At 25.6% G+C, this 121,896-nt stretch overlaps 6 protein-coding genes and 1 non-coding gene across 14 annotated transcripts in view; 3 read left to right on the top strand and 4 right to left on the bottom strand.

Annotated features, from left to right (window-relative positions):
- LOC132922783 (nucleolar protein 12) overlaps positions 1 to 872 on the bottom strand; it is a 2,499-nt gene extending 1,627 nt beyond the window's left edge. The window contains exons 1-2 of the mRNA XM_060986477.1: positions 657 to 872; positions 51 to 156 (exon numbers count right to left, since the gene is read on the bottom strand). Coding sequence (XP_060842460.1) covers positions 51 to 156; positions 657 to 757 — 207 coding nt within the window. The 5' untranslated portion in view covers positions 758 to 872. The remainder of the gene's footprint in view (positions 1 to 50; positions 157 to 656) is intronic.
- A 4,666-nt stretch (positions 873 to 5,538) lies between these two features.
- Positions 5,539 to 10,577, top strand: LOC132923427 (cytospin-A). The gene is made up of 11 exons (XM_060987415.1): positions 5,539 to 6,205; positions 6,483 to 6,641; positions 6,704 to 6,810; positions 6,891 to 7,410; positions 7,502 to 7,942; positions 8,021 to 8,183; positions 8,418 to 8,594; positions 8,695 to 8,862; positions 8,943 to 9,050; positions 9,251 to 9,525; positions 10,058 to 10,577. Exons 1-11 carry the CDS (start codon positions 5,876 to 5,878, stop codon positions 10,145 to 10,147), a joined length of 2,538 nt encoding a protein of 845 aa, XP_060843398.1. The 5' UTR covers positions 5,539 to 5,875; the 3' UTR covers positions 10,148 to 10,577.
- A 555-nt stretch (positions 10,578 to 11,132) lies between these two features.
- On the top strand, positions 11,133 to 32,107 carry LOC132923426 (vascular endothelial growth factor receptor 1). 6 transcript variants are annotated; one of them, XM_060987409.1, is made up of 28 exons: positions 11,135 to 11,344; positions 11,401 to 11,623; positions 21,371 to 21,504; positions 21,796 to 21,964; positions 22,252 to 22,382; positions 23,256 to 23,415; positions 24,564 to 24,724; positions 24,798 to 24,984; positions 25,045 to 25,171; positions 25,246 to 25,424; positions 25,495 to 25,667; positions 25,752 to 25,896; positions 26,116 to 26,274; positions 26,460 to 26,615; positions 26,679 to 26,806; positions 26,867 to 27,035; positions 27,156 to 27,265; positions 27,354 to 27,504; positions 27,619 to 27,843; positions 27,918 to 28,050; positions 28,133 to 28,367; positions 28,425 to 28,550; positions 28,627 to 28,756; positions 28,849 to 28,930; positions 29,034 to 29,139; positions 29,226 to 29,427; positions 29,593 to 29,704; positions 30,892 to 32,107. In XM_060987409.1, exons 2-28 carry the CDS (start codon positions 11,545 to 11,547, stop codon positions 30,899 to 30,901), a joined length of 3,879 nt encoding a protein of 1,292 aa, XP_060843392.1. In that variant the 5' UTR covers positions 11,135 to 11,344; positions 11,401 to 11,544; the 3' UTR covers positions 30,902 to 32,107. The 6 variants fall into 6 exon arrangements, with proteins under 6 accessions (XP_060843395.1, XP_060843392.1, XP_060843391.1 ...); XM_060987408.1 differs by having other exon boundaries at positions 11,135 to 11,623; XM_060987411.1 differs by lacking the exon at positions 23,256 to 23,415 and adding an exon at positions 23,565 to 23,703 and having other exon boundaries at positions 11,140 to 11,623.
- A 162-nt stretch (positions 32,108 to 32,269) lies between these two features.
- LOC132923428 (chitooligosaccharidolytic beta-N-acetylglucosaminidase-like) lies at positions 32,270 to 37,386 on the bottom strand. The gene is made up of 9 exons (XM_060987416.1): positions 37,286 to 37,386; positions 36,659 to 36,766; positions 35,386 to 35,544; positions 35,063 to 35,307; positions 34,647 to 34,974; positions 33,766 to 34,093; positions 33,276 to 33,698; positions 33,076 to 33,200; positions 32,270 to 32,997 (listed from the first exon to the last, which is right to left on the bottom strand). The coding sequence occupies exons 2-9, from the start codon at positions 36,754 to 36,756 to the stop codon at positions 32,892 to 32,894; spliced, it is 1,812 nt and encodes a 603-aa protein (XP_060843399.1). The 5' UTR covers positions 36,757 to 36,766; positions 37,286 to 37,386; the 3' UTR covers positions 32,270 to 32,891.
- Positions 37,387 to 40,907: 3,521 nt separating this feature from the next.
- Positions 40,908 to 44,337, bottom strand: LOC132920661 (retinal homeobox protein Rx-B-like). Its single transcript, XM_060983218.1, has 6 exons — positions 44,231 to 44,337; positions 43,973 to 44,107; positions 43,207 to 43,318; positions 43,015 to 43,141; positions 42,864 to 42,949; positions 40,908 to 41,376 (listed from the first exon to the last, which is right to left on the bottom strand). The coding sequence occupies exons 1-6, from the start codon at positions 44,303 to 44,305 to the stop codon at positions 41,219 to 41,221; spliced, it is 693 nt and encodes a 230-aa protein (XP_060839201.1). The 5' UTR covers positions 44,306 to 44,337; the 3' UTR covers positions 40,908 to 41,218.
- Positions 44,338 to 67,091: 22,754 nt separating this feature from the next.
- LOC132921653 (neurensin-1-like) lies at positions 67,092 to 106,773 on the bottom strand. 3 transcript variants are annotated; one of them, XM_060984798.1, is made up of 4 exons: positions 106,423 to 106,773; positions 86,578 to 86,727; positions 83,455 to 83,946; positions 67,092 to 71,225 (listed from the first exon to the last, which is right to left on the bottom strand). In XM_060984798.1, exons 3-4 carry the CDS (start codon positions 83,884 to 83,886, stop codon positions 70,719 to 70,721), a joined length of 939 nt encoding a protein of 312 aa, XP_060840781.1. In that variant the 5' UTR covers positions 83,887 to 83,946; positions 86,578 to 86,727; positions 106,423 to 106,773; the 3' UTR covers positions 67,092 to 70,718. The 3 variants fall into 3 exon arrangements, with proteins under 3 accessions (XP_060840781.1, XP_060840779.1, XP_060840782.1); XM_060984796.1 differs by having other exon boundaries at positions 83,455 to 83,911; positions 106,423 to 106,753; XM_060984799.1 differs by having other exon boundaries at positions 83,467 to 83,911; positions 106,423 to 106,743.
- An 8,515-nt stretch (positions 106,774 to 115,288) lies between these two features.
- Positions 115,289 to 115,370, top strand: Trnas-gcu (transfer RNA serine (anticodon GCU)). Its single transcript has one exon. It is a non-coding gene; the product is annotated as a tRNA-Ser (tRNA).
- Positions 115,371 to 121,896: the final 6,526 nt, after the last annotated feature.

Raw genomic sequence — 121,896 nt, forward strand, 5'->3', positions numbered from 1 at the left:
ATATTAATAAAAAATAGGATTTATTATCTAAAACTAATACAATATTAAACCTCTGCTTTAATTCTTTTCTTTTCTTCTTTAAGTTTCTTTTCAAAATCCTCTTTGGCTTTCTTTTTTCGTGCAAGCTTTCTTTTATGAAATCCAGTCAAAAAATCTCTAGAAATATCAATAAGTATTTAAATTTAAATTAATCACAGGCAACTATAAAAATAATGACAGTACATTTGACAAATTATTGATAGTACCCATATAAAATAATACATAAATAACAAATTAAAACATTTAAGATATATATACATTTATACACAATAAAAGATTGAATTAATTAGACATAAAAACACAAAAAGAAATAAAAGAAATTTAGATTTTATAACTAATTATTACTTATTAATATATTATAAAAAAAAAAGTTCTGATGAGATAAACAAATCACTTTTTATTAATTTAATTCTATCAGTCAATTGCTGAGTCAAGCACCAAGGTAAAGTTGGTCAACTTAAAATGTATATTATGTTATTTTGGAATGTGTATGTAGTATACTATTAGAAATACATAACAAACATGTTCTGAAGATGTTTTATTAGAATTGAGTTTATTTTATATGTGTTTCAAGAACCATTTAGTTGAATAATTTAAATTATCAAGTTAATACTTACTTCCTAGATTTTTCATCAAAAGTTATAGTTCGTTTGGTTGTCCTATTAATTGGCTTTCGATGCCGTTTCACTTTAGTTCTGTCTTTGAATTCGTATTCCATTTCGACGTAAGTTAATTGTATTTTGTATTAAATCTAGGAGTCTAGGACCTATTTAAATCACAAACTCACAAGTACACATTACACATGTTGTATGTTGACAATCGGCAAAATATTAATTTGATAAGTGATAACAATTTATAACCTCAACAATTCATATCAGTTTAACCATTAACCATACTGTTATAGATAATTATCATAGTTCACGGTTTAACCAATCATAAAAATACCGAGTGGCGGTACTAATCAATATTTTAAAAGATCTAAAATAATTTCGTATTAAAATAGAATTAAAAAAGGTTGAGATGCCAATTACAGTAAATCTTAGGTAGTTAGGTGATATTATGTTAGAGGAACTACCCACTCCATCCAATATCCAAATAATAAAATTTCAAATTACTATCATTAAAAATCATTTATTTGTTATAGAATCTAGAATTCTAAAACCTTTTGAATTTTTTTTTTTAAATAACTAATAAAGTCAAATTGATTAACTTAAAAAATTTTTAAAATCTGCTCGTTTAGCTGTATGATTTTATAATAAATGACCCGTGTTGATCACAATTACTTATTGAGAACCATTGATGAACCACAGAACATTAATAACCACCTTTACGTATAGAGAATATACTAAATTAACTATTATATATTAAATTAAACTATATTCACCACTAAAATATATCTACTTTTAAAAATTTTGGGGGGTGTCCGGACCCCTTGAACCCTCCCTCAAAAACGGCCTTGCATGAATTTATTATTATTTCATGAGTTATAGAATACAATATAATAATATATTACTATTAAGAAATACAGGGCCGAAACTTTGCGGGTCTATGATATTAGAAAAAATCTACCCTTATAAAGAAAAATAATAATGGCCTAGTTGCGCCTGTGAATAAACCTATTATATGTTGGGTGAGCTTGTGGCGAAAGTCGACATAAGAGAGATATCTAAGGTACGTATGTGTCACGAGTAAAAAGCGTATTTTTAAGCTTAAAATATGATGCTAACATACTCTAATAAACCTAAAAATATTCTCATCTTAATATCTCTTAAGCTAAATTTGCAAATATACAGATAATTATTATTATTTTTTTTTTATCTAAAGACTAAAATGATTAAATAAAAACAATTAATACATAGATAGGTATAAGGTACCTAAATAAATATAATAAAATATATAAAAACAAATAAACAATATATTCAATAAGAACAAATTATTAACAAATTATTAATCATTTTTGTAAATTATCATTATAACACATTTTTAATACCTAACATAATAATTGGTCAAGTACAAGTAAATAGTAAAAATTGTACTATTTACAAATTTACATTATCGATAATCGATTATTAGATACAAGTACAATCATCGACTGAGAGTAACAGTGACCAAAATTACCAATTTAAATACAAACATGAAACAAGTAGGTAATTGAATGATTTTTATTATTCATAGCAAATTCATTTTTTTCCTGCTGGAAAAAATCAAAATTCGTGAAATTAACAAAATATGATTTTTTTTTGAACAATAATGGAATATATTCTAAAATATGAAAAATAGGCTAATTATTGTCTAATCTCTAAAATATGCAAAATATGATTTTTTGTATAACTTCTGTGATGGATAAATTGTCCGAGTTGTTCATCTTCATTGGGTTCAATAAAGTCAATAAAAATATGCAAAAACTTAAAGAAGCGGATCTTCATACTCACCTTATTGTAGAATAAGGGTCGCTAAGACTAAAATTACCTTCACGCAAGCCACACATTGTATTTTTTGTCTCGATTTTTTCTGATTTCGATACTGCTGTGAAAAATGAAAATGATAATAATTAGTAATGTTTATAAGTTTAAACTACTTATCAAAATATGCGCTTATGCAATTAAAGACTATAATGTATTACATCACTTTTTAAATATTTTTATAATATAGAAGTATAAATTTAAAAAATCTTTTAACTACAATTTTTTATTCATGTTAAATAAAAAATATTATTTTATTATACATTTAAAAATAGAACAAAAATTATAAAATAATATTAATTATTAGGTAATGAACTATGTTTTTTTTAACATTAAAATTCACAGTTCACAATCGGCGCCGCGCCGTCAAAGATCAAACTGTAGTCTGTACAAGTACAACTATATAAATAAATTTATAAATTATATTTAGTTTATCGTTATGTCTTTTATAAATAATTTATGTTAATAATTACATAATATTTGACTTAAATATGCAGTCAACAACGAACAATATAAAAAATATGCAAATTAATAAAGAAACTTAAAATAGGTATGTAACTTATTATTGCAACTACATGTAAAATAAAAATTTGTATTTGCATAATTTTAATTTGTAGGTTATTTATCAATTTTTTAGACTATTCAGTAAAAACTTACTACATGCAAATATATGCAATTTTGGGCCCTACTGGCCCTAGTAACTAGTAAGTATAGTAACTATAGTAATGTAACCATTATGAAACTATTATTATTTACTATTATTCATATGAATAACATGTAAAGGACAAGGGTAATTTGTAAATTGTATTCATCATTCCCTCACTAATCTATAATATATGTATAATTAGGTATAATATATTAATATATGGTATTATATATTAGGTATATGTATATTAGGTATATTAGGTTTTATATAAGTTAAATGTATACATAGGTAATACATTTATATTGTATAAACTATAAATTTTCAATTTATAAAGAATGCAATAAATAATTATATCTCCGATAATGAGCATTTAAAATGTTCTATAATTGCTTTCTAATTTGTTCATAAAATTGTGTACACGTTATAATTAATACCTATACTACACATAGCCGGATAGTCCGTTGGCACATTAAAGAGTAAGGACTTAAGTACTAATAAGGTATATTATATGCAAAATGTATCAACTATAGTGATGAATTATACGTCGTTATATTTGTTTAAACTAATTATTTTTAGCATTATATGATTATTTACTTAGGTAGTTAGGTGCCTATGATATGTATAAATGTTTCTGCTATATTATGATTTATGATATTATTGTCGAATTTTCTAGGTTGTAGGAAAATATATGAAAATTTAGTAATACCTAACGGCTAACAATAGTGTATTTAGTGTAATAGTAACTACTAAATAGTAAGCATCTACTATCTATTATACCTACCTATATACTATTAATACTAATTAATTTATACTATTAATTTTATATACCATTATCCATTAATCATTATGATTATATATAACAGAATCACGTAATCATAAATTAATATTCAGATATTCTTAACTATTAAATGGGTAAATAGTTAATAATTACATTCAATTACCTAATAACTATATTATAACAAATTGTTATTCGCATCTATACGAGTAATAATGAAATTAGCAATTAGGTATAAGTTCCATAATTATCATTTATCAGTGACTTTATTAATATTAACACACCTATCTATTTAGTTCATTATAAATATTAAACAATTTGTGTTGTAATCTTATATCAATAATTCCAGAATAAATTACTAAAATATATTATAAAATTATAGAATTTTTGTTTATTTATGTACGTTTATTGTTAGATAAAGATAGTTTTTATTTATAAATATATTTTTAAATTAAGAATTTACAATTTTGATTCATGATTTAGAAAGAAGAAATTTAGAAAATGTATGTTTAAAACTACAACATTTTAAGTAAACATATTTTATAAAACAATGATGCCCATTAGGAAAGGGCCAAAAATAAATTTTTAGATTTTATAACAAAATTCATCATTTGTTCAGTTTGTTGACTGCTGTTATCATATCATACATTCTTATTGCTTAATGCTTATAAATTCATTAAACAAATATAATGGGATAAATACAAAACAATAGAGTCATAACAAATACTAAATTAAGTAATTAAAAAAGTACTATCGAAAAAATAATAATAATAATGAGTATGTATATTTTGTAAACAATTAGTTGAAAATCTCAATACAGACGAATTTTTTAGAACAACATTGCAAGTTTATTCTTAATTTATTCTACGTAAGTATAATCTTCTTAATGATCAAGAAAAAAGTTTATTTATAAAATGCATTTTATTTTAAATTTAAATATATTTATTTATTAAGTGTAAAAAAAAAGAAAAACGATAGATACATTTTTAAAGATTTATTGACCGTATGAATAGGTATATGCAATACAAATATTTATAAATAATAATAATTTTAGTGTATTACTGTTTTGTAATTATTACTTATTAGATATTTAAATTAAAAAAAAAAAATAATATTTATTGACTATTGTAATTGTATTTGCAAATTTATAAAATATACCTGTTTGGATATTATTTATCTGAGACATTTAAAATTTTTGTAATTTTAAAACTTGACTTTCTAAAAGATGCCTCAATATGTATACAAATTAAAAGTACATATTCTTTGTAGGTATAACACATATCTATTAATTAATAATTATTATTGCTTTTGTCGCTTTTAGCTGTATTAAGTCTATTTCTAGTTTTAAATTCTAATTGTTTTTAATTTTCAAATAATTTTCATGAACGGTAAATAATCCGTGTCACCATAGATCATACTATATTATCATACAGTATAGACTGATTATGATTCATAGACTCATATTAATAACTAATAACTATAATATTTATTATTTAATTTATTACTCATCTGTAATGTGTATTTATTTACTATTTAGACGTATGAAGAGTTATGAGAATGTTATGTTTGTCGTTATCAGTAGGTACCCGTTTTCAGTCCAGTGTTGTGACTAGATTCTACTTCCATAGTTTCATTCTTAAACACCTGTTAACCGGTTATGTTATTATCTTTGTTTTTTCTTACATTAGTTTTCCTATCGGAATTCTACATGCTCGCTCGTCTTCGGGCGTCTTATAATATAATATGATTCGTTTGTGTTTTTTAATTTGTGTTATTGTAAGTGTTTGATTAACATTTGTTGTGAAAGCCCGATTAAAAAAAAAACATAAATTTACGTTACAAATTGTTTCAGTTAATGATTCGGCAAAGAATTTATTTATTTTTATTGTGTAATTGATTAGGCAGGTATCTATTGGTACATCTATTTTTTCAAGACGTTTACGTGTACAATATATGCGCGTGATGAAATTCATATCGCTTTTCCGCCGAAACCACAACCAGGGTAGCCCTTCCGAGGGGGTGAGGTCCTATCAGCAACCCCCAGTGACAATGGAATCAGCTGTTTTCCCGCCAAACAACAAACTACCTCAAGAAACGGAAAAACTGCAGCACCAGAAATCACAACATCAACAGCAGCAGCAAGAACTTCAAAAAGAAGCTATGGGCAGCCGTGGCGCTACGGCTGTCGGTTTGTCCCCGACCAACACTATCGAGCAGTCCGACAAGGAGACCGAGTACATCGAAGAGTTGGAAAAACTGCGTCTAGAAGTTGGACTGTTGAAGGTAAACATACTAAAATGTATTTTACAATTTTTATTTATGCTAAAAAAACTATAACTTTAGAATGTATATAAGTAGAAGTATATGAATTTTAATGTCATTGATAATATATTATCTTATTTTTTTTTTAAAATTGCAGATAAAAAATTATCATTTAAACTCAGTATAAACTAATTATTTACATTGCATTTATAAGAAGCAATTTATCTAATTGTATTAAATGTGAACGATTGATAACAGTTAAAATTTTTATTTGTACATACCTATATATTTTTCATAGGAACAAAGAGATGTTGCTGAAAGAAACCTAGCGATGCATATTGAAAGTGCCCATAATGCTTTGCCATGTGCATCCATATCTAATAATAAAGTGGATGATCGGCGAAGATATCCAAGTTCAGCTCCTGCTTCTATAGCACCTCCAAATTCAGCTAGTCAGGTTAGTATCAATAAAGTGATTTATTATTGCCAAATAATTTACTTACTTATTTTTGTTATTAGGAGTTATTAGACACACATGACTGGGATAAGAATTCTAGTTCTGTTAGTGAGGTGTCTTTGGCATGCTTACAGGATAGAATTATTCAAATGGAAGAAACCCATTATAGGTAAGTTAATTCATTAAGATATTCAATATTTAATTTATTTTTTGACAAGTTTTGTTATAACTGTTAATATATTTTTTTAGTACTAATGAAGAATTACAAGCAACATTGCAAGAATTAGCTGACCTTCAGTCACAACTTTATGATCTCCAACATGATAATGAACGTTTGGGTAAGGAGAAAGGTGTATTGTTAGAGTCATTATGTCAACAAACAGAAAAATTAGAAGATGCTCGTACCAAAGTTGATGCATTACAAGGGTTATTTCTTGTACCGGGTTCTAATCCTCCATCATCTGTTACCGAACGAGAAGAAAAATTAGTAGAATTGCTTAAAAGTGGGCAAGCAGAACGTGAGGCTTGGCTAACTAAACAAGAAGGGCTCATTTCTGAAGCAAACGAATCAAGACGAACATTAGATAATGAAACAAAAAAAGCTAATCAACTTTTAGAAAGGGTTAGGTTTTTGGAATCTACTGTTGATAGCAAAAGTGCTGAAGTCAAACAGTTAGATGAACAGCTTTCTTTTGCTAAAGAAGAGATATCTTCAAAAAATATTGAAATTAATCGAAATCTCATGTTATTAGATAACGCTAGAGCAAAGGTATGTAATTGGATTTATTATAGTAGTTTAATATAATATAGTAATATGTTTGTGCAATAAAGTTTTATTTGAAGTTTATTTTATTTATTAGATTGAAGAATTAGAAGCAGCGAGAGATAAACTAGGTGACAAATCTGAATTAGACGAATTGTTAAATCATGCAAGACGTGAAAAGGATAACTTAGAAAGTCAATTAGCATCTATGCAAGAACGTGTGCAACGTGCATTTTGTGAAATTGACCGGCTTAAAGAACAATTGGCAAATTCTAATGAACAATATACTGTAGCAAGTAACAATGCTAAATCAGCACTTATAGACCTACAATGGCAAAGAGACAAATGGCATGAAGAAGTTGCATCATTAACATCTGAATTAAAATCAGCTAAAGAAGCAGAATCAGAAGCACAAAGTTTATGTCAAAAATATGTTGAAGAAAAAAGGCAACTGGCAGATGTATTATCTGAAACCCAAATGTGTTTAGCTAATGTTCGCAAAGCTCTTGAAGAAGAAAAATCTGAAATGCATTCTGAAGTAATTAATATGTTCTTTGTTTTTGTTGGTATAATTATTTGATCATGATTTAATTTTTTAACTATTTTAAAAATATAGAGAAAAGAATGGCATCAATTTAAAGAAGATTTATTAACAACTGTTCGAGTTGCTAATGATTATAAAGAAATTGTAGAGAAAGATATGGAACAAATTATAACAGAAAATAAAAGACTACGTGAAAAAGTAAAAACATTAGAAGCTCAACTTGATAAATTGAAACGTAAGTTATTTTATTTTATCAGCAATATTATCTCTTGTTTAAGCAGTTTACAATTTATTAATGTTCTTTTGAAAACATTTTCTTCAGTGTCCATTCCGATAATGCTGTACTTATAATATCCTTAATTAATTAAAATTATACTTTATCTTTTATTTACTTTTTTTCTTTTAAGAGCTGTGCTAATTTTTTTTATCAATAAAGCACATAGTCTAATTATTATTTTCAACTGTTTAGATATGGATAAGCCTAGAGCTTTATCATGTAGTGCTAATTCCATTCTTAATCCAGTTATTATTGGGCATGAGATAAGTCGTCGTAGTAGTCATTCTAAACTTTCCCGTCAAGATAGCCAACTATCCGTAAAAACATTAATTGAAAGTATTGAAAATGCTACTAAACAAGCAAAAACTGGTATTTTTTGTTTATTATAATTATTATTTAATTTTCTGTTCATATTAAATTCAAATTTAATATTATCATCACGTTAAAAATCTTATATTTTAAATTTAAGCTGAATTTACCAGAAGCAATTCAACATCAAGTTTAAATGGATTAGTGGGACAAAATGAAAATGAAAATTTAAATAAGTTACCAAGAGATGGGGATTTCAAAGCTCCACTTAGAGAACAAAATTGTCTTTCAACAGACAATAATACAATCTCTTCTTGTGAAGAAACTGGTAATAAAATAGAATTTTTTTTTTTTTAATTTCATATTTTTCATTACGTATTTATGTACATATAAATATAAAATATATAGATCCAATCAAAAAATGTCAAAATGATGACTATCGTTCGAATGGGTCAATTCTTTCTTCGTCACGTAATATAGACACATTTGCTCGCCTTGGAGGAACAATTGAAACACGTAATTTTGAATTATTAATTATATCTATACTAGTTTAATATAAATTGTTTATGCTTGGCATATAGAAATAATTTGTTTTTAAAATTTAATTTTTTAATTTTTTAAAAAATAACAGAGAACAAAATATTATTGATTTGTGATTACATTTAAACATTTTTCTTAATACTTTAAAACTTTTTTTTTTAATGGATTTAATTTAGCTGAACGCCGTGATCCTCTTCAAGCATTAGTAAAAAATGGTGGTTCAAAACGTAATGCCTTACTTAAGTGGTGTCAAAATAGAACAATTGGCTATCCAAACATAGACATAACAAATTTTAGTAGTTCGTGGAATGATGGACTAGCCTTATGTGCTTTATTACATACTTATTTGCCTGATCAAATTCCATACTCAGAATTAACAACAGCAGAAACTAGGCGCAATTTTACTGTTGCATTTGAAGCTGCTGAATCAATTGGTATACCAACAACATTGGTAAGCATTAGTAATTATTTTGTTTTCTTATAAATTAATTCTTCATAAAAATACATACTTTTTATTTCAAGAATATAGTCAAAATTTTATTGTAGAAATGTATTATTTAAGCATTTAAATAAAAACAAAAATATATATTTTATAAATTATAATATTATTAAAAGCACAAAAATATATAATTAATATCTGTATTTAAGTATAATTGAGTTAAACATTAAGCTTCATTTCACACACAATTTGCATCAATATAATAACTAATGAAATTATTGAAATCAATTGTATTTATATATTTTTAAATTTTTAGAAATTAGAATTAGTATTTAGAATTTTAAATATTATATTTAAACATTTCAGAAAAAAAAAATACTTTTCAAAAAACATTTAAAACATTTTCAAAATTAATTACTCATTAATCATTATAATGTTATTTTAGATAAAAAAATATTCTGGTAAGGTATATTATAAATGAAACAACAAATTAAATACAAACAATTTTCCAATTAATCAATAAGATTGCTTATATTTATTTTAGAACATCAACGACATGATATCCCAAGAACGTCCAGACTGGAATTTAGTGATGGCATATGTAACGGCTATATACAAACAGTTTGAAACGTAATTGGATTTTTATTACAACAAAGCATTGCAAGACTGATGATAAAATAAATTCAACAATTGGTGTGTTCCTAGAGCAAGATAACGTGTAAGACTTCTAGATTTTATCTGTTATATTAACTTATGATTTCTATACTATGTATATCAAATATCAATATTTTTCACCAAAATTGTATTTTAATATCAAAACGACTATAAACAAGGGTTGTCTAGAAGTTGTGTCTAGTCAATTGAAAATGTATTATTTACATTTTTAGTAGATAAGTTGTATTTTAAAATTTTTGTATTTTATAATTTCACCCAAAAAAGTAATTGTGTAAAAAAATATATTGTACAAAACAAAATGTATACAATGTATACATTATTATAATTTATATATGTAATGTGAAATATTTTGTAATTATAAAGAAAAGAAATCTATTTTACTATCATAACAGAGTTACTAATTTTCTTTAGTGTGAGAAGACTATGAAGTTATTGCCAGTACTACATATTGTATATTTGTATAGTACTTGTGTTCAAAAGTCACTAAGTGTGTTGACAATTTTAAAAACTGGTATTTACATTTTTAAAAAACTTTATAGTTGAAACCGAAATACTTCATTTACTCCCCCCCCCACCAAATATCATCCATGATTTGAATGAATTATGAGAACGTGGGAATTTAAAAAAATAGTATAGATAATAAGTAATAACATTTTATTTGAACTATCCATGTCTGTTGAATAATTATTTTTTAATTTTTTTTAAAGTATTTATCTTAAATACTCTTATAGTATTGAAGAATTGTCTAAATACTCTATAAATCTTCCAAATTATTACAGAGATAATTGTTACCAATTCGTGTGTCGAAGACATAATAGACTTAATATGGTAAATGGTAATAATAACGGTAAGTCAATAATTATTAATTATGCAATATACATATCTTAATATCTAGAATCCAGTTAATAAATTGCCATGCCATTGCCTCCTCACCATTGGGCCAATCATCGCTGTGCCACATGGGTCCTAGAATGATCATAATACACACTTGTTGTTCACTGGTAAATCCATTAGGTTGGTACGCCGGCAGAAGTGGCGCTGAAATTCCAATGTTTATCAGTCACCGCGTCAAAGTCCTTGGCTAGTTGACGTGTTAGAGTGTTGCTGTTGCAGTAGTATCGTCGTCGCTGTCGTCAGGCGTTGTCCGTTTCTTCCGGTTGGTTGTTCTATACTTTTTTGACCAAATCGAGTGCGACATGTCTACTGTTGCAGGGTCTACTGGTTTTCGTCGACTTCCGGCTGTCGAACGACAGTAGTCATTGTCATCAATTTGCACTATCATTTAGATAAATTACTACTCGCTAGAAATAGGAGAGAAACAGTGATGAACACGAAAAGCTGAACATCGATAGGAAAATGAAATTTATTATTCACTTCGCCCGCGGATTATTATGTGTCACCGCCGTTATTATGTTGGGCACTGTCTCCGCAGCGGGTGAGTCAGAATTTTGTAATCGGCCCTATGGCCACTATGTAATATGTATTAATACATAGCCCGTTAAATATTGTTTGGATTCTGCGAGGTGTGGTGTGAATTGTGTTTAGTTTTTGGATACATACATTTTTAAATGTCCTGTTGTTCAAAATACGTATTTTTGTTTTATGGCATTTTGGGCAGGGCATCAATTATATAAAGGGTGGAACGTCGTAAAAATGTCAGAACTCTGAAGTATAACATACACTATTTTCGAGGCTATGATTTAATAATAGTACATTTTTCGATGTTGACTCAAAGTTATAATATAGCCTTGGACAACTCGAACATATATTCCATAAGTTATTTTTTAACCAAGCAATGATTGATTCCATTTCCATTTATAATTAGTATTTACAATTTAGAAACTATTTATGAATCGTATTTTAAAATCGAAAATAAAACTGTAGAATATATTATTAATATTATGTTATATTAAATATAACTACTTACCTAAATAAAAAAATATTTTACAAATTGTATAATTTTTTTTGTACGCCTATGTAATAGGCATGCATAGCATGAATTGTCATTATTGCATATTTTTGTTTATTAATGAAATGATAAAGAGTATTTTAAAATAAAATTTTTATTTTTATCTTAAAATGTCAGTGTAGTTAGCATAATTATTTAAGCTTGTAAAATTATTGAAATTAAATTGTTTAATAATAATGTTGCTTAGCTATTATAATGTTATATATATATTGTTTATCAACCTCTGATTGCAAATTAAAATATTTGATTAACTTGATTAAGATGAAACAGGGGATAAAGTATTCATATTTAATATCATGATTAATATGACCCATAGGTCAAATGATTATTAAAAATGTCATTAGGCAGTTTTTATTTAAAAATTTAAAATGTTAAATGATTTTAGCTAAGTACTTACCCATTTGTAATTATGTTTTCCATATAAGTACTTCTTAATAATTATACTTTCTCTAATAATTTAGTTCCAAGAAAAAGGAATCTTTAAGTAGGTACTTATACATTACATGGTGAATACACTGACCAGTAGTTATACTTCAGAAATATACCTTTTTAAACTGCACTTAAATTTAAATTTTGAATAGTGTATTAGCAATACCTAAATTTGAAATTTCTTTTATTACATTTTTTAGTTAAAAAAAAAAATTGTTTTCTCAAATCACATAAGTGTATACTATAATTTATTGAAAAAAATAATCCTAAACAAATATCACAAAATACCAAATAAGTCCCTATATAATATTTATTATTGTAGTATCTCTATGATAAAAACTTCTTTATAACAGAAATTCCAGTGATAAGGTTTTATTGAATAATATATTAATATTTATGATATTATAAGATAGATTATTTTTGTAGATATTTAAAACTATAAGAATAATATTTATAAGGATGCAGAGTGCAGATATTTATTATAAAAAATATGTCTGCGTATATACGAGTAATACATGTAAACTTGTTTTTTTTAGATTTTAATGTTTTTCATTATAATTATACTAGAATTAGGAAAGCAGATGTTTTTTAATGACTTTTAGGATATAGGAATGAGTGTTACATAAAAGTAACAGCTATATTATTTTAATAGTGACCTATTTAATTATATTGCTTTATACTTAAATTATTGTTTTGATTTTAATAAAAGTTGTACCATTGATTAAAAAATACTATAAAAATACTATTTATAATCAATGGCAATTGGCAGTACTTAGATATGTCTTAGTTAAAAATCAATTATAATCAGATTGTCAAAATATAGCTTTGCCTATATATTAGTACCTATTAGTAAATAGTATAAGTAAATCAAACTTGAATAAACAAAATACTAATTGAATGAATTATGTTTAAAAATAAGTACAAGTTATTCAGAGAAAAATAATCTAATTATTATTTCTTAAAATTGTCTATGTATTCATATTTATTATTTTAAATGTAATGCATCTATCTATTCTTATTTAGTATTTTCCAATTAATAAAACAAAGTTTATATCATTGATCTTTTGAAGGTAATCACTAATCACTTATTTTCTTGAGAAGTATTGAACGTTTTTTCATAGTTTGACGTCATTATAAAAAAAATTTAATTTTCATAATTTTTTATGGTTTAGGTTTGTTACTTTCTTGAATTTCAAATGTACAACCTACATTTTAGATTTTGAACGGAGCGATGAATGTACTTATAGATTTTACACAATTGTGTGAGTGTTTTTATACGATATTACCTTTGGCGCTGTAAACATGCTTCAATCTTCAAATTAAATACATTTCTATTAGGAAAATGAAACTAGGGTGGGTCAAAAATAAAATTTACCCAATCAAATATTTTTCTTAATAATTGGTAAAAAACAAAAAAAAACATCGTTAAAATTTGCAAAGTATTTTGTTGTTAAAAATCTATTCCCTTATTACTATATTGTAACAAATGAGTTTAATAATTAACAAAAAAAGAAGCTCAGTGCAGCTCCATAAATATTTTTAATGAATGTCTAAAGCTAGGCCGGAGTTTAAATTTTGACAAAATTTGATATTCAAGCTCAGGGGCGAATAGGCCTATCGGGAAATCGGGATTTTCCCGGTAGGCATCTGTTCGTACCAAATTATGGGACCCCCAGTCTCAACACGGTATTTTATGTTTTAGATATTATTAATAATATAATAATAATATCGAACTATATACAAATATACAATTTAGAAACAGTTTATTTTATTGGTATTTGGTTTATAATTAAAAATGAAATAAATATTTTTGCGTTTACGTTAATAATACATGACATTGTATATAGACTATAGACATATAGTACATTTTCTAGGCAGTTTACCAATTGCGCCTAAAGTTACTTTTTTATACACCAATTGCGCTTTATACATTTTAGTCATTTTACAATACCCTTGTGCAGCGTTTCTCAAAGTGTGGGTCGCGGCCCACTGTTGGGTCGTCAGTCAATTTTTAGTGGGTCGTGAACAATTTTTTGAATTATGATATCAATGCTGTTATTAACCATAACAGAAAACAAGCACATATTTCGCATACACCTCATTATTAAAAGTACATTTATAAAAATAAATTAGTTATAAACCTATAAAATACTAAATATATATTACAAATTTATACATATTTATATAATACAAATTTTGTTTTTTATAAAGAGTGGGTCATGAAAGATTTTTCAGGGTAAATTTGGGCCGCGGTACTAAAAAGATTGAGAACCACTGCCCTTGTGCATTCTAGAAGTTTTTTTTGATCGCTAATTATTCAATATTAAGTACCAGTTATATTACATTATAATTTGTTTCATAAAATATCCAGTCACTTTAACCAGTAATCAATTGATTAATAAATAAGTTTGAATTTGCAAGCATTTTAGTATGTGTTATACAAGCGCAATTAGTATACTATTGTACTATACCCTAAACGAAAATTTTGTGTTAAGCGCAATTGGTCCATACCCGTTTTTTGTGCATATTATGAATAATGAATACATTGCTATTGCCTATTGCCTATTATAATGTATCATCGTATGCATGAGTGGTGCTCAGAAAAGAAAAAAAAACAAAAATTATCTTTTAATGACAAGTGCTTCTAAGTGCAATAAAATAACTGGATTTTTTCTCTTAAGTATTTAAGAAATTCAATGTCACAAGATCATTTAGAAAGTTAAAGTTTTAAAGAAGAAGAAATGTTAATTAAAATTAACCCTAATGATATTATTGATAAGGTGGCTGCACAAAGTGATGTATTAAAAAAAAATTAATGAATTAATAATAATGATTGAATAGTTTTATATTAAAATAAAATAATATTAGAGTAAGAATATAGACTTGTTTTGCAAATGTATTGGGAGCAAAGCGAGCAAAATATTTTTGGGCTCTTTCGTTCTGGGCCCTTGAATTTAATTCCCGGTAAATAGCCCTATCCGCCTCTGTTCAAGCTTAAAATAACAATTTCATCAAATGATTTTAGGTTTTTTGTTTTAATTCAAAATAATTTTCAAAATGTTTATACCACTCGTAATTTTAAGTTGTTTATAATCATTTGATATTTGTTTTTTTTAGTTTTTAATGTTAGCGTAGATGATAGGTTAGGTTAGATATTGGTCAAGCAGCTTGAAAATGTAATTACCTATAAGGACCCACACATAACTACATAAATATTATTCTAATTGATATGATTCATAAGAAATAATTAGGTGATACATTAGATTTAAAAGATTATTATTTTGAGTAATAAAGTAATAAGTAATATGTTATTGATTTAAAATTTAAAATAAATAAATGTTTTTCTAAAATTTGTTTTGTTGTAGGTGTACCACATTAAATATTACATTTAATTAGTAAATAGGTTTTTTTTCATGTGTCTCCTTCTTATAAAATTGTCCAAAATTAGCCTTTTCCTCTTGTGTGTTATGTAAGAATAAAACACGTTTCATAAAGCTGTAAATAAAATTTAATATTATATCAACATTTTTACTGCATATTTTTGAATAATTCGGTATTTTCATTTTTTTTGGAATATTTTTGTTATCAGGTCATATTAAGTAATTTTGTTGTTTTGACACTACAAATATTTTTTATATAAACGTCGAGTAAATTTTGGTTTTCCTGTACAATCTCTATCTGACCCCTTTGTAGGATGAATATCACGATAAATACTACGAGTATAGTAATAAAATAGTTGTTATCGTTATCGACTTTTACAATGTTATGTTAGAAGACTTATCACTTATAATGGTTTTTATTTATTATTTGTCAATTAAAACATCAAATCTAAAAAATCATATTGGTCGTTAGTTTAGTTAGATTTTTAAGGTGACGGACATTTCGAAAGTGTCTACGATTAAAACGTCATTAAAATGCTTAAAAAATAATGATGATAATAAAAAGTATCTTTTTTCAAAAATGTTTTATAATAACTAAATTATGTATCAAAAATATTTTCAAAACTGTTATTTTATTAAATCATTGAGATACCCACCCCAACTTACGTAAGGCAATTGGTTCATAAAATAGCTATTCGCGCCGCTACAGATAATTTATATATAAGCTTATAATGTTAGTAGCATTGATTGTAATTTATAATTTAGTACTAGTATTTTTAATCGATGATAGAAGTTGGAAAAAGCAATCATCAGGAATATTATTATGCCGGATATAGATAATATTATCATATTTATTTCTAGGAAATATTAAAAAAAAATATTTTACCCATAAACGATGATATTTTTGTTGTTTGAAATATTTAAAAAACATGTGACAGTTTATTTATTTTTTTTTTTTAATTTTAAAATATTATTTATGTAGAGAACATATTTAATTTATCTTATCAATGTTGAAAAATATTTAAATTTAATGTTTTATAGATAATAATTTTACTAAATACATTTCAATGATCATACATAAATCGGTTATCTTATTGTCAATTTATTAATTTTAGCTGCAAAACTAAGAATATAGTTTAGGGGATGCTAAAATATTTACATTATTTGAGCAGTGATTCCATACAGGCAGGTTAGGTTAGGGTCTGCGGAATGCGGATCGATGTTAGTGTGGGTAAAAAATTAATTTAATTTTTATATCACTATTTAGATAGACGTGATCGATTATATCAGTGATTGTTTGGCTAGGTGACACACGAGAAAAAATTTTTTTTCATTTTATTATTTTAACAAGACTGAAACGCATACCTTCATGCGTAGAGAGCAAGGAATATATAAGTATTAAAATAAATAAAAAAGCGGTCCCCGATTCAATTTAAGTTTTAACTAAAGAGATAGATATTAATGCTAACTAAAAACCATTGTATTAGATTGTCTTTTTTTATTAAATAACAATTTAGTTATACTCTGAACAGAGTGATGGAAGTATTGGTTGTATAACAATGAACCTATATTGTTTTTGTGTCTTACACCTTACCTTTTGCAAATTGAAGCAAAAAAATGCTCCAATCTTCCATTATATGGAGTGATTTATATAGTAGAAAATTTTATTTAGTTGGTACTAATCTTGGTGGCCGTGTCAATAATAAAATATTTCTAATATTTTTTTAAAATAATCAAGAAATGCAACACAAACAATAATAAAGATTATACGGAAAATGGGAAGAATTTTTTTGCAATTATTATTTTTTGGAATTGAAGCTTTATAAATGACTTAATTCATATTATACAAATTATACAATTAAAATTTCAAAATATTTGGATTAATATCAGTAAACAAATCCGATAATGAAACGTCAAGAAATATGACTTCTCAAAAATGAAAAATCGTAGATACTTGAAATGAAATTTTCAAAATATTATTAATCTTTTTGATTTATATTTTAGATATTCATAATTTTTTATTTTTTATATTTTATATCTATAAATGTCAATAAAAAACTTTTCAATCAGTCCAAAAGCTTGAAAACTGCTATGTAAAAATATTTAAAATACGTAAGCACAATTTGAAGTTAAACTTTTTACAAAATTAATCAAAATCACGGAAATTTACAAATTAATTAGCGGTTAAAAATGTATAGAATGTTCGACTTTTATTGTTCATATTTTTATCTATAGCCTACTATTTTATAGACTTGAATAGTAACAAAAAACTTGCACAGTTTTTCATAAGTATACTAAAACCAAAGAACTAAAAAATATATAAACATATTTATTTTTTTTATTTTTGAATTTTCATAAAATTCGCCAACATAAATTATAGATAGTGATATTCAATACTTTTTATAATTAAAAAAAAATCATTCACGGTAACTTAAAAATGGTATCTATATATTATGAATTATAGGTACTATACGCAATGACATTTTTGATTATAGATTATAAACTTTATATATGAAATCTATATATTATAATTTATAGTTATAAACTAATTATATTTATAAATGCAATGTTTTTGAAAACAATTAAATTAACCTACCGTAATACTAATAGTAAAATAAATTACTTTAATAGGAATATTAATAATCCTACCATGAAATATATTTATAAATAGTGATAATATATGATATTGGTTAACAGATAGTCTCGTCTCAGAATCTTTTTTATTTATTTTCTATATATAATTATTATGTATAAAAATAATATTTAAAATTTTTAAACTAATTATTTATGCCACAATCTTATTCTTACCGTTCTAATGGTACGTGGTGTTGACTTATATGTATTTAATTATTTTAATTAAAATGTCTGATGTTATTGACAAAAATTGCTTTTATCAATATAAAAATAATTTATTTATAGTAGTATAAATAAATTATAAAACATCTTTAGCAATAGACAATAGTTACTGACGTTTAAAGTCGTTTTTCATTACGATGATTTCTCATTGAATTCAAATTTAACTAATTCATTATAATATCTAATAAACTACGAGGTCGAGGAATACTTGAAAACCGAAACCTATACCATACGATATATACCCCGGTGTTTCGTTTATTTCAATATATTTGTTACCTACTAGAAATTTGTATGGGTTGAAAATTTGCAGTCTGGCCCGGATCAGTAATTTTTCTTGACAGTCCGGCCCAGCCCCGGTAAAATTTTTCATGAGCCCGGCATGAATAGTCCGTAATTAATAAATTGTTTAAAAAAAGGTAGGTCCTGCTAGATTTTTAATTTTTTGTATAGAGAAGTCCGGCCCGGCCAAGCTTCACCTTCATACAAATGCAACTATGGTCTGATTACCAAGTAAAAAGTTCGGCCTGGCTCAGCTTGAATTTTAAAAATACGGCTTGGCCAGGCCCATCTTACGCAGATCTATATTATTTACATATGTTATTATATAGTTATTGATTTTTCAACTGTTAACTAATTAGCTTATATTTACTTTACCTTGGTTATTGCAGGTGGTTGGTAACTGGTAGGTATTCATTAATTTATATTTCACTTTAAGCGTATTATCCTAAAGCGTTTTTCTTTTTGCAGATTAAATCAGATCGTTCATAATTATTTTATTCAAAATTAACCATTTTTTATTTGATATTCCCAAGCTCATTTACTACGTACTAATTTTTTTTAAATTTAAATTGTCAAAAAAAAAAATCTATAAACCAAAGTAAATGAAAATTTTTATAAAAAAAATATTTTAATAGTTGTTTATTTAATTGTAACTTTGTTAGGTAAATTTTAAAGACTATTGGAAATTAATTAATAATTTTCCTGAACTATAATTTGAATTAAGTACCTATACATGTGTTGTAACATGACTTTTCATTAGAAGTTTTCACGAAAAAATATTAGTAAATGTGAAATTTATTCACTTATTTAATGTTCCAAAATAATTTAACTTTTAAAGATAAAATTTTAAACATTTTCTACCTACTATATATACTTTAGACATATGTTTAAGATGCAGAATATTTTGCTTCCAAGGAAAAATAATATTGAATCCAGAGAATAACAAATTTTATTTTAGTGAATATTATTTTTAAATATAATACATAAGTAAAATTTTATGAATTTGAAAGTTTATAATTCTTAAGTTAGGTTTTTACAAAGGTATAAATATGATTATATTTGAAGATGATTAATTATTATTATCTTGTCATTATGGATCTAAAAATCAATCAAGTTCTTATTTATTATAACAACCTCAGTTAATTAATTTAGACTTAGTTTTTTTAACTATATACAATTACGTAATAATAGGATTTAAGAACTAACTATAAATACTAAAATACTGATAGAATGAAAATGATATGTTTCAAATTAAAAAATAGTTATGATTTTAAAATTTAAATTGTTAATTTTAAAATTGCCCCTTTTCTATAGTTATCATTCCATATAAGTTATAACCAGGGCTTGGAACTTATAGCACTTAAAATCATTAAAATAAGCATTTAAAAACATCATTATAAGCACTTTAAAAAGCCTTTAAAAAACTTAAATTTGAGTAAAAATTGTTTTTTACATGATAAAGTAGGTACTAGTTATAATTTGTGACTGTGCTAAAAATAATATAATTAAAAATTACAAAAAATATTGAAACAAAATGATTAGGAAAAGTTTCTAACTAAAAAGTCAAAAAAAAAATCTTTATATTATAAAAAAATTAAACTTCACTTTCGAGACATTTTGCTTTATTGTTTATAGATTTTCCAAGGAATTTTCTGAAAAAAACTATTAAAAGTAGAAAAACTGGTCTAAAAAGCAAACATAATCACAAAAACTGGAAATAAGCATCTTTTTAAAAAATTGTTGAAAAAAGCAAAAAAAAAGCACTTTTAAATTTTATAATTGAACGTATTGTAACATGACATACACTTCCATAGCACTCTGCTAAATTTTAAGTCAATCCATAAAAATAAGCAATTGCTTTAGCCCCGAGCCTTAGTTATAACTACCTATTGTCAATTATAAAAAATAAAATGGATCATGGAAATTATAAATTATACATAGGTATCTTAGTACCTAAGTTTTAATATGGATAAAATTAATAGCAATTAAGTGTTATTTATGTCTGCATCAAACTGTCTGTACAATGTATTTTTAAAACTGCATAGACATTTCAAAGTAAATCTTAAATATTGTTTAATAATATGAATTTGATGATACCACTAGCATCATGTAGATAAAATGTTAAATAAAATTAAAAATCCTCAATGAGTTTACTTTCTATTTGATATAGGTTCATAATTATGTATATAATCACATGTTTTTAACACATTCTTACTAGACATTGCATATTATGGATAAATTTAATATTTTTGATTGTTATTTTATTCAGATATACTAATATGGCCAGATGTTCCTGAACTTACCCTGACATCAGGGGCTGATCTCACACTTAAATGTACAGGAGGAAATGTACCTGTAAAATTGAAGCAACAGCAATATGATCCAAGTTTATACACAGAAAAAGTATGAATTAATGAATAATAATAAACAATTTTAGTAATGATTTTGATTGTTAAGTAAATTAATGAACATTTATTTATTAATTTATTCTAATTATTTTTCTCAAAATTCAATTGTTGCTGTAAATATAATTATGTTTATTTTAATTATAATTTATTATAATATGTAATGTTGATTGCTTTCACTGATAATTGAATCAATGCCTGTTGAAATATTGTATTGAAAATTTACCTATTTAATTATAGAATTATTCAAAATTTAAATTAATTATTTTATGTTATGAACTTTGAGTAGAATTCTTCAATCAACATATCACAAGGAATAGTTAATGGTAGTTATATATCTCTGCTATCATTAAGTAGAGCTAGTTATTTAGATACTGGATATTTCTTCTGTGATCCATTGACTGAAGACTTGGAAGTAGATGAACAAAATTCAGCAAAAATATACTTATTCGTTCAACGTAAGTAATTAAAATTAAACTCATTTATAGGTTTACATATTGTTTTTTAAAGATTTATTTTAAAGGTGATACAATATTGTGGTATACCATTTTAGTTATGTAAGATTTATTCCTATATTTAGGCCCTAAATTACATTATTTAGATGTTTATATTTTGAACTTACACATTATCCATGTCATATCTAAAAGATATTTTAGTTTTAATATAGTTTTTTGTTTATATGATAAATAATAAAATAAAAAAATGGTTTTGTATTAATTAAATAAATAACATTTATAATGTTTAGATGATACACATTTATTAGCGGTTCCAGAAAATTTAGTTTTATTGTCTCAGGACGAATTTGGTAATGTTATTATACCTTGTCGGCCAACATCACCAGATATAAACGTAACATTAACAAAAGATGGAGAAGAGGTAAGGTTTTAATTATGGCTTTTCAATATATTTTTAAACAAATATGGTGGCTGTTTACTAAACAAATCAAGTGGTTAAAAACATAATATAATTTATATTTTGTTATGGACTATAATAAGTGATGTATGGGGATACAATCTTTTCATAATTTATATCATCTGTTCTTAAAACAAATTTGTATTAATAATTTTAGATTTATAAAAAAAATAAAAAGAATAGGTAACTAAATTTTATTTAGTTAATAAAAATAAATATTTGTATTGCCTAGGAAATATGGATTGTGTTTTGGAAATTTGTTTACTAAATTAATAAATATTAAGATTATAGTTTTTTAAACTTGTTAAATTTATTTTAATTTTAAGTTTAACGTTAATCGTTATCTATAGTATGCATTCATCATTAAAAATAAAGGAATGAAGACCTTTCTTAACCATATTACTAAGTGTTGATTATACAATCTTGTTAAAAAAGAAAAACTATATTTGTTTTTATGAATTAATAAATGAGTGCTTTATTCTTGTAACTTGTTTTTTCTTAATATTTGCTTATTTGGGTATTGGGTAAGGAATTTAAATTAATTGTTAATGTGATTAATATTTTAAAAGGATAAATAATGTGTTAATAATTGTTAATTTATTATTTTTATGATTTTAATTAAATAGTTTAAAACAATTTTACTAATAACTCATTAATTGTGCTGGATTTTCATGTAATATTAGTTCTATACTAAATTTAGTAACTGCACCATTTTTGGTTGATCACATTTATTAACTTTTATACAATTATATGGTTAATTAATAATTGAATGTGCTTACATAATCTTATTTGCTATGTGTTTTGGATGTTTATGCTTAACATTTTCTTTTAATTTAGTTGGTGCCTGATAACACATATGATGGCATGGAATTGCTTTATGACCTAAAGCTTGGATTCTTACTCTATTCAGTGACAATGTTTAGTTCGGGAATATATTCTTGTCAGGCTGAATATCATGAAAAAAAAAGTTATGCAACTTACCATATTGTTATTATGCGTAAGACATTTTAGACTTGTTTTGTATCTATTTAATGTTTTTAATTTGCTTAATTGCGTGTGGCTTCAGAGTGTATTTTTCATAAAAAATTATTTTGTAAATAACTTAAAAAAAAAAAAAAAAAAAAAAAAATTATATTCATATTTCAGATTGTTGAGAATTTAGAGTATGATCCAAAAATAGGATATACACTTAGGTCACCTTCAGTTCAAGATTCTGGTGTATTCTCTTGTGTGGCAATAAGAAATAACAGCAGTGAATCACGAGAATTAACTGTTTACATTAATCGTGAGTTAGAATTGTTACTTACATGGTGTTGGTTATTGAATGTAGGTTATATATAATTTAAGTTATAGTTAATTAGTAATATTATAACAAACAAAATTGGCAACTGCTCGTCTAAATTCGGGATTATCAAATTTATAAATAAAAATATCAATAACATTTTTTCTATGGAAAAAAAAATTATTTTAATTCAAAAAGTTTTAAGATAAATATGTTTTTATTTACAATATGTCATGTAGTTTTAAGATTATTAAAGTTTTTAAATTAATTATTGGTTTTAGGTATTTTCACTTTGGTTTTACTAGTTTTAATATTACTTTTTTTCAAGACTATAAATTATAAAACTTAAAACAATTCTTTAAATATTTTATTGAATATGCAAAATTGCTTCAATTGTTTCTATTTTCATTATATCATTGATTAAGTATTTAATCAATGATTATATTCTTTTCATCCATTCACTTCTCATTTAGGCTATTTAATTATTCTTTTTATCTTTATTCATAATTTATTAATTATTTATATAGTATTGCCGTATTTTAGTTATGTGTATCTTTATTTAGTTTTTTAGGTAATATCATCATATTATTATGATACATATTTGATTTTTGACAAATCAAGAAATAGTTTATTTATTTACTTTTAATGTTCAATTCAATTTTAACTTGTGAGAACCATAGTTAAAATAAGTTATATTTTTGTGTTTATGACTAATGGCATTCAGGTTATTACTTTCAATCATTAATAAATATTTATAATACCTGACAGGCTTTTCGCATTTAAACCGCTTTATTTTATATTAATTGCGTATTGAAGGTATATAATTTTTAAAAGTTAACATGATTTATAATTATAATTTTCAGCTAAAGTTCATAAAGTAGTTATGCCTTATATCAATAGTAGTGATGCACACTCAGATCATTTGATTATTGGCCAAAATTTAACTCTTAACTGTTCTGTAAGTATGGATCTTGGTATTTCTTTCACATTACATTGGAAAGTTCCTAAGGAACAGAAACTTCAGGTTTGATATTTACCTAACTAATTTATTGATGATGTTTAATTTGTTATTATATTTTTTAAATTATTTTGATAAGGCTGGACATGTGTTTATTGGCAAAGAAAATTTTTATAATGGTTTAAAACATGGAATTGGTAAAAGTGTTGGTAGTCGATTATTGAGTATTCAAAATGTTACTACCGAAGATGAGGGCGATTATGTTTGTGAAGTAACAGTACATTCTGGACATAAAAACCATGCTACATACAAACTTAAAGCATTTAGTAAGTTTTGAAAATATTTTATTACTAGAAGTTATTTCATGCTTAAATTTATACTTGCAGCTCCTGATATGACTTATTTAAGTTTGTCAGTTCAAGGTGATGTTTACGAAATAACACGTAAGGCGGGAACTCGACAGGTACAATGGATAGTTCAAGTATCGGCATACCCGAAACCAACTCTTGTATGGTAATTAGGAAAATAATTAATTTAAATTATTATTGTTAAGTTTGTAAATTGTTTACTATATTTAATGTATTTAGGAGAGATCCTAATGGTAAAGAGTTAGGGATGAATACTGAAAAAGTGTCAGTGGAAAATGACAAAAGTACATCTAAATTAGTTATAAGAGATTTACAGTTGTATGATTCTGGTGCATATGAATTAGTTGCAGATAATGATGCACATATGAAACGGATTATTGTAACCTTGCTAGTTGAAGGTAACTGATATTAAAAATGTATATGTAATATTTTCACATTTTATCATTTTGTTTATAATATATTTTTCAGACAGACCATTAGTTCAAATAACTAATAGTTCTAACTCAAAAAAATTTTATGAGGTGGGAAAAATGTATAGTGTTGAATGTTATATAGGAGGCTATCCTTTGCCAGAAGTTGAGTGGGCTTTTAAAAAGTGTCCAAATTATCCTGAATGTGAAGAATCATTTATCCAGATATCTGTAAATCAGTTTATTGATACTTATTTCATAACAAATTAATAAATAATGAATTCAGTAATAAGAAAAAATGTTTGAAATTCACAGAGAACCATGTATAAAGAAACTGTGTTTAAAGAAACATTTCTTATATCATTAATAAATATTACTGCTATTGAAACTGGAATACTTTTTTGTAACGCTACAAATGAATTTGGAAATTCTAACCATGAATCTATGTTTTTTGTGAGTGGTAAGATAATATTTTTTAATATTCCGTAAATAATATTAAGTATAAATAAATAATAAAAAATATATATTTTAATACATTGATATGAATATAATCTATGGATTCACTTAACAAACAAATCAAATATATATATATATATAAAATGATTAAATTGGTATTCTAATTTAAATTACCTATAACAATTATATAATTTATGTTGTTAACAAGAATATATTATTTTAGATGTATCAGATGGTTTGGCTATCAAAGGACCACAAATTGTTGTTGAAGGAGACGATATAACAGTTGAATGTGGAGCTTCTAAATATAATTATACTCAAGATATTAAATGGATATATAGAGATTTAAATAATATAGAGAAACCAGTGAATAATGATAAAAGTGAGCATACTTATTTTAGTACAAACATATTTAAATTTTATTATTTCTACTGTTGGACATTGGTATACTGATATTTTATTAATTTATTTATAGTACCAATGCATAAATTTTATTATTTTTTTTAAATAAAAATAATTGATTTCTGGTTCAAAATGTTTATAAATCATATACTATGTTTGTTGTAGATGTTTTAATAACAAACAATAAAACAGCACTTTCGTATCGTTCGTATTTAATGATAAAAAATATTACAAATATATTTGATGGAGAATATTTGTGTATGGTACCTGAATTATATGAGAAGAATTCTGTAACAAAATTGTATTCTGTATTAGTCCGGGGTAAATATTTTTCTAAAGTTATAATAATATTTTAATATATATATTTTTATAATAAAATTACAGACTCCCAAATACCAGTTATTCGTGAGTCATCTAATTCCAGTAGTTTAAAAGTAAAAACTGGTAAACCAGCACAATGGGGATGTTATGTTGAAAAAAGCATGCCACCAGCTACAGTTACTTGGTTTAAAGTGAGTTATATTGTTTATTTACAATATAATCTAAGCTAGTAATTTTGTTTTAATTTATAGAATGGTCATGTATTAAAGATAAATAAAAATGATAGTAGGCTCTTATTACTAGATAAAAATCAAACACTTGTAATAAGGTTTACTGCATTAGAAGATGAAGGATATTATGTATGTAATGCTTCAAATAAAGTTGGCAGTGCTGTTTCAACCAAAACATTGTATCTTATTGGTATGATTTTAAAATATAATTTATAATATAATAAGTATTAAAAATAAAAAGCTCTTAATGTAAATATAAATTATTATCAAATGTATTTAATATTCATAGTAATAATGTGTTGGTTTACAGATAAACCTCTAGAGCATGAACATTTTGGATTCATCGCTTTTTGTTCCGTGTTAACTATTCTTTTGGGAGTTCTTATGATAGGCTGTGCTATACATTTAAAGAAAGAAAAGGTAATTATTAAATTTTTATAATAACATAAATAATTTAATAGCATATTTTTGAATTTCATTCAATATTTATACAAATATTTTACTGTAGAAATTAAAAAAAGAATTAGCTCTAGCTGGTCTGTTACACTTTGAGAATGGTGCTGTTGAAAGCTGGAACCCTGATTTGGGAATTGAGGAACAGGCAGAATTACTTCCTTATGATAAACGATGGGAGTTTCCTAGAGATAAACTAAAACTTGGTAAAAAATTTAATTTAAGAAATTTGACTTGTATTTTTGATCTTCTAACAGTCAAAATAAATTAATAATATTGATAATAATCAATTAATATAATAATTTTAATTTTATTCTCAGGTAAGCAACTGGGTTCTGGAGCATTTGGAGTTGTCTTTAAAGCTGAAGCAATTGGTATAATTGATAAAGATACCACTACTACTGTTGCTGTAAAAATGATTAAACCAAATACAGATCCATCATACATTAAAGCCTTAGCTTCTGAATTGAAGATTATGATACATCTTGGTAGGCATTTGAATGTAGTCAATTTACTTGGAGCTTATACTGGAAACATAAACAAAAGTAATGATATTTAAAATATTGTGAATATTTTCTCAAATATTTTAATATATTAATAATCGGATTATACATTTTAGGAGAATTGATGGTGATTGTAGAGTATTGCCGTTTTGGAAATATCCATCAATACATGCTGAAACAAAGGGACTGTTTTGTGAACCAAGTTACAAAAGATGGCTATTTAGATTATAATATTAAAACAATATCTAAGTAATTTGAACTAGAACTTAATATTCTTAAATTATTAATGTGGGTATTTAATATTAATTTTGAACTATATTTTACTTATTAGAAATCCATACTATGTAAATGTTCCTAACAATACCATTTTACCTGAAAAATGTGAAGATAGTAGTACTCAAATTGGTTCTGATGGATATTTGGTTCCTGATGAAGTTGAACCTGAGTGGCGGAGTAACTATCGCGGAGATTATAAAAATTTGATTGTTAAACCATCATGTACTAACGACTTAATATGTTGGTCATTCCAAGTAGCAAGAGGAATGGAATATCTTGCTAGTAGAAAAGTATATTTCTGAAATGAGAAATGTATGAATAGTTAATGATTGAAATTTTTTTTCTAGATTCTTCATGGTGATTTAGCAACAAGAAATATTCTATTGGCTGAAGAAAATATTGTTAAAATATGTGATTTTGGATTTGCAAAAACTATGTACAATAGTGAAAACTATAAAAAAAAGTCTGATAAGGTAGTATGATATAAAATATTTTTTTCCATAATGTTTTTCTAGTTTTTGTAATATCTAATTATTTTTCAATTTGCAGGATCTTTTGCCAGTAAAATGGATGGCAATTGAATCTCTCCGTGATCGAGTTTTCTCAACACAATCTGATGTTTGGGCATTTGGTATTGTTCTGTGGGAAATATTCTCATTAGCTGTTACTCCATATCCAAGTAAATATTTTAAAATTTATTTATTTTTTATAATGCCATACTAAAAAGTTGTTGAAGGACCATATATATTATAATTTTGTTTACTTTATTAGATATCCAAAAATTTAATGACCTATTCAATAGATTGGTTGAAGGTTATCGAATGGAACAGCCAAAATATGCCAATTCTGAAATGTAAATTATTATTACAGAAAAACAAAATGTTTTTATTTAAATATGTTGATCATTTATAATAATATTTTAAAATTTATTATTATTAATTTTTATATAAATTTAGATACAACATAATGTTAGACTGCTGGAAAATGAATCCTATGACAAGACCTTCATTCACTGAATTAGCTGAACGTCTGGGTGATTTATTACAAGATGGTACAAAATCAGTAAGGAATAATATTTTATTTATATAATATATGCATATATACAATAAACATTGCAAACTTTAATTATATTAATATTTCACTTTTAGCATTATATGAATTTAAATGAGGTTTATATGAGAATGAATACAGAGGGATCAGTTTCAACTGATTACTTAAGTCTTTTAACGGCACCAACATATTTGAATTGTTCAACCTTGTCTGAAAACAATTTAAATTCATGCCTAAACAGTTCTGAACATTCAGAAAACAAAGATGATTTGGAATTGAGGCCTATGTTACATAATCCAAGTTAGTTGAATTTCCTATAGTACTTTATTGTTTTATGTGTTGAATGTTAATTGTTAGTTAATCATTTTTAAACTGCTTTGTAGACTTGTTATTGATTTAACATTGGTATTTTGGTAGACATTATTACATAATAAACTGTGTTTTATTGTTTTATATAATTTTTAGTTGAGTGTTCAGGTTATATAAACCTAACAAAACCATCGTCTTTTTCTAATCCCAATTATGATGTTGTCGGTAAATCCAAAAATTATTCATACTTACAATCACCGTGTCCAAGGTACACATTTCATAACTTGCTTATTAATATGTATGAATTTTTTGCTTTCTATTAACATATTAATTCTTTAAATGCTTATTAAGAGATTCTCATTTCAATTTTTGATCCTTGTCTACTATTATGCTCACTATATATATATAAGAGTGTGTTTTTTTTATACTTTGTCTATAAGAGTAACCTCAGTCTGTTATTAGAGTTTGACTAGTGCTGCTCTCTTAAAAATGTCAGCAACAACTGCTTAATATACATTTTTTTTAAATTAACAAGGTTAAGTAATTTTTAGAAATGAAAGCTGACAAAAAAATTAAAACAAAAACCAATTTAATTAAAGATCTGAATCTGATAAAAATTGTTTGGCATCTAAGATTACTCTTATATGAAAGAGTATAGGAAGAACAAAGTGGACTTAAAGTGAATAATTTTAAATTTATATTATAAGTGTTCTATATAAAGTCTTAATATTTAATTTTTTTCTATACCTTATGTTTAATAGTTAGTTGAAATATAAATTTATCACTTTCAAAATTGAAGTATCAAGAGACTTACATAAAATAAACAGATAATTTACTCATCTTTATTCTTTAACTTTGGTAATAGCCTATTACTAATAAGTTATTTAAGTCTAATATTGATTCAGAGTTCAACAAAAGTAATATTTGAAGATTATTCATAAAATAGATAAAGATATTAAATTAATGTTTTTATTAAAAAAAAATGAATTACTTAGTAACTTATACTATGTAACAAAATGTCTGAGACACTATAAGGGTCTTCATGGCTAATCAATATTTTTGAGTATTTTTTTTTTTCAATAGTTACCTATAAAAATTTCTAATTTGATGACAATTTTAACATTTTTTTTGGGGGAGGGGAGGGTGGCTACATACCCTTTTTAAAATAGTTAAAAATTAAAAATTACCATTCAATTGAATTAAATGTCATTTTTTTTGCATTTGAATAGTATAGCATAAATAATAAGAAAATTATTAATTCACCCCACATTTTTTGAATTTAAAACTACAATTTTATTTATAAAACCTTTTGTAAAATCAATACATTGTTTTTGTGAATTAGAATTTAAAATGTTAAGGATTTAACTAAAATATTAACATATAATTATTATTTTTAAACATCAACATTGAAATAATCTATTACTAAAGATACTTATATTGATTATTTATTTTTAGTTATGTTTGATGCAGCCAGAAACCCTTAAAGTTAAAAATTTTGCTACAGCTGAATAAATTAGTAGCATTGTTACCGTTTATATTTTATTATATAATTTAATGATGACTGATGATTGATGAACAACCATATAATGTTTTCAAATAAATAATATCATTTTGATTTTATGATATTGTATATAAGTATTGTTAGGAATAAAGATTTAACTAGGTATATATTGTTAATGAAAATATAAAATGACAAAAAAAAAAATGTTAAGTCATTTCAAAATATAATATAAAAAATCATGTTATATTAAATTTTTTAATATTTATTATTGCCAAAAAATCTTTTAATATTTAAATGTTATACAAAAATATTGATATTATTATGCATCACTCACATATATTTTTTTGAATTAAGTTATTAATATATATTATATTTATATTTTATAGAATAATATTTTATGCTGTACATTACTATAACATTATAGATTGACTTGCAGCGAATGAATGAGTTGATGATTGCTGAAATATTTCTAATGTATTTACATTATCTATATATGATATAAAATAAATGTGTACATAAACTAAGTAACATCTAAATAATTATTACTTTACGTATTTTTTTTCTTGAGTCTGGTAACAGCTGAGATACAGTTAGATAAGTGCTTTTTAAATTCTTATTTAGTGAAGTATGTGTAAAGACATGCTTAAAGGGTGGGTATCTTTTAGTAGTATATTCTTAAATTTGGTTTGTTTTTCATATAACTTATTTTCTTTTAAGTTTATATTTTATTGCAATTACATTCGAGTAGTTTTTGCCATCATCAATTCATTAAGAATATAAAATGTAACTAGTCAATACCTAATAAAATATATTTTATAATACAATTTGAATTATTTTGTATTAAATAAAATTGTTTTTAAAAATAATCAAACTATTCCATCCATTTAATTGTATTATTTGTATGTAGTAATATGTATTGTATTTTATTGTTTTTTTTTAATCATTCTTATTTATTTGAATTATTTATATTTTTTGTTTTCATTTATTGATTTATATAATGTATATTTTTTTTTTGTAAATTTATCAATGTACACCATTTTTTGTAACAAACATGTTTTTACTATCTACATTTGTAGTACATTTTTCGTAACTTGGTTATCATTTTACTTAATCCTATTATAGTTTATAATAATAATGAATATTATATCAAATACAAGAACAGTTCTTGCATTCAGTACTCATTACTATTATATATTTATATATATATATATGCAATTGATTATTGCATTTCTGCAACTTTTTTAAATATATGTAAGACTAACAATCAGTCAAACAAAAAAAAGTAAGTACACATGGACATTTGATATTCAAGTAATAATCATAAATTATAGATATTTTTAAAGTATTTTTATTGTATGGAAAAGCTTCATTGACAATGTGAATAAAACAATGGCAGCTTTTACTTTTTTTTTTACCAAGACTCTCATATTTACAGTAGAAACTCAATAATGAGTCATCACTCTCTGTGATCCGTCATCATAAAAAAAATGAGTGAATGCATCTACTCTGCAGCAAATTTCTATAGAAAACAGATAATGTTAACTACTTAGAAAATGAGGAATTAAAATACAGTAGTAGTTATAATCATCAACCTAGTCGCTTGAATAAGAAATATTTAGTATTTACTCTTGTCGATTTTTACTTCTTCATTGAATAGAAAAATAGCTAACTGTGAATGTGTGTTTTAACTATATCTTAGAATTTTTTTTTAACTATTTACAATATTTTTAGTAATCATGATTGTAATATGTTAAAAATGTTATGTCACATATTAATGAAAAAATGCGATCGAAAATTTTTTTTGCTCAGAACGTTCAACAGTTAATAGCTAAAGTATTGTATACAGTATTCATCACATAATTCTTAAATACTTGAAACTATTACAATTGAAATATTTTGAAATCCAAAATACCATAAAATTTAGCTTATTTCGTTATTTTTATGTTTGAATAAATCAATAACTAATAATACATTCGCCTTCACGATCATTACACCATTCTGGAGTAATTCTATCCGGTTTAATTCCTAATGATATAAGTCGTTCTCGGTGTTGCAATAGTCTAAAATTTTAAAAATATTTATTATTATAGATTCGTATAATTCGTTATTTCGGTTGTAACATAATAAATTATTTTTACCTGTACTCGGCCGCCAAAGCGTTAGTGGGCGGATCCGCCCATAACCTTTCAGATAAAGCTGCAGCTCTTGGCCAAACTTTAATATCTAAACTAAAATCATCAGCGAATTCGGAAAACATGCAGGTCTATAAAAAAAAATGGATTGAATTAGTATGAACATGACTTTTTACTTAGGTATTTTGTATATTATTGGCTATTACTTCTGCCCCTAAAATGAGATTAGAATTATTTGACATTGGCAATTTGTTGTTGTAAATAACCTTCCATGAATGGTAAGTAGTTGGTGGCCGCAACCCGTGATCTAGGTAATAGATATCTTCTACGGCCACAATTACTTTATAACCTAAGTTTGCTAAATCAACCGAAACTGTATTTCCTTGCCAAACTTCAACGGTATATCGTTTTTTGTCGAGATGCTTCTCTATGATACTTGGATCAGTCAATCCACTAGACCAAACAATTATGTCCGAATTTGAATCACCGACTTCGTTGTCGTATACAGTTAAAGCTTTATTATGGAATTCGGACCACAGATCCAGATATGCGCTTTCAGCTAAGCTTCGATTGTTAGACTGCATCCATTCAACGATTTCGTCTGTTGTGTTCCAACATCGCACAGCAACCTATATAATATAAGAAGACAGTTTTTAAATAAAATTCGATGTTGGTAAAATAAATAAAATAAATTACCTCATCGCCACCCATGTGGAATGCTTCTCCTTTGGGAAATACGCTGACCAAATCTTTATAAATTTTACCTAACCACGTGTACGTGTGATTGTTTAGTGGATTAAGTTGCCCACACGGTGGTTGTACACAATAATCTTCCCACGGACGGTTACCCAGACAAATCACCATGTTTCCAAAACCTGCATCTTTTCCCCATTGCCATCCGTAACCCGCATGTGCCGGTGAATCGATTTCCATAATGATTCTTACTCCTCTAACTAATGCATACCTTAGAAGATCTTTGATTTCTTCATATGAGTATATTTTTTCGGGACTATATGCACCATATCTATAATATATATATATATATAAACACACTATGAATTTATTTCTCTATTTACTTGCATAATGCCGTAATACACGAGTTGATTTTTGATATCAGCTGAGCTGAATATGTGATCACTATTGTATTATATTTATATTTATTTCCCGTGTATTATATTAAATCATTGTAAAATGCTACGATATGTCGATATACATATAGGACTACACTACCATAGAACCTAGCAAATATATATAATAACAAAATAATACGTAAGCTATTACTACCTATTATTTACTATAATAGTGGTATAATTTTAAATATTTAAAATTTGTATAAAATTATAATGTTTGTCATTGTCGTAATAATTTACTTTATTACTTACTCATATAGATAGTCTAATTTTTTACGTTACCGCGTGTGTTCCTTTTCCGTCGAATATTGTGGATCAAGTGGTACTTTAGTTTTGGGTTAAATTGCGTTATTTTACGATGACATATTGTCCGGGCTCTATTTTATATGCCTATCACGATGCCATTTCACTTAACATTACTAGATAGGTATTAAAGTCACGTCTCACCTCGCCATTTGCGGAGCGCTAGGCAAATCCAATGGAAAACTGTGAGAGTCTGTGGCGTGCCAATGGAATACGTTGAGTTTGGAATGACCCATAGCGTCGATCGTTCTTCTGATCGCCGACAATGGGAAATAATTCCTCGATGTATCCAGCATGAATCCTCTGTGTGCGTACACAGGCTCGTCGACTATTTGCGCCTCTGCAGCCATCACCAGTGTCTTGCCGTTAAATTTAGGCCGGCCGTACGCCGTTATCAGCTGTCGCAATGTTTCCAATCCGTTCCTAGCGCCGTACACGGTTCGCGCTGTAATGTTTGCCGTGATTTGGTCCGCTAGATAAACATTTGCATCGTGTGAATTGTCATAATCAGAACGAATCATTTGTATTACTATAAGACACACTATATATTATCGTCTTACAATTGGTGGAAATGTTTAATTCATAACTTTCGTTCGTCGACCACTTGATATTAGTAAAAGGAGTGGTCGTGGTTATGAATACAGTCAGGTTGTTGTCGTTAGAAATACACAGGGGACTGCAAATTGTTTTTAACGACGACATTAACACTTGGGACGCCTCAGTCATGTATTGTTTTCCGAGTTCATCGGCCACGGATGACAAGTTAAACACGACATTGTGAAGTCCAAATTTAATCACCGGTTTTCTACAATTTGTTATTAAAATCAGCGATATGATATTTGTACAAAATCCAATAGGTATACGTTTATTTATTTGTATTTACTTTATTGTAGTCATTATAGTCGGCCTCGGCCAAAGTGACCCATATTGGCCACAGGTTAATCGGCAAACGTCCATTGATTCATTGACGTCATTGGTTTCCTTAGTTTCATTTTGAAATTCGCTTATTATACACTGATCGTTTACGCATTTGTAAATTTTACTTTAAATATGAAAAAATATTAACATAATAGGTTATATTATATATATCGGCATAAAAATATCTAAAAATGATTTAATACAGTACTTAATCAGTGCGATTTACATATTCCTACCTACCTAATTTATAAACTGTTTAAAAAATAGAAAATACGATCAGAGTTTAAAAAAAGATTAAGTATTTTAATTATATTTGAAATCAATCAATTTTTCATAATTTTAGATTTCATTACCAATAGTGATTTTACATTAAAAAAATTAAAAATAATAGTTACCTACTGTGGTGCGACTTACAGTACTTCAAGTAATATAAAAATAATTTTTAATTATTATATTATAGGCACCTAATTGGTTTTGCAGCAAACGAATTGCATCCCAAGATCCCTTTTTCATACAAATTGCGTCCCGATAATATGTATCAACTACACTGATTGCTTCCGATGTAAATACAATATTTTCCTTTTCATTTAATACAGATTTAAGACTAACTGGCAAATGTCAATAGCAACATTACATATTATATTGCTAAAGCCTAAAGGTAGGTTAAAAATATTGTTTTTTTCATCGTTAATTTGTTAAACTAATTAAAATAATAAAAAAATATAAGGAAGATTAGGTTATTGTGTTATTATATTAAAATGTTAGTATAATATTACTTATGGATTGGTAAATATTTTAATGATACAGTTTTTTTATAATTAAAACTTGTTATTTTGTTTTCGTCATTAATATTATTTTTTATAAATTCTGAATTCAGGGACGCAAATAATCAGGATGCAATTAGTTAAAAAAAAATTGCAGCCATTGGTTTAACCGTCCAAGTACAACGATAGGTTAGTATAGGTGTACTACGTGTGCCTATATGATCAGATCACCAACATTTTATCAATTTTATAAATTAATGATTAAATTAATAAGCAATTACTTTAATTAAATTCTCAGTCTTAAATTAAGTTTTTAAAGTTTTAGAGTATATATAATTTATCAATATAAATTTAAAAAAAAACATTATGATTATCTTCATTCAATTTTCCTATGCCTAAGCAGTATTTATTTATTTATTTATTATCCATAATAAATATTATTGTTATTAATTTTTATTTTGAGTTTTAAGTTACCTGATGAACGGTAAATTGTTTTCGGCTGTTGCTTCATTAGTTTTGGCTAAGAAGTGAAATATTAGTAATGCACATGTAATACATGCCCAGCGTCCCATGTTTTGTATTCTATTTAAATATGAAAAAAAAAAAATCGTAAATTATAATAAATAACAACATTGGGAGCAATGTAGTTTTATTTTGATTTGATAATAATAGGTAGCTATTAAATTAAAAAATAAAATATTATTTTATTCATAAAAATAAAAGTTGTTGTACTCGTATTATAATAAATCATAATTGATATTTTATAGAACTAATGAATGAAAATAAAATATTAAAAATGATTGAACAGTGTGACTATTAAAAAACAAGAATTTACGTACAAGAAATTCATTATTAATTTATATAACTTATATAAATATGTTTACGACATATCAATAGTTACAGGTATAATATTTAATGTAAAATTCAGATTTATAGTTATGATTAATATATTTAATAAGAATAATAAAAAAGTAATAAAAATTATATAAGTAGGCACTTTTTAAATAATATATTTTATTTATTTTTGTTGTTACCTACTGAAACAAGTTACAAATAATAATAACATAAATCAAAATCAAGATATTTTATCATTTTACTTACATTTAATGTGACGTTCTCTCATAAAATATATCAACGAACTACTTCTGTTTGCAGTAGGTACCTACTGACTACCTAGGTATATGATATAATGTGAAATGTTTTCATTTTTAGACCAATATATAAATTATCATATATTAGAAGGTGAATTGTCCACAACAATCTATCTCCCACTTTTGTAGGTAGTAATGTGGTATTGTAGTCTGTCTAGTCAGTATTATAAGCTAACGATTAATGTTCATTTTTTCGTTCAGTCGTTTATTAAATAAACTGAACTGTCTGAACTATAGGAATAAAGGCATAAACAAAACAAATTGTAGTGTCATTGATCATATAGTAAACTTTAATTGATCCTAGTTCTATTTCATTTTGTATTTTTGGCAATAAAGTTGCCTTATATATTTTTTCTACTTTAAAAAATCTTCGTTCTACAATCCTTAAAATTATAATTAATTATATTAATATTTTTACAACACATACCAAAAATACATGGACTTCGAATGCGAGTACCGTAATTTTTTTGAGTTGAATAATCATCATCAATATTGTCAGCATCACTTGATACATTTTCGTCTACATTTATCGTAATGAATCAAATGTACTTCCACAATAAAATGAAATAAAATAAAAATAACTATGGTAGCCTACCGTCGGTAGGTACCACGTATACAGTTTTTTGGTAGATACAATTTTACGGTAGGTAGCAATTGTAGCATATTAGACAAGTACCAACTTTATTATATAATTATTGAGTAGGTATAGTTTATTAATTTATCATTTATGTTAACAATATTCAGTTAAAGTTAATATAAAACCGCAATAAAACTAAATAATGTCCAAAGACATATTTATTTCGGTTTATTCAGTCAAAACAAAAATATAATAATGCATATTTTAATTTTTCGTCACAGTAAATTTCATTTTTTAGATTTCGGTAACGCCGTACTATAAAAAATGAGTGAGATTATTAATATATGGCAATGATTTTAAAAATAATTTAAAAGTATATACTAAATATATTTAAGCAATACTAATAAATAAAGTATTTTATAATGTTATTAGTTATTGAAATATATATCATAAAAATATAATATATAATAAATAAATCAAAAACAAAATAAATAATTAATTTTCATTTTATTCACTTAAAAAAACATTTGTAAGTTACACATTTGAAAGCTTGAGATAAAATAATACAATTTAATTTTAACTAATAAAATTATAACTATATACTTTATGATTGTCACTCGTATTATTAACGTATAGGTAATGTTACACACTCTTTCCTATTATAATGGTGAAAATACACCTATTGTGAAAATATTATATGCATGGTATATTATATAATCGGTATACCTATACATTTTTACAATAAGAAGTCACGAAAATCTAAAAAACTGAAATTTGCTGTGACGGAAAATGAAAATATTTAAATATACATATATATTCCTGCTGGCAGTAAATGGAAAAGTCGATTTTAGCGGAAAATTATGACGCCCGAATCAACATAACGGTAGGAATGTTACTTGTCATATTAATTAATATTTATTTTTAGCTATCAGTGCGTAATTTAAAAAAAACTGTTCGTAGCTACATATAATATTATATCATTGTCCTGTTATACAATTTAAAATTTATTTTTTTCATAAAATATTATGGTAATTACTAGTATTATACCTACTCATCTATTTGTTCGTAATTTACAGTTTTCAAATATTGATTTTGAGCTTACTGGCTAGTGGCTATATATTCTATAACTGAATTTAATATTTACAAATTATTAGTGATATAAGAAATTGTGAAATACATAGGTATTACATCATCAATTGTAAAAGTAAATGTAAATGATGTACTCAGATATAGGTTGTAATAAATTATTACATAAACAACAATTAATTATTTGTTAAACGTCTGAATAAATTTATGTCAAGTATCTTTTTAACTGCTGTATTCAATCAAAATAAATACCTTAATAAACATAATTCATTATTTTAAGTTCACTAATATAGGTATAGATGTATGTCAATTTTACAATAACTCGCATCCTATCTATCCATCTTTTTGATAATTTAATTTACTATTATAAAAATTAACATTTTTTTTTATTACAGTCGAGTCGCGATAATTCGAAGGTGAAGGGAGATAAAAATTCACTCCGAGATATCTAACTTGAATTTATTATATTAATTTATATATAATTTATATTTCTAAGGAAATAAAAAAAAATTCAAGTTGTTAAGTTTTTCGAGTTATCGTGACTCGACTGTATTTATTAATAGTTTCAATAGTTGGATTCAAAGATGAACAGTAAAATGTGTGATTGATGACTACAGACTACAGTACGTTTTCCAAAAAGACCATTTTCTCGGATGTTCATTTTACAAGAACAAAAAGCTTAAATTAATTTTCTTCGAAAATGTAATTATTATAGGCTATAGCCGTTATAGGTGTTCGTGTAATATGTATTAGCATTGATTATAAATGGTAATTGTATTTATAATCAATACATAATTATAATATATGATAGTGAGTAGCGAGTACTTAAAAATGTAATGTTTAAATTAGGTACCTACCTAGATTACTTAATTTTTAATTTCTATTTATGTAGATACTAGATCACGATAATGCACCGATGGACAATCGATGACAATTTTAATTAGCCGTAGTCAAAAATTTGTAAGTAAATAAAATATAAATAATTTAATGATAACCATAACTAATCGAATAGATTATTTTGTGAACAATAGCATATATACAATATTAAACAATAGTTTTATTAAATCTAATTAATTTTTTTTTAATATTAAATAAAAAATTATAAAATTATTGATCATTTATCGATAATTAAAATAGGTAATATAAATATTACACAGTCATTAAATATATTTATACCGATAATACCTAATAACAATATTTTTAAATAAAGAACATTAATATGAAATTCGGGAAAACTGTGTTTAAAAGGACCAAATACCGCGATTAGTTATTATAATATATTAATATATAGATTAAAATGTAGGTTTGTTAAGTATCTACTTAGTACTTACCAGATACCAACTACTTACTTCAGTTTTGTGAAACTTAGGTTTAATCTCAAATTATACTTATTACAAAACCACAAAGGTACCAACAATAACAATTATAACAATAGGTACCAGACACCAATTATCTATTGTATAATCAGTAATGATTTGTCTATATACGAATAGGAATCATGTTTATGTTATAGACAAATATATTAATTTAAATGACAACAAAAATAAATGATAAACTATTTTTAATAGAATGTAGGTACTTATATTATTAAAGAAATACAAGCGACTTTGTACGACTTATTTAATTACTACCTACTTAATTGTATGTATAAAATTATAATACTGAAGCATAAGCAATAAAATATACTGAACTATATTGCATGATTGTATGATCAGTCATTGTTTATAATACTTAAGTTACCATATTATAATAGGTAGGTATATAATAAATAGATACAATAATTAACAAATAATTACCATAATGATCTAGTCTCATTTGTTAATATAGTAATGAGATATTTACATTTATTTGTGCACAAGTAATTTTCGTAAAGCATATTAAAGTCACTTTTATAAAAATTAAATCAATATTTAAATAAAAAATATTATTATTTAAAAAGATTACTTATAATAAAGTTAGTAAACAATTTTGTCTAAAAATTACTCACTTATTTGTTTATTATGTATTTATTACATATTATACATTTTAATTTTTAATATAATTTATAATAATAAAGAATGAAATATACTATGATTAATTTATATTTTTTTAATAATTTAATTAATTATTTATTAGAAATTAATATTATTTAAATTGTACATAATATTTTTTAACTAGAACTTAAATTTAAAGTAATTTGCATTTTTTCGTTCTTAGTTGTTTATTCTGATTAAAATGTATTTAATCATTTACGTTTATGTCATTTTCTTCTTCGGGACTGGTAGACCGAGATTTTGAGCATGTTAAATCCACAGAACCTACCATCAAAGATAGGTTTCCGTTCATATCAGATCTAGTGTCTTGGTGATGAGCCGAACGTCTATTTGAAATTTCATTTTCTGAAAATGTATAACATGATATAAATACGAATATAAAACATTTTGTATAATATATTATAATATAATGTTAAGAATATTTAATTGTATTGTCATTTTTTTAAAATAATAAACAGAAGAATTTCTTGGTAAATTTTGAGTATAGAACATAACTATCGGGTGGTAATAATCAAAATGGAATATTTCTAAAAACTAATGTGGCTTAACTGATTTCATAGCTAATAGCTAAATATTTGCATCACATATAGAATGAAATTACATTGTATTATTATACAGAAGTTATTATGTAAATATCTATTACTATACGTCTGTCGTTTAGGTATACATTACATAACAATTATATAGTTGTATTGCAGTACTTTAGCATATGAGTTGGATTCAAATTAAAAACTATTAATAGTTGACAAAGTTAAACCTAATCTATCAAGTGTTATGTATTGCAATTTTTGAACTTTAGTAGACATGAAGTAACTAACAATGTTGTAAGACAAATAAATTGAATTATTAGGTATGTCATAATGTATTATAAACGCAGTTTGATTACATACTTTGATATTTTACTTTCTTGATTTTTAATCAAGTAAGTATAGTAATTGAAATGAAAAAAGTCTGTATTTTTAAAACTTCAAGAATTTTTGTTAAATAGGAAAATTATAAAAATGTTAAGTTGTTATGAGTAGGTGGATAATCAAGCCAAATTTAACATGAAATATTAATGATGAGAGAGATCCGATATCACACCCGAGTGGAATAACGATTTGAATTCACAAAAACGTCGGCGTAAATAGTCCCAAAATTTCTATTTTTTTTTTAACTTTTCTCCAGAACTATTATAGCTAAAAAGTTGGCTGATAGCTCATTAAAAATGAATTATGAAATAGATACAAAATGTGAGATTAAACATTTTCAAAAAAAATCATTTAATTTTTCACAGTTAAAAAAATAGTTATTTTTTGCTAGATTTTCATTTAGCGTGGTAGATTGCCGAAAATGGGGAACGGATTTTGTCATTTGTGGTCTTGTTAGATTCACATTGGCTGGGAGAAGTTCTGTGAAAATTTTCAGAACTTTATCTTCTTTTGTTAACTCACTACAAAGCTATAATGCTGAAAAACATAAAAAAAAACGCCCAATAAAATGTATTTTAATTTTTTTTTTTTTTTGAAGTTTTGTAGTGAATTAACTATAAAAGATAAAGTTCTGAAAATCTTCACTACACTTATCCTAGCCAATGTGAATCTAACAATTCCCCAAACAACAAAATCCGCTCTCCGGTTTCAGAGATCTATCTCACTAAATGAAAATGAAAATAAAATACATTATACATACCTATTGATATTAGTATATTACATACAATTAATAAATTTCTAAAAATTGAAAATCAAGAAAGTTTACATGCCGATCTCCGACTTGGCAAGCGTTTTGTTTAAATAACAGAATATATATTTTTTTAAATCAGAAATAATAAATGATTTAATTAATTGCCTTACCAGTAGAAGAATACGGGCAAAACAATTTAGTAGTAACTGTATTTGTTGGTGGTCCAACTAATGGCGGTCTTTCTGTTACTTGAAAACTAAAAGTGTGCGTGTTAATATATTTTAGGTATAGCTATTTATTGTCTGTGATTTATAACCATACTTTTGAAGCATTCTGTAACTTCCTGGTACGTGGGTAGGTGACGAGACTACAGTCGATTGGGTAGGAGGCGTTGGCGGAGGTTCTTTATCGTCCGCCAAACGAGTCGTTCCCTCGGATGCTTGACGACCTGACAATGAATTTATCATATTGAAAAAATTAGTCTTCGTTTAATTTTTCTGAAAATTGATTTACCCAATAGAAGCGATTGTGTGTTCAAACCCATGCAACGAATTCTCCATGCGTCTTGAATTATCTGAAGCCGTGCGTGTTTACGCCACTTAGCTCTGCGGTTTTGAAACCATACCTATAATCACAAATAACTAAATTAACTACAATATTTTCGCTCATACAGTCATGTACCGATCACGAAATAAAAATTTAATCATAATTCATTATTTATTAAACAAATTAAGATTATGTTAAAACTTAAAAATATCGCGGTAGAATAAATAAATTGAATAAAAACATCGTAGATTTATAAAAAAATATAAATTCTTCAAGTGTAGTATTTACGTTTTTCTAAAATTGATTCAATATTTTGTAATAAAGCTTATAATTTATTTATTTTTTTAATTATTCAATATGCTACGTAGTTTTTCAAAATTATTTATTTTTAAAAATATTTAGCATTATATTAAATATTTTGAATAAATGAAATAAATGGACTTAATTAAACTAGACTTAAATATATGATTAAAATTAAATATTTTATAACATTTTTTAATAATTTATAAGTTATGTAGGTATATAAAAAAAATCAACGAAATTTTTAAAACGTGAAAACAGTTAAGTATCTACACGCATATGTAATTAAAAATTCAACAGAATAATTTCAAAGGAAAAAACAAAAAAGTTTGATAAAAATGTAAAATATTACTCTGAAAGAACATTTTATAGTTATAATAAGATTCATATACGAGTAGATGGTAGTTTATAAAAAAATGTGTTTAATATTGACCTGTACACGAGCTTCAGAAAGATTAATTCGAAGAGCTACTTCTTCTCTCAAGAACACGTCTGGATAATGAGTTTTCTGGAAAAGGCTTTCAAGTTCTTGTAGCTGCTGTGGCGTAAACGTCGTTCGGTTTCTTCTCTATTTATAAGGATAATAAACTATTTTTTAATAAATTTAGTAATATTTTACAATGTAAAACAAAAGACTCGTTTATTTTAGTAAAAACAATTTTTTTTTCTTAAGTGATTGAAACGAACTTGCCTGTCTACGTCTACCAAACATGTACTCCGATAAAAGATCGCCGGGTAACGGCGATAAGTAGGGTCCTCCAGCCATTGCGCACCACGACGGGGATGATTATGATTTCGAAATTTAACTGACAGTGCAAACATCCCTCCGGAAAATACGGTCCGACAAAAACCACCCCATTGGATACGATCTTCGGCCAATGGCAGCGTTTGTTACGGTCGCGCCCCGTGTTCTCCTCTAGAACGATAATAATTGTGTTGTAAGCATATATAATAACAGTAAAATACTTATTATTACAACTTAAAAGTCGGCGAATAACTACGAGTAAATTCGTCTGGATGCACATGAATGCATCGCAATGTACATAAATCATGTGTATTAAAGGTCTAACTTATATAATTGATAATACATATAAAACATATAATAATGTAATAATATAACGTACCTACATAATATGTTATACGCATTTAAGTATTTTTATTGTTTATTATAATATACCAATTATATATTAATATAATATGATGAGTTCCAAATTAAATATATACACTAATTATAGGACAAGAGGTATTAATATTATTTTTAACCTTAAAATTTAAAGCAATAATACATCACTAAATGTATCAGTTATAATCTGTAAACGTTTTTGTAAAATTTAGTGTATAATATATGTATAAGGTATACAGTATTAGGCATCTATATAAAAAAAAAATAGATATTATGATTTCGATACTTACGATACCATTAACCATGTACTGTATCCGATATTTAAAACACATAATACATTTTGACGAGGCAAATTATTTAAAAAATTTAGTACGTGATTCGTTTAAAAAACTTAAAAAATTTAAATCAAATATTGCGAAAATTTAATTAAAATAAAATGTATCTACTTGAATTACTTTTATAACTTAGTGTTTCACGTTGTTCAGTTCGTATAGTAGCTACAACTTTTATTTTATACATTTTTGGTATAATATACGTGAGTAGATATGTATACAAATTACAGGGTGATCCTTAAGAATGATCACTCTCTTTTTCTCTTCAATAACACAGTTATTCAAAACCTGATTTTTCAAATTTTTAAATATACTTAAGAACTTAAATTTAAAATTATTAAGATTTCTTTGTACTATACTTAACGAATGTTCTATCTTCTATGGAGATACAAACTTCTAGTTTTCAAATGACAACTCTCTTTCAAACAGTAAACTATTATAATTATTTAGTAAACAATATTTCTGAAAATGTTGAAGTATAAAAATTATAGTTCAAATGAATAGTTTTTGTGTCATTTAACTTTGTGTACTAAGGATAATAGGTTTTGATAATGGTTTTGGAATATATGAGGGCTAGGGTAATTTGGAAAATTGATTTTCATTTCATCATAAAAAATTAAAATAGTTAATGTTTATCTATTAACATCTATAATTTATAAAAATGGTCCAGGTTCGATAAATACTAGATCCAATGTTACATTTATTTTAAGAAATATTATCTGTAGTATAAATATTTTATTAACTAAGAAATTAATCATACGAAATTTGAATTATAAGTACATCAAATTTTTTCAAAAAGTTATCCACTAAATAATTTACGATAAAAAAGGGTTTCTCATTTAAAAAAGCAGTAACTTTTATCATCACAAGAACAAGACACGACTTAAGTAGTATAACAATTTTCAAGAAAATACAATCATAATTAATAAGTAATAAGTAGGTATATTTAAAAATTTCAATAATCATAATTTGAATAAATGTATTATTAAATGAAAAATGGGAGTGAGTATGCTTAGCGAATGACCCTGTATAATGTATATATATCACGTTCAAGTGACCAATTGATTTATTTTTGTACCCAATTCTATTATTATGTTGAGGGTTTTCAGAGCACAGTGCGCACAGTGCGCATATATGTATTATCCTTCTCTATTAAAAAGAGATGAGTAAACAAAATAAAGGCGTGTCTTTTGAAAATGTCGACAATGGTCGAAGGGTTGTGGGGTTCTGATTCTGTTGTCTGAAATTAATAAAATTCAAATAAGGGTGACACGAAAGGAGGGACAGAAACAAAATGTTCAACAAGTAATAATTACATGTTCCGTGATTTTAATCAATCCGTTTTCATAATTTACTCCGTTCTTTAATTCATACTGGCCGCAGTGCAGTTTTCAAATTTTTGAGGGTGAAGTGGGTATCACGTGGAGTTCATTGTAAGTAATATTCACAACAAAACAACTCTATTGACAAAAGGCAATGGACATCTGTTGTGTTAGTACGATAGTCATCGACTGACAAAATGTTTTCTGCTATACAACTATTATGCACGATTACATTATAATATACGCACTTCAATAAAATAAACGTACTTATATTAACTTTACTATATATCGTCGAGCTCTTTAAATCCTTAAAATGCGTTTAAATACTATCAAATATAAATTAAACTTGTTTGAATATAATAATATTATAGTTCGACATAATATTATTATTAAAATGTATAACATGTGTCATATACCTACTTGTGTGATTTATTTTGAATAAGTTCATTACATACACACAATACATTTTCAATTAATAAAAAATATTGCTATGAAATATTTTTATGGAATTCTTATACTCTAATAAGTCAAATAAGTCTTATTTATTGATTATTATAGAATGTTAAAACAAATAGACAAAAAAAACTGTTAAATTCATTCATTACTATATATGATTAATGGTTTTTAATTGTGTCAATTTTTAATTAAATAAAACGGGTATAAAAATACAAAATAAATAGAAAGAAAAGTGAAACCCATTAACTCAAATTAATTTGTTTAATGTACTTGCGTCGATGGGTTTCTGTCGAATTATGTTCTTTGTTAAGTTTATGATTAATTTTTCAATAATATTTCATTTATACCAAAATTATGTCTAAAATTTCTATATAAATACAGGAGGTAAATAAACTATTGTAAACAAAGAATACGATTTTCCGAGTTGGTACAGACATAAAAGAAGATTATCATCAAAAAGGATTTTATAGTTAACATGATTAGATATTTTTCAATAGATATTACAAGGGCTCTTCAAAATGTAATTATACTACCACTTTCTAAAGAGTTCTTTTATGTGTATATGTTAATAATATTATTTAACTAATGTCGAAAAAAAAATTAACGCAAAAAAAATATATGATTAAAATTGTGTAATCTGCATATGTGCTATTCAGTTGTAAGTTCATTATTCTGCGAATAGAATTATTTTTTTAATTTTTATCATAGTTATTTATGATTACTGTATTGAAGAAAAAAACAAAAATAAAATTCTAAGCTACCTGCCCTTTTTTATAGTTAAAAGGCATATGATTAATTTTATGAAAACTAATTAGAGTAGTATACAATTGTATAATAGGTATTATTTTTGCACCTAAAAATGAATTATATTAATCGTTAAAGTGATGAAAATACAGAAAATATTATTCATCGAAAATGTATGTATCTCAATTTAGTTTTATTGACTATATCACAATTATGTTATTCTATAAATGTATGGTTATAGTTGAAAAGTTTTAGGCAGATTTTATTAAAAATGTTAACGTCTTAAATAAATAGATAATAATAAATAATGATTGGTTGAATTTTGATAAGGTATACTTTTGGCTTTTGCTGTAGAATTTGTAACTTAACAGTTTGTATTGTTATCATAACTCTGAATGTCTGAAATCAACGTCATTGTTTCTTGTACATTTTTGTTTATTATGGTTTTCTAAACTCCACCGGCATCATAACTTTTTTTTTCACGTTTTGAATAGTTTTCAAACTTGCAATATAAATCCATCATCTGCGATCAACGAATGAAAAAGTCGTTTTGGAGATTAAGAAATATCGTTGAATATCATTCCAATCAATACGATACTCATATGTTTATTATATTATATATATAGGTATCAGGTACCTAAATAATTTATTTGCCAGTTTATCACTATGTACGTATTAAAATAGTCGATAGGTTTCAAAACAATAATGTATTTTTAGTTTTAATAAGCAAGCCTTTATCATATCGTATACTACACATTCAATATAGAAACAAGCAAAACGTATTAAGATTGGTGTTGGTTTTGTCAAAGACTGCATATTTTTAATCACGCATAAAGCATAGGTATATTATACTGAAGGTAAAAAAAAAACGATTGAAAAAAATTACGCGAGCACAAAGAAAATTGTAGGTCAATTAATACTTAGGTATAGTATTCGAATACGCGCGTTCAATTGAAATTTTCAAAAGTATAAAAATACCGCGTACAGACGAGAATCACAATAAAACTTTTTAACCCCATTCGTATAGTATAATCCGTAAAACTGTAACATATTATTTATGACACATATTATTGTGGCAACAGCGTCATCATTACAAATAATAATGACAATATAATATCGCTGTCAATGCGTATTGAAGTGTTGTATTCGGATTTACATTACGCACGCATTACAATATACACGTTGTAGCGAATACCACTCCACGAAGGGAGAATTATTATTTATTATCATCTTTAGAGCATGATAAACGCGCGTATTTGGTTATGCGATGAAACTACTTAGGGTAGAAATACTCAGGGTAAGTAAAAAAAAAAAAAAAAAACATTAAAAAAAACCGCGACGAAAATTAGCGAAATTCCCGGCGGAGGACGTGACGCTTTTATTATGACATTTTTTTTTTTATCCCATTTTTCTTTTCTTCTTTTTTAGTTATTGTTCGCGCGTCTCGTATTTGCAGTCTGATGAAACACTGTTTTACTCCTGCAGCCATGTACGCACGCGGTGACTAGACAAACATGCCTTTTGTCTACGCGGGAGGCTCTTCCCATTAGGCTAATAGACTGGCGCTATGGAGTTTGCGGTAAGAAATCCGTTTCATATCTTTTTTTTTTTTGATTAAACGCGCTCTTACGCCAAAGGGGTGGTGCCGCGGCTCTGGAGGTATGGCTGCAGTGATGGGCTATGGCGTCGGCGGCAGCGGCGGTGGCGGTGGCGATGGTGTGTATCGGAGACGGACGGAAATCGTCCGGGGGCTTCATCAAGTCTCCGCGGATGTATATTAAGGGCTGGGGATGGGGAGGGGCGGTGGCGGCGGGGTGTGAGAAACGTGAAATCATAATCATAATAATCATAATCGTAATAATCGTAATGATAATAAACGAACGAACAACAACGAACAGAGCCCGCACAGAGAAAACAACAATGGGAGTTATTGCAGACAAAGACTTTTGACTGACTGACTGCGATGAAGTGAATGAGAATATTCGGTTCATGATGTTTTCATAATCTTCTGGCCAAGCCCTTTAACAATGGGCCGCGCGCGCCACCGCCACCGCAGCCGTTTTTAATCATAAAACCCTAAAAACCGATCCCGCCCAGCCATTGTACGTATAATATAACAACGTATACACCACCACCGACACCGCCACCGTCGACTGGTATTTACATATATTGTGCACTACGGACGGAACACAATAATAGTAATAATAATAATAATAATATGCAAACAGATGTTTACGGGTAGTTTTAAAATAATAATTATCGTTTGTCCGTAAAAAAAAAAAGTGAAAAATCGAGTATTTTAATCATTATATTTTTATTATACGCTTTACCTTACTTTCACAATACCAATATTATTACCACGCGGAAAATTGTTCATCGATTCTATGATTAGAAACGTGTACTTGGACTATCCTTTTATATCCACTGAAGTTAAAAAATAAAGACTGCGTGTGCTTTGGAAGTCGGCACACACGGGTGGGGAGGCCTTAACAAGTTGATGGAAAATCTGCACTCGTTTTACTTTATTCTTGATATTTTTTACTAACGATATATTATTAATATATATCTACTATCGTCTGCTCTTAAACATTGTCAAATGTCAATTCATGTGTTTGTACGTCGTAGGTATGTGTCACCTACACCGAGAACTGTATTATTTTTCAAAATGAATGTAACCTTTTCGGACAAAACGAGGAATGAATTTAATATGCTGTTATATGTCTATGAGCTAGTCTTATCAAAGTCTAAACCCAATCAAATTTATTTATATTATTGAAAACATGACAACAACACGTTCGCAACAACAATTCCGCATTATCTATTATGAAAGATATTAGTATAATTTTCTCACACGACTAGAGTTCCCATAATCACATGGATACAAAACCCGAGATAGGTGAACCGTAGCTAGATCTTCTAAAGCTCTTTAGTCGATTTTAGTTAGATCCATTTTGGAGTATGGTACCAGGTACCATATTAAGAATGCGAGTCGAAAATCGCTTCCTTGAAATATTCACAGCCTTATTTTAAATTAAATTATTGTTTGAAACTTTAAAATCATACTGCCCCGAGTCGTATACAACTGGATTTTATTACCAACTTTGGCCACAATAAGTGAAGCAATGGATAAATCATTATTTTACAATCTTACCAGTAGCCAAATTTACTCTCCGTATTTATTATATTATATACAGTTTTGAGTTTAAAGCTATTTGTTATCATCACATATTGTCTACAATTTTATTACTTATAATCTCAAAATACTATTTTCTCAAAAAAATTGTCCCTAATAGCTTTGTGTCCTTATCCCTATACAAAAATTACTCTAACTTAGTCGGTTTCTTCTCAAACCTATTAAACATTATATTACTAAGTGTTGCTTAAAGTTCCGATAAACTAACAGTATGTTACATTCAATAATCTATACCATTCGATTATCTGTTATCTCTATAACCACCTGTTAATTATTATTACTAAGTACATATTTTTATTGTTTTATTATTTTATTTTTTATTTTATACATCACTCAAATACTTTTATATATTTTTGTCTCATTTCAATTAGTTCTATTTCAAGAAACAATATTCATCTGATCAATTGGAATTTCGACCGTTTTATTCAGATGAATAATTACTATACATAGTATGTATTGTAGGTATTGTACATTTGTACTATTGTGTATGTTGCATTCATTTATAATTAATTTCTCATCATATGCGGATGCGCGTTCACTGAACGACGTTCGAATGAACTCAAAGTCTTTAAATTAATAGTTCATTTGATAAAACTTTAATAAATTAGATAAATTATACGATAATTTATAGACTATAGATATACTGCATATAATATCAATTGTTTGATTTTTTAACACCTCAAAACTTTTTACATTAAAATATGTAAGATTTTGTAACAATATATAAATATATATATGCATTTATAAAATATTTACTAGACATTTAGGATAATAGATAAACTATTTAAAATTCCAGTAAAATATACTTTAATTTTTTAAACTTAATACTCAATGTCTATAATCGATATCTGTGATTTTTGTATCACTTATCAAATATTATAATTTACTATTTATAATTTATTAACAATAACTCAGCTGTATTGGTTTTGAGGGAATAAGTTATTATGTCACAAAATAATAATATTTTAATTATTGTATTACTGGTACATAATTTAGGTAATATATAAAATGTATAAACAAAAATTTAAGTTCAGCGACATAATTTAAGTTTTAATTAGGATGTTAAACATTTAACAATATGACTTGACTGTTAATTATACAAATAAATCTTTTGGTCAGTGTTTTGTAGATTATCTTGGACCAACGTTTTTCAATTCTATGCCTTTTGAATTAAAAAAAAAATTACTTGGGGATGAAAGGATTAATATTAAGGGCTTGGTATATAAATATCTATTTCTTGAGTTAAATAATGATTTGATGTAATTTTATTTTATATTTAAGCTTTATAAATTAATATATGAGGTTTTATTTGTCGATCTTAGATTAATATGTTTATGTTATATTTCTTTCTTTATCGTGTATATTTTCTTGATAATATGTCTAAACTATTTTTTGTTTATTTAGCTTTATGTGTACATAGAACTTATACTCTATCCTTGTAAATCTATAATTATAATAATTGTATCTTATATTATATAATAACTCTCTTTCTCCAACACAAGCTTCGCTTAAAGGAGAAAGATAATCGAAAATGTTACTCAATAATAATTAATGTATTTATGTCTTTTTCGATTAATAAAAAAAAAAAAAAAAAAAAAAAAATTTAAAGAAACAATCGTATCATCCCATGTCAATCGTTTAAAAAATAAATAAATAATTGTGATGATGTATTACTTTGTTTATTGTCTACAAGAGTAATCTATCGGTCCACAAATTAGTCAACATCAATGAAGTCGAGTTTACTGTTATACTATTTAAGTTTAATCAATGATATCATAATGATGAGCAATATAATTGCATCGATTGAACAGACCAACGTAGTTATCAGAAAAACGGCAAGTATCGTTGTATCGATCATCGTAAACTGTCCTAATGCGCGTTCTCTGGCACCACGCGACGGCGTGACGAGTTCGCGGGTGTCGCACACTCGATTATAGACGCGTTAGACACCCTCCGAACGGCACCCGCCTTTTACAATCGCGCGGCCCGACGGCGACACGGTGGCTAGCGGTATAGCAGTTATGGCAATCGTTACTGATTCACGAGAGCTCGACAAATTAATCGTTACGTAACAACGCGACCGACTACTGCCTGGTGGACACGAAACGTCATGTAATATGTAACGCGGTATAGTTAGAGCGGGACTGCACTGCATTGCGCGTACAAATAAGGTAACGGCGAACGGAAGAAAAGTTGACGGGCGGCGATGGAACAGCCGTCATATTATGCGTTTAACGTGGAGTAGGTTACCACATGAAGTGGTGTTTACGCGTCGCACACGGGCGGAGGCTGACGAACGGCCGAACGCAGTCGGCGACGCATAAAAATAATACGGCGAATGGTATTTTGCGATCGTGTACAAAATCGTACGATGTCGGTGTCGGAGACGTCTCGGCAAGATATTGTAAAAGTAAAAAAAAAACAAACAAAAAAAACAAATATCGTGTGATATGCGAACACACGGCCGATGGTCGGCATGTCTTTGAATGCAGTGACGACGTCTAGTTCCGTTGGCATGACAGTACCGAACGATATCCATGTATATATATATATATCCTGACTGTGGCTGTGGTTACGATATTTATATAATATATATTATATGTTACGGTAAAAGTACGAATACCGGTTAAACCTAGAATTTACCGGTAAATCCTAAGTTTCGCCGGCTACTGTTGGTAAAACCTAGGATACACAACATCGTTTGGTCAAACCCCGAATGATTTTTGTAGTTCGGACTTTTACAAACGAGATTTGGTAAATCTTAGGGTAGACAATCAGTGTTAGTAAAAGTCCAAACATTTTACCAAAGTTATTAATTATTATTATTATTTAAGTATATTAGGTAGGTACTACATCAATGACTAATATATTATTAGTTAGTATATTAATTATTTTATTATTATTAAGTACTAATGCAAAAATTGACATATTAAATATACTACTATACTAGGTATATTATTTTTATTATACTTAAATTGATTGTATTATTAAATTATTTATTTGTGCAGGCTTGGCTACTGTGACATCTCGAGTTGCACAATCAATTTTTGTGTCATTTTTTCAAACAATCACACCTTATTAGTCCTTGTCCACCAGCCAAAGACAGTTGCGATACTGCTTGTCTAATACCAATTTAATTATCTGGTATAATTGCCGATTCTAAAAAATTTTCTTCACATAAGGTGAACTGATTGCGAGTGAACAGTTGTGAGAGTGTTCCCACTTTTGTACCCAGGCGATAAAAATCTTCATCCACAACTTGTAACACCTTAACCATTAATGTGCGGGCATTAATTTTACTTCGATCGACTTCGGGAATTTTAATTTTGACAGTTTGTCCAATTAGTACAATTAACTTTGGTAAAAATGTTTGGACTTTTACTAACACTGATTGTTTATCCTAAGATTTACCAAATATCGTTTGTAAAAGTCCGAACTTCGGACATTTACCAACAGTAGTTGACGAAATCTAGGATTTACCGGTAAATTCTAGGTTTAAACGGTATTCGTACTTTTACCGTAACATATATATTGTATATTAAAATGTCGCGGTGACATTACTGACATCGTGTCACGGCGACTAAACGGAACACATTGATTTGCACGGGCATGCGCGTACGAGCGAACCTCGCGATGTTCTTCGATTATTCGCGTACGGCACAGATCTGTAACCGCCGATAGAGAAACTTGCAAATACGAAAAACATGAAATCGCTATAAACTAACGATCGCGATACAGGCACGACACGCGATTAACCGCAATCGTTATCGACGTACTTAATGGAATCTAACGACGCACATGTGTGTGATGTACTGATGTGCAGTCGTAATAATAATCGTTATGATTATTATTTAATTGGTCACACATAAGTACGATGACAGAACGGTGGCGATGTATACACACTCGAAGCCGTTCGAATTACCGCGACTGCAGTACATAATGTTATATTATACCACGGTGGTTATCGCTATCGTGGACCACGACTCGGACCCGATGACTGCGATAGCGATGACGTCGTGTATCGATGGTCGCTTGGAATAAAAATGTCAGCAGTGTCCACTCTCGGCTGCAGTTTCCGGGTACCTATGCGGAAGATCGGGTGCGCGAGATCGGCGGCGACCGCATACGACAGACGTTCCAGACGTGGCGACGGTTACGCACACAGCCTGCACCTCTTTTACGCCGTGAAATCCCGGCCACAGAGTCCTGTCCGCTCTCATTTACTCGTGCATTCGTCATTGTCGCAAACTATGTAATATAATACACGTTCATTAAACGCGCTTGTGGCAATTTTCAGTCAAGGAGAATATATTATATATTATATATCAAAGCGATCAGTGGCTGTATGATTGGAACAAAATATCATCGGTTTCACAATACTTCGGTGTACTTTTTTTTTTTGTTTAATATTATAATTTTGTTATTCATTATTCTTTTAATTGTTTAAAAAGATAATAAATAAACAAAAAACGGAGTATTATTATACTCGCATATTATATAAGCTATAATATGGTATTATGTAGGATATCATTTTATTTTACCCGTTGCCGGTTGCAAGGGCTCCCATGCGTCAAGACTCAAGTGGGTGACAATCATAATCTTAAGTACATTTTCGTAATATTATCATTAGAAAAATTTCAAAAATTAATTTATTATTCATAACTAAAAAAATAACAATATTTTTTTCTATTCCAGGGAGGTGACACGTCACCCCCTTACACCCCATAATGGGCGCCCTAGGTCGGTTGTGTAATATGCGTAAATCTAAGACACAATTATTAATAATATCGCGTATGCCGTATAGTCAGCGTTCGTCCGACCCGAGCAGAATATTATATTCATTTTCATTGCAGATCACCCACACTCGTCCATAAAAATTTTTTTATTATTCTTTAATTATTATTTCGGTTGTCATTTTGAACACACATATTTTTAGTACACTTAGGCCTGTATTATAGACGCCTGATCTGAATTTTGTATACATGAACAAACTTACACCAGCCCACTGCAAAATAGATCTATTTATACATTTTTGTTGAGACGCAACAGTTGAATGAAACTTGCAAACGTGTATGAGATAATCATAAACCATACAATATTTTATCGCAGCGATAGTCAAATGCGACGATTGAAATTATTGAATACCGTCGTGCAGGCGAACTTTTGCACGTTGCAAATATTCGTAAATTACACAAAACGATGGAAGAATACATAGACATGACCTTCAGTTGTGAATTTGTGATATCCTTTATCTACGTGACATTGATGGTGTACAAAGTTAATAAGTGTCCCGAAGTGAAACAGCCGACTTGATGGGTAAATTTAGGATAGAAATACATTATTATTATATTGTGTATAGCGTTTACTGTATCGATAGATCACCCGATTTGTTTCTTTAACGTGAATTATTGTATAATATTTTAAAATTGGTATATCTACATTTTTAAATAATGGGTGGGCTAAAATCATAAACCCCGAAATGTTCAAAACGTCTACGCCATAAGTCATTAAGTATAAGTTAACCAGTATTTTCAAAATTTGTAAGACCATGTTGATACAACAAATAACAACAACGTCCAAACGTACGCGTTGTTGTTACATTTTACCGAGCAACAGCGGGAGCGGGAATGGCCACCGTAAACGAACTGCGGTTTTTACAAACTCATATTATTTATAATATATTATATAGATTTCGAAACATTTAATGTCTCTAGCAGTTGTATTTTATTTACATAATATATTTTACTTAAAAAAAAAAAAATATTTTATTAAATTATTTAATAATCTTATTATCTTATCTATGTATACCACTTTTACAATGTATTGCATTTTATTAAAATATCAGACTAATAACACACTAACACGTTATCTTTATTAACAATAAAAATTTTGAAATAATAATAAAAATGTACACGTTGAATGTAGTCCTATAGAAAAAAACACGAGCAATACTAGTTTTGGTTTGAGCATGAGAACATCACGTTTTGACTTTATAAAAAAAGAGACAATAAAACGTTTTGAATTTAATGACAATTTTTAAATCGATATGTTTCAAAGAAATGATCGATTTAAAACGAATTTGAATTGTTCGTATTCTTTTACTTAAGAATCGAAGTTTATCTAAATTTTAAAATTTTTGGCAGTACCATGTTTTGGTTTATCGCCCTTCAATTTTGGTTACTGCAGGTCATTTTCCAATCTTTTTTTTAGAAAAATGTGTCCATAGAGTTAAATTTAAAAAAATAAAATAAAATATTAAAAAAACAGAACAAAGACCACCTAAAATTATAAAACGAGCACAGAATAATAGGAACAAATTGAAATACGAATCCTCATTAAAATACTATAATTATTATACCTACGTATAGCCGTATAGGTATAATAGGTGTACCAACTACCAATAAATTAATAATAGTTTGTAAAAAAAACTTGTGTTAAATCTTATTGCTGGCCGATAAGAATGATGAACGTACTCGCTGGCTAATAATAATCAACGTTGTTAGGGTAATTTTCACAGTACTGGACGAAACTCAAATTTACAGTTAATTTGCAATTAGGAATTCAGACGTTCAACACTATACAGGAACTACAACTTTATTAATATATACTATATTATACTTGTATTTCTTCAATTAGATTATTTAAATTATATAATTTAACTAAAGCAAAGCTTAAACGTTTTTGTTCATTGCTTCGTGGATTATAATAGAATAGTTTTAACAAAGCATATTATTATGAATTATAAAAATTTAAACTGAAAATCTAATTATTCCATTTTTACTAGTTTGGGTCTTATTATAAAATAATATTTTAAATATTTCTAATAAAGAATAATATTTTTTTCAAAAATGTATTCCTGTAATAGAATAATTACTAATTAATAATTACCAATACTCACAAAATGGTTAACCTTTTTTTTATTAAGTAACCAACAGTTAAGCTAATAAAAAAAATTATACTAACGTGTGATCAATAATTTATTTATATTATTCAATTGTTATACTAATAATGTATATTCTCAAATTTCTGAATTAGTTTGAAATTGTAATACAAGATTCTTAATTTGTGGTTCATTTTTCAATTAAAAAATATCGAACATTTTTAGTCAGAATATTTTTTTATAACCATTAATATTTAGAAAAATACAAATCATTTTGTAGTTAGGAATACATAAAAAAATTCTGTTAATTTTGTATATCTAAGATTTGAGAACTTAATACAAGGTTATTTATAACGTTTGCAACGTTTATATATAAAAAAAAATTACTAGACAGTCAAATTAAATTTTTATGACTGTTTGAATTTAAAGGTTTTACGACAATGGATATATTCACTTGTATAATAACGTACAACCTAACAATTATTTTTCATAAAAGATTTTTGTATTTTGTTGTAGTTCAAAAATGAATCATCATAGATACTTTAAATTTTCACCAAACGTTTCTATTATCATTTTATATTTACATGGTTTAATTCTTCAAAATATTTTTTAAATCTATTTGAGATTTTTATAGGAAAGAAAAATTTTACGTTTTTTTTTTTATAAATATCGATAAAAACTTATATACTTACTAGTTCGAAATTTTTGAAAAATTGAGAGTTATATTTTATAGACATTTTCAATTTCAAATTTGTATGAAATTATTCATTTAAATGATAAATAACGGTATTAGTTATTTTGTTATAATTCAAAAATTTAATACATTTTACATGGCATAACCACAAAAATAGTTTCATAGTATAAATACATAATATTTTAAAATTAATTTAGTATAATGAATATACTAATAATATGATAAATTCAATAATTTTGGAAACATTTTAATCAATTTACCGTAATAGGTACTAAAAGTAAAATAAATGATTAATAGTTACCTATACAAAAAAAAAAACATACCATGATATCGATGGCTAAGAGGCCAAAAGTAGTATATCATAAACTCTAAATTTTACAGGAGAGCAGTTTTTAGATTTTAAATTATTTCTATTGTAGATTTTTGTTTTTCGATGTTGCAACTGATTTATTTGTGAAATATTCTATAGATAAATGACGTAAATTATTACTTTTTAGTCTTAAATAATTTTTTTAACGTAAAAATAATGTTTCTTTTAAACTTAGATGGGTCTTGTTATAAATGGCAATTATAATATATTTTTACCATAGACATACAATGTTTTGATAGACTTATTAAAAACTGTTAATTTAATAAAAACTCTTATTAATTAATAACATAAATAGTTAAAATGTAGTTAAAACTAATTTTTTTGATATACTAAATTAAATATATATATATATATAATTGTCGTAAAAAGGTTAAAAAATGAAAAAAAAATATTTAAAAAATGTATTCATTGTGAAAAATAAAAAGTACTTAGTTTTCATTAAATTTTTAGACAAATAAAACCAGTTCTTTAATGCTATTTTATGCTAACTAAATAAATCACATTTTAAATGTAAGAAATATAAATATAGTTTCATACATAATACAAGTTATACATATTATACATATGTATAACTTTAATTTATATTATATTATTATAACGAATAATGTGCTAATGTTATAAAGAAGATATATTGTTTACGAAAAAAACTATCTATAAATAAATAGTCGTTGTTATAAATCATGACCTTGTAAAAATAAATAAATAATAATATAATCATATTTTATTAATAGGTTACCTACCTATTTTTATATATAAAATACCTATTGTAATCTACTATTAAAAAATTACCCAAACAACAAATGCCATAATGGCATAATAAATCAATGACTGTAGAATATTGTGTCTATATGACTATATTATATCAATATTAATTTAAAAGTGTTGTAATTCTTCTTTATTGCTTCACAAAAAGTTTTAATACCTGTATAAAGATGATGATAATTTCAGAATCAGTCGCATATAATTAGGTAGGGAGGTATGTTTGTCCAAATCGTCTAAACCTCAGATACATTTTTTGAATTAATTTATACCAAATATTATAATTACTTGTTTTCCTACTCACACTTATTAATGGAATTTATATTTAAATATTTATAAACTATTATAATAATATAACTCTAATTTATAAATTATCAAGGAATTTCGATTTTTAAGTTTTTTGGACGTCGTGCTGTACAATTTCTAATGGAGAAATATAAAGTGTATGTAACTACAATAGACTTTAAAGATTTTATTTATTATGTATTTATGTTTGTTCAAGAGGAAAGTATTGTTATTAATGTTTCATAAATGATTTAATATGTCGTTGATATCTTATTATACATTTTATTCATACCCATTTTTCAAAAATAACTTATGGGAAATAATAAAATAAAATTTTACCTTAGTTATATTAACAGTAGAAGTATACTATACACACTTATGTTTTTTAATAATTTTTGAGTGAATTTATAATAATTCAAACTTTCTTTTTGCCCATCCGCTAATGTAACTTTTATAAGTAATGAATTAAAGACTGTTTGTGTTTCTATTGTTGCATGACTCACTCCATCAGTTTATTCTCTCCATCTGCAGTGGAAGAAGGTTCATCGTGAAATACAATCACCTCTTTTTTCCTTTTTTTTTTTTAATTTAGAATCGCCGACATTTTAATCCGAGTAAGTTTTTAAAATCCGTTGGTTTACTTGTGAAAGGAGTGCAATAATTTTCATTAAAACATTTCCAACCCTCCTTTCGTTCTCTCACACATCCCTCTCTCTATATCCAAGACACATTTTTTTCTTTCTATTCACTAGCAGTAAAATGCTTAATGCAAATTGAAATATCGTTTGTTTCGACCGTGTCACTTCCATCCCATCCCACCCGATCTAAACTATTTCTGCGCTATTATCACGTGTATTGTGCAAACTGTTATTGTCATCGTTTATTTATTCTCTCACGGAAAGCAAAATAAAGTCTCTCGAATCCGCTGTTATTTTAATTAATATTTTTGTTTTAAGAATACGCGTGTAAAAAAAATTATTTAATTTCACCTAAGTAACATAAAAGAGTACAGTACCTATTCATAATATAATATCTTAAGCGCTAATTATTATAAAATAAGCAATGGTGAAATTAAGTGAAATTCTGGTGGTAGTAGTTCAAAGACTCGATGGACCGCGTATATAAAATATAAAATCTTTTGATGATGTCAGTAATGGTGGTTACTGGTTGTAGCTAATTAATATCGTTTCGCGTTTAATTAGCTCTGCAAAAATGGATACGCATTATTCACGTTTATGCCAATATACACAAAGTCACAAAAATGTACGCCAAACAGAATGACTGTCGACTGAAGTAAATTTATACAACAAAACTTTCTTAGTTTTTCATACTTTATTTATCTCGTTTTTGGTTTTGAACCAAATATATAAGTGTACCTACCAATTATAAAACTGGGTGCTGGTTATTAATTTTAAATAACCATATTGTGATAGTTTTGTATAGTAATTGGTTATAATACCTGTATACCTATTATAAATATACATAAACATATAACATTTATAAATGTTTTAAAAACATTAGGCATATGCTATGTATACATACATTTTACTGAGGTAAAATATATTTAAATGGTAGGCAGCAAAGGTTCGCTAAGAGAACAAAATTCAAGTTTTATACAAATTGAGAACAATTTTAGTTACATTCAATTTTTTTCCATTGAAAGGGTTTAGTTTATAAAAGCAAAAATAATATAAAGCTATATTTTCGTTAGGTATGGCTACATCTGGTAAAAACTAAATACCATAATCTGGCTTTTGTTTATCCTAAAAGAACGTTAACAATTATTTTTATTAAATAAAAATGTTATGATAAGGTGATTTTTACATGTTTTTATTATGACAATTATAAGTTTATCGCTTTCAAACACTATTATTACTAGTAAGTAGTATTACTATAGGTACTTTATAAACTATAAGTATAAAAACCGGTGAAATCTCTCTACTGTATATTAGTTGTTAATAACGTGCCTTATAATTGAATAAGCCACTGTAATATTTTATATTTGAATTCAATGATAAACCATTTGTTACTAAAAAAAAAAAACAATCATAAGCCACATTTGTCAGCCAATATTTCTTAGTAGCAACTATTGCATATTTATATTTCTGTTAAATATTTATTTTTCTATTAGTAATAAATAAGGTTAACGTCCGTGAAGTTGCCCCCTTCCCCACACCTAGTTACATACCCCAGATTTTCACGTGATTTTGCAACTAATTTGCTATGTAATTTCTAGAGTTTTCATACTTTTAGTTTTTCTGAAATGATTTTTTTTTTGTTTTTGGGGAACTTCACGTGACCGATTATAGTTATGTACTCAGTATTGTTTTGTGTTTAAACAATTAAAAAATGTATATATACTATATATATATTAGACCTGCATCTAGCCTGTACCTAACGAGTTATTAAATAATTAATGTTAGTAATTAGTGAACTATTATTTTATTGAATACAAAATAAAAAAATTGTAGTTTTATAATACAATTCAGATAGTATTTCATATGACCAAAAATACCAAAAAGTTTAACGACAACAAATTTAATCATTTATGGACTTATGGCTAATAGGTATAAGGTATAAGATGCAAATATATAAGCTATAGAGTATATTTACTCATTTATATAATATGTCCATTCAATTCTCAAGATTTAAATATTAAAATTGAAAATTGTATAATTTTTTGCAACAAAATAACTGGCGAATTTTAACGATTTTGACAATTAGAGTTTAAATTTGAATTTAAATCGGTTATAAAAAATGTGCAGGGTAAATTTTAATTTTTAGCATATATATTATATAATATGTATATTTTGATTACTTTCGATATTTTTTAATTTCGATTAGAACAATTTATGAGCAATCTTGTATTAAATTTTCAACCTTTTTATTCAAGCATAACATTTTTTATGAACATTTTTATAGAAAAGAAAACTAATAATTGTAGAAAATTTGTATTGTCTGTAAATATCGCAAAACGAATAAACAAATTTTGGTAATTTTTATCATGTTTAGAAAATAGTAATATTAATATTTAGTAAAATTGTGATGTATCTTAAACTATAGATCATTAAATCAACTATAACACCCATATCAATATAAAAAAATATTCACTGTTCCAAAATTAATGTTAAAAAAATTGTATATCATTGGTTATTTTCTCAATTAATCTATGACCTTCATATGTTTCGTTATATTTAATATGTAAAATTATCTCATTCTTAAAATGTTTCTATTGTTAATATTATTTTAACTTCTAATGTATTTATCACTTTAGTGTGCTACTTATAAAATATAAATTGTGTTAATTATTAATATTACTTTCTATCTCTAATAACACAAGCTAATAGCTTAAAAGAGATAATCATGTAAACTATCTTAATTTATTTGTATTCTATGTAATTTATGATTATTTAAAAAATAAAAAAATAAAAATAAATAGATCCAAATAATACTTTTTATTATTTATCAACATTTTTTGGTCCTTATTTTTTTTTTCATAAACGTTCATCACAAATGCTACACTATTTTTATTTGTTTACAAAAACAACACGTTTATATTAATGTATCAATAGTTTTAAAATGAATAATATTAAAATTGTTTTTATCTAAAAAAGATCATGTTCACGTCAAATCTTAAAACTTATAATTAAAATTCAACTTGATAATTATTAAATGATGTTTAGGATTTTATAATAATAAAATAAATAAAAATTCGATAATCTGTGTCAGGTGTTTAATTCTAGAAAATAAATAAAATAAAGCTTCGGTGATTAAAATATAAATAAAAATTATATCTCATGAATTTCAAAAGTATTTTAATGAAAAAATAATAAAAGTAGGTACTATAGATAGGTAGGTACTTTCATTTAATGGATTATTTTTCATAATATTCAAATTATTTTAGCGATTTTTAAGCTAACATGATGACAATATTTATAAATTATTCATTTATTTAATATAGTAATTCTTTGTACGCAAGCAAAGAAAAATATTTTAAATGTAGGTATTGTTAGGTAAGCGAGTGTATTAAAAGAATGTCTCTGTCACAAGTGTTGTATTTACTTTACAAGTTCGTAACATCATATACTTATTAATTATTATTATTTATTTATACAGTCGAGTCGTAATAACTTGAACCTCAATAACTCGAAAAACTTAACAATTCGATTTTTTTTTATTCCCCTATTAATAACAATTCGAGTTAGACATCTCGAATAATACATATCTCGAAGCGAATTTTTATTTCCTTTTAACTTCAAGTTATCACGATTCGACTACATATCTTATTGAAATATGGTTATACATTTATTATTATTTATTAAGTAATAAATTATTTACTATTTTATTTTATTATTACATATTATGAAATAACATAATTTATTGTAAAATTGTGTATTATCAGAAAATAAAATTCTAAATTTATATTTTTTTTAACAACACTATACATTTTTATTTACAATTAAATTTACAAATATTATATTATATTATATAATTATTATAAATTTATCAATAGTGGTTGATCTTCGGTCAAAATATCTCCGGAGATATACTCCGGTAAAAAATATATCTGGTACATTATATCTCCGACAAAATATATCTCCCTTACAATTCTAAGGCTTATAGAACAATAAAATATATTCCACATTAACATTTCAATTTTTAGTACACATAATATATATGTATATAATACAATCAAAATCTAAAAATCCTACATAGCATTTGCAAATTCGGTTGTAATTCATACATATAATATTGACCAATTTTTATATTGTAACCGATACTTATTGAGAATAACAGAATATAATTATCGAGATTCTTTTATAGTAAGACAACATCTAAATTAAAAATAATACGGTTGGCAAGTGATGGGTATTACTGTACTATACACTAAGTGTGGAATGGGTCATTGTTAATGGATTTGCTAAATTTTAATACAATGATATATAATTGAATACGAAAAAAAATTCTAAGCGGAGATTGCCCGTTAGTCTACATAGCTAAGTACATTTCATGATATGTTATTTGAGGTTACCGGTATTTTTCCCGAATGACATTTTTTCCTCCAACATCTTTTACCCGAATCGATATTAAAAACAATAAATTATGATGCATATAAAAAATAAAAACTAGTATGATAAATGCAGTAGTGTTATCATTAAGTATTTTAGCTCCTAGTTATAACAAAATTTTTATTTCGGGAACAATAACCGTTGGGGAAAGTCACTCAGGAAAAAAGGTTTTGAGTTTTCGGATTTTCCGATAAAATACCAATCGGGAAAAAGTTTTTTCGGGAATTTTGATTCGGGAAAAACGGCGGGAACCATTATTTGATATTTTTATTAAAGTAATTTATTTTTTAATTCGTATTTCAATAGTTTGATTTGGGTTTTGCAAAAACATAGCACATTTTATTTTATCATTAATATTTTATTATTATAATGATATATATATTTATATCACGTTATAATAATAAAATAAATAATAAATGGTGTTATTATAACTTATGAGTCAATGTCAATTAACCGTATAACAGTTGAATAGGTTCATAATATAAATAAGTAATATCTTTAAATTAATCTATATATTTTGAAACTTTCATTGCGTATACGAAAAAGTGTTACATCCCCGTGATAAATGATTGTTAATTATAAAATAATAACTAAGGTTGTTATATTTTGTAGTTTAAATATGAAATTTTATCTAAAGTTGAAATTCAATTGATTATAAAAAAAGTGTGCTTATGGTTTTATTTAATATTTTTTAAATAGTTATAGTAAAATTGTATTAAGAATTTTGTATTAAATTATCAAAGTTTTTAACCTAGCAAACAATTGTTCATCTACGAAGATTGAAAAAAACTAATAATAATCGGAAATTCCTTATGCCTATAAATAGCTCAAAAAAAGTCAAGTTGATTTTAAAATGTTATCGTGTATAGACATAAAGTAAATGATAATACATTTTTATTAAACAAATTTCAAGTATCCATATAGTTATTTGTTTTTGAATTACAATCAAAAAACAAAATTGTTTTGCCAAATACTATAGTTTTGTATAAGAGTTCCTATTTTTACCAAATTTTTTAGAAAAATACTGGGAATTTAATATTTTTGACTGAAAAGTACTAACTAGATCCAATTTTCTATCAGAAACCACTCTCGATGTAGGAAATTGTAATACGATATTATGAAAAAAAACATCATTGTAAATCACACTCTACTGCCTACGTAGAATATAAAAATGGTTAATATTTAAGTTACCTTATTGTCTTATATTTTCAAATCTTAATAATTTATTTTAACCTTTAAATTTTAAATTTCAATGTTTCTTAGTTTTATTGAATCGTCTATATGTAGGTACATGCTATTCATGTTACTGCATTACATAATAAAAGTTTATAATTAAAAAATAATAAACATACACACATATATATATATATATATATATTACACTAGGATAGCTAGTATATATTATATACTAGTATACACCTATCCCATATGCACTTCGTTGCTCATAAAAAATGCATCAATCTTAAATTTGGTTGCCGAATGCTAACATTCAACGTAATGCGCGTGAATAAATAATATTTTTTATTTGGTATATAGGTGATATTTTCAATATAATATTAACTTTACATACCTAGCCGTTCCATCCAACGTTGCTTTTATTGACCATTTACAGCAGCATTTTTTTTAATTATTTGTTTTTTTTTTATTTATCGACCCAAATTTGATTTCCTTTTCATTTTGGATTAAAACCAATAACTCATAAAGTTTCAATAGTATGAAACAAAAAAGTTTGGTATTGTTATACTACATAAACTATTCACTAAAATACCAATTTCTAATAATGATGACTAGTAATTATAGTAACACGAATAAAAAAAATATATTTTTATGTGCATTATATTTATCGATAATTTAAAAATTAATAACTCGATTTTTCAATAACCTATAGAATCAAAAATAGGCTTAAAACATGCTAAGCGATGTACTCTTTTATTTTAAAAAAAAAGTCAAGATAATTAGACAAGTAATTTTTAGAGAACATGCGTGACAACGATTTTAATTTTCACATATATTATATAGATATAATATAATCCATACTAGATATTAAATAAATTCTATTATAAATATTAACAATTAACTTCGAATTAACTCAATAATTCATAATTCTACAAACTACAACAATAATATATTCCAAAAATAACAAATTTTTACACTTTTTATATTTTATCCATTTTGTACAAAATTGTACTACTACCTATTTCGCGTTACTCCTATTCTTATGTAATAACTTTAAATGTAATCTTAAGTTATTTTTATTTTTGTCATAATAACATTAGATTTATTAACCATTTTAATTCTATAAAAAAAAAATACTTCAAGATAATGTCTTGCACAATGTCTACAGATTATATTTTTAGTAATTATGTTGTGATTGTTTTAAAACAAAAATGTTACATTAGCTTTTCTATGATCGGTTATTAGATTTAATGATTTTTAATAACTATATTCGTCTTAAAATATATCAAATACTTAACTAATTGTAAGCAATTTTGAATTTTAACAATTCATGCATTTTTAATGTACATAATATAAATTATTATTTTTCTTCAGAATTAATACACATTAATATTAAGTTCAAAAATTGTAATATTAACTAAATATGTATAAGTACTAGTTTGTTTATATGCATATTAGTTAAATTGTATTACAACATATGTTTTAATTTAACATTATTTCTTTAGACTAATGTTTAAATATTATTACATAGGTAGATATATTTATATTTTTTATGTAATACAATATACTATGAACAATATCATATATTGATTTCTCAGCTATATTTGAGTTTAGTAATATTATACATTATTAAATCACTTATTTAATTCGTTCATCATCAAACTATGGTAACTATCTACTCTTTACACTGTATAGTATCTACTAACTACTTACGTTAAAAAAAAACCCTAAAATATGGTTTTTAACTAAATTGCATTATTTGCACAAGGTGTTTAAATTTAAATGTATGATAGATGATAATGATCAAATATTATTATTTATTTATACCTATATGGCGACAAAATAATATGTCAGTTTTGGTTTATAATTAATAATTATATTTTACAATTATAACAATTGAGATATGTACCTATGAAACAATTAATAAATAATAATCTATGGCATGGACTAATATGTCTACGCATGATACATTTTAAAAATAACTGAGTACAAAATAGACATTTTTGATTTCTGTTCGTAGAACTTCATAAATACGATTTATAAGCATAACATTTCGTATACCTACTAAATTAGCCTAAAATAAAGAAAAATACATATTTTGACTAGGTACTTATTGACAATTCTTGAACAAGGCTGTAATATAATATATTATGGAAGTTAAACATTAATGTAATGTAACATAGTTACACGTGTCTTTAATATTATATTAATATAAATAGAACATTTATCATAGTTGTAATAATTATCATAAGCTTTTAGATATATTTGCAGAGGTAACAGTACACAATTGTCATATGATACAAATTAGAATTGAACTATTACAAAAGTTTAGTATTATTAAATTATGTTAATTTTTGTAAATTATAAATGTTGTTACATATTCCGGTGCGTAGAGGATAGCTCTGGCTCAAGTAGATACCTATTTATCTAGTTATAAATTAATGCAATAAATAAATACGTAACATTAACAATAATTAATATTTTGTAAATCAATCAGTGTTATTATTAAACAGTGAATAATAATAACTAAAAAATATAAATTCAAGATTATTAAAGTCTTACATTTAATTTTAATATTCAGTAAAATATGTTATGAAACACGTGTATTTTTTGTGATAAATAAAATATACTTTTAAATGATTTAGTTTTTACACATGGATAAATTAAAATTTTGTTTAAATAGGTATCTATTAACAATTTTCAACATAGAGATAGAATTTGGAAGATAATTTTGTTAACTGTTGTATAGCTATCATTTTTCAATATTTTAAACTATTGACCATTAAAATTTTAAATTAATAAAATATTGTTTGTTAATATCATAAACAGGTACCAAAAAAAACTTAAATTAAGAATTACCGAAAAAAAAATTATAAAGTGATATGTTTTTTGACATTTGTATACGTGTATCGTTATTGTTATTTTGAAATAATATCAATTTAAATGTTATAATATAGTAACACGTACTAAAATTCAAAAATAAAACTTTTTGATACATTTTGAATAGGTATTTTATTATTTTAATTACATGTTTTATTTGTTACAACCATTGAACCATAAACATTATTAACATAAATAAACTTTTATTAATGTGTATTGTTTATACATAGATTAAATCAAATTAGTTAGAAATGTTAATGTAGCACAACATATTCGGGAAGGAACTGTTAGTCTACAAAATATACACGGCGCACCATTCAAAATCACAAACAATCATGTGTGTTACAAAAATAAAATGTACAAAAATCAGTAGAATTGATGGTTTTAAATGTTTTAATATCTCAGTGTATAAATGCGTACATTATGATTTTATATTTATAAAAAATAGCATTATTTAGCAATTCGATTTTGATTTTAACATATATTTTTTTTAAAACCTGTAGTGTATAATATATATTTTAATAAATGTGTTACAACATAATACCAGAATGATATTAATATATATATATTAAATATAACTACGAATTGTAGGAATTTTTTATGATTTTCTTAGAGTTGTATGTTAATTACCAAAAAAATATAAACAAACAAAAATTGTTGACATTTCGTGTACAAATCTTTCATAAATATAAATCAATAGCCAATTTTATGCAAATTACAAACCACAGCCTTTAATTATTAAATTATTTAAAATATTCATACCACATCACAAAAAATATTAACATTTATTTAGATCAATATTAATTAAAAATAAACTTAATAAATAATATATCTCTAGTATAATAGGATAACATAGTATTATTAAAATTATATTTATTTAGATTCATATAATTAGTATAATATATATTATGCATAATTGGACTGTATAATATCATAATAATGGTTATTATTATAGTTAAAAAGTGGTTACATAAGAATGTATTTGTGCCATGCTTAATAAATAAATAAATATCATTTTTCTTTGAAATGTCGTATTTGACAATAAAAAAATAAAAATAATCGATATCAAGGACAAACAGTGATTCCTTAAGTACAATGCTATTACCGCAAATCCTTATCGTGAAGACCGGAGATTCCATAAGCTCTTTCGTCTGGTTATTATTATCATTATTATTGTTATTATTATTATTATTATTGAAAAACATAAATTCTGCTTTTACTGTTCAATGGAAGAATGTTATTTTTATTTGAAGAACAGTTTTCGGCGGAACAATTCGATAGATTTATATAACATTAGCACGCTTCAATACTACTTCCTGATACTGTTGATAGGTAATAACACATTAACGAAATAATACATTTATAACAAATAAAATATCACAAACGACGTTAGACTCTGTATGCTTTAATAAAAAATGAAATGTTGCATTTAAATCTAGAGAATACGACGGTATAATTAAAAGTTAATTTGGGCGTATAGTACGACGTTATTATGTTAAACTGTTTAACACCGTTCATACGCACTTTGTGGGAGGAGACACACGATGAAAACTCCGCAAAACGTATTAAATATGAATTGAAACTACCACCGTCGATCTTCATTTATAGTGGGTGTACTAATATACTATAGTTATCTTCTTTTTCAAAATTTCATGAGTGGAATATTTCAAGGTTTTTTTTTGTGCATTATCACATCACAAGCTTAAGCTTTATAAATACATAATAATATATACTAATAATCGTCACAGTAATAATGATAATAATAATAACAACAATAATACTGTCTATATAGTTTATGCTACAACAGTATACGTAGGTACTCAATATTACAGCATAATATCAATAATAATATAATAATATATTTAATAATATTGCGTTTTAAAATTGTATAGTCTTTTAACCGCTGTCGGCGAACTGCAGTTTTATGGCCAACGGGTCAGGCTGTACGTTCTCCAACGTGCCCGTGATGGGTATTCGGACCGTCTGTGCCTTAGTCGACGACGGTCGCTCCTGGCCGGTCCGCAGTTTCTTAGCGGCCCGATCTTTGCTGTTGTCACCGATGACTACGACGCCGCTGCCGCTGTTCCTTATTACCGACGCCCAAAACCGGATGACGTTGAACACGACGCCGACGGCGAACACCACCGAACCGATGTTACGGCACAAGGCCAAGTGATCGTTGAACGAAACAGCCCTCCGGTCGATCACCTCCATGTGTGAAGACCGGCCGACTACCGGGTCCTTGGCTGGTATCAGGTGGCCGGCAGCCATCGCTATCGCACCCATGGCCATGACGGCCAGTCCAAATATCGCGAACGCGCCACTGCAGTGGTGATACCAACGGATTTCCGGTTCCACCAAGTATTTGAAGTCGTCGTCGTCGCTGCCACCACCGCCGTCATCCTGTCAAACAAAAATATAACGTTCAATCGGTCAGAGGATGATGATGATAATATAGACAAAGTCTACCAGGGACGGACTAGACTGGTCTGAGTGAATGGGCTGAGATGAGTCGTATTAAGTTCATACCTAACGCAGTGGTCTTCAACCTTTTTGACTCGCGACCCATTTTTCTGACCGTACATTTTTCGAGACCCAAGTAAGCTACAGTTAGCCACGAAGACCAAAAACTAAAACGAAACTACATAAATATGGTCTAGACCGCTAGACTAAACGCAACTAACATTTACATAATAATAATACAAAATGTTTGTAATACAACGATATTAACTGTGCATACAACAACAGTGATTTATGAAAATAATTTACAACATTTATAGATAAATAACAGGAGCTTTTATCGATCAAGTCGGGCTATCGCTATACTATATTTCATTTGATTGTTCATTCTTATCTTCTACAAACATAAAATAGTACGGTTTACTTGGAAATTATTTTATCCGATGTCATATGACATACATAATATATTACAATATTATATATAGTTTATGAGAATATGAATTTTTTAAATTTTAATCAAAAGAATTGTCGTGACCCAGTCGATTTAACGATCACTCACTATTTAAGACTATTGTGTCAGCGAAAAATCGAATTGTCGATAAGTTTTAAGCGACTATAGCGGGAAGTTTCGTGCCGAAGTTTATTTACAATATGGCTATGCGCCACAGCAGGATATTAAAACCAAATATAGTTTTATGCCATTTGAGTGGTTGTTAGCTTGGACCGAAAGAGAATAATATACGACGTACCACACTGTCCACACTCCTCTCTGATTTATTTTATATTTATTTTTATTTTTTATCTCTATGATAAGTAATCGATGAAATGTTACGATTCACAGCTTGGAGCGCAGTTTTGAATAAAAAATGTTTGTACTTTTTTAACTAAAAAATTTCTACAGGAAAGTCAAATGCATTTTCTATGTTTGTTTAAGTGTTGCGATTTTTGCAATTCGTCCGTATAATAATGGTTAATAACTATTCTCCTGAAACGATTTTTATTTTTTGTTGTAATTCAAATACAAAAAAATAGTAACTTGAAATTTTCACCAAATACTTATTTATAATTTTCTATAGGGTTTCATTTTCAAAATACTTCGACTGTTTTTGAGTTATTTATAGATATATAAATCTTTTGATTTTGTATTCCTATAAAGATGTCAAATAATGATGAAAATTATTTACTAGGTCAAAATTTTTTAAAACAATACAACGTCCCACATTCTTTAGCCATATACAATTATTAAAAATACCTAAGTACACTTTTATTTTATACGCAAATGAAGTTTAAATTTTTACAAATATAATTTTGTATTTTATAGTAAGCAATTTATAAAATAAAGTAAAATGTTCCCCATAAGAATTTTATGCTGGAACTAAAAAATCTTAAAAATAACATTCACAATTGTTTTTTTTATAGATATCTGTACTTCAAATTTGGATGAAATTACGTATTTTATCAATGAATTATATAATATTATATCATAATAATGGTCATTATTTTGTTAAAATTCAAAAACATTATTCTTGGAGACCTTAAACTCTTACATATAATATTATGAATTTTGTTATACCTACGCAATAACATTTTCAAAATATGTTGATTAATTTAAAGATATTACCTAATTATAGTAAGAATTTATTCATACTGTTTTATTTTATTTACAGTAAAGTGTTATAAACTCAAAAGTCAATAACAATAATATAACTATAATACGGTATAAACATATATTATTATGATAATTAAATATTAATAATAAGATAAATGCTATATTTAAGTAAATTTTCATTGAAAAACCACCCTCAATATTAAAGATCGAAACATTTTTTCTACTATATATCGTGTATACTCACAAAAAAAACTCATCACTGTAAAATCAATACATTCATCGCTCTGCTTAGAATTTAAATGTAGGTTAATGTATGTAAAAAGTACATAATCATTTAATCTATGATATTCTCTCGTGGTTGAAGGTTTTTTTTTATTCAAACTTTGTTTGATTTGCCTATTTCCAAGAAGGGTCGAAAGGGAGAATATTTTAGTTTGAACAAATACAAATTTATGCATCTCATTTTTTTTTAATGATTATATATTCAAGTTTATAATATTCAGTATGTGTATAATATTTAAGAGGAAATCTTGAAATTACTTTAAAAGTCAAATATTAAGCGATGAAATTTGAAAATTGAAGTAAATAACAAAAGGATGACCAACACTTATTAAAATGCAAAATGCATACATGTTTCATAAAGACAGTAACGACCTACTTACAAAGTTTGGTCGAATACAATTATAAGCCTAATTTTAAAACTTTATTATTAAAATAAAATAAAGTTTAAGTTAAAAAATGTTTCGTTATAAGAAAGAAATACGTTAAAAAAAATGTAAGCGTTAAATATAATATATAATATTTAATTTCGATGAACTCCTTTATATATAACCATAACGTATTATATATTTCTGGGCCTTATAATATACTCTACATAATAATGTACTAAATAATATATTTTGTATAATCCCTAAGGATATCGTGTTATTAATTACGATCGATCTACAATGTAATCGCAGTTCACAGACCTCCTACAGCCGACAAATTTATGTTACCTAAGGTTAGGTTATATTAAACAAATATCATAACATTCATATTGCATTCGGGTAATAACTATTATTATGAATACCTATGTTTTTTTTATTTGATAAATAGGGAGGTTTTTTTAGTGCAAGTACTCGCCAGTCGACATCGTCACTAATATAATACGCTATTATTATTGTGCCATTGTCATATACGTTTAAAACTATATTTCCTCCTTACAAAATCGTTCAATGCGTACAGAAATTTATTTAGAGTTCATGAAAAAATAATATGTTTAACGGTTTGTTGGTATATATAAGCTCTTTGACGTTTTGAAAGTTTTATTTCATGATATTCTATAATATTCGTTTTTAAATTAATAGTTATTCGAACCTAGTACTTCAAAATATAATATATATATATATATATATGAATTTGGCTATAAAAAGAAATACACTTTCATTTATAGCCTTGTTCAACATAACTTAATTACCTACCTTTTATTTTTTGTGAAGTGTTTACTTATTTATTTTTACGATATAGCGCACCACACTTGCATTATATTTTATCGGTATTCATGTTTGATTATATATGATAAACCCACTATAATATTATAGAAGACTATATTGATGTATATATCACAGTCAGGTCGTTTATTAATTTTGAGTATATATCCGAAATAGGTAATGCTTATTTTACCAAAAATGTATAAAAGAGCTCATATCAATAGGTTAGTAGGTACGGGTTTATTCATGTGTACACATAAAAAAATATAGTATTAGTATAAAGTATATAGTATTTACGACGTTTATAATACGAATACTCTATAATACTTCCAAATAAAAAATAATACCTATAAACAGAATAGTGGAGAACGACTCTTTACATGAAAAATAAAATACAACATTTTTGAATATTTAGTTATTAAAATAATAAAATATATTTTATTATTATCCAAAAAGCTATAATGCTGATAAAATATCGATTAATACTAAAGATATTTTTTATTTTTTTACTTGATCTATAATACAACGAATTTAACATACAAAATCATAAAAATATTTTAATGGTCAAATATTTTTGGAGTAGTATTACAGTTGGTAAGAATATATTATTTTTGTGACGTGGTGAACTTGGAATTCTTTAGAGGTTTATAAATATTACACCAATCCATCTATTTCACAAAAAACCTAATAAAGACATTTACTGACATATTTTTAACTATCTATTATAGTAATTACTAAAATACTAGTTAATATAAAATATTATCTATTAGCCATTACTCACCGCCTAAAAAAACTTAAAGGCGGCCGCTCTCAATTTTTGTCCGTTCGCCACGCCACTGTATTATAATATGTTAGATTAGACACATATTATTTTTCCGTTAAAATGTATACTAAAAATTTTCAAACATTTTATTTTATTGTTGAACTTATAGAGTTTTATATATTTTATTTAAAATCAAATTTCTCATTAATATTACTGTATTATTGTTTTTATTCCAATGACCTAGGGAATCCAACTTTATTTTTAGACTATTTGGATCGAGATTTACAACTATTCCGGATTTTGTTGACATATAATGACCCCACGCCAATCTTTGACTTTTTCAGCATCTCACAGTTATGATTATATCTCTAAAATGTTATATATGAGCTACCTAACTAATAGCAAGGTACTGTACGCACCAATTTTATGACGAAAATTCACAAAAACCATCGATTCTTCATTTATGCCGTTCAATAATGTTTTTTATACTATGATCTATAAAAAACAAACGATGATTAATAGCTTTCGATTAAGTTAGTGGTGCCAACCAAAAAAGATATTATTAAAGAGTTACCACTGTCATTTGAGTTCAAAAACAAACTATAAAAGAAGTTTTATATCTGCGAACCTTTAAGGAAAACGTCGAATTTAACTATTATATGACAAATATAAATCTCATTTCTAAAAAGGATACGTAGCGGCATTGCTCTATATAGTGTACACAAGCATAATATTATAGAGAATAATAAGTATTATATATAAAGTTTGATGTTCAATGTCCCATGTAAATTGAGCAGAATATTCTCAAACTGTGTAATCATATTGTTATGGATTTAAATTTTGGTAAAGATTTTCCGAGTTTGCCTTATAATAATATAATATTAACCAAAGGCTCTTGGCCGTTAACCTAAAAATGAATCTATATATCTACATACTTAGAAATATAGTTACAAATCATAATGATTCCTGAACGTGTATTCTCGTTATTAAATGTTGAAAAAAATGTTTATGTTTAAATATCTATACGTACCTCCTCCTAAAGGGATCTTAATTAAAGAACCGAATGAAAACGAACTACCCATGTGTTGCTTACAATCTAAGAAGCAACTTGACCATTTTCAAAAAAAGTTATATCCATAATTCCTTGATAAACTCGAAGAGTATATTTAACTTCTTTTTTCAATCAATATGGGATACTATAGAGTTGATCATACGTGAATTTTATTTTGGTTCACAAAAATTGGATATTCTTTTTTATTTATATAAATGTTTTCCATTGGTTATAGATTATACTACGATTATATTTAAGTAATATAAGTATTTACCGCTCTAGTGTTCTACGTTATTATATAGATAAAAAAAAAATATCTTATTAAATTATTATTATTATATTAAATTGGTTTAATATTTTTGCATAATATTGTATTTTGTGTGATTTAAAGTCGATTTTGCGCTAACCGATTCGTTCAAATCCAATAAGTTTTACGTTAAATTAATATAACGTCATTGTATCAAGTATACTACCGTCTACCAGTTTTTCTGTTTTTATTTACATTATTTGTTAATGGTTATTTCTATTGCAGTTTATAATGTATATTATTTAAATATTATAAAATCTTAAAAAATAAGATCCATGGTCAAACAGATTTTGTTATCATATAAAGTGCCTATAAGGCTATAAGAAAATCTGTAATATTGGCAAACGAATTCGTCAACAAGAACGTCGAACACACATATTTCTCTCGATTAAAATTTTAATGAAAACAAGGAATGATTAATTTACAATACTCTTCTTTGCCTCGCAAAAACATGTTCACATATAATAAAAATGTTAACTGTTGAAATTTGTTTATATAATATGTAACCTGTTTTATTTTAAATTCATTTTGATGTTAACACATAAAAACAATTTCACCATAGTACTGACTATAGCTTAAGATTTCAGAATAAATAGATACATTTAAAATAAAATAGCATTTTAAATGTATTCGTTTTATTATAAATTGCACGCATACTGTTTACTGTTTAGTATACAGACTGCTGTTACTCTTATATTGCCATAAATTAGGTTATATTTTTACTGTGTAACTAATAAAGTCCTTTGGTCAAGTTTTTTCCATTTTTATATCATACACATGCTTTTAAAATAGTAAAAACTATCTTATACAACGATTTATCAAACTATTTTAGAATTGTAGTGTTACCTAAAGTGACAGTTTTAAAATTACTTCTCTCAGACATTTATTTTATACTGACATAAATATTTTTACGGGCATGTTAACCAGAATAATATTTCTGTAACTAGTAAATAGGGGTAATCTAATAGTTTAAGGATAGTTGTATAGTGGTTTTGTTCTTGTTTATCTGAAACGTTTCAGTAGTCTAAATGTATTCTTTTTTTTGGATTATTGCAGTTAAATGTTGATATTTTTTTCGACAACTTCCGTGTACAAACCAAATTACAATTTCATGTATATCGTGATTATATTTTAAAATTATATTGTTTCCAAAGATATATACTTTAAAAATTGAATTAATCATTTTAAAATAATATGTTTGGATTAACTAAGATAAATTATTGTTCTTATAAGAACTCCTGCGGTTCATAATATTATTAGTGTATATTTAAATGATATTTTACCGTCTCGTCTCATACAGTCATAACATTATATACTCAGTGATGCTTCTCACGAGTATTATTATTATTATTATTAAATAAAATGTATTCCTTTAATTTATTCAGTGTTAGTAGCTATCAAATATTCTTGGAATATCATAGCCTGTACATTTATATTTGTAACCTGCAGTACTTACACAATTATAGAGTGAAATTTATTGTATAAAATTATTTTTATAAGAAATTATTGATCTTATTATACGTTTTAACACTCGTTTTACTTGAAAAATTATGCGAGATTTTATACTTAGAAAAATAACTACATACGAAAAAACTGATTTTTTTAAAAGATTATTAAAAATATTATAAAACATCAACCAATAAGCCCTTAACAAGACGTTCAAGATTACGAATGTGATAAATTAATGACCGATATAATTATATAATTAAAACCTAATTTCTTTATCAGAGATGACATTCAAATTAAATAAAAAAAAATTACCTAGCTTACTCCGGAATAACATCCTAGTATATATTAAGTTTGTATAAGTAATGTATACATTATATACATACGTTTTATATATTTTTGAATAAAAATTACTTTATTCCATTTGTGCCTTAAAATCATTCTATGGTTCCTTTTTTACTACCTACATTTTACAACCAAACATTTTATGTGTCTTTTATCCGAAAAATAATACGAAATACCTATACTATCACGTACATGTGAGCAAGGAAAAAAATGCACGCAATAAACACTAAAAACCAAGAGACGTGAAAATCGACATCATCGCAGTCCATTGATCACAGCTGTAACAGCTGAGCTGTTTGATTATCGCGGATAAAACACAGTAGGTGTGTAAATACATATATATATATATATCATTAATATGTGGTTGTTGAAATTAAAACAATTGCGGTCGTTAGTATGAACAACGAAAATAGCATTTAATATCACAGCACTCTCGTTGTAGTATCTTTGTATTTAACACCTTAGAGTATGCAATTTAAATGTAATGTAATATAATGTAATATAATAGTGTTACCTTACATTAGTATAGAAAATACAATCTAAGCCCTTCAAAATGTTAACAAGTCTCCTAAAATAATACACAATAGATAAACTGTATTGATACATTTTTAAATAATTAATACATTTCTCCCGACTTTTCCAATAGAGTTATTATATAATTATACGAATATACGATGCTTATATTTTACACCTTTAAAATTTTGCTTGATAAAGGAAAAATACTTAATTTGTTATAATATGGTATAATTACTTGATAGTGCAACGTATTATTATGTTTATTTATTATAGATAAGTGAACAATGATTCACAAATATAATTTACAATAACATTTATTTTCAAATAAAAATTTGATGATATTATGTTTTGAAGGAGTCTAAAAGTTTAAGAAAAATAGTATTGAGAATATTAGTATAATACTAATGATTATCCAATTATAATTGGATCGTTTAAAACTGAAATAGATCATTAAGAATCAGAATATTGATTTAATTATGTAATCATTTTTCAATTTATCAGTGGTATAATCATGGTTAAGAATTTATATAACATTTAAAGAACTACAATATATAAATACAACCTAATTAATCTTGAAATATGTGCTAATAGAATACTCTAACGAATACAAAAAAGATAACAACAATTTAGAAAAATAATAAAATATAATTTTTTTTAAACTGAATTGATTTTCAAAGTACTTAGTATTATTTAAAATTATAAAGGTATCCGAAAAACAAATATGGGTAAATTTGTTATTTGTTTGATAGTTAACTTTTTTTTACCTTAATTCTCTTATAAAAAAACGATTTATGAAAAACATAAAATCAATCTAATTTTAATCGCAAATTAGCAAAAAATAAACAATCAAAATTCTAAGAATAAAAGAATAAAATTATAAAATTGCATATTTGAAATCGTGGATTCATCTAACACAATTTGATTGCGTACTCTACTATTTTTATCTATATTCTATAATAATATTAGCAAATACTATAAAGTTTAAACTTTAATTATAACATAAATAATAATTATTATACAATATACATATCAATTAAGTAAAATAACAACGAAAGTAAATTAGGGTCATTTTCTAAATATGTGTAAATTAGTTCATAGTTGATAGGTATGTAATATGTATATTATAAATATTTTGTGATTAGATACATCTAACATTTATTTTTTAATGATATATAAAATGACACTTGTGTAATCATAACATTATTTTTTGTGATATTTTTTCGCCGCACAACGCGTCCTACGCATTTACATTACCGACACAACACTAGTAATGGTGTATTATAATATAGGTATTATAATTTATGGCAAGCAAATTATCTATAGATACGCAAAAGGAAGCCTTTGAGTTTTCATCATATTATTTTAAATAGAATTTCATGTTTATTCTCAAAAACTTCAAGGTCCCGATTACAATTTTAAAGTATAACAAATTAGACATAATTCATAGAAAAATTAAAAAATAATTTAATCTTAAAATTGCAAAAAAAAAAAAGTAAGTAAATCTTTATTTACGATCAAGATAATGAATTTCTCTTATTAATATATAATTATATAATTTTAGTAGGTATTTAATAAAACAAAACTATTTTAATATTATTAATATTAGATTTTCAATTGTTTTCATATACTTAGTCAAGTTTACTTACTATAGAACAAATATCGATATGCACATCCAAATGAATGCCATAAAACGTATTAAACATCAATATTTTTGCAGGTTAGGTAAACGGTATACGTCCCTTATTGAATTAGTACAATAATTCAATAATTATATATAACATTAACTAAGTATGTAGATATAAAAACTATACACTATACATATATTAAACAATGTTAACTTTTTCAGATGGTAGACTGAATTTATCAATTTCTTTTGAGACTAAGGTCAAAAGAAGGTAATAATCAACTCATTAAAATAAGAAAAATACCTGAAATTAAACAATTTAGTTTATTTAAATTTAAGGAATGTTACTTTTTCGCTGATGAATAAGAATGGCTATATTATATATTTATATATATCAAGGGAAATATTATTAAATAAATTATATTGATCGCAAATATTCCGTTTAAACAAAAAAAATATTATTTTTTAATTTTTTTATTTAATTACTATCTTCTCATTACTAGTTTGTTCTATCTTATAGATATTTAGTGTGTATTTTTATTGTTAAATATGTTAACAACATATTATATATATATATAAATATACGTATATAATGATAATTAATATTTAAACAGTATTTGTCAATCTATAAACAGTTAAAAACATGTTTAACAATACCTAACTGTAACTTAATACTTGGATATTATTTTTAAAATAGCTATAATAAAATAATTTCTCATTAAGGACAATTATATTGAATTGAAATTCTATCAATACATAATACATCAACCAACATAGATGGTAGTAAGTACACATAAAATTTTATAGTGATTTCAATAAAAATAGTTTTAATTATATTTAAATAATATATCAATTTAAATACCTAGTTGAAATTACGTCTGTACTGGAGTGACCCAACGCCAGCATTTTAATTTTTAATTTTATCTGCTTTATTTAACATGCACTTGTGGAACATTAGTTGGGCGATCATTGTTTTATGTAAATTTACGGTGGTCGTAGTTAGTGGTCATTATTTTAGCTTATGTCTATTATCACAGAGCAAATAGCTATATTATTTGTAGTACGTAAACAGTAATTTGATAATGGATAATTGATATGATATAACTTAAGAGTCATAGTTCTAACTAACATTTTGAAATAACCTATTTATACTATAAATCAAAATGAATAGTAATAATAGTTTCAATATTTAAAGATCATCCATTTAGTTATAAATTATAATTACAAATGTTATAACTAAAATAATAAATTATCTAACCTGTTAATAATAATTAAGTTAAGAAAAAATAAATATGAAATTTACCTTAAAAGAACAAATAATTAAACAAAGTAAATTATTGATCGTTAATGAAATTTTTATAAATTAAGTAACTAAAATTTTAAATTATTTATGTCAATCTACGTATGTTCTAAAGTCAGTTTAAAATCATAATTATTTTATTTTTATAATTATTTTATACACGTTAAAAAAAATTAAAAAATAAAATGTAATGTAAAAATTACATTAGTCAAGTCACTTGACCCAAGTGAAATAAAATTCTATTTAAATGTATTTTAGCATTTACAGAAATTTTAAATCAGAAATTAGTTTTTAAAACATTCTGTTTCAAAGAAAATATTTATTTTTTATTCTACGAATAGATTTTAACCTTATAAATTATTTATTCTCTTTAGCTCATTTTATTTCTTTTTCCTTACTAAAGTTAATCTTCTTGTTTGGATTTGGCATTAAAAAAATTTATTCTCTCTAGTAAATTATTAAATATATCTTACGATAAATGAAATATAAATGCCAATGAATCGTCCTACAACTCATTCATTGTGTAATTACTGTAAAAAAACTTAAATTACAAACAATTTTATGTTATTATTGCTATCGTTTATAATTGTATTATTTTTTAAATAATAATTGCCACCTTGAAATAAGATGTCTTAAAATAGCAATATCAACTTAAATTTTAGCATTAGAATTACGTTTTTGAAAATAGTCACAGCTATTAAATAATATATTTGTTACAAAAATATTATGTTTATACAGATTCCTGTGATATGGTTGTAATAACTATTGATTTATAAAAAATATATATATTATATACATATAGATATAAAGTACTACTAGTATTACTTATGGTAAAATATGAAAATTAATTTAACATTTATTAATATTTATATTCATAAAAAACTACAATCCAATCCTGCTCTTTATTTAATAATTAATTTATTGATAAATCTGTATAGGTCATGACTCACAATACATTTAACAATTTTATATATGAAGTAACGATATCTAATTTTAAATTCTGACTGCACATTGATGATACGTTAATCAGTTTTTAAACAATTCAAAAAATCGTGAATATGGGTACTCAAATAATATTATTACTAGGGCTTTGAAGTTGTAGGAGTGCATTCTTTTTTTGTGATCGTGAAACGTAACTTTATAAGTAAATAATTTAATTATGTAACAACAAATCAATTTATGAAACTTTTATTTTGCATTTTTTGACGTTTTTAATTTTTTAGATAATTTTTTGACTTTATAGGTCATATTTTCCTTTTTTAGTTAATTTCCCGGTATTTTTAATTAAATTCCATTAATCAACATCTTTAAAAACCTTTTAAAAAATGTTTCAAGCAAATAGTATTATTAATAAGAATCAATCAAAATTCAAATTAAGTCAACTTTTTTATATATATATTTTTTTTAAATAAATTGTTATGTTGTTAATTTGTTATGCATATCATTTACTTATATCAATATAATTATAAAAATTAAATTAAAAACCATTTTTAAGCGCATATTTTATATGCATTTTTTAAGTTTTTTTATTGCATTAAATTCATATCCCTAATTATTACATAACTCAGCTTTACCTAACCTAACCAAAAATATGGCATATTATGATCTGAACATTAACTCATTAATAAGTTATACAAATTTCATTAACGGAAAGGTTGTGTTAAATCTAAAAACTACTTTAAGTATTTATTTAGTTAACTAGTACATCCACGTATAAGTAATAATAATAATAACTAACTTACTAATATACAAACCTGAAACAATTCGCGACCATCGGGATCGTCATAGAACTCGTGCAAGTAACTCTTGACGCCGAACCCCGTCAGCCGTCTGCCAGTCCTCGCGTGGTAAGGCAACTGTTGGACGTCGTCGCCCCCGTCGACCGATCGCCGTTGTTGGTGATTTTTTTTCCTGGACCGCTCGACCGACGGCGAAGGAGCGGACGACAGAGATGATGACGACGAGGACGCTGTCGTAGACGAATTTGTGACAAAACTCACACGGTTCGTATTGGCCGATTTCTTGTTGTTGTGTACCAGTATCCCCTTGGCGGCGGCGGTGGTAGTGGCGGCAATGGCGGGCACGCGGCCTGTTTTAGCGCCGGGTGCGGGGCTTAGGCGACCACTACAGCCCGATGACGCCACCACGGAGTCGCCATCGTTATCGGACGTCATGTGAACGGTCAACACCGGTGGGCCTCTGAAACACGCCCGCGTGGGTACGTCGTCAGAAATCTAAGTTCGTAAATAATATACGTTTTAATATATTGAACACGTGCAGTGTATATCACGCCACTATAAAAAGATTAAAAGATAGCGGCACGTAAGCGCCACAAAGTGTACGATAAGCTCCTCGAAAAATCAAAAACTGATTTAAGCAGCAATCGGTTGACACAAATGTGACTGTATTACATAAAACATTCTGAAACGATGAATAAGCGGATTTAACAGTGATTGATGTTTACTTTTTGTGTGTGTACACGGTAAGTAATCGATAAAATGCTTCGATTTTGGGGGTGGTTTTGGATAGCAAATTAGATCTAGTTTGTACTTTCAAGAGGTCAAAATTAAAAATGTCTAATATTTTTCAAAAATATCGGGTAAACCAAAAAAAAAAAAAACTAGAGAACAATGGACAATGCAAACAATTTTATGGTTTGAAATTCATTTATAAAAACTTTTCTTTTTATATCAAGTTTTGTACATTGTATACAAGATTCCTCATATAGGTATAGTTCATACTGAAACTATTAAATACAATAACTATATAACTACTTATTTAAATGATAAATAAAAATGTCAACTATTTTGTTATAATTTAATAATATTAATTGTGGAAACTTAAAATTGTTACGTATTTTATATTATTATGATGAATTTCACTATACGTAATGATATTTTTGATTTATTATAAGATATTATCTATTTGTATTTTGAACCTATTATTACTGTTTTACGGTATTTTCAAAAATAAGTTATTATATATTGAGTTATATAAATTTATACTTGATAGTTTTAATATGGTATGAATATAGATTGTTACAATAAATAAATACTAATAATATAATAAATGCAATATGTTTAGAAAAAATTATATCAAACTACCATAATATAATCAAAATTCGTATCTAATCAAATCATACACAGTTTTAACGACAACCGGGCTTTTACTGGCTTTTAGGCTTAGCTATACGCTAACATGTATCATATGCTGTAGTGGCGGGTGGTATAATCGGGCGAAATGAATAATATTATGTACAACAATACAACTTTCCTTTGGAAATCCAATGGAAATAACAATTTGTAAAATTATCATACTGATAATATATTAGTTGATTAATTTTTAGATTATTTATAAACACTTATTGTATAGTATAAGTAAGGTTTGAATCCGAATAATATATTCTATGAAATTTATTTGAATTCCACAAAGACGTCGGTATAAGGAATTTATAATATGTAATTCAATATATTCCATAACAAATCGGATAGGTACTGTGACTAGACTTTTAATAAAACATGATTTCTCTTAAGTTTCTAAAAATAAATTTAAATTTACATAACTTAAATTAATATAAAAACTAAAAACAAAAAAACAAAAGCTGTTAAAAATTATACATGTAAACGTTTATTGTTAATAATTGTTTACCAATGGTCACAGCTGTCGATTAATTTTTTGACTAATAAAAAAAAATTTAAATCGAATTTACGTATATACATATATGTATGTATTTAACTTTTTATAAAATGAATATATTCTGATAAAAATAATAATAATTGCTTGGAATACTGTTTTTTGTCAATATAATATATTGATAGTGCATTAAAGAGAATTTACATTTTACCTACCTAATTATCGTTACTTATATTACTTATAGTATATAATATATACTAGCGAGTCAATCGCTAGCGGGCTTAACCAAAATTTGTATTCATCCCCATTTGTTATTTTTATAAAATATAATAAACGCATTCCAAATCGATTTGTTTTAACTATCATAATATGAGTAGTATTTGACATAAACGTTTATTTATCTATTATTTATGGTATAATAATATGTATTGAGCTGTTTTAGACTTTTTTATTCCGACTTTTATATTTTATTTTTAATAGAATTTATAGATCAATAAGTTCATATTATTCACAATCGAAAATCAAATTAAACGCAGTCTGTTTTTGTAGTTTGTACTTAGGAACGTACCTATTCGAAGAATACTTTGAATTCTTGTAGTACTATGTACTAATGCACTATAGGTATTGTAAGTCACAGGTGACCTACATTTGAGTAGATAGCTGTTGAATTAATACCATTGAAAATAAATAATCACACATTTACACATTTGCGAAACCTTCGAGAGGACTTAAAATAATATTATTTACCGAAATCATACATACATATACCGCACATATATTGCCGGAATATTTAAACAACGTACGTCGTTTAACGTTATAATATACTATTGTCTATTGAAGAATATTCGTTTAATGTTACAAGAAGAGACAAAACATTTTCTTGGTAAATAGACCATTTTCTTCGAATACTAAGTAAACGAATGGGTACCTACGTGTAAAGATCATTATGCTAAAACACTTCTATTTTTTGGCGAGTGGGGACTAAATAGTGTGAGAAGCACACCCATGTGTACATATTGTAATAATGTACCAAACTATAATACTAGTATCTGGTTAACTTCAAAATGCTCAGGCGAGGTAGATTTTCACCACGTCAGTCGCGGTAATTCAATTAATAATATTATATCATACTAAAATGTCTTTTGCTCCGAGCTCGTTGTCAACAGTTGTTTTAATCGCATGTGCGTATAATATTATTTGCCGATATTACACAATATCGCAGATGTACGCACCTGCAGCTGTTACCGTCACCACCGCCCGTACTGTTGTCGCCGTCCGATCGTCGACCCGCTGTTGCTGCGGATGCCTCCGCCCGCACCACCGCCGAAGTTCCATCTGCTGCGTGCGATCCGACCGCACTCCGGTCTCCGGGTGTCCAGGAACTACAAATCGGGGGATGGAAAAAAAAAATTGGTTGTTAAAGTCATAATCATCATTAGCCGTCGTGCCCGGACCGTTATATTTAACAGTGTGTTTCGTCGTTTACCCGATGAGGTAAATGCTCTCTAATACACGCGAGACACGGATACTATAAACAGTAAATATTATGTGGTCCTATTATATACGTAGGTGGGTAATGCAGGAGATTATAAATGAATTTAATATACCCATTTGGCCATTTATATAAATCGACCCCATAGCAGTGTTGCGACGGATCCAGCTCACCGACATTTCGTTTTAACGGGGTTTGGGGGCGTAAGTGATTTTTACTGTACCTACTCGAATGAAATGCTGTAGGCGCCTACTACCTGCGTAGTGCGGATCCACGAACTATAGGTATATACAATATAACGCCCCGACTGTTAACAGCAATATCGTGTGGTGAATATCCTACATAATAATGACGATAACATGTCTTGTTTTAAAAACTCGCAGACTTTATTCGGTTTCGTATGGATATTACGTGACGTGCCGGTTTAATAACAATAATAATAATCATAGTATTTACTGTAATGCGTATAATATTATGCTCGTAATAACGTATATTATTGTATATTATTTATTGTATGTTATGTATACAGCCGCAAAACGGAATTCAGAAAGTCATAAAACTTAGAGATGTACTTCTCTTGAGCTGGTGCGGCTATTATTTTTATAGTATTTCAAATTCTCGAACGACTCAAACAATGCCTGATACGCATGACGTATAATATTACAAATATTCACTGAAATTGTATACATAGTAATGGTCGCTGTACGGAGAACGTCGCTAATGTAATGTGTTCAATCATACAAAATTTTTGAAAGGTTAAAGGTCGTACATACATTATGGCGTGCAAAATATAATAAATTACTGACGTGTAGAATGTACCTATACCATGCGCATGACATCAAATTAATATTAATGAATTACCGGCACTTAACTTGAATCGTACGTGTATTAATTAATCTATAAGAAACTAGTGTGTTGACTGTAGTTGGTGTTTCATTTATCTTAATTAAAAAGTTTGAAATAAATTTCTATACGACTATACATATACAAAATAAAACTTATTATTTAGATTATATTTCATATTCTCATTATTAGTCTATTGGGAACTATTTCAATATTTCTGTGACACGTACGTATGATTCAGTTTAGAAATATAATTTTCAGAATTTACTGGTACTGAGTTACGAATGCGTTTATAATCTATCCATTTAAGTCCTCGGAAAGTGGCTTACAATATAGTAATGTAATGATCTCTATCTGATCAATGCCTTGGGGCATACACCATCCGACTATCCAGTTAAATGGTCAAGGTATAGGAATAATATGAGACTAGTGACTACACATCCCGCTGGGATGGCCTATTACCTTTCAGAAAATGTCCAGTACTGTAATAAATTGAGAAAATACGAATTCTAGCGTTTCGCTGTCACTTATGATTACTAATGGATTAGGCATGAGTATTAAGTCATAGTAAAGTATGTTCTCAAATTCCAATCGTCATACCATATGATGTTTATTTTATACTTAAAATAGATAATTCCATTCTGTAAATACATTTTTCATTAATCAATGATTCAAATTTTACAAATAAAAGTTAGGTACAGTTGTACAGGTATAATTATCCAAACGTATAATATAGCTGTATAAGTTTACTTAACAGTATTTGGTTTTCCTATCTCAATAGGTTGTTACTTCTAATAATTCTGATACAGGAAATTAAGTATTACGTGTTTTACCTAATAGTAAAGTGAAATGTTAAGTTCAAATTCAAATTTATGAACCTAATTATTTATTTATTTAAAGTATTCACAATGTATGTAGTTACTAACCACCAATTATAAACTGTATCTATAGTATAATATTTATTGCGTTTATTATCTATAATTCTATAGTCATGTAGTCTTCCGTGTTTAAAAGTTATAGGTGCATCGTACATTTTTACTGATAGTAGTATGTTTGTAAAAGTATACCAAACTAAAATGTAGATGAATTAAAAGTCATAAACTACAAAAAAAGTTTAGCATTATTTAAAATTATTTTAGTAGAAATTAAACATTGAAGCATTTCAAAATAAGAAACTAAGGTACCTATATGTATAAAATAAATAAAAAGGTAATTTATATTCAAAACGCTAAGTTTCCCTGATTTAGTGATGCTTAAATACTACCCAACAGATTGCAAGGATCAAATGGAGCTGCAACACAATTTTGTTTGTAATTATTTTTTTTTACTAATTATAAAATTAAGTATTACAATTTTAGAAAATGTATTTTAAAATAGTTTGTATAAATGACAAAAAAAATATACACATTTTGTATAATACACAGTTATTTTAAGATTTATGACCTCATACTATTCCACAATTTCATGGTTATTTATAAGATATTAATTTAGATCTAAATATTGAGCATACTCAAAAATATTGATTACCTATATTGACCTATACCATAATAAATATTTTGGTGGTATAAATTGAATACACAACTTTATTTTTAATTTTTCATAATATAACCATAATCTGTTACAAATAAAATAATACATGAAAGTGATGACCAATTATATTGCAGCTTGAATGATGGTTGTAAGAAACCTTCCAGTGTAGGTATAAATACACAACTTAATAAATAATACATTAATTTATTAAAACATGCATTAATTCCAAATTAGACAACTAATATTTTCCTTATTTGATACTTAATTATTCCACATCGTCTGTCACCTAATTAATACGTAATGTTAAACAAAGAAAATAAGTAAATAAAATTTTAAAAAAATCCAAATTTTAAAATGTGCATATTATAGCCATTGAATAAAAACCGAATTCATAGAAACCAGAAAGCATTTAAATGTTCAATAATTTTAAAATGATTAAAACAAATGGCGAAAGAATAATGAGGGTGAAGATACAGCCAAACAGCCATAAAGATATCCATTATTATTGCACGATGCATTTAATCCATAATAATATATAATATATGTAGAATGTAGATATAAAATAATAAAATATTATTAATTAATAATGGTACACTTTTACAGTTTATACTTTATAGCGTTAGTTTAATAACATAGTTTTTGAATCCAATGAGAATTACTTAGCAACAATAATAATATATGTATACGCGCGTGTATATGTATGTGTGTGTTATATTTTATAAGAAATATCAGATAGAAAATGTGATATGGACAAATAGATTACCTCATCGGTTTGAATAAAACATGTCGTTCAATATGTTTCTACACAAAAAGTTTTTTTGTCGATATGTTGTCAGCAAAAAATAAAAAAAAATACAAGCCATTATTTTTATTTTAGAAATTTAAAAATATAGTATAAATTTGTTAATTAATTAAAATAACATACAAAATAAATAAGTTTCCTGATTTTTAATCTACGAAATATAGAATTAAAATAAAAACTAAATTTTGATTTTCATCTAACTTGATTTTAAATTAAATCCCTCGAGGCAACTTGGAGTTACAACAATATAAAGAAATACTCGTGGGTGTATTAAAGGTATTTATTAAACAATTAAAAATAATTCTAGTTCAGTAAATTAAGTGTATTATTATGGATTTATAATGTAATGGTCTATAAATATTATTGATTAAAAATAAATAATGTAAAATGTGGTGGAAATTATCGCATGAATGGATTTTTCTCATATTAGACAGTATAGTAAAATTTGTTTGATATTATTATACAATTTCCATGATAACATTATATTATATATTAATATAATAATATATATATATATAATATATGAATAAACGTATGCTTATTTTTCCGAATATAACAAGGTCATCAGGCTAATATTAGACTAACATTATATTAAATAGAACGATTTAATTTGTGTTTATTGAAAGAAAAATTAATAATTAGTAATTATCTACTTATTAATTAGAAATAGAAAATGACAAAAAAAAAATTTATAAGACAAAATCTAATCTCCATCATCAGTATGTTAGTATTTATGCATAATTCTTAAAATACAACAAATTTAGAAAAGCGAACCTAATAATAATCTTAATTGTATTTATAATATCGTTTGTTTAGGTTGTTTGGTTAAATTTTGTAATTTTCTTTTAGTACAACATATCATGATAAGTGCGATGCCAATCATTTTAAATTTAAAAAAAATAGTGTATGTACGTACATACAGCTAGTGGTATGCATATAAATAAGCCCCATTAAAAAAGCACACGCCCTTTCTCTTGAGACTATACATTTTATTTTGAAAATTAACTTCAAATAAAATAAATGACATTAAGACATGAGTAAGAAATTTAATTACTGTAAAACTTTTCTAACAACTTCTTTACTGAAATTTCATTTATACCACATGAAGTTTATAAAATTTAAAATCTCTTAATAACATAATATAAGAACCACTTTATTTCTTTAGTTATTACTAATAATAGGGTTGGTTAAATCTAAGAATAAATGGAAAATGGAAAAATTTTAAACAAAATTGAAGCTAAAATAATTATTTTCTCATTTATAACATTTTTACAATAATTTTACATAGATACATGAAGCATTGATAGTTTTACTCCGCAGACATAATATTTTATATTCTGTTTTTATAAATTAAGATATAGAATGTTTATTATCAAATATTTATTTTTATTATCGTATTAATTATTTATATGCTACATTGCTACTGTTAATAGTATATCTATTAATTTGTAATATACGTATATTATATATTATGCATAATAAATTATTATTTATAAATACGAATAGTTATAGTGAGCGTTTAACAACATGATTATTGCAATAATCTGTCAGGCGTATAAAATTATAAATACTTTTTCATTCTTAATTTAAGTTTATGAAACGTTTCGTGTGATTTTGTTAGTCAGTTTTGAAATTTTGCTATATTAATGAACGATTACGAATGATTAAATTTCTATTTTATATCATACCTACAAATTTTTATTTTGAAAAATCATTTTCACTTTTCAGTAATATTATTAACTGTTTTTATACTTTGTAGTGATAGGTATTATCGAAAGAAGAAAGAATCGCTTTACTATATAGGTCGTAGATAGTACATTTCAAGTATCCATTATCAATTAGTTTCAGAGTAGAGCGCACTATTTCAGTGACATCAATGAGAACATTTCAGTTGTGTTAAAATTTAATTGAATAATAAATCATTGCATAAAAAAAATTATTTGAATGGTGGCAATATGTTGGTCTCTATTTCTAATGATAGTTTATAATTAATTTAAATTAAGTAACTATATTGGTAAATTATTTTTTATTATTAGCTGTGACATAATAGCGTGAAACATAGCAGCCCTAGGACCCTTATGAAGTGTAGGTCTCCTTAAATATTGAAATTAAATTATTTAATAATGATACTTTAGAAAGAATTTAATAATAAAGGCTAATAAAAAAAAATATAATAAATATAATATTATTATTTTATTACTTACAATAAACTTACATTCTACGACAAGATTTAACTCTTAGAAAAAAGAAGAAAAAGACTGATAGTATGATATATTGGACTGAATTTTGATAATAACATCACATGTTATATTATTGATTATTATTTATTATAGTATTATAATATAATACATTATTGTAATTAAAAGTGCTGAGAATTCGGTGCCTTAAAGAGAAAATACTTAAGGTATTATAACGGTTTAAGTTGTATGAAATTGCAAATTCAAGATAAGATTATTTGCGTCGATTAAAGAATATTATTATTATTAAGCAATTCAATTTTAATTATGTATTCTTCAGTTAAATTAAAAATATACTATACAATTATTTTACAAACCTTTTAAAAATTTGATTATAAATTATAATATACCGTATAATTTGGAATAACTTATTATAATACATCACATTAAACCAACTAAACTGTTATATGTTCCCTATAAATTGTATTAACATTAACACTGAAGTCTGAAAGATAAAATGAGTATCACTATAAACTAAATAAAGTTGTTAACAAATAATATGATATTAATGATGCTGATTTTTAAACTATAATAAAACGCAAAACATTAGTAGACCGCATAATATACTCATAATAGTTATAGTTGGATACCTAGTACATGAAATATCGATAAGCCGCACAATGGGATAATGCAATTGTTAAAATTAAACTACAAAATAATTTACATATTTCCGTGATTTTGACGAATATTATAAATATTTGAAACATGAACGCTTAAAAAAATTGTGACTATGTATTTTTGGATATGGACAATTTACTCACGAAAAAATTATACCATACATAAATCGAACACACTAAAATACTATTATCATCATATCATATTTAATAGAAAATGTTAATATAATTATTAAATATTTGGTAACTGTTTCAAGGGGCGTCACTGATTTCCGTCAAAAATTAACTTTCCGTTTTTCGCCAATGCCCTTATCCGTCAAATTAGAAAAAAATAAAAAATAATTCCTTTTTCAATCAATTATAAATTATAGAATTTTAAAGTTGAGGAACCTTCACACAAGATTTGATAATGTTATATATTTTAGTAACTATACTACGTGGATACTATACGTCTATACCGTTAAATAATAATTCTACACCTACAACTATTAAAATCATTATGCACCATTTTTTTTTCAAGTTATTATATAAGTACAATAATATTATAAAAATACTGGAAAATGTGATTATTGATTACGAAAAAGTTATTATAAATGTAATTACTGAAGTTTAGCCAGAAAGTAATATAATTGGTTGTAAATTTCGTTTAACTAATTCATAGTAGAGGAAAATACAATCTTTTGCCTTATCAAATTAATATAAAGAACAAAATACCGAAATCGGCAAATGGTTACGACATACATTTGGTCTTTTCATAAGTTTTATCTTGTTCATTATTTTTAATAATTTAAATAATATTTTAATGATATTATTGTATTTATACCTATAATAACTAAACAATCGTGCGTAATGATTTAAATAGTTGTAGGTGTAGAATTATTATTTAACTGTATAGTGTACATAATATATTATAGTTAATAAAAAAATATAATATAATTAAATCTTATGTAAGGATTCCTAAACTATAAGTATAAAATTATAATTTACATAATTAACGGAAAAAGAAATAACTTTTTTTTCTAATTTGGCAGAAAAATGTAACTATTGGTGGAAAATGAAAAGTTAATTTTTGGTGAAACCAGCAATATTTCTATCATGCACAGAGCTGATAATTAAAAACCGTTTCTTAACTATTAAAACTATTAAAAATCCACAAGTTAGATTAAAACCTATAACGTAATAATTTTGATATTGAATGAATTATTTTTTTAATTTAAAATTTGTATGTTTTCCACAAAAAGTATGCAGTTCCAAATTCGGAAAACTCGGCTTCAAATAGTTCCAAAAAAGTTATAAAATATTGGGATGTGTTTGAGTGAATTGAAGAAAATTTTCTCATTTTTAATAAAAATGAATTATTATATAATGTGCTCTTTAAAGTAGCTTATTATTACATTTTTTAATTTTATACCCTTAACATTTAATTTTTCTTCAACTATAAAATAAAATATACAAACCACAAGGTATAATCAAATACGAATTTCCTACGTAGTACGTACCTAGAAAACTACCAGGGGTTGTACTATACAACTACATAATGTTAGAAATAGTATGCATTCATAAGTTGGTGTACACATCTTCAATATTTACACTGTGTAGTATTATACACATCATTTTGTAATTAATTCTTCGTTTTGTTCATTGTTTCCGTTGAAAACAAACAAATAAAATATAAAGGTTTGCAAATAGATATGTCAAAGAAGTCATAATCTATAGGGCTTTTCTCTTGACGTTTTAATTCGATAAAATAAAATAAATTGCGTAATGCGTATGGTTTATTACTAAGTGACCAAGTGGTAACCACTTAGCAACCATTATATAATAAATAGGAATCTAAATATGAGGTTATTATAAGTATACATGGTCGAAGTTCATAAATTGTCAAAAAAATTAAAGTTAGTGAATAAATTTAATAATTACAAAGAAGTAATTACTATAATTGTAGATATATTAATATGACAATTTTTATTTTATTGACAAAATAATGAACATTCAATTATTAGTTGATATGACCTAATAATGAAGACTAGTACAAAATTCGAATAAAAATAAAATCTATGCAATATATAAATGTGTTTTATATAAACTATTATAATCGGGGAGATTATTTTAATCGTTATTTTATTATTAAAATTTAATATTAATTACATTAAATTTATTAATACAATTTTTTATATAGAGTCCTTAGAAAATAAATCTTAGATTGATATAATATTTATTGATTTTTCCAAAGTTTTTGATCGAATCGATCACAATATTCTTCAGGATATACTTTATAAATCCGATTTTAGTGATCTAATTTTGTCACAGTTTAAGTCATATTTAACGGATTGGTAACAACGGGTAAAAATGTATTGAAATATGAATTTAATTATTACCTATGGTGTTTCCTAAGATTAGACATTTTTTTTCCCTATTATTATTTTGCACTATTTAGTATTTATTAATGTTATCAAAATGTAACCTCGGATGACTTAACAATTTTCCGTCTAGTTACTTCTATCACAAAATGTCCGTGTCCTCAATAACCTAGTATCGTGATTTAATTCTATCAGGCTATAACTTAATGAATAATGATCATAACTTTTACTACTTCTAGTTAAAGCTTTTCATGAGATATAACTCAATAATAACATTGAATTAAATGGTATTAATATATCATCCTAAAAGACTTTGATATTTTTCTAACTACTGGTCTTAATTGCCGTTCATCTATTCTGTCTATTAGTTGTTAGATATTTTAAGTGATAGGGATTTCTTTACTCGGTAAGGTTCTGTATAATTCTTTCTGTTCATTTCACACTTTTAAATGGTTCCATCACTTAAAACCCTTACGTATACTGCCATCGAATCATCAATGTTTGAACAAGTACTAATACGATTCCTTGCCCTTGCTGTTCTTTCCCGAATGTTCAATATGTTCATAACCCCCTTCCTAACTACTCACTTGTTAATCATAAATTAGGATTTTTCAACGTTATTCGATAGTCAAATTGACGCTAACTTGTTATTAATATTAACAATTTCAAATTGTTCAATCATTGACCTCTACCTTATCTTTTGTGTTATAACTTTGGAGCGCCTCAATATTCCACTGGTTCCATTACTTCTTATGTTATTCCAAATAGCCATAATCGTCAAATTCACCTATTTAATGAGTTTTCCAATCAGCTCATAGCCTAGTCTGTATTAATTGTTACTTAATTAAATTTGTTGTGTTTATTTATAATATATTCTGTATTTATGAGCTCTGACCATTGTTAATTAATAAAATAAAATAACTTGGACATACATTTAGTATAATATTTAGCCATCTAACTATGCTATAAAGCTAAACTTAATGAAAATTTAAAAACTTGACTAAGAAATATAATACACAATTATTATAAAATAAAAATGTTGAATAATTTTCGTGACGCTGAGTCTACAACCTATTTCTAAAATTATGTTGATGACTATATTACTTAGGTAATGAAATCGATATTTGTCGATTTAATATTAAATGCCAGCTTATAATTTTTTATAATTATTACTACTGAAAAAATTATACAACATTAAATTAGCTTTCCAGCCACTTTTATACTCATCAATAATTTTACGTTGGTATGGCATATTATTAAAATTAATACAAATCATTTAATATTAATTTTTGAAATAAAAACTGTCTTTTGAATTATTTTTTTTTCATTCAATTCAATATCTCATACTTATTACTAGGCCTTGACTTTTATTATTTATTTCTATTGTATTTTTAGTAACTGATTTATTTCAAATCCAACTACGCTTTTATCATTATGACAAATCGGATGGCTAACAAGGATGAACAATGAACGAGAGTAAAATGTATTATTGAATAACCATAGAACCGGAAAAGTGACAAATCGATATAATATTATTAACAGTGGCGTTATATCGTTATATCAGAGACGTTGTATACATTTTAATATTTCTTCGACATTTTATATTTATACTGATAGCAATTTTTTAAATAACCATCATAACACATTTTAAAGATAAAGACATGATAAAATAACATCATGGTACTTGTAAAAACTATTTATGTAATGATAATATATAATATGAAAATGTAATTAAATATTCCTTTATAATCAATATATAACTGGCATACAAGTTTTCGATAATATTTTAATAAATCATTTTACTCTTTTGAAAACTTGTACGTTGATATTATAAATATATACATAGTGATACATCAAATATTCCCATCAACTCATCCTCCCCTACACCACCCAAATACAAAATTTAATATCGTCTCAAAATGTATAGGCATCTTCACTACAACAAATATTTTTCAACCAAAGAAATTTTTAATATTAAAAAAATTTAAAAAATCAACACAGCTGTTTTAAATAAATCCTGTTTTTTCCTTTTACATTTTATTATCATGTTAACAATAATTCTATAAAGAATCAATCAAACTACTCCATGAAGCTTTCAAATTTAAAATATCGATTTATAGAAACTAGAGTACTTAACCTGTTAAGTTTTATTATCTCAAAGAATAAAATCATTTTTTAATACTTATATTTTATAGTGCTTTAAGCTTTTACATATATAATCAAGATACTCCAGAAGAGGTGATGATGGCATCATGAGTATTCAGATGACTTAGTTCCCAATTTCCACACAATACGTCTTAATAATTAATAATTATACAATAAGTAATAACGACCTAAACTAATTCCTTGTTATCATAATTTGAATTTTTATGAATTAAATAACTTAATTGTATTTTATTATTATTTGATTTGTGCAATAGTGTTACATATTATTTGTCAATATTATACTTTAGACTCACAGTAAAATAAATAAGAAAAATTAAAAATGCAATGTTTACCTCATAACGCGTGAAAGTAATTGTATCCTATTTTTAAAAAACATAAAATTATTATATTAGAAATTTAGAACATTCTTACTAACCATAAAAAAATGGTTGTTTTATTGTTGACAAACATTGGGCTATATATAACTCGTAGTAGATAATTATTTACGTATAGGTACACACCCCAATTGCATAAAAAGTTCAGATCGTCGGTAAAACATAATTCATTTATAAAGCTCTTCAGTGTTAAATCTTAGATATATTTGCAAGTATTTAAAATATTATAAGAACATTCTTAACGTTATCTTTTAAATGCATTCGAAAGCGCACTTAATATCACTATGCAGCTATATAAAGTCATAAAGAAGCGCTATTCAAAGTTTAAATTCCTCAGTAACATCATCGTGCTAAATATATTAAAATTATAAAATGTCAGAAAAATATAAAAATAAAAGGGATTGAGTTAAGGGTGTGGTATTTATTATACAAGATATGAGATAACTGCAGACGACAGCAAAATTCGTTTGAACTTTGTTAACAATATATACATATATATATTGATGTAATTATTTTATATTTTATCCACAAGTTGACGGTTTAGTCAACGTTAAACAAATAAATTGGCCAGGGTTAATTTTAATAACAACCCATCCACGTTTATTACACTATTGGCTGCATTTACTAGGTGTAGGTGGTAGGTAACCTTTAGGTACTGTTTTCAGTAGTCACGGAAGCACCATTACCAAACAGTTTACATAGTGTTGTAAATAGTTTAGCAAATGGCTATTGTTAGCAACCGTTTATAAGTTATGACGATAAATTTATTTCCATAATGTTTTCATTCAAACGCACCATCTCTCATGTGTCCCCAAAATGATTGAACAAAGCATAAAATACACAAAATATCGTTGTTTATGGAAATTAATTTACCTACCAAATTAAATATAATATTTCGTGTATCAAAAATTTACCTCACCACCTAATCAAAATCTTAAAATACCACTATTAAATTAAAAAATATACGAAATGGGACAGATAGCTGCTGCCATTTCACGGAGCCCTTTTTCCCTGGTCGAAAATTTATGTATACACTCAAATAACTTTTAATTCACTCCGTATAATGTTATGTTATATTATTATTATTGATATTATTGAATTTTATACTTATTTATCACATCTTATCTTAAAAACTATAGACTACGATTACAACTTACAAGTTACAACTGTGGCAATAACGTTTTAATCAGTTCTCATCTGATGACACAACACGTAGTAAATTAGTAAATCAGAAGGTTAAGTAAATTGTTTAAAAAAAGTTCAATCTGGCCATGATTATTTTTATTCTCAGTTAACTAAAGGAAAAAGTCCACCCCAAAAAAATAAAAATTAATTGTCGATCTAGATAGACACATTTTAAAAATAGTACAACAATTGACAGTATAGAGACTACATTTCAATATTTCATATTTAAAAGGGATAGCCTATTTAATAAAGTGTAAAAACAATGCATAACGAATGAAACTAGTAAAAATCACACAACGTACTTTAATCATTTCTTTTAAAGTGAAAATGTTTAAAATAAATTTGCTTTGTCAATTCAAAAATTTATTTAAGAAGTCAAGGAGATATGGAACAAAAATTGATTATAAAAACAGCTAATAATATAGATATAATATTGATATATTTTTAGTACAATTTACATACTATACATTTAAATTCTGGTGAAATTATGAATGGTATAAAGATCGATAAATTAGTGGTATATTTTTTTTTTTATTAAAAACCAGTTTTTCGCAGAATCTATTTTGTTTTTAGTTGTAATTAAAAAAATATAACTTTAAAGACTTGACATTTTTCATCAAATATTTTTACTAGGACTTTTTAAAGATACAATTTTCAAAACATTAATTTACTTTTCCTATTTATAGACCTTTAAATTATCAGATACACTCGACATCTACTATATACGAGTAAAACATAACTGACTTCCTCAGTATTTTTATTGATAATTAAATACGAATGACCACAGTCTATTTTATAAGTATCTAAATTAGAGTGGTCGAATCCTAAATCGTTTCCTATAGTTGGGAATTTAGGATTGCCATCAATACAAATATAAATAGTTAGATAAAAATTTTAAAAATAAATATAAATATCTAAGTGAATTTGTGAAGCTTCAAAATACTTTCTACCGAGTTAAATATAATCTTAACCTCTCCCTGTTCACGCATATATTATTAATATATAGGTACAGCAAAGTATATTACTGACACATTTTTAATTTATACGTATACATCTTTTTCCAAACGTATAGCAAGTGTAAAATTACGAACTATATACATTGTACTCAAGAATAAACTCGTTATAAATATACGTGATAATCTAAGTTTTGTAATATCTTTTGCGACTTATTAGTTGAATAAAAATTCAACTTACCGAAGTTCCATAAACGGATGGGCTCTTCAAAAAGTTATTTATTATTTTCATTTACACATTACACTTATGTGAACCTAATAGACTGTGTAATATAATAATTACTATATAAATGTTCAATATATATAATATATTTTACAATATAATAATTGATATTACTAAAATTTTACAAAATAATATCCGTTTTACTAATTTAAACATTCCAGACATTCGTTTTACCTTACATATTATAATATCAAAGGATTTTAAACCATATTATAAACTCTAAAAAACGATAGTTGCACGTAAATAAATACTTCTCTACGACGTTAATAATTAAAATTAATATTTAATCACATTTTATAGGAGATACTATATTATATTGTTGTTTATTATTCAAAGCGTTACTTTTTCCATTTTAAAACCTTAAATAATTTTCTTTTAATCCATAATTCAACAGCATTAAACAATGGCAGTGATGATAAAATTGTACATTTAGCTTCCTCGTATTTACAATGGTTTTCACACAGTGAGGTTTTATTCCAGAAAACTACCCACGCATCCAAACATTTGAAAACACTTACCGAAGTTGTGTGTAACAAAGTTTTGATAAGAAAAATATTAAACAAAAGTCAATACGCTATAAGCGTACAGTACCATTTGTAAAAACACTAAGGGATGCGAACCAACTTCACGGAGTCACGACACGGTATAATTTTACACATACGCCATACATATACATAATATAAATGTATAATGCATGAAAACATTGAAAACATTACTAGTACTATTGTAGATATATGAACAGACCAATGACCAAAGAAATAGAATCGTATTATAGAAAATTTTATTTTATTTTTTTCAATTAATTGAAAGAGAAATATTGTTTTCCTTCCAAATAATATATATATAACAAATATTATAAAACATTAATTTTACTCGGGTCTGAATTATGGTGATAATTTGTGATTTCCTAGTATTGACAAAAATCTAAATAGAAATTACTATAATATATAATTTCAATTAAGTAATACCACAATAGTATAGTTAATTAATTCATCAAATTTATAAAACTTTAAAAGCATTGTAGTATATAGATGAATAAGTAGATATTGATTTTAAACAGAAACGTTTCTGTATAATATTTTACCTTTATGATAATGTAAATTGACAATATTGTGCTTTTCAATCAATCAATATTAATGGATATCACGACATCGCAGAATCTACAGTATGGGTCAATAAGTTTAGTTAAGTCTATGCGATTGTTTGTCAAATAAAGCTTGATAATATTCTACATTAATTTTCAAAAATTAAATTTAAATTTATGTACCTAGATACCAAATTTGATTTACTTTTTCTGCATTTAAGGCAGTGCAATGTTTTTATAAACAATTTTTTTTAAATTTCACATGTATTGTGTTTAATTTATTTTTTTAGTGAACCAAATTATTATTACAAAGATTTATATTAATTATCCCATGGAAAATAAATATACTTTTGATGATTTACTTAAAAAAATATATTAAAGTTATTTGAAAATATTGTCCACCTTTTTTGACACATAGTATTATTTAATATATTTTACTTCTGCGTATTCGCATTTCATTTATCTAACTTATAATACAGAAAAAATGTATTTGATAATTTATCCACTTTATAAAAAAAATTGTATTTTTATTTTTATCAATTTTATAACATATTTACACTTTTATTCATTAGTTTTCTCTATATACATTTTTCTGATCTTCAGTATATTTATTTATTTGCTAAATTTTGGAAAAAACGTAGAATGTTGTCAATACTTAACTCAACACTAATAGCCACACACATATATTTTTAGATTGTGAGCGGAATGAGAAAGCTATTAGTTTTACAATAACGAGGATTTTTTAGTCGAGCTTTTTTGGAGATTAAAAAGTTTTGTTCAGTATCTCTACATAGATTACAAAACAAATACTTTACTTTAGAAAGGTCATTATTTGAATTTACCTACTAGCAGTTTTCTATAAATTCACGATAAACAATAACAATAAAATACTGATGAAAAGTATAAACTAATAAGCCGTTTATAAACTATAAGGATAAACTAAACCACTCAAAAATCGGAATGCAATTTAAAGTATATAAATCCAAATAATAACACTATATACTAATAATAATACCTTGGTCATTATTCTATATCTCTACGATCGTAGGTATAGCAAGAATATGTGTCAACATAGAAACATATGTCTATATATTTGTATGATTTTATTAGTGTTCTTTTTCATATATACAATTTATCATCAAAACATAATTATTATTATTAAAAATTGTGTCTTAACATCCCTTTCAATAATATGCAGTGTATAGATATATATGTGATATATATATGATATATTGAAATCATATTTCGATTTGAATGTTTGATTTTTCTTTTAAATCAATACAACAAACTTTTTCAATCGAGTTCTAACTAATTTTCGTTATCTTAAATAACTATTATAGTTAAAAAATAACGAGTTATATAAATCAACATGACACACAGTTTGTTTAAATATGTTGCTTTTTTTGTCTGTGATATCTAGATTTATAAAATTTACTTACATTATAAATAACTGTGTTTAAGTTGAATTAAAATAAATGTATTTTATTACACAATCGAACAATATATTAAAATTAAAAATACAAAAATAATTCACAAATTATCAACAATTATACAAAATACGTAAATATTAACAATTATTTCTACTTAAATAATAATTTACAAAAATCTGACATGTTAAATAAATAAGCAGTACTTTAATATTTGAACTAGACTATGATTTAAAAATGAATTATGAAATAACCATAAATACAATAAATTTATTTATTATACAAAATTAAGATGTGTGTTATTGTAAAATATCGCACTGCATTTAAATATTTGATGTTATAGTTGTTTTTTTTTTTTTTTAGGAACGTTCAAAATTCAAAGCATGTAATTATTGTGAACTAAGTTCAAATTTGCGACAACCAGCTTTTGACAGAGTCATTATGTAAAATTAAATTAAAAAATGTTTATACTTAATGATATACAAAAATAAGTTTACTTTAAATAATCATTAATGTTTTTTTTTATATTACAGTTATTTATATTTTATAATAAAAAATATCGTTTATATTTATAAAGAATAATAAATACTAACTCTATCATTAAATATTTCAAGCGTGTGTAAACACGTGTATTTATAATTTAAATAGTTATTAAAATAACCTATATTCATATACGCCCAATTATTAGTTAATAAAATAAAAAATAAAATTATATTATACTAATTTTTTGGTATAATATAAGTATTCAATTGCATGTAGCATCTAAGACTACCTATTCCACCACATTGAAAATGGGTCACAGATGGTATTTAAAAAATATTTTTCGACACCAAAATTATTAATACCAGATTTAAGTGTTTTACTGCGATTTTATTGTTAAAATTGTAAAATAATATAATAACTATTTTAACGGACTTTTAAAAATTATTTTGAATAATGAGTTTTAATTTAAATAAATCAATTAACTTTTGTGTATTGACGTTTCGTTTTCACATTTTCTTAAATCTATTTTATCTTATACACCTAATTATAATGATTGATTAATTTATTTTACACTTAAAATTAATTATTAATACTAGTTAAATTAATCAAAAATTTATATTAGTTATCGTATTATGTTATCGACGAATCGATACAGATCGTACGTTGCTCTCGTTTATTTAAGAGGACGCCATACCCGCATGTATTGTTTCTGTCTTACTAACGTACATCATAACAAATTTTCGTTCAGTAGAATGCATTTTGTGACTTTAGCTTTAATATTAGAGTAAATTTACCTATTATAAAATTTAAAGGTAAAAATATTATCTAAACAATGACATATGCTTTTAATGATATTATCATTTTAAAGTGAGTTATGAACATTTTAAAGTTGTTATATTTTACATAGCTTTAACTCACATTAAAATAATATCATTAAAAGCATATGTCATTGTCTAGATAATATTCTTATCTTTAAATTTTAAAATAGGTAAATTTACTCTAATATTAAAGCTAACGTCACAAAATGCATTCTACTGAACGAAAATTTGTTATGATGTACGTTAGTAAGACAGAGACAACACATGCGGGTATGGCGTCCTCTTAAGCACTTTATCATTAGTAATTTGTTTTACACAAATGTGTATATTGTAATTAAAACCAGAAATATAGCCTAAATATATATTAAATACTATAAATTCTATAAACAATTATTCAATTAAGTCGAATTAAGTTTAAACGTTCACACGAATACTTCAATAGGTCTTGTTAAAACAAATATTATGCGTATTAATGCTAGCTTTAGTAAATTAATATTTTATATTTCCATAGGTCATACATTAATATCAATTGTATTAATATATTTTTAGCTTAATTTATACTACAATATAGTATAAATCAAGCTTTGAAATAAACAATAAAATGTATAATTAGGAACTGAACTAATTAACTAAATAATTTATATTACTAATAGAATTTTGTACACCGTAATCTAAATGAAAAGTTAATATGAGTAAAGTCTTTAATTCTTAATTTCATAAAAAAAAAAAAAAAAAACCAATACACCAAAATCAATTTAAAAATAAAAACGAACGTTGATTGGCAATTTACTTTTATCTATAATAATAAAGAATAATTGATGATTTATTTAATTATTAAAAACAAACTTCATTTAATTTTTAAAATATACGTTACAAAATATTATAATTAATTATTAATTTGCATAATTATATAAATTAAATAGTGTTCATATAGACTTCGATTATTAATTTATTATAAATAATCTTAAGGGATTAAAAGGACGTCGTACCCGCGTGTACTGTTTCCATCTTCCTATCATACATCAAAGCAAATTTGCGTTCAGCCGAATCCATTTTATGCTGTTTGCTTTATTATATTAGAGTAAATTTACCAATTTGGCGGCCATTATCAAACTTAAGGGTAAGAATGATATCCAAGAGATCACATAGGATTTAATTGATATTTACATTTTAAAGAGAATTATGATCATTTTAAAGTTTAATTATTTCATGTAACTATTACTCAGCTCACAATGAAAATATCAATAAAAGCCTACGTGATGCAGGACGTCGTGTCCTGTGTTATATCTGTCTCATTAACGCATAATATCCAAAAATTATGCTTAGTAGTTCTAATAATTCTTTGTTGTTTTCTTATATATTAAAATTAATCGAACCATTAAATAAAGTTTAAAACATCATCTGTTTTTCTCGTTGATTTTTTATGATAGGTGTAACAATTTTAAAGTGATTAAGTAGTAAATGTGAAATAATGAATATGTAAAATATTAAAATTTAAGACTATTTATAACGCCCTTCAAAAAATTAAATATTTTAAAAATTCAACTAGAAAACACAAATCATGTTCTTATCTATAAGTTTAATAATACCTAGATCAATTTACTCTAATGTTAAATCTAACAACATATACTACTAAACGTAAATTTGTTCTTAAACGAATATTGAAATGAAAATGTTCAAACTCGTTTAGGCAGACACTCTCAGTAATTTTAAAATAGACATAATAATGTAAACGTACACATTTTTTATTTTCATCACGAACTACAGTAAAAGTAATGGATTGAAAAATACTAACAACTCGGTCGCTATGTACGTGATATCGAGACAAGTACTCGAAATTTAAATTAAAAATACGTTTTGGTAGGTATAACCGTTGTAGGTAGGTAGAAGTTATAGAGGATACAACTTGACTCGCAGCTGATATTCACCCGCATAAGTCGTCTGAACAATAGAACTTTGTTTGCGGATCCGTTTACTCTCTACAGGATAATAAACTCGATATTATACGAACAAAATATTATGTTCTGTAAATATCACTGTTATTCGTATATTAAAACGTTATTATTACCATGCATCTCTCTGAGTACGTTGACCTCGTTTTATTATCACGGAAATATTACTATCATTATATTGTTGTTATTATCATTAATAGCAGCAGCAGCAGTAGTATACCGACGGTTGATAAAAATAATATCGCAAAAAAAAAAATACGTTATCCGTGCCCGCGATTAATGTACGAAATGCGTGTCTGTTACCGTTCGAACGAATTTCTATTTCTTATAATAATATCAAATTATACGGTTTCGGAGATGGCAAAAAATAAGAAAAATATAAAAATCAACGATGTCGTCAATATCGTGGTTATTATTATGGTTTTGTTATTGGTCGAATATACAATTTTCAAAAATAAAACTTGAATTACTCACCGGAAGCGGACGAACGTGTGCTCTATGTGTGTATAATATTATTTATAAGTATATAGGTGAGATCGGCGAGTCCAAACGGTTTTCACGGCTTAATCATTGCGACGACGACGACGATGAGATGATGATGATGGATATAATAACCGTGGTGGCGGCGGCGGCGTACTCTGGTATCTCGCGAGGGGTAGCTATCGGCGTGCTGATTACGCTGCGTTTGGCGGATGAATGGGAATTGCGCGCGTCTCCGCCGCCGACGAACTACCGTAGTCGTGTACAACGTTATATTTGCACACGCACACACGCACACACACACACCGCTACAGCGCACAATCGCAAAAACACGCAAATACGCGCGCACACGCGCACACACTGTTGCACTTTACACGAGTGTATACACGTACATGCACTCTACTGGCGTTCGACGCCGGCGCCGCCGCCGCGTCCCAGTGTCGCCCCCGAAACAAAAATCTCGACCACGTTTTCCATAATAATATTATTATTGTTAGGTCTCTCGTTGCACAGTCCGCGTGACTATATTATTATAATAATATTATTATGAAACACACAAAATGTCATGTCACCAAAACATTACGCGGACGATTTCGTTCAAAAATACGAGTATATAATGCACGGATAACAATGATACTTTAGGTCGTATTATATATTATTGTTTTGGTCGTGCGCCGCTCGAACGTATATACCTACGACGACGACGACGACGATGCAACCGTCGTGGACCAGATTGTATCGTAAAATCACTATATGTATATATAGGTATGGTGTATCTATCTTATGGCCACACAATGGATAATATATCGCACAGACAAAAACGAACAAAAACGGTGTGTAAAATACATCACGCGTTTATCATTGTATACGTTATTTTAGTCGTAGTACAGAGAGCTTGCGCGTCAGACGTCACGTGAAATCATAATAATATTATATTTTATTTCGAGTGTTCGACGATTTAGTTGACGATAAAAATAATATTATTTAAAAAACTTACTTTAAACATAAATTATTTAATCGACCAATATTATTATTATCGTCTATGTAGCTTTTCGAAAATTTTTGATTGGATTTCTCACGTTTATACTAAAACGATAACTCGAAATAACATCTAATTTACTTTTAAATAACTGTTCTATAACGCGAACCGCAAACGTTCAGTATGCTGCAGGTAATAAATAACTTAAAAATAGTAGCTACAAAATATTCAATACATTGTGGGAAAATTGTAAAAATGTTACAGTTAAAATCTAAATGCCACAATACTGAACATATTATATAGGTACCTATATATTTATTTTAATTCCGATTTAATACGTTTATAATAATAATATGAATGAAAATAAATAAATAAATGCATAAATATAGTCCTAAGAAAGATACCTATAATATAATATTATCTAATATGTATAATATTATTATTACCTATTTTCTATAACCTAACCTTAGTTGACGAATAAAATATCGACTGAATATAATAACAGCCTGCGTTGGCCTGATCGATATAGTGTTTATACATGACCAGAGACCAGCCTTTATATAATATATATATATATATATATATATATATATATATATATATATATAAATTATAAGCGTACGCTCCTTTTAAACGAAACGCTTTTATTTTTTACATTTAACGAGCACGCACATAATATAATATTATAGCAATATAATAATAAAGAAACACGGCGTGTTAAATAAACGATGATTATGGAGGTAGGTACAAAACAACCCGAAATATCGTATAGGTTTTAGAGAAATATTTTTTACTGTGATATTATATTTTATGTATTTTTTGAACAATACAAGAATGTACATGCGTATTACACGAAAACTAAACAGTTTACATTTACATTTTTTTTTTATTTTAGTTGAATTGTGACACGAATTTGACTATTTATTTTTTATTTTTTTTTAATTACTATTAGTTATACATTCTGTTAGAAAGGTTTTTATCATTTGATTATTCTACGTTGACGAATCGATATTTATAACCAATTGACCTAAATACAATTGTATTACAAATAATTAAATGTAAATAGTGAATAGTGTGTACCTTTCATTGATAGTAGGTAAATTCAAACTTAAAAATTGTTTTATTTTTTTGGTCGTATCCTTTAGTGACGTAACTGAACGAAATAAACATACTAGGTAATACAAAAATGTACTTAAAAGTAGTATTTATAATCAATGGTATTACGCAATAAAAATGTTGACTGCTTAATTTTAGTGGAAATTGCGTTACACCCTCAATTTTTATACTTAAATTTAGTATAGTAGAATGCATTAGAAATCCATGATATCGTAATGCAATTTTATTGTTAGTTATAACATTATTCTTAATTAAACAAATTAATAAAGTATGATATTTAATAATTTTATGGTATATGATATGATCGATGATGGTGTAATGTAAAACATAGGTTCTGTACTGTGTACGAATTCAATATAACTATTATCGATAAAAAATAATATTTTTGGGCAAATCTTTTATTCGTGTTTCTTTTTATTCGATATATAATTGAAAATATTGATATTCTTTTTCATACTCGGTGAATTTAATGTTTGTTCTTGTCATTATTCATTATTCATACAAAACACTTTCTTTTTCATCAATTCAATTGTATTACCTATAATGACTACTAGTGTTTGGATAAAAACCTGAAACAGAACACTGTCACATAATATTACGTTATGATTATTCGTTTTACCTATTATTGACACTGACGTACTATCATAAACTACTTAAGGAGATGTGATTTATAACCTATTTACATTTTTGTTTTATTAGATATATAGTTTTTATTTTTCATTAACTATTTTATTTTAAACCCTAAAAATATTATTATATTAAATATTAGTTATAAAAATAACAATGCTTCAAAGAAAAATTCGCGACTTATACATTACTTTTTATTAGCTTTCTTGTCTCGGGTTGTTTTAATAACGAGATACAACTATAATAACTGATGATAAAACAAACACATTAAGAGAAAAAAAAACTTTAATCCATAACTTAAATTACATCTAAAAAAAGATTTTCACTTATTCATGAAGGGACAAAGTTTTATGTTCTGTTTAGTAGTCCCATTCAACATCATTTATTAGATTCTATTGTCAATGATATCATAAATTTATAACTTATTAGGTATAAGACGCGTTTAACAGGCATTAATAATACAACAATTTTGCGGAGGATTTTTTTTTTAGCTATAATATTATTATAATTAAATTTACGTATTTTTCTATGATTGTATTATTAAAAAATTATTAACTCTACCGTTAAGCCTGCAAATCGTATTAGATTTCTGTTGAAAAAATGTTATTTTTAATTTTGTATGTCGGATACTTTAAATGAATATATCATATTATGACGTACCTATTATTATATTATACATCAATACTTAACAAAATTCTCTCATGGTATTATTTTAAACTATCAAATAATTAATAAGTATGTCACACACAACTACACAAGTATACAACAATCAATTTAAAAGCCAGCCTATTTGTAATCTAATTGTAATTTTGAAATGAATTTAGTTTTAAAATTTCAATTTATATTTGAAAATAGAAACTGTTGAGTAGTTATCCAAAAATTATTTCACTAATTATCACATTAAATTACATCACAATGTCTACGACTTGTTTCTTATTTATCCTTATTCCTCACTCACGCTCCCCAGCAACCAGCCACATCGTCTAAAAAGACGCTGGCGTTGAAATATTTTTAACTAGCAATTTTTTTTTCGTATTATTTTATTTTATATTATATCTAATTTGTAACTATTTTGAAATAGCAACAATAAACTATCTATCTATCTAACTAATAACTCGAACTATTTAAATATAATTTATTTATTCCGATTATTCTGTAAGGTTTTATCAATGAATAATCTCCCTCATCACGTCATTTTTTTTTTTTATTATTCATTATTCATCATAATGGTTTATATTATGGTGTATAATATACAGATTTTAAGTTTTCTAAACAAAAATAAAAAAACTAAAATGATACAATACAACTAACTTATATACAAGTCAACAAAGACTAAGCAGTTTTATAAGATAACAACTTATTACAAATGCAGTATATATACCTATATGGCTATATTATTAACTTTTCGGTTTCACAAGTTTAACATCGTGTAATATAATATTATACTTCTTACTTCTTAGACATGTTAAACATATTTGATCACATTCAAATATATAATTACATTCTCAAATTTAATTTTATTCGCATACTCTAGGTAGTGACGCAGTGTATATATTACTTATTTGTAAAAGTTTAAAAAGACTATCAATCAATTTTTACTATTTTCAATGAAAATTTTATATATTTAATTTATAAATATAATGAGTTTACAAAAAATACTTGTTAATTTTTTTTAGAAATTATGGTTTATTTTTTTCGGAAGAGGGAATAATTAGGTAAGCTTAAAGTTACGGGAAGCAAATGAAAACACATACAAATCTGAAAAGTAGACAAGTATATTAATGTTTAAGTTTATGTTTTTTGCATTGTTGTTTTTTTTATAAATGTGTATTTCAAATGATGTCATTTACACAATTACTTTATAAGACAAAAAAAAAAAAATGTTATTAAGGGAATTTCAGACATCTAATGTTCATTCCCTAGAGTCATGAGAGAAATATATTTATACAACACTAAAAAATCGATTTAAAGCGAGTATGGTTATTATGATAGCGTATACAAACATCTTTCTCAATATATATTTTCTCTAATAGAGTGTGCGTATATCTTTATATACGTTAAATTCTTATCCAGGCTCATTTTCAAATTTGTCTTAATCGAAAAAAAAAATATAAAATAACCTGAAACATTAATTTTATTCAAATTTGTCTAGCTGTTTTTAAACATAAATATAAAATGTATAATAAATTAACCAATAATCCTACAAGTTTGGTTCAGAATTTACAATCCACTTTTGTTTTAAAAACATACTGATGTACTACAATATAATATATACCACATAAACCACTGATTACTGTAATTGGCTTTAATGTGATTCATTTATGATACTACGAGTATAAACTAAGAATTAGTGATTTGTCCAATGTACACGCTTTTGTAGACATAAAAGCGATAAACAACTTTGGAGGGAACATTAAATTTACAATTTACATCGATAAAAGTAAGTGCATTTAGGTGGTTTCGAATACATTAATGTATGTTGCGACTCGCAATTATCTCAACTATTAAATGTAAAAAGTAAAAACTAGGGTGACTATAGTTGCAGTAATTAGAGGAAATAACGGTAAATAGTTGGTGATATATTAAATACAATCGATAAAATACAAGTGCTATCCTAAATATAGTAATTAGGTATATAACAAAATAAATTTTTATATAAAGTTTTTGTTAAATTCAAGTTTTCTTCCAAGATAAAGTTTAAATTATATCATAAAATATTGTACTTATAATAATATTATAACTATTTATATAGTATAGGAAAAAATAACTGAATATGGACTATAGTCTATGGTTTTTTTTTTTTTTTTAAATAATTTTTGTAAAATATCTATACTACAGTTTGAAATTTATGAAGTTATAGGTTATTATTCGCAATCAAATGTATAATATAAACTATATATAATACATAGTTATTTAGTTACATAGTTACTATATACTCAATACTGGCCTAAAGACAGTAAGTAATAAAATCGAAATGTCGCCCTTTTCGGTCAAAACTTATCGTTCCCTTTTCGAGCAGTACATTTTTTCTTTAAATAAATGTACAGTTAGAACAACTTAATTAAACTTTTTTTTTAATTTAATCATAAATTAAAATATTAAAATTATTTATGTTATAAATATTTAATATAATTATATTCAAAAATTTAATTTTGAATGCTCAAAAAAATATATCTATAAGTATTACACATATAACCGTGAAAAAATAATAAAAATAAAATAATTTGTAATAAAATGTTACAGCATTGTATAACGTTGTAATCTAATGGCTTATATTATATCAGTGTTTCTCAACCAGTGTATGACACAGACGCGGATTCAGGGAGGGCTATGGGTGCTCGGGCTATACGAATAAGTCCAAATTTATCACAAAATATATTAAATGAGATAAAATATTAAAATATTTTTGATACGATTTACAAAAACTAATAAGTATTTGATATAATTTTTATGATGATTAAAAATAGATCTGTTATCGTCGATAACTTATCGACATATTTTAAATTATAAACTAAATGAAATATTATACATTATTCGTATTTGTTTATTGTGTGTCACCAAGTATGAAATATTATAATAGTATGTTGTCATAACACAAATGTTGAGAAACACTGTTATATACTATATACATCATTAATATTTTACTAATTTAATAGTCGATGACAATATGTATAAAAATTTGGATTATTTGTAGGTTTTAATAATAATACGTCATATGAAATACGATAGTGGATTAGAAACGCTTTTGAATTACTGTTTTTAAACCCACGTGAAGTATCAAATAATGTTTTGTAAATTGTTTTATGCTGGAATGCACTGATGATGACAGATCAAAAACATCTTGCGATTACTTGACTGACAATTTCATAAATGAAGCTTATTTCCACATCAACTTTGGACTGCTGCGTTGGTAAGTTTGACTAGAACTATTAATGTTTGCAAACCATTTCCACTCTTTTTTCAAAGATTGTAGTTTTATTATTTTTTTCATAATTGTATGTAATAATTGTAATAGTTAGAAATGAAAACTTTATCAAAATAAATCACATATTTGGATACAATATTGTATGTAATTAAATTTAAAAAAATGTTTAGTTGAGTTTTCTAGATTTAAATCTTAAATAAAACTATACTTACTGAAATAGGACATTGGCCGAGAAGTAGAGCTGGGCTAATTTAGTCAGAAAACTGACATTGACCAAAAAGGGAGTCACCCATTAAATCGATAATCCTGTGGTGTATCAAAAACTAATTACAATTTTTTCGATCCTATTACCTATATGAAAACCTATATCAATGTTCTTAATGAAGAAATGAATTATATATTCGACACGGCTAGCACATTTACGAGAAATAGAGTCAAATAGGATTTTCTTGGAATCATTTTTAAATAATTAAAAATTGTATATTGAATATTATACAATAAGCAATTGTAATTTTAGTAGCATTAAATGCTATTAACGATTTGAGCTTCTTAGTTCTTAAATTATAGTTTTGTAAATTATAATTATGAAAATTAAGCATACATATTATTTCATATGTATTGATATAGGATTTTTGATAGTTTGTTTAAAAGTTTCAGCGTTTGTAATTTATATTAATTGTATTTCTATTAAATTTAAATGTTCAATAAAAAATGTCCTATTTGGTGTAAAATATTTTTTTATGATAATTAATTACATTTTTAATATAGGCAATTATGTTAATTATTTTCATTTATGTTTATAAGGCAAACTATATAAAACGAGTTGTATTTTTAAATTAATTATTTTACAGAAAACAATTATCTTTCTATTTATAATTCGATCTTGTATGTTTATAGGTAAGCAAATAACAAATAAGAATATTACCAATTATAATACATAATTATTAATTAATATCACATATTATTGTTAATGACCTTATTAGTAAATGTATTTAACGGTTTATACTGTTTATAGTACGTATATGACTATATTAGATAGATATAGGTTAACCTAGCCTTACATAAATACAGCTGCGCCCGGCGGCAGATCTAAAAAATGTTTACAAATGGGAGGAAGAGACACAATATTCATATTTCAGTATAATTTAACTATAAATTATACATTTTATTGATAGAAAATATAAATAAAAACATATTTTCACACGTAATAATAATATTATATTTACAATTTATATAAATCTTAATTACTATATTATTATTAATATGAAGTATTGCTATAATAAGTCATTAAGTCTAATCCGGTGCATCTTAGATCTTATATATGTTTAATAGTTATATTATAAATTTAAATCGATTAGAAAGAAATAACAGCAACACGAGTTTAAAATATATGTCGGTTTGTTCGTAATTTTTATTTTAATTTTTCAGTATCAACGGATTTAATTTTTTTTTAATCAGATAATAAATTATTTTGTAGTTTTCGTTTATTATCTATTTTATCAACTTTTGACTTAAAAAACCAAATTTTCAAAAATGTCATGGTTAATATTATTATAATTTTAGAACTTCGTAACGACACGATGTTATAATGGCATAATACTATACTACCTACATTACTTATTATAATGTAATTTAAACAATATTATCAAAACCGTGGCCAGTAATGACTATGATCTGATGATCGTATTATTTCTACAATTAATTCTTACTAAGAGTTTGAATAAACTAAAGATATCATGATTTCATGTAGTATCTAAAAATAACTGGAAATAAGTACCTACTTGGAGAAACAATATAAATTGTATTTTAAGCTGACAAATAATTGATATTTGTATAGGTATTTTTTAAATGACAAAATAATTTAAAATCAGATATATTATTTTGTATTTTAAATCAATGTGACAGCGTTGCATAAAAGTTAGCACTTTTCCTTTTATTTGTTCATTGTTCAATAAAAAAATAGAACTACAATATTTTTAAAATAAGTAGATATTTATACTTACATTACACAACTCCGTAGTGTACGTACCTAAATAAATAATAATAAATATATATGTACACAATCGTTTGAATATTTAACATGAACTATTATTTAAAACATGAAACAAATATTCTATAATTTTGTAATAGTTAAATTCAATGTTCGATTGATAAAAAAAAAAAGCATAATATATTTACCATTAAATCGTCAAATTTTCAATGATCTGTCACCTGACGAGGTGGCCGAGTGGTTAAGGCGTTGGACTGCTAATCCAATGTGCTCTGCACGCGTGGGTTCGAATCCCATCTTCGTCGAGACGGTGAAATTTTTTTTGAATGTATACAATATGATTTTTACATTTACAAATTATTTTATCAAAGGATAATTTGTGCAATAAATTATTCGTATATAATTTTATATTATTATAACATATTTAAGATTTCGTAAAATTCCATACCAATAACGTCACTGAGTTTCATTAGTCGACACTTTTATCATATCATTGCAATCATATTATTTATTTTAGATATAAATAAAAGTGAATGGATTGCCCACGCATGACGAATCACGAATTAATAATACTTCAGAAAAACACAAGTCCTGATATTATGGTAAGTTATTGTTTGACTGTTGTGATTTAATTTGATAAATGAAAATCCATTTCCACTGACAAAATATACACTCTTATTATATTTGCACCATATACATTATTGCGGTACATTATTTATCGTAGGTACCAGTTATGGCACATTTTTGTTGACGTACATAAATGCGCACGTCGTATAGTATAAATTGTTTCTTGTGTTATTTTTAAGTGTACAACACTTACTGTATACATTGTACAAGTAAATTAGTGGTTGGCTGTCAAATATTGTGTCTAGTCACTTTATAATAAATTGAATTATTTAGGTATTATGTGGTACCTACGGTATTCTTAATTTAAAGTGAATTTGTTTGGTTTAGGCATACATATTACTATAATGAATGGGTTCCAAAATGAAAGCAATTATGAAATAGGTAGGAACAGTGCCTACTAATAATATATTGTATGTATGTAAATTTTGCATGGAAAAAAATAATTTGGTACCTAATGGTCAATGGATAATATTTAATTATCGATCATATTTTAGCGTTATTACTTATTACCTAAATGCCCTAAATAATAGCTATTTAAAATGCTTTGTTAGTTATTGATGATAAATAAGTAAATAGATTTTTTGTTTATATTCTAGTTTAATTTATATAAGTAATGATGTTAGAAATTGGTAAATACTATTTTATTTAGTTCAAATTAATAATAAATATAAGTAAATAATTGTACTTAAAATCTACCCTAATGTAGTGCATATGTTCTTGAAAAAACAGAAATAGTAAAATATAAATGGGGTATGGACATGGAAATTAAAAATTGTTTATAATAAAAAAACACAGACAATAATGCGGATATATTTTAAAGATATTGAAAAAAATTATTCTCATCAGACATTGTCACATTGATTAAATAAATAGTGTTTTTTAATGTAAGAAAAAGTGTACGATGTGCAATGGAAACATTTATTACATCATCCGAATTTAATTTCATGTTTTTGATCGTTTTGTGTATTAGTATTTTGCGAATGAACGTGTTAAATCGCGCTGTTATTATATAAACAAAAAAACCATTTATCATCGGTCTGAAAATAAATAACATTTCTATAGTTAATAGTTATTTCATACATGTATATATATTATATACTATGTACATACCTACTGAAAACGATTACAAATGGAACTCTGTGTGGTTTTTGTTCGTTTATAAAATAGTTATTCGTTATCGTTTCATAAAGTAACAAAATCTAACGATTTACATCAAACTTTTAGTTCAGTGAACTGTGGAAGTGTGAACATGAATACTATAAGAAATGTGTACTTACCAGAATCCCACCCGCGGATCTTTCTGTCACAAAAACGTGTAAACCTTCATCGGTCAGCACATATTATAATAATTATTATTGTGATAAATCATATTAATATAACTAATACATTTTTAGATTCTAAGTAGAGCCATAACAAATGTATTGGTAATACAATGATATTTTTATTTTTGTTTGTGTATATGTGTCTGAAAATACTATTTACAGTAAAAAAAAATAGTCACACCAATTTTTGACAAAAATGATTTTGTTTTTTGTTGAAACTTAAAAAATAGTTATCGTACTAGTATACTTTACATTTTTAGAAATATTTTTACTATAATTTTCTATAAAATATATAATTTTACAAACATTACATTAGATATACAATGTACATGTATTGTATACCCAATAATAATATAATAATTATTATCATATAAAATATGAAATGTTTTAGAAAATATATAAATTCAATCTACATGTGTAATAGAAAAATAAATCATTAATAATAATAATATAATACAATATTTAGGTTGGAGATCTATTTCCACTTAACATCGTTTATCGAGTATAGCGTGATTTATCATTGAATTCAAATATATTTGTACATTGTGCAGCAGAACGAGTTTTTTTCTGGTTTTTATTATTTATTTTATTTAAACATGATATTATGCAAGAAATATAAAAATAAAAATATAATTATTTGACCTAACAAAGTTTTATTTTTATTTTATTTGTTTATTTTTTATTCAATACTCCATAGAGTACCTTACGTAATATAAATCCTTTGAAAAACCATTATACAAAAATTATTATTATTTTCATTCGTATTTTAAGAACCACTGTACAGTTGTTCAAAACTTTAGTACCTCTACACAATAGTTATAAAGAAAACTACCAAAGCTTTTAACATAATATTACTAACCTGCTATTTATTATCGTCAGTCCTTACTTCGTTAATGTTTTATTCATTCTCCAGACATGTATAAACTCGTATCATATGTAATGTATGAGACAATCATTCACCGTCAAATTCGACCATCAACTTATTTGTTCACAACAATAACCAAAGTCATATCGTCTTTGTCTTAATTAGAATACCGTTATACAGTTTAACACTATATAACATACTGAGACTAAGGTCTATAAGTATCCAGTAGGTATACATCTGAGTAAATTAATTATGATAATTTATTACATTTCGAGTAACATCATAAAGGCCAGTAAAAATAGTTTTTAGTTTCATATTGCATTAAAAGTTTAGACGTAGTACTTAAATAAAAAAAAAACTATATTCAGAGTAATTTGAATATTTACCGTAAAATATTTATTACAACATAACGATACTGCTAAACTCGTCATTCATCAAGTATTTTTCTGTTAAAAAAGATCCCCCCCCCAAATAAATATTTTTGAATAACATTATTGTGTATTATTATTTAAAAAAATAAGTATATAGTTATCTATGTACAATATCAGTTTTAAAAAATACAATAGGTAATTTCCCATTGATTTAATACTATACTGTTAAAAATATACAAAATAAACATAATTATACTAAATAAAGAAATAATATTTTAACTATAAACATAATAACCATTAAAATGCAACTTTTATTTTCATTTGTCCAGACTATTAATAACGTATTATGTTGAAGTGAAATATTTTTATCAGTTTCTTTTCTTTAAACTAAAAATTCAATAAAAACAAATTCAATACTTTTTTAACATTATGAAACGTTAGATACTATTATTACATATACAACTACCTATACTAGTCGTAAATCATACTACTCTTACCTACTATAACACAAAAGTTCTTTTTGAAAAAATAAATTGTATTATATAAATTTAAAACTAAATACAGTATGTATACCTATATACTTACACACTATATTATAATATATATATACTACTCGTATGTTATATATATTTTTTAGAAAGAAGCATTATTTTTATCTCACTTGTCACTCTGGTAGTCTGATGTAATCGTATCAAATATTCACTTTAATCATTCACGTAATAGGATCTATTAAATTAAAAAGATTGGATTGGCTAATTTCCCAAAAAGGATATTGTACAGTATATTATTATGTAATGCAGTGTGTACCTACATTGATTATTATTAGACAGTAAAATTAATTTGCGGTCTATGATTGTTATTATTCAATGAACTGGCCAACACAGCCAATGTAAAGACAACACAATAACGTAGTTATTGTCATGTAATTATAATCTAAATACATTATTCACTCATAATACTCGTATGTTTACGAGTACTTTAGTGGTAAAATTAATTTTGACGTGAATTTTAAATTTTATAAGTATGCACTATACTAAACTTGTGATGATAATTGTTTATTTGCCTATAGGTATATGGAATAATTTTTAAGTACTTTCTGTTAGTCGAGGGGAATGAAAATAACATAAAAGCATAAGCAAAATATTGTTGATCTTCCAACGTGACATTTTTTAATAATAAAACTGAAAAGGAACAAAATTCAAAAAAACAAAATAAATGTTCAAAACTCTCTATAAAATTATATTTTTTTGAATAACAATAAAATAACAAAAATTGATTTTATTAAAAAAAAAAAGAAAACGGAAACCACGTTATTATCGTTGTCATGGTCACCAACACATTCTTTTCAGAAAGTCAAAATCTTAGTTATACTTTTTTCATTACTCCAAAGTCTCTACTGCCTACATATTTAACACATATCAATAATTTAAAATTCTACCTACTGTTCTTGGTTAATAGTCATGGTAAATTTTAAATAATAATGATTAAATAAACTATCGATGTAATAAATCTAAGTTAGTATGAATATTAAAATATACACGGTAGAAAATTTACAATTTAATTTAAATGGCCAAAATTTCTAAAGTGTATGATAGTTAATTTTCTCTTTGATGTTGAAAAGTTTATTATTATTTATGAAGTATATAGTAATGTATAGAAGTATAATAGTTAACTATCTATACAACGCATATAAATATTATATTACAAAGAAACAGAAAAAGTTTATTTACTTACCTTAACTTATTCACTTTGAACTATTAAGAATAACTTTCTAAATTATTATTTAAAATATGTAATTTATTACAAACATATAAACATAATATATTACACATAGCCACATAGGTACATATTATAATGTGTGATCATTATAATATAATATATTAATTGATATCTTGTGCAAAGTAACAGTACATTATTCTATAATAATTTACATATTAAAACATTACACTTCGTGATATAGCTATGTGTATTATTAATTAATATTTCATTATTTAACTGATTTGTATGTGGTTTTTCAAAAACCATATTATACTAATATGCATGTACGACCTGGTCAGCGTAAATCAATCGCTGAAAAGTGCAAGTTATTCGGATATTATATTCCTTTGACGTCATCACAATTGGTACATAAAGCTAAACAGCGTATAATATACATCAAAACATATGATGACCATATAACAATAATATCCTGTTACACGGTGGCAAAACAAACGCGATCTGAGAAGCGATCGCATCTCTATTTTTCTTAAGTTTTAGAGGTCAATGTTATGATGAAAACAATAACTTTATGTATTATCAATATAAGTACTTGTAATTTATAAAAACAAAATGTTTACATATTAAAAAAAAAATTGTATTGGACATCAAATTGACAGGTACCTAAGTGGGTGGGTAGATTTTATGTTGTTTACGAGTTATTTTAACGGATATCGAAATATGAATGATATTTTTGAAGATATATGAAAACCTGTAAAAGAATAAAAGATCCAAATAAATTGGAATGTCTGTACACGAACAGCCGCGCATTTAAAACGGCATTGTCGCTAATGTCCTACTCTTCAAAACATTCCAACCATTCTCAAAACGCCATGAAGTATTTCAAGAATGTGCGTACAGACGCTTCTTCCCCCCTGAAATAGACAAAGAGAATGCGAATTGGAAAAAATAAATACCCATAATTTATTCAATCGACCGTTTCAGTTTAACGATGGTATTTTAATTTTTATTAAGAAGAACTGTAAATATAACTTTTGATGGTTGAAGATATACGTAAAAACATAACAATTCGAACATTCAAAAATAATAAATATTTTTTACACGTAGTTAGAAAACTATCAATAATATTTACTTCAAGACATTATATAGTGACAATGATCGAAAATCAAGCATTTCAGTTTTTCTGTATATATATTATTTTAATACATGTTATTATAACCTATGTATAAATAATTTAATTCAGAGACGCCTTTTAAAAAATTACAGTGTGTCTTGGTATCCCTATTTTTTTATTTGCGTCTTATTGCCTTGTTTTTAGTTTATACAAACGCGACAATGGCTACAGTTGCATAAAATTTGTAATAATATAATATTAGGAAAACCATAAAACGTATTTAATATACTTTATTATACATTATACATAATACGTATCATACGTATATTAGTAAGGCATATTTGTTATTTATAGATGTATATTATTATATTGATATATGCATAACAAAAAAAAAGTCCAGATTCCGACTTTCCTATTTTTTAATTCATTAAAATAGCTTAGGCTATACATAACTAGGCTACATAACCCTTCAATTTCGTACACTTGTTGTACATACAGAAATTAAATCTATACATTTACTTATTTACTCTGATAAAGTATAATAGTAAAATTGACCTGAAAATGAAAAACTGGCTTACAAAAAAATTGACACCCTTATAAAAACTCAAATGACACTACTAATTGAATTCGACGTTTATTGAAACGTCATTTCTTAGACATCAATAATTATATATATATAATATTAAAAATATTATAACATCCTTTTAACTGCAATAATTATATATTATGAATGTTTTTTTTATCATTATTATTAATTAAAGACCCTCGGCGGCTGTAGCCATTGGTCTGACACTATGGTACATAATATATATTGCT

This window comes from Rhopalosiphum padi, chromosome 2 (assembly GCF_020882245.1).
Source record: "Rhopalosiphum padi isolate XX-2018 chromosome 2, ASM2088224v1, whole genome shotgun sequence".
NCBI lineage: Eukaryota > Metazoa > Arthropoda > Insecta > Hemiptera > Aphididae > Rhopalosiphum > Rhopalosiphum padi.

What these genes read in the sequence shown, in the direction of transcription:
- LOC132923427 (XM_060987415.1), top strand. Translation starts at nt 5,876, where the DNA reads ATGCGCGTGATGAAATTCATATCGCTTTTCCGCCGAAACCACAACCAG. An exon ending in TAGAAGTTGGACTGTTGAAG is followed by an intron (nt 6,206 to 6,482) that starts GTAAACATACTA and finishes TATTTTTCATAG; the next exon opens with GAACAAAGAGATGTTGCTGA. An exon ending in CTCTTCTTGTGAAGAAACTG is followed by an intron (nt 8,863 to 8,942) that starts GTAATAAAATAG and finishes TAAAATATATAG; the next exon opens with ATCCAATCAAAAAATGTCAA.
- LOC132923426 (XM_060987408.1), top strand. Translation starts at nt 11,545, where the DNA reads ATGAAATTTATTATTCACTTCGCCCGCGGATTATTATGTGTCACCGCC. An exon ending in TACATTTAAAGAAAGAAAAG is followed by an intron (nt 27,266 to 27,353) that starts GTAATTATTAAA and finishes ATTTTACTGTAG; the next exon opens with AAATTAAAAAAAGAATTAGC. An exon ending in AGCTGTTACTCCATATCCAA is followed by an intron (nt 28,757 to 28,848) that starts GTAAATATTTTA and finishes TTACTTTATTAG; the next exon opens with ATATCCAAAAATTTAATGAC.
- LOC132923428 (XM_060987416.1), bottom strand. Translation starts at nt 36,756, where the DNA reads ATGGGACGCTGGGCATGTATTACATGTGCATTACTAATATTTCACTTC. An exon ending in AACAATTTACCGTTCATCAG is followed by an intron (nt 35,545 to 36,658) that starts GTAACTTAAAAC and finishes TCATATTTAAAG; the next exon opens with TAAAATTTACAAATGCGTAA. An exon ending in ACTATAATGACTACAATAAA is followed by an intron (nt 35,308 to 35,385) that starts GTAAATACAAAT and finishes AACAAATTGTAG; the next exon opens with AAAACCGGTGATTAAATTTG.
- LOC132920661 (XM_060983218.1), bottom strand. Translation starts at nt 44,305, where the DNA reads ATGGCTGGAGGACCCTACTTATCGCCGTTACCCGGCGATCTTTTATCG. An exon ending in CACACAATCGCTTCTATTGG is followed by an intron (nt 43,142 to 43,206) that starts GTAAATCAATTT and finishes ATTCATTGTCAG; the next exon opens with GTCGTCAAGCATCCGAGGGA. An exon ending in TTGCCCGTATTCTTCTACTG is followed by an intron (nt 41,377 to 42,863) that starts GTAAGGCAATTA and finishes ATACATTTTCAG; the next exon opens with AAAATGAAATTTCAAATAGA.
- LOC132921653 (XM_060984798.1), bottom strand. Translation starts at nt 83,886, where the DNA reads ATGACGTCCGATAACGATGGCGACTCCGTGGTGGCGTCATCGGGCTGT. An exon ending in TGTTTCAGGTTTGTATATTA is followed by an intron (nt 71,226 to 83,454) that starts GTAAGTTAGTTA and finishes TTTGTTTGACAG; the next exon opens with GATGACGGCGGTGGTGGCAG.